The sequence below is a fragment of the Hypanus sabinus genome, chromosome X1 (assembly GCF_030144855.1).
Source record: "Hypanus sabinus isolate sHypSab1 chromosome X1, sHypSab1.hap1, whole genome shotgun sequence".
NCBI lineage: Eukaryota > Metazoa > Chordata > Chondrichthyes > Myliobatiformes > Dasyatidae > Hypanus > Hypanus sabinus.
Window position 1 is genome coordinate 66,325,727 of NC_082738.1, and position 144,179 is coordinate 66,469,905.

The 144,179-nt window shown below is 43.9% G+C and overlaps 1 long non-coding RNA gene across 1 annotated transcript; it reads right to left on the bottom strand.

Annotated features, from left to right (window-relative positions):
* Window positions 1-118,269: 118,269 nt before the first annotated feature.
* Window positions 118,270-122,562, bottom strand: LOC132384514 (uncharacterized). The gene is made up of 2 exons (XR_009508920.1): window positions 122,366-122,562; window positions 118,270-121,882 (listed from the first exon to the last, which is right to left on the bottom strand). It is a non-coding gene; the product is annotated as an uncharacterized LOC132384514 (long non-coding RNA).
* Between the last annotated feature and the right edge of the window lie 21,617 nt (window positions 122,563-144,179).

Sequence of the window (144,179 nt, forward strand, 5' to 3'; positions counted from 1 at the left end):
TCACTATCTGGTAGAGCTTGTTCTCTTAATTTTATAATCTCAGGGTCTCTATTCTGCTCTGCTATCATCTCCTTCCAAGACAGAGATAAATTTTCATAGTCAGACTTACTCCAAGAATCTTGTTCAAACAATGAAGGTAAGAAAGTCTCTGACATCCTCAAAACTCGAATCCTGAGTTGAACAGTCATGAGTAACAACCTCATTCTGCGCATCAATCTTTTTAGCTATAGCTCTAGTCACAACACAGGAAGAATCTGTGTTAGAATTTATCTCTGGTTCCTCTGACTCAATTGCCAAATGCACTTCAAAAAAAAACTTGTCCACCTGCCAAATCATTACCTAACAATAAAGAAATATCCTTCACAGGTAAGCTAGGCTGTAATCCTACTTTAACAAATCCTGTAACTAACCCTGACTTTAAATTTACTTTATGCAAATATACAGGCATAAAAGCACTCCCAACACCTCATATATAATTTACCTCACCAGTATCAGACTCCTCATTAAACTTCAATACACTGTCTAACATCAGTGATTGAGAAGCTCCAGTATCCCCAAAGATTTTTATTGGCACCAGAGTAGATCCTTCTTTCAAGAATACAAACCCTTCAGTTATAAAATGATCATATCCCTTTTTAACTTGGTCAGACTCTACCAAAACCTCATTTGTGTTTATCAAACCCTGTAATTTTACAGGTGCTTTAGTATGTTGCACACAAGCATCTGGGACTGCTTCCTTCTCTTTATTTTTCCAATCGGAAACAGTTAGCTATTACATGGCCAGGTTTCTTACAATAGTTACAAATAGGACCAAACTGTCTTTCCTTCACAGATTTTCCTTCCTCTTTACCTTTCTCATTAACTTCTGATTTAATTTCTGATTTACCTTGAGTCTCTGTGTTATTTTTTCTCTTAAAAATTCTGCCCTGAGGAAATTCTTATGGATTAAAGCATACTCATCAGCTAATCTAGCAGAGTCCTGCAATGTATCAGTATCCCTCTCATTTAAGTAGGTCCAAGGATGCTTCTTTTAAATTCCTCCATTAAAATCAGCTCTTTCAATGTATTATAGTCCCCATTTACATTTTTAGAGGAAACCCATCTCTCAAAACACACAGCTTTATCATAGGCAAATTCCACATAAGTTTTTTCCCCACAGACTTCTTCAAACTTCTGAATCTTTCTCTAAATGCTTCTGGGACCAATTCATATGCTTTCAAAATATGCTGTTTCACAATATCATAATCTACTGCTTGCGCAGCAGTTAAAGCTGTATAAACTTGTTGTGCTTTGCCTTTAATTACACTTTGTAACAACACTGACCATTTATCTTTCAGCCACTCTGAAATCTGAGCAATTGTTTCAAAATGTTGGAAATAACTTTCCACTTCTGTTTCCCTAAATGGAGGGACCAATTTAATTTCTTGACTAGCAACAAACGGTTTTCTAGAACCAGAAGACTGATTCTCAGACCTTAATTCTGCCATCGCATATTCAAATTCCCTCTGTTTACTTTCAGCTTCTAACCTACAATGCTCCAACTTCATTTGTTCGATTTGCAACTGCATCTCCAGATTACTTATTGGAAACGACTCTAAAATCGATTCATCAAAATCACCCGAATCTACATAGAGTGATGCGATTTTTCTCTGTATTAGAGCCTTCGATATAATCTTCAAAATACCTTTAAGTTGCAATCTGCTAGCCATCTCAGACACCTCAGTTTTTTTCACCTTCGCTAACAACTCTGCGTCTGGCGAAGCCAGAAACTCATCAATATTCATTGTTGCCGAATACCACTCACAAGCTAATCAAACAAAAGAAGCGAGTATTCCCCTTTTCCAAAATCCTGATTCAAAATTTAACAAGCATTTAAACTCAAAAAATGGTTTATCCCAGATGAGCCCCCATATTTATGTTACAGATTCAGCAACAATAAATATATGAGTGAGGTGGGGTTTTTTAATAACAAACAAAACGTTTATTAAACACTGAAAAACAAACCCCCAAAAGTAAACAAACAACTAACGTAACCAGAAATCAGCTGCTGTGCAGCAGCAGCTTAAACAGTTCTTAAAGGAATAAAGCAAAAACAGTTCTTAAAGCAATGTTGCAAAAACAGTTCTTCAAAGTAGTACTGCAAAAGTTCAAAATGCTTACAGTCCATTAAAGGAGAGACTTTTTAGATGATTTAAATTCTCTTTCACGTCGTGTTGCTGCAGTTCCCAGTTGAACTATACTTTTCCCTGGAGAATTTACAAAGACGAAAATGGAACAGCTTAAAGGCACTGACCTTTCCTTAACAAAACTGTACCCAAACCCTTTCTGCTATATTTCGCAGGGATTAACATAGCGACAGCCAATGAATTCCTTCCGAATGAGGATCAAACAAGGTCAAACTTGTTTCACCGTCAAAATTGACTTTCCTCGATCTTTTAGCTCCTGAACTCTGATCTTCACTCTCCACTGATTTTTAACTGGCAGTATTATAAAGAAACTGCTGGCAATGACCTTTTAAACTTTAGGCATTAAATAAAACATCTTTCAACCAAACTGCGTCATAATATTGAACCATGCAGTAGCATGGAGGCAAAATGGCAAATCCAGCCACGAACTGCTCCTCCTCACAGGGAGGGGTCCTCCTTTTATACCCTGTAAAAAAAAACCTGTCACATGACCTCTACTGGCGTGAAAATGACATCACTCCACCATCACAAGACCACCACCTTAAGTCCAGTATAGCTGCAACACCACTGTCATGTGACAAGTACAAGATACCCACGGGTACGTAACAGTTATAATTACATATATTGAACTGTCTTTTGAATCATGAAAATACACTCAGTGACCACTTTATTAGACACTTTCTGTACCTAATAGAGTGGCCGCTGAGTGTCTGTTTGTGTTCTTCTGCTGCTGTAGCCCATCGTCTTCAAGGTTGTCATGTTGTGACGCTTAGATCTCACCAACGTCTTATACAACTTCAACATAGTATCCCATCTCCTGTACTCAATACTTTTATTCATAAAGGCCAATGTCCCAAAAGCTTTCTTTACGACCCTATCTACCTGTGACATTTCCCAGAACCCTCTGCTCTACCACACTCCTCAGTCCTCTACCGTCCACTGGGTTAGTCCTACCAAAGTGCAACACCTCACACTTGTCTCCATTAAATTCCATCTGCCATTTTCAGCCCATTTTTCCAGCTAGTTCAGATCCCGCTGAAAGCTCTGACAGTCTTCCACACTGTCTACGACACCTCCAATCTTGGCATCGTCCACAATTTGCTGATGTAGTTAATCACATTATCATCAAGATCATTGATATAGATGAAGAATAATAGACCCAGCACCAATCCCTGCAGCACTCCACTCGTCACAGGCCTCCAGTCAGAGAGTAGCCATCTACTACCACTCACTGGTTTCTCCCACAAAGCCAATGCCAATTTACTACCTGATCTTGAATGCCTAGTGACTGAACCTTCTTGACCAACCTCCCATGTGGGAACCTTGTTAAATGCCTTGTTAAAGTCTATGTAAACAACATCCACCACTTTGCCTTAATCAATCTTCCTGATAACTTCCTCAAAAACTGGATTTGATTGGCATGACCTACCATGCATGAAGCCATGTTGATTGTCCCTGATCAGTCCATGTCTATCCAAATACTTATATATCCAGTCCCTCAGAAACCCTTCCAATAACTGACCCACTACTGAGGTCAGGCTCACTGGCCCATAATTTCCTGGTTTATTTTTACAGCCTTTCTTAATCAGTGGAACAACACTAGCTATCCTTCAATCATCCGGTACCCCACCTGTCGCTAAGGATGATTTAATTATCTCTGCTAGGGCCCTCCAATAGGGTGCAAAGGAACACCTTGTCAGGCCCCGGGGATTTGTCCACATTAATTTGCCTCAGGGCAGCAAATATCTCCTCCTTTGTAATCTGTACAGGGTCCATGAAGTTGATGCCACTTTGCCTCATTTCTATAGACTCTGTGCCCATCTCCTGAGTAAGTACAAATGCAAAAAAAAAAAAAAAAAATCCACTTAAGAGCTCTCCCATCTCTTTTGGCTCCATGCATGGATTACCATTCTGATCCTTCAGATGACCAATTTAGTCCCTTGCAATCCTTTTGCTCTTAACATATCTGCAGAAGCCCTTAGGTTTCGCCTACATCTTGTCTCCAAGAGCAATCTCATGCCTTCTTTTAGCCCTTCTGATTTCTTTCTTAATTGGTCTTTTGTATTTCTTATTCTCCATAAGTACCTCATTTGTTCCAACTGGCCGATACCTGCTATGCCCCTTCATCTTCTTAACAAGGGCCTCAAAATCTCTTGAAATCCAATGTTTCCAACCCTGTTATCTTTACTTTTTATACTGACAGGCACATACAAGCTATGAAAAGAAATAAACCACTGGATGGCCTGATAGTCTAGCAGTTAGCATAATGCTATTACAGCGCCAGCAACCCAAGTTCAATTCCTGATGCTTTCTGTAAGGAATTGTTACATCCTCTTCGTGACCGTGTGGGTTTCCTTTGGGTACTCTGATTTCCTCCCACATTCCAAAGACATATGGGGTTAGTATGTGAATTGGTCACATGGAAGTAATTGGACAGTGTGGACTCATTGAGCCAGAAGTGCCTAAGCTTGCTGTATCTCTTAAAAAAATGTTTCAAGGAGGTCATCTCTTATTCTTCCAAACTTTAAAAATATCAAAGTGGCTCTGGAGCTTAGGACTCATTGCAGGCTAACAACCATATCTTGGCCTAGGAAAAGGACTATGCCCTTTCTATCTGTCTATGCCCTTCAAGATGTTATGCATCTCTGTTGTCACCCTCATTTTTAACATTCCAGGGTATAAAGTCTTAGTCTATGCAACCTCTCCTTGTAACTCAAGTCCCCAAGTCCAGGCAACATCTCCAGTAAATCCCTTCTGCACTATCTGGTATGTTCTTGCCCTCTCCAGGTGATGTTTCAATGCCTCCTCTTCAATACTTACATCCCCATTTGGAATACAAGTATTGTGTCTTCAGCAAAATAAGGAAATGTTACTTTTGGTCCTTTTGGTGACACCATGGACACTAGCCTCCCCACCAAAGACATCTTCAAAAGATGGTGCTTCAAGAAATTACATCTATCATTGGGGACCCTCACCATCTCGGACATGCCCTCATCTCATTACTACCATCAGGGAGGAGGAACAGGAGGAACCAATTTTCTGAAGGTTTACAATGAGATTCCTCATGGGTCACTGAGGCTGTCTACAAGAAGGGTCAGAGCCATCTCTATTTCCTGAGGAGAGTGAGGTCCTTTAACATCTGCCAGACGATGCTGAGGATGTTCTACGAGGCTGTGGTGGCCAGTGCTATCCTGTTTGCTGTTGTGTGCTGGGGCAGCAGGCTGAGGATAGCAGACACCAACAGAATCAACAAACTCATTTGTAAGGCCAGTAATGTTGTGGGGGTGGAACTGGACTCTCTGACGGTGGTGTCTGAAAAGAGGATGCTGTCCAAGTTGCATGCCATCTTGGACAATGTCTCCCATCCACTCCATAATGTACTGGTTAGGCACAGGAGTACATTCAGCCAGAGTCTCATTCCACCGAGATGTAACACTGAGCATCATAGGAAGTCATTCCTGCCTGTGGCCATTAAACTTTACAACTCCTCACTTGGAGAGTCAGATACCCTGAGCCAATAGGCTGGCCCTGGACTTATTTCCACTTGGAATAATTTACTTATTATTATTTAATTATTTATGGTTTTATATTGCTATATTTCTGCACTATTCTTGGTGCGACTATAATGAACCCTAATTTCCCTCGGGATCAATAAAGTATGTCTGTCTGTCATGTCTGTTTGTCTGAAGGTGCACACATGACATTTTAGGAACAGCCGCCACACAAACAACAAATTTCATGACCCATGTCAGTGATATTAAATCTGATTCTGATTTTGATCACTGATACGGATAGTAAGTAGTTGAAACCTAAGCATCAATCTCTGTGGTACCCAGTCGTAACAGTCTACCAACTTAAAAAGGGCCCACATATTCCTTTCTGTGGTTTCATATTCAATAACCAATCCTCAGTCCAAATATACACATTTCCTACAAATACAGTATAGTACCTCCAAAGCTGTATGTTTCATGACCCATGAGGAATCTCATTGTAAACCTTCAGAAAATTGGTTCTTCCTCATCGACACTCTTAGTCAGATCCTCACAGTACTTGAATACATTAGAGTCATTGAACACTATAGCACAGAAACAGGGCCTTTGTCCCATCTAGTCTGTGCTCTCCTAGCCCCATCAATCTGCACCTTCTGCACCCCTCCTATCCATGTACCGATCCAAATTTTGTAAATGTTGAAATTGAACCTGCTTCCATCACTTCCACCGGCAGCTTGTTCCACACTCTAATGACCCTCTGAGTTCAGAAGTTCCCTTTAAATGTTTTGCCTTTCACCCTTAACCCATGACCACTAGTTCTAGTTTCACCCAACCTCAGTGAAAAAGCCTGCTTGCATTTACCCTATCTATATCCATCATGATTTTGTATATCTCTATCATATATATCTCCCCTCATTCTCCATAGTCTAGGGAATAAAGTCCTAACCTATTCAACTTTTCCCTATAACTCAGGTCCTCAAGTCCCGGCAGCATCCCTGTAAATTTTCTCTGCGTTCTTTCAATCTTATTGCTATCTTTCCTCTAGGTAGCTGACTCCAAATTAGGCCTCACCAATGTCTTATACAACTTAAATATAACATCCCAACTTCTGTACTTAATACTCTGATTTATGATGGCCAATGTGCAAAAGCTCTCTTCACAACCTGTGATGCCAATTTCAAGGAATTACGGTTCTGTATTTTCAGATATCTCTGTTCTACCACACTTCTCAGTGCCCTACTGTTTACTGTGTAAACCCTACCCTAATGTGTCCTCCCAAAATGCAACAGCTTGCACTTGTCTGCATTAGATTTCATCTGCTATTTTTCAGCCCATTTTTTCTGCTAGTCCGGAGCTTGATGCAAGCTTTGATAACCTTCCTTGCTGTCCACTATGCCCCCAATCTTGGCGTGATCTGCAAATTTGTTACTCTGGTTTACTACATTATTATCCAGATTGTGGATATAGATGGAAAACTACAGACCCAGTAATAATGCCTGCAGCCCATCACTAATCATAGGCCTCCAATCTGAGAGGCAACTATCTTCCATCTAGTGACTTTCCTTTCATAGTCCCATTTGACTCTGCTCAATCTTGTTACTGTTTTGGAAGTGTCTTGATATTCGATACTTTTAAAAAATCTCAGTCACTCCCTGTTTTCTCTCACACTTCTATAGTTATGGGGTAGACTTTTAATGTTTACCACTGGTATTCTCTCATTTTCTATTTTCCTTTATCAATTTCATGTCTTTATTGACTGAGTTATGAACCCATCCCACTGCCAAAGGACTTTACAGCTGACCACCTACCACCCCACTTGCCTCTGCGTCCAGCACATAATTCTCCGGAACTTCTGCCATCTCCAGATCCCGCCACAAAGCACATCTTTCCTTCCCTCCCCTACCCACTTTCCGCAGGGATCACCCCCTACACGCCTCCATTGTCCATTCATCCCTCCCCACTGATCTCCCTCCTGGCAATTATCCTTGCAAGTGGAACAAGTGCCACACCTGCCCCTCACAACCATTCATGATCCAGTCTGTTGACTACTCATTTCAGTTCATTTCCTTTCCCCTGTGTTCCACTGGGCTCCTTGATTAGGGCACCTGATCTTCATTCAAACCAGCAGCATAAAATATCCAGCTTACATCTACTCGCGGCTTGTTCCTCACCTGAGCAGTGTGGCTATGCTCCTTCTGAGCCGCCGAGAATAAAGGACTGTCTTCATGAGCTTCTCCGTGTCAAGAACCCTCCTGTTTGTTTTTGTCATCTTGTGTTTGGCTGAGTATTGCAGGCCATTTGCCACTGCTCCAAACCTCGAAACAAATTGTCTGTTGTTGTTTTTGTCAACTCGTGTCCAGCTGAGTGTTGCCAGCCATTTTGTTGCTGCTCCGAGCTGGGATGCAAGTGGTCTGTTGTCATTTTGTTTTGTTTACTCCAAGTCCCAGTCCAAGTCAAGGCCAAGTCCTGGCTCTGAGTCCTAGACATGTCCAAGTCCATCTCTGTGCCTGCGTCCTGCACTTGGGTCCACTCCCTACGCTCCGTTACAACACATACAGTCCTTTCAGGTGAGGCAACACTTCACCTGTGAGTCTGTTGGGGTCATCTGTGTTTTGTGCTTCCAGTATGGCCTCATGTCTATCAGTGAGACCTGACGTAGATTGGAAGACCACTTTACCGAACCCCTACACTCTGTCTGCCAGAAACGGGATCTCCCAGTGGCCACCCATTTTAATTCCACTTCCCATTCCAATATGTCAATCGATGGTCTCCCCTACTATTGCAATGAGGCCACACGCAGATTGGATAAACAACACCTTATGTTCTGTTTGGGTAGCCTCCAAACTGATGGTATGAACATTGGGTTCTCAAACTTCTGGTAATTCCCCCCACCCTCTCCTTCACCATTCCCCATCCTTTCACCTACCCATCACCTCCCTCTGGTGCTCTTCCTCACTCTTCTATGGCCTTCTGTCCTCTCTTATCAGACTCCCCATTCTCCAGCCCTGTATCTCTGTCATCAAATTCCCAGCTCTTTGTTTCATCCCTCTTCCAGTTTCACCTATCACTTTGTTTTTCTCTCCCCTCCCCTCATCTTTTAATCCACTTCTCATCCTCTTCCCCACCCCCCCCCAGTCCTGCCAAAGAGTCTCAGCCTGAAATGTCAACTGTACTTTTTTCTGCAGATGCTGCCTGGCCTGCTGAGTTCCTCCAACATTTTGTGTTTTACTTGGATTTCCAGTATCTGCAGATTTTCTCTTGTTTGTGATTGGATTACAGCTTATTGTGTTATGAAGAGCCTCTAACCACTGAAAAATAACACAATCGCATTGATAGGAGAATTGGACCTTTATGGACCAGGGACAGTGCTGAGAGCAATGCAGTATAAACAGTTCAGTGTAATGGATTACAAACACATGATTCTGCACATGCTGAAAATCTAGAGAAATGCACATAAAAGGCTGGAGGAGCTCAGCAGTTCATGCAGCATCCATAGAAAGGAATAAAGAGTCAACATTTCAGTCTGAGACCCTTCATCAGAGCACTTTTCAGTCCAAAATGTTGACTCTTTATTCATTTCCATAGATGCTGTCTGACCTGCTGATTCCTGCTGTCATAAGTCAGATGTTGAATCAGGACCCAACTGCAGGACACAGACACTGGAGTCCCAGAAACAGGACAAGATGAAACCCCAAGGACAGGATGGGATGCAGTCTAGGCAAGGGAAGCAGGACCAGGACGAGGGACTGGGAACAAGGAGCCTGGGGTGGATTCCGAGCCCGAGACTGGACAAGGACCCAGAACCTGAGTCTTGCTCGGGCTCAGACCCCCAAACCCAGGCTCAAACATGATGAGGCCTGGCTAGGGACTTGGGTCAAGGCTTGAGGCTGGAGGCTGCAGGCTTGGAGCTTGGGGAACTCAGAGGCTGGAGCTAGGGGCAGACTAGGAACTGTACATCAACATGGAGCCAGGACTTATCCACCAACAAGCTGGGACTCATCTATAACTCCACACCAAGGTAGGGCAGGACCATCCATCAGGTAACAGCAGAACAGCCTGATCTACCCAACAGAGGCAAGGACAAGACAAGACAGATTCCCCCCACAGGGCAATGGCAGAACAGCCTGACTTACCCCACAGGGGCAAGGACAGGAAGAGACAAACACCAAGGAACAACAGACAGTTCCACCTCTGCATCAGGGCTGCTCCAAGTAACCATTACAGCCAGCAGCCTTGGCTGGCTACAGAAGCAACCAGATCCCTACCTAGTTCAGAGTGGCTGACAGCCACCCAGCTGGCCCAGGAAACAGCTGAATCCATACCACAATGACCACTCCCAACTACTACCAGCAAGGCTCCCAGAAGCCATGGTTCTCCAACACAGCCCCAAGGAAGGCAAGAGTCCATTCTAGCCTTCGCCAAGCCAAGCCAAGCCAAGCCAAGCCAAGCCAAGCCAAGCCAAGCCAAGCCAAGCCAAGCCAAGCCAAGCCAAGCCAAGCCAAGCCAAGCCAAGCCAAGCCAAGCCAAGCCAAGCCAACCCCCAACCACACTCACTACCAGGGCCACTTATATTCCCAGTTCCACTATGAGCCTCAGGTGTTCCTAGTTAAGTCCAACCGCAGCAAGGGACCGTCGGAAAACCCGGAGTCCACAGACCGGACCACGGACTTCGGATTGAACCACCACACCTGCAGCATTTTTGTGTGTGTTTGTGAGGTGGAGTGTTGTACCAAAATCAAGGCGGGGTGCAAAGACTAGGGAAGTTCCATTCCCTTCTATTTTATTTAAAGATACAGTATGGTAACGGGCTCTTCCAGCTCAATGAGTCTGCACTGCACAATTACACCCATGTGAACAATTAACCATATGTCTTTTGGGATGTGGAGGATACAGGAGCACCCAGAGCAAACCGATGCAGTCACAATGAGAACGTAACTACACAATCCGCAGGTGTAGTATTATCAAACCATGTAATATGAGGTTTATAAATTTGTTCTGGCCCAGAGCTTTAAGAGAATCTTGAAAAGAGAACAACCAAGGGACCAATTCATTCATAGATTCTTCTCATAATTGCTTTAGTGAGCTGAAAAATGAGGCTTGGATTCATTCAATAACTGTCGTGCCAGTAGTGTGATCATTTGAGTGGAGTTTCCCTTATCACAGCAGCGTTGCAGTTAGCATCATGCTATTACAATTTCGGAGTTCAATTTCAACACTGTCTGTAAGAATTTTGGGCGTTCTTCCCGTGAGTGCCTGGCTTTCCTCCAGGTGCTCTGGATTCCTCCCACGGTCTAAAGACGTACTGGCTAGTAGATTAATTGGTCATTGTAAATTGACCTGTGCGCAGGCCAGTGTTAAATAGATAGGTTCTGAGTGGTGTGTTGAGCCGGAAGGGCATGTTCCGCACTGTCTCTCTAAATAAAAAATAAATTAATAGACATAGGGGTCTCTCTACCACCCACTGGGGACATTTAACAGGAACGCAGCCTATGCAGGGCCCTTGGTATTACCAAGGATCCTACCCATTCATTCAACATCCTCTTTGACATTCTACCACCAGGCAAGAGATTCTGATGCACAAAAACAGGAATGCTCAGATGGGAAACAGTTTCTTCTCCCAGGCCAATAGACCTCTGATCTCCCTGCCGCATCACATTCAAACTGTTACAAGGAACAGTGGCATGAAGTGCAAGATGACTGGGGTCCCTTCACTGTTACAGCCACCCTCCGCCTTTACTGTCATTGCATAATTTGTTTGTGGATTTAATTCTTATTTTCCTAAGTTATTGTGTGTTATGGGTACTACTGTGTGTTACACCCTGGTCTGGTAAAATGTCTCATTTGACAGTATACATATATATAGTTAAATAACAATAAATTTGACTTGTGATGTAGGTGTCGGAATATGTGGAGACCTTTGTGGGCTACCAGAAGGCCATAACAATTAGGAGCAAGTTGACTGTTTGCTCTGTTGAGTTCCTTCAGCATTTTCTGCTTATTGCTCTGGACTTTCAGCATCTGCAGAATTTCTCATGATGATAATTAAGTGAGATTCAGACGCTTGTAGACATTTCACCTCCCATTCATGATGAATCTGTTTCAATGCTCAGGATTCTAATTTATTTATCATGTGCAGATCAAAACATAGAGTGATATGTGTCACTTGATTCTGACCGAGGGAATGTACATGTTCACAATCATTTAGTTGGTGTCTTGGGGCGTTTCATTTATAAGATTTGTTTATTACTTAGAGATACAACACAGAATAGGCCATTCGAACTCTCTGAGTTGCGTCGTCCAGCATCTCTGATTTAATATTAGTCTAATCACAAGACAATTTACAATGACCAATTAGCCTACTTTGGACTGTGGGAGAAAACTGGAGCACACAGAAGAAACCTATGGGCACACAGAAGAATGTAAAGTTTTAGAGAACAAAAAAGGCCGTGTATCCCTTCTGCCTACCTACAACTGTGGACCACATCTACCATAAGATATAGGAGTAGAATCAGACTATTCAACCTATCGAAGTACACCGCCCTTCAATCGTGGCTGGTTTATTTTTCAACCCCCATTTCCCACCTTTCCCCCATAGCCCTTATTGCCATTTACCAATTAAGAACCTATCAATCTCTACCCAGTGGCTTGCCTCTATAGCTTTCAGTGTCAAAGTATCCCACATATTCGGCACAGTAGCACAGTGCTTTACAGTGCCAGTGATCCAGGTTTAATTCCCACCACTGTCTGTAAGGAGTTTGTACATTCTCCCTATAACCATCTGGGTTTCCTCCGGGTGCTCTGGTTTCCTCCCACAGTCCAAAGACGTATCGGTTGGTAGGTTAATTGGTCATTGTAAATTGTCCTGTGATTGGGCTGGGGTTAAATCAAGGTTGCTGAGTTGTGCAGCTCAAAGGGCCGGAAGGGCCTGTTTTGCACTGTATCTTTATAAATAAACAAGCATTCATCACTCCATGGCTGAAGGATTTCCTCCTCCTCCTCTCAGTTCTGAAGGGACATCCATTTATTCTGAGCACAAGAGATTCAGCAGGTGCCAGAAATCCAGGGCAACACACACAAAATGCTGGAGGAACTCAGCAAGTCAGGCAGCATCAACGGAGAGGAATAAATAGCCAACGTTTTGGCCGAGACCCTTCGCCCTTTCTTTTTCTGAGGCTCTTCCATCCTATCCTAGGTAAGACCTTCCGTCAGTAATGCACAAGTTTCTCTCAAACAATTGCACATGGAGTATAATAAAAGCGCTCGGGATGTTTCCCAACCAGAACAGGAGTTGTCCACAATTTTTAAAAAAGTGTGGCAATATTCATAGATCTCTTATGTCGAGTAGCACAGTCCCTCAAAGGCTCTCCGAATAACACCTAAGTTACAGAGAAAGGTTGAACAATTTAGATCTTTACTCTTTGGAGCGTAGAAGGTTGAAGGGGAATTTGATAGAGGTATTTAAGATTATGAGGGGGATAGATAGAGTTGATGTGTATTGGCTTTTTCCATTGAGAGTAGGGGAGATTCAAACAAGAGGACATGAGTTGAGAGTTAAGGGGCAAAAGTTTAGGAGTAACACGAGGGGGGAACTTCTTTATTCAGAGAGTGGTAGCTGTGTGGAACGAGCTTCCAGTAGAAGTGGTAGAGGCAGGTTCGACATTGTCATTTAAAGTGAAATTGGATAGGAATATGGTCAGGAAAGGAATGGAGAGTTATGGGCTGAGTGCGGGTCAGTAGGGCTAGGTGAGAGTAAATGTTCGGCATGGACTAGAAGGGCCGAGGTGGCCTGTTCCCGTGCTGTAATTGTTATATGGTTATATGGTTAACTGGTGGATTGTACTGTGGATTTTCGAAAATAGTAAACCACTCTGATCTGACGAAGAGTTGGTGACCTGTATCTGTGTGTTTAACTGGACCTCTCTACACTCGCTTCGCTGCTTCCGGTGCAGTCAGTTTATTTCACTTTTGGAACAAAACGTTCAGAATCACCATCAGGCAATAAAATATTGGAGCAGAACTAGGCCATTCTGCCCTTTAAGTCTGCACCGCCACTCCATCATGGCTGTTTTTCTATCCCTCTCAAATCTATTCTCTTGCCTTCTCCCTGTAATCTTTGATGCCCTGACTAATCAAGAAACTATCAAATTCCCCTTTAAATATACCCAATAACTTGGCTTCGTTTGCTGTCAGTGGCAATGGATTCCACAGATTCACCACCCATTGGCTGAAGAAATTCCTCCTAGTCTCTATTCCTTCTATTCTGAGGTTGTGCCACCTAATGCTCGACTGGGTTCCTCATCAAGCTTTGGGACAGGCATTAAAATAAAATTGCAGATGCTGACATCTGGAAACAAAATCTGAAATAACTGGAGACACACAGATCACACCTATGGTGAGAGGAACAAAAACAAGAGTCAGATTTAATATCGCTGACATACCGTGTGGAATTTATTGTTTTCATGACAACCAGGTAACATTTAATTAACAATTAATGTCACGGGTTCAACATTGTATGTATTCTGAATTGAACCGTTAATGATTCTTTCCCCTCCCCCCGTATTAATTAAACAGGCTCCCAACTATCAGGTTCTTTGATGTCAACAGGATAGCATAAAATATAAAAATAGTACGTGCTCCTCTATAGAACTGAATTGGTAAATTCAGATTCAGATTAATTTTTCACATGTATATTGAGATAGTAGTGTAGCGGTTAGCATAATGCTTTACAGCGCCAGTGGCTGGTTCAGTTCCTGGTGCTGTAAGGAGTTTGTACCATATGAGTTTCCTCTATGCTTTGGTTTCCATCCAGATTCCAATAGCATACTGATTAGTAGGTTTATTGGTGAATAGTTGATTGTTGACCAGGAGGAAGAAAGCGGAGGTCCATGAGCCAGTCCTCAATGAGGTCAAAGGTGGAGATGGTCAGAAATTTTAAATTCCAGAACATTATCATTCAGAGGACCTATCTTGAGCCCAACATGCAAGTGCAATCACGAAGAAAGCATGGTAGCACCTTTACTTCCTTAGAAGTTTTTGAAGATTTGGCAGTACATCTAATCCTTTGATAAACCTCTATAGATGTGTGGTAGAGAGTATATTGACTGGCTGCATCACAGTCTGGTACGGAATCACCAATGTCCTTGGATGGAAAATCCAAGAGTAGTGTGTACAGCCTAGTCTATCACAAGCCTCCCTCCCTTAAGCACCTCTACACAGACCATTGTTGCAAGAAAGTAGTATGCATCAGAGACTCCCACCACCCAGTACTTGCTACTGCCATTAGGAAGAAAGACCAGGAACTTCTGGACTCATACTAACAGGATCAAGGATAGCTATTACCCCTCAACTGTCAGGCTTGAATCGAAGGGGATAACTTCATTCAAAGACACTTGCCCCATCACTGAACTGTTCCCACAACCTATGGACTGATTTTCAAGGCCTCTTCATCTCATGTTCTCGATATTTATTGCTTATTTATCCTTATTACCTATTCCTCCATGATCTGGATCAACACGTTGACATCGTGGAGGCTTGCGTGCTTCAAAGACTCCATCAAACAATGCCAAATCAGGGCCACCCATGTTGGAACGGCTGTGGACAAGATTCCAGACAAAGATTAATCCACTCCCGAGCGGACTGATTTGCGTCTGCCCTTCCACGTGAAATGACAATTACACAGTTTGTTGTCTTTTGCACATTGGTTGTTTGTCTGCTCTGTTGGGTATGACCTTTCATTGATTCTATCATGGTTCTTGTATTTGCTGAGTATTCCCACAAGAAAACAAACCTCAGGTTTGTATTTGGTGACATATATGTACTTCCAACTTTTAACATGGGTGTATTTGGGCAGTGTGGGCCAAAAGGGCCTATTATCATGTTGTATCTCTAAATGAAATAAAAAAGACATAAAGTGAAATGTGTTGTTTGTGTTATCAACCAACCCACTCAAGGATCCGCTGATGGCAGCCTGCAATATAGCATGCCCACAATATTCAACACAATAACACAAACAGCAACAACAGCAGAACAAGAAAACAACAACAAACCCCAAGCCCCATTCCCATCATCGCATATATACACAGGCCCTAACACCAGGACAGGCAGACTCCGGGCCTTAGACTCAAACTTAATCGAGCATCCAACCTCCAGTTTCTGACCTGGATCGCTGAGCTTCCAACCTGGACTCCGAACACAGGCACCTTCCTCCCACTCTTCATTCTCCCACATCTTCACATGTCTCCCAACATCCCACACTCTCCCCAAACCAGACCTAGAAATCTAAAAAAATCAACTAGGTCAGAGCCTCGACGCCGGTTGACATTGCACTCGGCCAACTACTTTTCTATTCATCTATTCATTCATCCGTCCATCCACCCATCCAGCATAGTAACAAGCCCTTTCGGCCCAACAAGACCGCCATAGCCACTTCACCAACTATTGTCATATGTACCGAAGTACAGTTAAAAACTTGCCTTGTGTACTGGCCCGACCAATCAACTCATCAAGCCAGGTTGCACTTCACGTTAATAGATCAACTGCCGTTCTCAGATAAGCGGACAAGTAAAATCAGCTTTAAATGTGATACCCACCTGGGTAGTGCACAGTTCACAACACACATGCTAACCCAGGAGAGATATAAAATTACTGCAGATTGCTGCAAATCTGAAATAAATCCCTAAAATGTTGGAATAACTCAGCAGTCTAGGCTGCGTCTGTGGAGGGGAATGAAAGGTTGATGTTTCGGGCATTTTTGTGTGTTACTCTAAATTTACAGCATCTGCAGAATCTCTTGTGTTATCTCTTGTGATTGTGCAGACGAGTGGAAAAATCAAGACGGCCTACATCCCGTTGGTAGTTGGTAATGAATAGGTCTGAGAGAGAGAGCGGAACGGACTATCGCGCTTCGCGCTCTCCCAGTTCCGATGATGTCCTGGACCTGATTTGCTAATTGATTCACTGAAAGTGCTGGAGGAACTCAGCAGCTCAGGCAGCATCTATGGAGGGGAATGAAAGGTTGATGTTTCGGGCATTTTTGTGTGTTACTCTAGATTTACAGCATCTGCAGAATCTCTTGTGTTAACTGATTCTCTTCCTGCACGTCCGACTTGCTGCATGGTTCTGCAGCTTTGCGTTTTTATTTCCGAGCCCATGGTCCGGAACTTGGTCTTTGTGAAATTATATTCATGAAGTTAACCAAATCTGGGATAGACAACTAGTGTTGGTAACAGCGACGACGGAACTACCGGAGTTCCATAACGACTCACTGAGGAAATTTGCCGTTACTACCCGTATGGCGAACTCTGGGATTACTAATGTGGTTGAGGTTTCAGTATTCTCAATCAAGAATACGATGTCGCCTGCAACCTCCACATTTCTTGAACTAATAAAACAAAATTACACAAAACACAAGGTATTTTGCAGATGCTGTAAATCTCGAACAACACGCACAAAATGCTAGAAGAGCTCAGCAAATTACGCAGCATCTATGGAGGACAGCATCAAATCCCTCACCATCTCGGCTATGCTCTCTTATCACTGCTGTCTTTGGATGGAAGGTACAGGAGCCTTTGGTCGCACACCACCAGGTTCAGAAACAGTTACTACCCTCAAACCACCAAGCTCCTGAAGAAGCGTGAGTAACGTCTCTCAACACTGAACAATTGATTTTCAAAGACTCTGCAACTGATGTTCTCAATATTAATCATTTATTATCTGGCTACCTATTTTTTTTTGCAATTGCACGGTTTGTCTTATTGTGCACATTCGTTGTTTGTCTTTGTGTGTAGTTTTTCAATAATTCTATTATACTTCTTTGTTGAACAGTGAATGCCAGCAAGAAAATGGTGTCACCTATACTTTGATAGCTGGCTGGTGTTGTAGCAGTATCCGCACCGAACTTCAAGGGGAATCAGAATCAGGTTTATTATCACCGGCACGTGACGTGAAATTTGTTAACTTAGCAGCAGCAGCACAATGCAATATATAATCTAGGAGGGAGGGAGAGAGAGAGAGAGAGAGAGAGAGAGAAACTAATAATAAACAAATAAAACATAATAAACAACCAAGTAAATCAATTACGTATATTGAATAGATTATTTTAAAATGTGCAAAAACAGAAATACTGAGTTCTTCCAGCATCTTGTGTGGGTTGCTGTAGAACAAAAACATATCGTTTCACTAACGCCGGACAAATCCACGCTTCCAGAAGTAGGATAATCATCCCTGCTTTCCCAATGGGCATTGGGACTTTCACATCTCTCCGAGGGGAAGAAGCTGTTCCTGAATCGCTGAGTGTGTGCCTTCAGGTTTCTGTACCTCCTCCCTGATGGTAACAGTGAGAAAAGGGCATGCCCTGGGTGCTGGGGGTCCTTAATAATGGACACTGGCTTTCTGAGACACCGCTTCGTAAGGATGTCCCAGGTTCGAATACGGTCGGCTTTCCATCCGTGCTGTGTTAAGCGTCAAGCTAGCAACTTGGCCTCGTAAAAAAGAACGGGCAAATGCCAAGGAAATGGCAATGTTGCCGCCAGTGCGCCACAAAGCATGGAGAGGAACAACAAGAAATTTACTTTGAACTTTGAAAGCAGCAAAAAACACCATGTCAATAGACAATGAAACCCGCGCAATTTGCTGTTTTATTGTCGTATGGACTACCATAGGGTTAACTAGAGAGGGATGCTTGAAACTTACTTTCAACACACACAGAAAGCTGGAGGAACTCAGCAGGTCAGGAAGCATCCATGGAAAGGTATAATGAGTTGACGTTTCGGGACAACACCCCTCATCAGGACCCTTCATTGTGTGTGTTATTCTGAATTTCCAGAATATCTTGTGTTTTAGAAGGCCACTTTCAAATTATGGGAAGCAGAATCGATCGCGAAGTACTCTCGTGGTGGGATCTGGCAGCGACTGAGGTGCGAGCTATAGTCTATCTTTGCTGTAAGTTTCTAATTCCCCAAGAATAGTTCTCTGCACTGCCCACTCGGTTCTGAAACGAAGCGGAGGCTTCCAAATATTAAAGGTTGAAAGATTAGCTTTCTTTGTCACGTGTACATTAAAACACCGAAACACACTGTATCGTTTGGGTCAATGACCAAATCAGTCCAAGGATGTGGTGGGGCCAGCCTGCAAGTGTCATCATGTTTCCAGAGCGAACATAGCATGCCTGGGACTTAATAACCCCATCCCGTATGTCCCTGAGGAAACCCATGCACACGGGGAGAACGTAAAAGCTCCTCACTTACATCTTTCATCTCGTAGTGGCTTCAAGTAGTCTGCAAATCTTCTGTTTAAGGCTACTTTTAATTTCCAAAATTGACGAGAGTGAGATAAAAAAAAGATCAACTCATAACTCTTGAACAACGCGCCTCAAAATATATTTCACGTTAATTTGTTTTAAAATAGGAAAGATCTAGTTAGTAGATCTGCAGCGTGTTTCAGTTTGTTGGTAAGAATGTTGACACGTAATCCTTTGCTTTTGAGAACCCTTGCAGAAAATGTCCCTCCCGTGCCATGCTCTGCTGACAAATATCATTACCGACGACAGACAGATGATAGATAGATCACTGTATTTGTGTTGCCACTCATCTCTACACTTTCCCCAGCTCATCCTAAGACTGTGTTGGTTGTTGACACAACTGACGCATTTCGCTGTATGTTTCCATGCGGTGATCTATTTGTCTATTTATCTATCGATCTTGGCCCTAAATGATTACTTTTTATTCTGCTCCATAGATACTGCCTGACCTGCTGAGCTCCTCCAGCTTTTTGTATGTGTTTCTCTGGATTTCCGGTGTCTGCAGAACCTGACTGAATCCAGGCGTAGAGGAACAACAGGCTCCCATGTAGGATGGAAACAGAGTTTATACATAAGAATTCCAACAGAACAAAGTTGGCTCGAACAAGTGACACCACGAGACGAATAATTCTCAGGACAAGGACCCCACAACAAGCGCTAATCGGGAATTTGCCAGTATTTGCAAATTCCGTGCCATTCAAAATAAACTTGACAAGGTTAAACAGAAAGCACAAGGGCTTAATGCCTCTAGGAAATTATTGTGTGCAGTCTTGGTCACTTAATTACACGAAGGATATTCATAAGGTTGAAAGAGTGCAGAGAAGATTTACAAGTTTGTTGCTGGGACTTGAGAAACTGAGTTACAGAGAAAGGTTGAATAGGTTAGGACTTTATTCCCTGGAGTGTAGAAAAATGAGGGGAGATTTGATAGAGGTGTATAAAATTATGATGGGTATAGATAGAGTGAATGCAAGCAGGCTTTTTCCATTGAGGCTAGGGGAGAAAAAAAACAGAGGTCATGGGTTAAGGGTGAAGGGGGAAAGTTTAAAGGTAACACTAGGGGGAGCTTCTTCACACAGAGAGTGGTGGGAGTGTGGAATGAGCTGCCAGATGAAGTGGTGAATGCGGGCTCACTTTTAACATTTAAGACAAACTTGGACAGGTACATGGATGAGAGGGGTATGGAGGGATATGGTCCAGGTGCAGGTCAGTGGGACTAGGCAGAAAAATGGTTCGGCACAGCCAAGAAGGGCTAGAAGGCCTGATTCTGTGCTGTAATGTTCTATGGTTCTGAGGTTCTATGGAAAGACAACAATTAACAAATGCAAGTGATCTAGAAACCTCAGAGCCCAATGCTCTACGGCTTGCTGCACAGGCCTGCAAGGCTGGTGACAGTGTATTTGTCAATCTGTCTACCTTCAAATCGATTGATCATTTTAAAAATTTCAACATTGTAGCTCGCCCTCATTACATCATGTTGCAATGAACGAGGCAAACCCAAACGCAGGACACAGGCTCAGAGATTAAAATTGGATGCAGATAAGGGTGTGGGCATTGAATGGCCAACAGGAGGATGTGCAGGAAAGTCGAAGGCAGCCAGGACTATCTGGACATGGAGCATAGAAAGGAAAGTGCTAGACAAAACCTTTCTTAGCATGGAGAGATAGCATTACACAGGTAAACCTCGGTGCCAAAGTAAAACTTAGAGCACTTATCTTGACACGGAGAGACTGAGTTGCACAGGTAAATCTCAGCACGGAAGCAAAACTTAGGACACACAATCCTAAGCAGCCGGGAAACATTAATTACCACACAGGCTAAACCAACGATCTGGCAACTAGTGGGTGCAAAGCCGGGGTTCTTATGCTGCAGGTTTTGATGAAAATCAGATGTGCCGCCATTAAGGGAAATTAGGAGAAATTGGGGAATTAACGGTCAGAGCCGTGGCACATCAGTGGCATTAATAACTGAAATGTTGCACTCAGATGTGCAGAGTGAGGCTTGAATCTATTACCTACTGGTTCAGCAACTGCATTTTCAAAGTAATTGTGTCCCCTTCCTATCATAGCAAGTCCACCATGTTCAGCATGTAATGAGCTCTTCGAGCCTGTGAGGGACACCGGATACTGTTGGGCTCTGAGGTTTCTAGAGCACCTGTGTTGGTTAAATGTTGTTTAATAGTAGTCATTAATTGTTTACAGTTTCTTGTGTTTTCCTCAAGCGACTCGTTCTTTGTAATGCCGTCTCCTGGTGCATTCTGTTTAAGTTTGTAAAGTTTATTCTGATAGGCTCAGAGATTCAGTGTTCCTTGTATTATTTAAGTGACTGCCCGATTAGTGCTAATCATGGGGTCCTAGCTTTGAGAATGTGTTACTTGGGCAAGTTACTAATATTCATTTGGAATTCTTATGAATAAACTCTCATTGCCATCTGTTTTTCCTCGACATTTGGATTATGATATCATGACACAGCAGAACAACACAAACAACAACAGCAATAACAAGACAACAACAGCAAAATAAGCCCTTTTCCCACCCACTCACAAACAGAGAGGCTTCCAATCCCAGGCAGAACACCTCTGGGGCTCTGTCTACCAGTCTTTGGCCTTGGACTCTCAGACTTACAGACATTAGGCCTCCAACATCCAAAATCTGGACTGGACTCACAAACACAAGGCTTCTGACCTCCAGACATGCCGAGCCAAGAACTTTGACCTTCAGGCTCCAAATTTGTCTGTTGATTATATTGCTTAAGATGTGAAGACATGACTGCAAGCCCAAAATGTCGACTGTTTATTTCTCTTCATTTGATGTTGGAGACCTACTGAGTTGTCCAGCATTTTGTATGTTGCTCAAGATTTCTTGCATCTGCAGAATCTCTTGTTTAAGTTAGCATGGTGCCTTTTGCTATTCACAGCTAAGAAGCACTGTTGTTGAATGGTAGTGTGGATAGCATGGAAGGTCATTGACAGGATACAGAGATGAGCTGAGAAGTGGAAGATAGGTTTCAACCCATAAAAGTGTGAAGTGATTCACTTTGGAAGGTTGAACTTGAAGGCATAATACAGGGTTAATGCCTGGATTCTTAGCAGTGTGGAGGATCTTGGGGTCCATGTCCATAGATCCATCAAAGTTCTGGCACAAGTTGATGGAATGATTAAGAAGGCAGATGGCATGTTGGCCTTCATTAGTCAGGGGATTGAGTTCAAGAGCCACTAGGTAATGTTGCAGCTCTATAAAACCCCTGGTTACATCACATTTGGAATTTTGTATTCATTCTAGTTGCCTCATTATAGAAGAGGATGTGAAAGCTTTAGAAAGGGCACAGATGATTTACTGGGATCCTGTCTGGATTAGAAAACATCTCTAATGAAGGTAGGTTGAGTGAGCTAGAGCTTGAAGGAGGATGAGAGGTGACTTGATAGAGTAAGAAACATAGAAAACCCACAGCACACTACAGGCCCTTTAGTCCACAATGCTGTGCCGAACATATACTTACTTTAGAAATTACCTAGGGTTACCCATAACCCACTAATTTTCAAAGCTCCATGTACCTATCCAGGAGTCTCTTAAAAGACCCTATCATATCTGCCTCCACCACCATTGCTGGTAGCCTGTTGCACGCATTCACCACTCTGCATAAAAAACTTACCCTTAACATCTCCTCTGTACCTACTTCCAAGTACATTTAAACTGTGCCCTCTCATGTTAGCCATTTCAGCCCTGGGAAAAAGCCTCTGACTATCCACATGATCAATGCCTCTCATCATCTTATACACCTCTATCAAGTCACTGTTCATCCTCCGTCGCTCCAAGGAGAAAAGGCCGAGTTCACTTAACATATTCTCATAAGGCATGCTCCCTAATCCAGGCAACATCCTTGTAAATCTCCTCTGCACCCTTTCTATGGCTTCCACATCCTTCCTGTAGTGAGGTGACCAGTACTGAGCACAGTACTCCAAGTGGGGTCTGACCAGGGTCCTATATAGCTGTAACATTACCTCTAGGCTCTTAAACTCAATCCCATGATTGACGAAGACCAATGCACCACATGCCTTCTTAACCACAGAGTCAACTTGCAGAGCAGCTTTCAGTGTCCTATGGATGTGGACCCCAAGATCTCTTTGATCCTCCACACTGCCAAGAGTCTTACCATTAATACTATATTCTGCCATCATATTTGACCTACCAAAATGAACCACCTCACACTTAGCTGGGTTAAATTCCATCTGCCACTTCTCAGTCCAATTTTACACCCTATCAATGTCCCACCATAACCTTCACACTATCCACAACACCCCCAACCTTTGTGTCATCAGCAAATTTACAAACTCATCCCTCCACTTCCTCATCCAGGTCATTTTGTCATGGTCCCAATTGTTTATTCCCTATCTTGCTCCTAATTTCCATTGATTATGCCATGGTTCCGACCGTTTATTTCCCAATTACTTCTAATTGGCTTTGATGACAGCACACCTGGTTTCCATCTAGAACTACAGAATAAGAACCCAGCATCACAACCACTAGTCGCCAGTTCGTTGGTCTTTTTCCTGTGAGATAACTATGTTTCCCGACCACTTAGAACCGTTTGTTAAAAGTGTAGCTCCAGTTTCAAGGTTTACTTATGAGACTCCGTCTCTCTGAGTCAAGACTCCATTTCAAGTCTCTGAGTCAAGGCTCCGTGTCAAGATCCCTCCTGTTTGCTGTTTGGTGTTTACGCCTGTGTAAGCATCCAAACTGAATATCCATGCTTGTGTCCTGCACTTGAGTTCGCTTCCTTCGCTCATTGTAACACATTTATAAAAATCACAAAGAGTAGGGGTCCCAGAACAGATCCCTGAGGCACTCCACTGGTCACTAAACTCCATGCAGAATATGACCCATCTACAACATTTCTTTGCCTTCTGTGGGCAAGTCAATCCTGGATCCACAAAGCAAGGTCCCCTTGGATCCCATGCCTCCTTACTTTCTCAATAAGCCTTGCATGGGGTACCTTATCAAATGCCTTGCTGAAATACATGAACACTTCATCTACAGCTCTTCCTTAATCAATGTGTTTAGTCACATCCTCAAAAATTCAATCAGGCTCGTAAAGCATGAACTGCCTTTCACAAAGCCATACCAACTATTCCTAATCATATTATGTCTCTCTAAATGTTCATAAATCCTGCCTCTCAGGATCTTCTCCATCAACTTACCAACCACTGAAGTAAGACTCACTGATCTTTAATTTCTTGGGCTATCTCTACCTCTTTTCTTGAATAAGGGAACAGCACCTGCAACCCTCCAATCCTTCAGAACCTCTCTAGTCCCCATTGATGATGCAAAGATCATTGCCAGAGGCTCAGCAATCTCCTCCCTTGCCTCCTGCAGTAGTCTGGGTACATCTCGTCCAGTACCGGGGTCTTATCCAACTTGACGCTTTCCAAAAGCTCCAGCACATCCTCTTTCTTAATGTCTCAAATGTCTCAAGGTTTCCAATCCACTGTACATCATCCCTACAATTGCCAAGATCCTTTTCTGTAATGAATACTGAAGCAAGGTATTCATTAAGTACCTCTGCTCTCTTCTCCAGTTCCATTTACACTTTTCCACTGTCATATTTGATTGGTCCTATTCTCTCACATCTTATCCTCTTGGACTTCACGTACTTGTAGAATGCCTTGGGGTTTTCTTTAATCCTGCCTGCCAAGGCCTTCTCATGGCCCCTTCTGGCTCTCCTAATTTCACTCTTAAGCTCTTTCCTGCTAGCCTTATAATCTTCTAGATCTCTATCATTACCTATTTTTTTGAACCTTTCGTAAACTTTTCTTTACTTTTTGATGAGATTTTCAACAGCCTTTGTACACCACAGTTCCTGTACCATACCATCCTTTCCCTGTCTCATTGGAACATACCTGTGCAGAACGCCACTCAAATACTCCCTGAACGTTTGCCACATTTCTGCCCTACATTTCCCTGAGAACATTTGTTCCCAGTTATTGCTTCCAAGTTCCTGCCTGATTGCTTCCTATTCCCCCTTACTCCAATTAAATGTTTCCCTAACTTATCTGTACCTATCCCTCTCCAATGCTGTGGTAAAGGAGATAGAATTGTGATTACTATCTCCAAAATGCTCTCCCACTGAGAGACCTGACACCTGACCAGGTTCATTTCCAAATACCAGATCAAGTACAGCCTCTCCTCTTATAGGCTTATCTACATATTGTGTTAGGAAACCTTCCTGAACACACCTAACAAACACCAGCCCATCTAAACACCTTGCTCTAGGGAGATGCCAATCAATATTTGGGTAATTAAAACCTCCCACCACAACAACTCTGTTATTATTACACCTTTCCAGAATCTGTCTCCCTATCTGCTCCTCGATGTCCCTGTTACTATTGGGTGGTCTACAAAAACACCTAGTAGAGTTATTGACCCCTTCCTGTTTCTAACTTCCACCCACTGAGACTCCGTAGACAATCCCTCCATGACTTCCTCCTTTTCTGCAGCCGTGACACTATCTCTGATCAACAGTGCCAGGCCCCCACCTCTTTTCCTCCCTCCCTGTCCTTTCTGAAACATCTAAAGCCTGGCACTCTAAGTAACCATTCCTGCCCCTGAGCCATCCAAGTCTCTGTAATGGCCACAACATCATAGCTCCAAGTACTGGTCCACGCTCTAAGCTTATCCGCTTTGTTCATGACGCTTCTTGCATTAAAATAGACACATCTCAAACCATTGGTCTGAGCGTATCCCTTCGCTATCATCTGCCTATCCTCTCTCTCACACTGTCTCCACGCTTTCTCTATTTGTGAGCCAACAGCCTCTTCCTCCATCTCTTCAGTTTGGTTCCCACCCCCCAGCAATTCTAGTTTATACTCACCCCAACTGCCTTAACAAACCTGGCTGCCAGGATATTGGTCCCTCTCGGATTTGAGTGCAACCCACCCTTTTTGTACAGGTTGCGCCTGCCCCAAAAGAGGTCCCAATGATCCAGAAATCTGAATCCTTGCCCCCTGCTCCAATTCCTCAGGCACGCATTTATCCTCCACCTCACTCTATTCCGATTCTCACTGTTGCATGACACAGGCAGTAATTCTAAGTTAACTACATTTGAGGTCCTGCCTCTCAGCTTCCTTCCTAACTCCCTGTAGTCTGTTTTCAGGACCTCCTCCCTTTTCCTACCTATGTCATTGGTACCAATATGTACCACAACCTCTGGCTGTTCTCCCTCCAACTTCAGGATATCTTGGACATGATCAGAAACATCCCAGACCCTGGCACCTGGAAGGCAAATTACCATCCGTGTTTCTTTCCTGCGTCCACAGAATCACCTGTCTGACCCCCTGACTATAGAGTCCCCTATCACTACTGCCTTCCTTTCCCTACCCTTCTGAGCCACAGGGCCAGACTCTGTGCCAGAGGCATGGCCACTGTTGCTTCCCCCAGGTAGGCTGTAACTCCCAACAGTTCTTAAACAGGAGTACTTATTGTTAAGGGGGACAGCCATTGGGGTACTCTCTTGTATCTGACTCCTGCCCTTCCCTCTCCTGACTGTTGCCCACTTACCTGTCTCCTGAGGCCCTGGTGTGACTACTTGCCTGTAGCTCCTCTCTATCACCTCCTCACTCTCCCTGACCAGACGAAGCATCGAGCTGTATCTCCAGTTCCCTAACTCGGTCCCTAAGGAGCTGCAGCTCAACGCACCTGGTGCAGATGTGGCTGTCCAGGAGGCTGGGAGTCTCCCGGACATCCCACATCTGACACCCAGTACAGAACACTGGCCTCACACACGTACTTCCTGTTTCTATTTCTCACAGGTAAATTACCTCACCTCGACCTGTTATTGCCGAAGCCCGAATGAGCCAAAGCCCTACCACTCTCACTCAGATCACTCTGTGAATGACTGCTCTCCGCTAAACAGTGTCTCCCTTTTATGCCTGAACCTTTCTTGTTATCTAACTCATGATTAGTGCTCCAGTTGTAGCTGCTGATAGGCCATGTACAATGGGCAAACGCCCTCGAAGCTCCCTCTTTAAATAACCATTGCATAAGATGATAAGGGGCATAGATCAAGTTGATAGCCAGGGACCTTGCCGCAGGGTGGAAATGGTTAATACTAGGGGGACATAATTTTAAGGTGATTGGAGGGAAGTTAGGGGGTGATGTCAGAGGTAGTTTTTTTTTGCGCAGGCATGGAATGCTTTGCCAGATGTGGCAATAGAAGCAGATACATTAATGATATTAAAAAACTCTTAAATTGGCACATGGATGATAGAAAAATGTAGGAGGGAAGGGTTAGATAGATCTTACAGTAGTTTAAACATACAATGTACTGTGTTACAGGTTTCCATGTTATTATGTTTTATTAACAGCCTTACAAAAGATGCATAGCAAAGTGTCATTACTAGTAGGTGCTATTATGACAATAGACAATAGGCGCAGGAGTAGGCTATTCGGCCCTTCAAGCTAGCACTGCCATTCAATGTGATCATAGCTGATCATCCACAATTGGTACCCCTATTGATGAGGAATAGACCACCTTCCTTACTGTTTTCAAAATGTTACCATGGAAGCTTTTCATCTTCTGCATTTCCTTATGATAGAAAAAGAGACCAATAGAGAGCCAAGGAGACCTTGCTGCTTCTGAGAGAGATCCCATTATTCTCCGACCCCTCACCAACAGCAAAACAAACAGTGTCATGCCGTGTAATTGATGGCACCTACATCAGTGCCACAGTCCATCAGCAGGGTGCTGGACTATCATCATCTGGACAATTTTGCTGAAGTTGCACCACAGCATCCCAACTCAGAGTGGCTGTAAGTGTTAATATCTGAACCACAGCCCACTTAGATCAGCAACTTATCAGCTGGGACATGAGGACCTGAGTTATTAGGGAAAGGTTGAGTACATTAGGGCTTTATTCCCTGGGGTACAGGAGAATGAGGGAAATTTTCGAGAGGAATACAAAATGATGAGGGTTATAGATGAAGTAAATACAAGAGGTTGTGTGAGGGATGTGAAAGGATAACAAAGAACATAGAATATAGAACAGTATGGCACTGTACAGGCCTCTCGGCCTATGATGTTGTGCCGACGTTTTAACCTACTCTGATTAATCCAATCCTTTCTTCCCACATTGCCCTCTATTTTTCTATCATCCATGTGCCTACTTAAGAGTCTCTTAAATGCCTCGAAAGTATCTGCCTCCACCACCACTCTTGGAAAAGTGTTCCATGCACCCATTGTGTTCTGTGTAACTTCTGACATCTGCTGCACAGTACTTCTTCAAATCACTTTGAAATTATGTCCCCTCATATGTCATTTCCACCCTACATGTCGGTTTTTGGCTGTCCACTCTATCTATGCCTCTAATTCATCTTGTTCACCTCTATCAAGTCACCTCTCATCCTCCTGTGCTCTAGAGAGAAAAGCTCTATCTTTCTCCCTTCATTCAAGGGTGCAGAGGAGATTTACACAGGATGCCTTCTTCATTAGAGAGCATGTCTTATGAGGAAAGGTTAAGCAAGCTGGAGTAAAGGAGGATGAGAAGTGGCTTACAAGTTAATAAAAGGCAGAGACAGAATGGACAGCCAGCACCTTTTTAATGAGTGATAGGGCTGAGGATGGGGAAGTTGGTGTTCAAGTCGATGGAGTGTGTTGTGAGACTGTGAGGGACAGGCAGCTGATGGGGCAACATTGCAGTCAGTGGGATGAGTTGAAGTGTAACATGAGGCAAAATTTTAAAAGCGATGAATACAGGACTGAAGATGCTATATTTGAATGCACATGTTATACAGAATAAGGTAAATGATCTTGTAGTGCAGTTAGAGATTGGCAGGTATGATATTGTGGGCATCACTGACTTGTGGGTGGGCATCACTGAGTTGGGAGCTTAACATCCAAGGAGAAACATTGGATCGAAAGGATAGGCAGGCAGGCAGATGGGATGGGTGGCTCTATTGGGAAAAAATAAAATTAAATCCTTAGAAAGAAGTGACACAGGATCATAAGGTGCAGAATTAAGAAACTGCAGGGGTAAAAAGACCCTGATGGGAGTTATATATAGTAGCCAGTATATGGGATATAAATTACAATGGGTGATAGACATGTAAAACATGTAAAAAAAGGCAATGCTATGATACTCATGGGGGATTTCAATATGCAGGTAGATTGGGAAAATTGGGTTGGTACTGGATCCCAAGAGAGGGAATTTGTAGAATGTATATAAGATTGCTTTTTAGAGCAGCTTGTGATTGAGTCTGCTAAGGGAGTGGCAGGGTGACATGTGATGAGGATGTTAGGAGAATTCAGGGTGACTTGGATAGGCTGGGTGAGTGGGCAGATACTTGGCAGATGACGTTTAATGTGAATAAGTGTGAGGTTATCCACTTTGGGAGTAAGAACAGGAAGGCAGATTATTAACTGAACGGTGTAGAGTTAGGTAAGGGAGAAATGCAAAGAGATCTAGGAGTCCTTGTTCATCAGTCACTGAAGGTGAATGAGCAAGTGTAGCAGGCAGTGAAGAAGGCTAATGGAATGTTGGCCTTTATTACAAAGGGAATTGAGTACAAGAGCAAGGAAATCCTCTTGCATTTGTACAGGGCCCTGGTGAGACCACACCTGGAGTATTGTGTACAGTTTTGGTCTCCAGGGTTAAGGAAGGACATCCTGGCTGTAGAGGAAGTGCAGCATAGATTCACAAGGTTAATTCCTGGGATGTCAGGACTGTCTTACGCAGAGAGGTTAGAGAGACTGGGCTTGTACACGCTGGAATTAAGGAGATTGAGAGGGGATCTGATTGCAACATATAAGATTATTAAGGGACTGGACAAGATAGATGCAGGAAATATGTTCCAGATGCTGGGAGAGTCCAGTACCAGAGGGCATGGTTTGAAAATAAGGGGTAGGTCATTTAGGACAGAGTTAAAGAAAAACTTCTTCTCCCAGAGAGTTGTGGGGGTGTGGAATGCACTGCCTTGGAAGGCAGTGGAGGCCAATTCTCTGGATGCTTTCAAGAAGCTAGATAGGTATCTTATGGATGTGGGAATCAAGGGATATGGGGACAAGGCAGGAACCGGGTATTGATAGTAGATGATCAGCCATGATCTCAAAATGGCGGTGCAGGCTCGAAGGGCCGAATGGTCTACTTCTGCACCTATTGTCTATTGTCTATTAATTCTGGATTGAATATTGTGTAATGAATCAAATTTGATTAGGGAGTTTAACGTAAAGGAACCCTTAGGAGACAGTGATGATAAAATGATAGAATTCTCCCTGCAGTTTAAGAGTGGGAAGATAAAGTCAGATGTATCAGTATTACAGTGGAGTGAAGGGAATTACAGAGGCATGAGAGAGGAACTGAACAAAGGATTCTATCAGGGATGTTGGCAGAACAGCAAGGGCTGGAGCTTCTGGAGTCAATTTGTAAGAAGCAGGATAGATACACCCCAAAGATGAAAATGTATTCTAAAGGGAGGATGAGGCAACTGTGGCTGACAAGGGACATCAACAACAGGGTAAATGCAAAAAAGGGTGACTCTAATAGAGCAAAAATTAATGGGAAAGGAGAGGATTGGGAAGCATTTAAAAACCAACAGAAAGCGACTATAAAACACCGTAAGAAGAAAACAGATCAAATATAAAGATAACACGAGGAAATCTGCAGATGCTGGAAAATCAAGCAACACACACAAAATGCTGGTGGAACGCAGTGGGCCAGGCAGCATCTATAGGGAGAAGCACTGTCGACGTTGCGGGCCGAGACCCTTCATCAGGACTTATCAGGACAGTCCTGACAAAGGATCTCGGCCAGAAATGTCAACAGTGCTTCTCCCTATAAATATAAGGATAAACTAGTCAACATAAGAAAAGGGGATACCAAAAGACTTTTATCAAAGATCTATAACAAGTAAAAGAGAATGGAGTCTGGATATCGGACACTAGAAATTGACACTGGAGAGGTAGTAATAGGGGACAAATAAATGGCAGACAAATTTAATAAGTATTTTGCATCAGTCACCACTGTGGAAGATGCAAGCATGCCAGTATGCCAGAAGTTCGAAAGTGTCAGGGGCAGAGGTGAGTGTAGTTGCTATTACTAAGTAGAAGGTGTTTGGGAAGCTGAAATGTCTGAAAGTAGATAAGTCAGATGGATACACCCCAGGTTTCTAAACAAGGTAATTGAAGAGATTATGGAGGAATTGGTAATGATCTTTCAAGAATCTCTGGATTCTGGAATGGTTCTGGATGACTGGAAAATTGCAAATGTTACTCCACTCTTTAAGAAGGGAGAGAGGTAGAAGAAAGGACATTATAGGCTAGTTAGCCTGAATTCAGTGCTTGGAAACATGTTGGAGTCCATTATTAAGGATGAGGTTTCATGGATTTTGGAGGCACATGATTAAAGTAAACCAAAGTCAGCATGGTTTCCTGAAGGGAAAATCTTGCCTGACAAATCTGTTGGAACTCTTTGAAGAACTAACAAACAGGATAGATAGAGGAGAATCAGTAGATGTGTATTTGGATTTTCAGAAGGCCTTTGACAAGGTGCCAGATATGAGGCTGCTTAACAAGTTAAGAGCCCATGGTATAACAGGAATGATACCAGCATGGATAGTGCATTGGCTGATAGGCAGAAGGCAAAGATTGGGAATAAAGGAAGCCTTTTCTGTTTGTCAAGATTGGGACTGCTTCTTTTCACATTATATACCAACGATTTGAATGATTCCCTAAAGTTTAACTTGCATGTTGAGTCAGTGCAATGTCAGCATTCATTTTGAGAGGACTAGAATAGAATAGCAAGGATATAATGTCAAGCTTTTAGTAAGGCATTGGTCAGACCACACTTGGAGCATTGTGAGTAGTTTTTGGCTCCTTATCTAAGAAAAAACTGTGCTGGCATTGGAGAGGGTCCTGAGGAAGTTCACAAGAACGATTCTGGGAATAAAAGAGTTAACATATGAGGCTCTTTGATGGCTTTGGGTCTGTACTCACTGGAGTTTAAAGAGAATGAGTGGGGAACCCATTGAAACCTATTGAATATTGAAAGGCCCAGATAGAGTGGATGTTTCCTGCAGTGCATGAGTCTAGAACCAAAAATCAGAGCCAAGGATGTCCTTTTAGGATAGAGATGATCAGGAATTTCTTTAGCCAGAGCATGGTGAATTTATGCAATTCATTGCTATGGGTGGCTGTGGAAGCCACATCATTGAGTCAGGGCATCAAAGGTTACAAGGAGAAGGCAGGAGAATGGGGTTAAGAGAGATAATAAACCAGCAATGATGGAATGGCAGAGCAGACTCGATGCCTAATTCTGCTCCTTAGTCTTATGGTCTTACCATCTTTTTTCTGAGGTTAAAAAGTTGGCAAAACATCGTGGGCCCTAAGTGCCTGTACTGTAGAATGTTCTATACCCTCTTGTCTCCTTCCTCTCATTGACAGAAGATACAAAAGCCTGAAAGCACATGCACCAGGCTCAGGGACAGCTTCTACCCCACTGTTATAAGACTATTGGACAATTCTCTCATACGATAAGATGGAATCTTGACCTTGCCATCTATCTCTTATGACTTTGCACCTTATTGTCTACCTGTTCTGTACTCTCTCCAGCTGTTGCACTTTATTCCACATTCTGTTATTGTTCCCTTTTGTACTAGCTCAATGCACCGTGTAACGAAATGATCTGGGTGGCATGCAAAACCACATTTCTCACTGTGCCTCGGTACGTGACAATAATAAGCCAGCTCAGCAATTTACCAGTGGGGACAGAAACAGGAGGAATAGGTTAGAAGGATCTGATGAGTCAGGAGTCAGCCCAGAGAGGGGTCTCCAGGTCTTCGGAGGCTTGGGGCTGGACAGATCGAGGTCTGGTTCATTTCTGATATGTAATTATAATAAACCCCAGACTGCTGATTGCTTGGGCTGAACAGGGTGGTGTGTCAATGGTTTCAATTGCCAACACCCACCACAAGCACTGCATGTCAATCAACTGCAAATTCACTTGCAAAATTTGGGGAAAGGTCACTCCTCCTCCATCGTTTTGTCTCAGCATACCAGTGGGAGTAGGGATTGTTTGTGGAGGATGGAGGAAGGCAGAATCTTTCCTCATTCCTCACATTCAGAATCAGAATCAGAATCTGGTTTAATATCATTGGCATAGGTTGTCAAATTTGTTGTTATGCAGCTACAGTACAGAGAAATACATAATAAGAATAAACTATAAATTACAGTAAGTTATACATATATAATATATAAATTACTTATTGTAATATATATATATGTATATTACAATGTGCTACAGGCCCTTCAGCCCACAATGCTGTGTTAATCTTTTAACCTACTCTAAGATCAATCTAACTCTTCTGCCCAACATAGCCCTCTATTTTTCTATCATCCATATGCCTATCGCAGAGTCTCTGAAATGCCCTTAATGTATCTGCCTCTACCACTACCCCTGGCAGTGTGTTCCATGAACCCACCACTCTGTGTAAAAACACAGGTGTCAAATGGAAGAGGAAGGTGTCAGGATTCATCCCTAGGCTGTGTCATCCTAACCCATTTCTGAGTGGGAACAGTGATATGAACTGCAGAGAGTTATGGATACAGCTCAGTACATCATTTATGTGGGACATTTACCAGGAAAATTTTTCCTGAAAGAAAACCGATGCTTCACTTTCGGGAGTCCTTTCCCCACCCAGCACTTTAGTTGCTGTTGCCAGTATGCAGCACAAAGTGGCAGAGTTGCTCTAAGTTTGGTTCTGGCTCTCAGGTAGTTCTGCAGTGCAGGGTCCGATTTCCATGAGTGGCTCCTTCAGCTGAGGATTAGCAAGCTCCTTATTCAAGACTCAGTATTGTTTCATGTCATTTCCAGTGCACAAGTGTAAAGGAGAATTAAACACTGTTACTCTGGATCCGATGTAACACAAAAAACACAATAATAAAAAAATAAACTCAAATACATAAGATAGCTTATATACATCGATTGTATGTTCGTTCATAAGTGACACTAAACACAGGAGTGTCTACATAAAGTGGCTGTGGAAGGAAATGATATGGCAATGGTGGTGGTGGGGTCTGGGTTCTTTGGTGGAGGCGTTGATCCGCCTCACTGCTTTATCTTCCTTGACCTATTCGAGTGTTAAACTTTCCTGGTTTAGAATTCAAGGATCTCAAATATTCACCCAGCTGTTCTGAATCCAGTACGAGAGGAAGTGGTTCAGGTAGGTACAGTAGTAGTGGTGGTGGTGCGATCACTGGAGTCGAGTATGATATTCTCCTAAGGGATTGCCTATTGGTGGGTCCTCAGGTGGATCCGGGATCCACCTATCAGAGATGTTGGGATGGATTTCCTTTATGGCGAATGCCTGTGTATGACTTGGTTTAACATCGGTAAGCTGATGCACAGGCAGCCACCACACGGTGGTTGACAGATCAGGGACAGGGTCCAGTGGCATGGAGTGCAAAACAACTACGGACCCTTCACGGCTGCAGCTTTCCTCTGACTTCACTGCCTTTATGGTGGGTCGTCTCCTGCCATCTCCACCGTTGAAGTCTTGATTGTATCGCTCTTTGTCTGGAACCTTCACCTTGACCTCACCACCGCGGTTGACCCTACCAGAAACTAAGCAGCAGATGGCTGAACTCCAGACAGCATCGCTCTCAGGATCTCAGCCTGTCCACCACAACAAGGTGATGATTCTCAGAGAAGACATTTAAGAAGCTCTTGGATACGTACATGGAGGAGAGAAGCTGAGAGAGATATTGGCTGAATGGAGGGAATCGGGTCCAGCTGGGTAGTCAGCATGTACCAGATGGATTGAAGGGCCTGTATCTGTGCAGTATTGCTCTGTGACTCTATCAGGTACAGAGCAGTGAGAGAGAGAGAGTTGTTTAATTGTTTTTGCTTAATTGGTTTGATTGTATTATTGTCACGTGTACTGAGATACAGTGAAAAGGTTCGTTCACGTGGCATCCAGATAAAACATTCCAAAACATAAGTAGGAGAAAGGAAAAGCCAATAACAAAATACAGATAGAGTGTGACACAGAAAGTGCAGTGCAGATTCTGATTCATTTATTTATCACATGTACTTTGAAACATACACTGAAATGTGTCATTTGTGTCAATAAATAACACAATCTGGGGGTGTGCTGGGGACATCCCGCAAGTGTTGTCACATATTCCAACATCGCATGGCCACATGCTTGGCAGAATAACACAGAACAACAAGCAACAACAGCAAAACGAGACCTTTTCCTTCCTCCCACCCACACATAGACAGTCCTCCAACTCCAGGAGGCCTTCAGTTTCCAGTCTCCAGGCTTTGGCCATTGGACCTCAACTTTCAGACTTCCGATTGACCTTTGGGCTCTAATTCTGGCGTTGACCCCCAAACCAGCTGACGATGGGACCCCGAACTCTAGGCTTGAACTTCAGGCACATTGACTATCCAGCCTTCATGCCTCTTGTTCGCACAGACATGTGATCTCAGGACACAAAGACCGCGACAGTCCGACATCCACAGATATCCTCCGTCATCTGTGCAGGCAGAGAATAAGCTGCAAGTGCCATGAAGAGGTGCTGTGTGAGGTCAAGAGTTCATCTTTATCAATTTTTTTTTGTACATGCACTGTCAATGTTTTTCCAATGGATACAACCTCAGCGTTAATGAGATGGACTGCTGATTAAATCAATTGTCGTCCTGCTTTGGTTGTACAAGTCATAGGATAGGCTTTTTCCATTGAGAGTAGGGGAGATTCAAACAAGAGGACATGAGATGAGAGTTAGGGGGCAAAAGTTTAGGGGTAACACGAGGGGGAATTTCTTTACCCAGAGAGCGGTAGCTGTGTGGAATGAGCTTCCAGTAAAAGTGGTAGAGGCAGGTTCGGTATTGTCATTTAAAGTAAAATTGGATAGGTATATGGACAGGAAAGGAATGGAGGGTTATGGGCTGAGTGCGGGTCGGTGGGACTAGGTGAGAGTAAACATTCGGCACAGACTAGAAGGGCCGAGATAGCCTGTTTCCGTGCTGTAATGGTTATATGGTTATATCTGGTATCTAATGCAGTACTGAGATGTTGAATCCTGGTGTGTTTGTGGTCCAGAGGTTTATGAAGAATGAAGAATGAGGTTTAAAACTTGTTGCTTATGGTGTTTCATTATATGTTACAAAACAAAGAAAAGAGAAAGAACAACAAAGTTGTGGTCGTTTTAAACAAAAACTAGTTCCAGCTAAAATGATAAGAACGTTCCAGTTACCACTGTAGGGGCCGGGTATCTATTTTCTGTCTGCCTGTATTGTATTTTTTGCTGACTGCTAATTACCCTCTTTTCACTAATTCTGTTATCACTAATTCTGCAAACTTCAAAATATCGTTAATTTCATTAATGCTATTTTAGATCGTTCTTTGCTGGTTTCATAGTAAAGGATCGAATATACTTTCTTTGACTTGGAAACTCAGTTATTTGGAAGCGTGTCACACAGTGTTGAATCCCTCTCAGTCTCTCCATGGTTTTGCTTTGTTTTTCAAGTAACCTACAATAACAAGTAACCTATAGAATAGCCAGACTCAAGTGCTGCAGAGGAACAGGATTCAAGAGTCAAGAACACAAGAGATGCTGCAATTGCTCGAAATCCAGAGCAACACGCACAAAATGATGGAAGAACTCGGCAGGCCAGGTAGCATCTATGGAAATGAATAAAAAGTCAGCATTTCAAGCCGAGACCCTTCATCAAGACTGGAAAAGAAAGGGGAGAAGCCAGAAGACTCAAGACTCACGATTCAAGTTTATTTGTCGTGTGTACATCGAAACATACAGTGAAATGTGTCATTTGCATTTACAGCCAACACAATCTAAGGATGTGCTGGGGGAGCAGCTCTCAAGTGTCACCACACATCCTGGCTCCAACAAAGCATGTCCACAATGTTCAGTCGAACAACACAGAACACAACAGGCAACAAAAAAAAGCAAAAATAGCCCCATTCCTCCCTCCCACCCATGCATATACACAGTCCTTTAACCTAGGACAGGAAGCTTGACACATGCTGCAGAAAAACAAAGTTTCTAGAAAAACACAAAAACATATATATTGAAATTACTGGAAAGATCACTGAAATATACACCCAGTGGCCACTTTATTAGGTACCTTGTGTTCATGATTCACAGCTGCTGTAGCCCATCCACTTCAAGATTTGACACATTGTGTGCTCAGAGATGCTTCTCTGCACACTATAGAGTCAAAGTACAGCACAGAAACAGGCCCTTCGGCCTATCTATTCCATGCTGAATCATTTAAAATACTTTGTCCCATTGGCTTGCACCAGCATTATAACCCGCCATATCCCTGCCACCCATGTACCTATCCAACGTTGAGATTGAGCTCACATGCACCACTTGCACTGACAGATTGTTCCACATTGACATGACCTGCAGAGTGAAGAAGTTTCCCCTCATGTCCCCTTAAACTCTTTACCTTTCAATCTTAACCCATGAGTTCTGGTTGTAGTCCTACCCAACCTCAGTGGAAAAAGCCTGCTTGCAGTTACCCTTATAATTCTGTGTACCTCTATCCAATCTCCTCTCAATCTTCTAAATTCCAAGGAATAAAATCCTGACCTATTCAATCTTTCCTTATAACTCAGGTCCTCCAGTCCCAGCAACATCCTTCTAATTTTTTTCTGTACTCTTTCAACCTTATTTACAACTTCCCTGTAGCTAGGTGATCAAAACTGCACACAATATTCCAAATTAGGGCTCACCAACATCTTATGCAGCTTTAACATAACAACCCATGTCTTGTACTCAGTACCTTGATATATGAAAGCCGTGTGCCAAAAGCTTTCTTTATAACCCTATCTACCAGTGCTGCCACTTTTAATGAATTATGGACCTGTATTCCTAGATCCCTTTGTTCTCCCTCACTCCTCAGTGTCCTACCGTTCATCATGTAAGACCGACCCTGGTCAGTCTTCCCAAAGTACAACAACTCCTTCTTGTCTGCATTGAATTCCATGTGCCAGTTTTTCAGCCCATTTTTCCAGCTGATGCAGATCCTGCTGCAAGCTCTGATAGTCCTCTTTATTATCCATTATACCAGATGTCTTGTTGTCATCCACAAATTTGCTGAACCAGTTTACCACATTATCATCCAGATCATTGATATAGATGACTAACAAAAATAGGCTCAGTACCATTCCTGCGGTTATCCACTAGTTGTAGGCTTCTAGTCAGAGAAGCACCCATCTATAACTACTTGTTGGCTTCTCCCTAAAAGCCAATGTCTAATCCAATTTACTAACTCATCTTGAATGTCAATCAACTGAATGTCCTGAATTACCTCCCATCTGGGACCTTGTCAAATACCTTGCCAAAGTCCACTTAGACAACATCCACTGCCTTGCCTTCATGAACTTTCCTGGTAACTTCCTCAAAAAACTCTATAAGATTGGTTAGACATGACCTACCATGCACAAAGCCATGCTGACTATCCCTAATCAGTCCCAGTCTATTCAAGTACTCATATATTCCGTCCCTTAGAATCCCATCCATAAGTTTCCCACTACTGAGGTCAGGCTCACCAGTGATAATTTCCTGGTTTATTTTTACAGCCTTTCTTAATCAGTGGAACAACACTAGCTATCCTTCAATCCTCCGGTACCCCACCTGCCGCTAAGGATGATTTAAATATCTCTGCCAAGGCCCCCACAATTTCTGCATTTGCCTCCTACAGGGTCTGAGGGAACACCTCGTCTGGCCCTGGAGATTTGCACCAAGACAGCAAACACCTCCTCCTCCTCTGTAATCTCTATAGGGTGCATGACTTCACCGCTGCTTTGCCTCACTTTCACAGATTGACGAAAGTCTGCAGTTTCTGTACTGTCTTCTTTGTTGTTCCCAAGAGCACTGTTTTAACAGATTCTGGTTTAGGCTTTCCTTGATATGACTAGATGTCCATACTTTCCTCAAGATGTTGAAAACTACTCTGGCCTTGTTGATCCTGGCTTTGACATTTTCAACCATTCCACCATAAATACGCACAATGCCCCAAGATAGACAAAGGAAGTCACTTCTTCCAGGTCTGTATCTCTCATCACTGTGGGTCTATTGCTGGTGCAGCTTATCTTCATCACTTTTGTGATGTATCTACATTTGGTCTTAGACCCAGCATGGTGGAGTTAGCAGTCAAGAGTGTTGATTTCTCTTGCACCTTTTGGTTAGAGTTAGACAGTAGGGCAATGTCATCTAGGTCGTCAATTTACCACCACATATCTGCTGGAATCCATTTCACTTTTCACTTGTTGTCTATTGCCAACAGGAACATGAAAGGAGCCATCAAACATCCCTGCTTCACCCCAGTGTTGACATTGAAGCTTTCTGACATTTTGCATGAAATGCTTGTAAGGGGTTTCTTCTTTATGTTTCTGCATATGTTAATCCAAATGGATTCTTTGTTTTGTGAAAAGTAAGAATGCTTCTTTGTTATGATAACTGGAGCTTGTTTGGGTTATAATTACTGATAACGAGAATTGTAATTATTTGTTAACCAATTGGGATAGATGTTATTCTCTCTTCTGGGTCTGTAAGCTATTGTTGGTGGGTATTTGGGGAGTCGGCGCGAGGGGGTGAGAGAGAGAGGACGTGATGCTGTAAACTGGGCAATGGAACGGACCCCGAGTGGGGTTCAGAGGCCAGGGTTTTCAGTGAGGAGAGGAGATGAAGACAGATGTGCCGGGGGTGCTTGGTTGATCACTTCGGGTGGTCCTGAGCTACGAGTCGAGGAGGTCTGAGGGGATCAAATGGTGGCCAGAAGACTTCGCTTAATTGAGCTCCAACGGTTGTGAACGAAGTGGTTTGGACTTTGATAAGTTTGGCGCCTTTTACTTTTCCTTTTATATTGTATCTCTATTAAGTACATAGTTCCAGTAAGATCTATAAAGTGAACCCATTTAATCGCATATGGTGTACTGTCTGTTTTTGGGCGAGGCGGGGAAATCACACAGCATCCACACCAGCTGATTACCCAGTTTGGTGGGGCCGAAGGCTGCTCCTCCTAGACAGAAGCGAGCTGAGCGAGCCTGAGGCGACCCAGAGGGGTATGTGTTGTTGCAGGAGTTCTTGAAGAAGAAGTGGAGAGAGCGAGCAGCTTCAAGTTCCTGGGTGTCAAGATCTCTGAGGACTAACCTGGTCCAAACATGTCGATGTAGTTATAAAGAAGGCAAGGTGGCGGCAATACTTTATTGGGAATTTGAGGAGATTTAGCATGTACAACACACTCAAAAAACTTCTATAGTTGTACCATGGAGAGCATTCTGACAGGCTGCATCACTGTCTGGTATGAGGGGACTACTGCACAGGACCAAAAGAAGCTGCAGAAGGTTGTACAAACATAGAAACATAGAAAATAGGTGCAGGAGTAGGCCATTCGGCCCTTCGAGCCTGCACCGCCATTCAGAATGATCATGGCTGATCATCCAACTCAGAACCCTGTACCTGCTTTCTCTCCATACCCCATGATCCCTTTAGCCACAAGGGCCATATCTAACTTCCTCTTAAATATAGCCAATGAACCAGCCTCAACTGTTTCCTGTGGCAGAGAATTCCACAGATTCACCACTCTCTGTATGAAGAAGTTTTTCCTCATCTCGATCCTAAAAGGCTTCCCCTTTATCCTTAAACTGTGACCCCTCGTTCTAGACTTCCCCAACATCGGAAACAATCTTACTGCATCTAGCCTGTCCAATCCCTTCAGAATTTTATACGTTTCAATAAAATCCCCTTGCAATCTTCTAAATTCCAGTGAGTATAAGCCTAGTCGATCCAGTCTTTCTTCATATGAAATTCCTGCCATCCCAGGAATCAATCTGGTGAACCTTCTCTGTACTCCCTCTATGGCAAGAATGTCTTTCCTCAGATTAGGGGACCAAAACTGCACACAATATTCTAGGTGCGGTCTCACCGAGGCCTTGGACAACTGCAGTGGAACCTCCCTGCTCCTGTACTCAAATCCTTTTGCTATGAATGCCAACATACCATTTGCCTTTTTCACTGCCTGCTGTACCTGCATGCCCACCTTCAATGACTGGTGTACAATGACACCTAGGTCTTGTTGCACCTCCCCTTTTCCTAATCGGCCACCGTTCAGATTATAATCTGTTTTCCTGTTCTTGCAACCAAAGTGGATAACCTCACATTTACCCACATTAAATTGCATCTGCCATGAACTTGCCCACTTACCTAACCTATTCAAGTCACCCTGCATCCTCCTCATAGCTAACACCGCCGCCCAGCTTCGTATCATCCACAAACTTGGAGATGCTGCATTTAATTCCCTCGTCTAAATCATTAATATATATTGTAAACAACTGAGGTCCCAGCACTGAGCCTTGCAGTACCCCACTAGTCACTGCCTACCATTCTGAGAAGGTCCCGTTTACTCCCACTCTTTGCTTCCTGTCTGCCAATCAATTCTCTATCCACATCAATACCATACCCCCAATACCGTGTGCTTTAAGTTTGCACACTAATCTCTTCTGTGGGACCTTGTCAAAAGCCTTTTGAAAATCTAAATATACCACATCCACTGGCTCTCCCCTATCCACTCTACTAGTTACATCCTCAAAAAATTCTATAAGATTCGTCAGACATGATTTTCCTTTCACTAATCCATGCTGACTTTGTCCGATGATTTCACCTCTTTCCAAATGTGCTGTTACCACATCTTTGATAACCGACTCTAGCATTTTCCCCGCCACCAATGTCAGACTAACCGGTCTATAATTCCCCGGTTTCTCTCTCCCTCCTTTTTTTAAAAAATGGGGTTACATTAGCCACCCTCCAATCCTCAGGAACTAATCCAGAATCTAAGGAGTTTTGAAAAATTATCACTAATGCATCCACTATTTCTTTGGCTACTTCCTTAAGCACTCTGGGATGCAGACCATCTGGCCCTGGGGATTTATCTGCCTTTAATCCCTTCAATTTACCTAACACCACTTTCCTACTAACATGTATATCCCTCAGTTCCTCCATCTCACTAGACCCTCGGTCCCTTACTATTTCTAGAAGATTATTTATGTCCTCCTTAGTGAAGACAGAACCAAAGTAGTTATTCAATTGGTCTGCCATGTCTTTGTTCCCTATGATCAATTCACCTGTTTCTGACTGTAGAGGACCTACATTTATGTAGATGTAGATGTAGATCTAGTCAACTCCATCTTGGGTACTAGCCTACAAAGTACCCAGGATATCCTTAGGGAGTTGTGTCTCAGAAAGGCAGCATCCATTATTAAGGACCCCCAGCACCCAGGGCATGCCCTTTTCTCACTGTTACCATCAGGTAGGAGGTACAGAAGCCTGAAGGCACACACTCAGTGATTCAGGAACAGCATCTTCCCCTCTGCCATTCAATTCCTAAATGGAGATTGAAGCTTTGGACACTACATCACTTTTTAAAAATATACAGTATTTCTGTTCTTGCACATCTTAAAAATTATATTCAATAAACATAATTGATTCACTTGTTTATTTATTATTATTATGTTTTATCTTATTTATTATCTTATTCTCTAGATTATGTATTGTATTGAACTGCTGCTTCTAAGTTAACAAATTTCATGTCACATGCCGGTGATAATAAACCTGATTCTGATATTAATAAATTTCTGTGGTATTCCATAATGTTTCATAAGTTTCCATAGGATTTTTCTGTCTAAGCTCATGAAGGCTTTCTGGTAGTTGATGAAGTTGATGTAGAGAGAAGTATTCCATTTGATTGACTGTTCTATGATTATTCTTCAGGCAGCTATCTGGTCTGTGCAGGAGCGATCTTTCCCAAAGCCTACTTGCTGGTCCCTTAATGTTGTGTCAACAGTTTGTTGAAGGCATTGCAGAATAATTCAGTTTTTCACCTTTCTAACCACAGACATTAAGGGTATACCTCTGTAGTTTTTACAGACTCGTGGGTCACCTTCTCTCTTGAGGCATCTTTTGTCCCAGATGTGATGAACTTCCTGACTGGGAGACCTCGGTCAGTCCGGATTGGGAGCAGCATCTCCAACACCATCACACTGATCATGGGGCTGTGTGCTCTGTCCACTGCTGTTCACTCTGCTGACCCACGACTGTGCTGCAACACACAGCTCGAACCACATCATCAAGTTCGCCGATGACACGACCGTGGTGGGTATCATCAGCAAGAACGACAAGTCAGCTTACAGAGAGGAGGTGCAGCGGCTAACGGACTGGTGCAGAGTCAACAACCTGTCTCTTAATGTGAACAAAACAAAAGAGATGGTTGTTGACTTCAGGAGGGCACGGAGCGACCACTCCCTGCTGAACATTGATCTCGGTAGAGATCGTTAAGAGCACCAAATTTCTTGGTTTTCATCTGGCAGAGAATCTCACCTGGTCCCTCAACACCAGCTCCATAGCAAAGAAAGCCCAGCAGCGTCTCTACTTTCTGCGAAGGCTGAGGAAAGTCCATCTCCCACCCCCCATCCTCATCACAATCTACAGGGGTTGTACTGAGAGCATCCTGAGCAGCTGCGTCACTGACTGGTTCGGAAATTGTACCATCTCGGATCGCAAAACCCTGCAGCGGATAGTGAGGTCAGCTGAGAAGATCATCGGGGTCTCTCTTCCCGCCATCACGGACATTTACACTACATGCTGCATCCACAAAGCAAACAGCATTACGAATGACCCCCACACACCCCTCATACAATCTCTTCTCCCTCCTGCCATCTGGGAAAAGGCACCGAAGAATTCGGGCTCTCGCGACCAGACTATGTAACAGTTTCTTCCCCCAAGCTATCAGGCTCCTCAATACACAGAGCCTGGACTGACACCTTACTGCCCTATTGTCCTGTTTATTATTTATTGTAATGCCTGCACTGTTTTGTGCACTTTATGCAGTCCAGTGTAGGTCTGTAGTCTAGTGTAGTTTTTTTTCTGTGTTGTTTTTAACGTCGTTCTGTCTAGTTTTTTGTACTGTGTCATGTAACACCATGGTCCTGAAAAACATTGTCTCATTTTTACTATGTACTGTACCAGCAGTTATGGTCGAAATGACAATAAAAGTGACTTGACTTGACTTGACTTGACTTGACTTGAACAAAGTTAGGATATCTGCTAAAAGTTTAGGGTCTGCCTTCAACACTTCTCTTGGTGCACTGTCTGGGCCAGCTGCTTTTCCTGCCTTTAGCCTCAAAAGATCTTGAAAACCTCTGTTCCTGAAACTTGATATCTTTACCTTTTATTCTGACAGGCACATACAAGCTCTGTACTCTCAAAATTTCACTTTTGAAGACCCCCACTTACAAGTACACTTTGCCAGAAAACAGCCTGTCCCAAATGACATTTGCCAGATCCTTTCTGATACCCTGAAAATTGGACTTTCTTCAATTTAGAATCTCTACTTGAGGACCAGACTATCCTTTTCCATAATTACCTTGAGACTAATTTCATTATAGTCACCAGATGCAATTTGTTCCCCTGCACAAACTTCTGTCATCTGCCCTGTCTCATTCCTTAATAGGAGATCAAGGCTCTCTCCTTGGGTCTTTTATGCACTGATTAAGGAAACTTCCCTGCACAGTTGATAAACTCCATCCCATCTAGTCAGTTTACAGTATGGGAGTCCCAGTCAATATGTGGGTATCTTGATACCATGTGGGTATCTTGTGACTGTCACATGACCATGATGTAATTGAGTGTCTGGTGAGCATGATGTAATGGTCTTGTGATGGTGGGGTGATGTAATTTCCCGCCAATGTGAGGTCATGTGATGGCCTGTTTCAACAGGTATAAAAGGAGAAAGCCTTGCTGTGACGCAGGTCAGTTCGTGGTTTAATTCGTCAGTTGCTCCATTATGCTGCGTGTTCGACTCATGATGCAGTTTTGTTTTAAAGTGGAGTTTTACTTTCTATTGTAAGTTGTGCCGGCAGTTTTTAAAACCACTGCCAGTTTTGATTCCTACCTTTGTAGTCCAGTCAGAGAGTGAAGAATTTACCGAAGTACGGAAAAACTGAAGGATCGAGTAAAGTTGGTGTCGTCGGCGGTTTACTCCAGGAGTGACCTTATTGAATCCTCATTCAAGGAGGTAGTAACCTGCATCTGAGATAGTCCCTGCTGTAAGAGCAGAAAGGGCTGGACACAGCGGTATTTGCCAAGGAAAGGTCAGTGCATTTAAGTGTTTTTATTTCATTCATTGTAAATCCTTCAGGCAAGGCATATTTCAGCTGGGATCAGCAGTTACATCACGTCATCGAGGAATTTGTTACTTCAGGAAAGTCTCTCCTAATTGACTGTGTAAATCATTTGGACTTTTGCATTTATCACTTTAAGAACTGTGCTTGCATTTATCGCTTTAAGAACATTTCGAGTTGCTATATAGCAGTTAACTTCTGGTTAAGTTAGTCATTTGTTTACTTTTCATTTTTATTGTGCAGTGTTTAATAAATGTTTTATTTGTTTATAAAAACAGTCTCAATTCTATATTCATTGTTGCCGTATCATAACAGTGGAAAGATAAAATCACTTACTATGACAACCTTGTGTTTCTTCCAACAGTCTGTGACCTCTCTATAAATTTGTTCCTCTAAATCGACTGTTGGCTGGTCTATATATGGCCCCATTAACATGGTCATACCTTTCTTATTCCACAATTCCATGCATAAAACCTCACTAGACGAGTTCTCCTGTCTGTCCTGACTGAGCTCTGCAATGACGTTTTCCCTGACTAGTAATACCACTCCTCCCCCTTTTATCCCTCCCACTCTGTCACATCTAAAACAATGGAACCCCAGAATATTGAGCTGACAGTCCAGCCCTGCTGTGACCAAGCCCCAATAATGGCTACATTATCACAATTCCCAGTGCCGATCCATTCCCTGAGCTCCTCTGCCTCTCCTACAATGCTTCTTGCATTGAACTGTACGCAGCTCACCATGCTCAACCTTTCTCTTCCTGACTTTGTCTGAGGCCTCAACAACATCTGTCTCCACAACCTCCCTACTATCTGTTCTGGCACTCTGGTTCCCACCCCCTGCAACTCTAGTTTAATCCACCCAACCCCCCTTTGCAGCATTAGCAAACCTTCCTGCTGGAATATTAGTTGCCCTTCAGCAAACCGTCTCTTCTGTGCAGGTCTCCCCTTCCCTGTAAAATAGCCCAATGATTCAAAAATCTGAAGCCCTGCCTCCTACACCAATTCCTGAGCCACATGTTTAACTGTGCAATCTTCCTATTTCTGGCTTCACTCACACAGGGGCATGGGTAGCAGTAGTGAGATCATAACCCTGGAGGTCCTGTCATTCAATTTAGCACCAAACACCCTGACCTCACTTTGCTTCCTTTCTATGTACGTCATTGGTATCTTTCTGGAGCATAACTTTTGGCTGCTCACCCTCCCACTTAAGAATGCTGAGGACTCAATCTTAGGTCCCTGAGAATTTGGTACCTGGGAGGCAACGTATAACCCAGGAAACTCGTTCTCATCCACAGAACCTCCTTTCAGTTCCCCTCACCAACAAATCCTCTATCACCACAGCTTGCCTCTTCACCCCCTTCCCTTCTGAGCCACAAAGCCAGACTCAATGCCAGAAACCCGATCACTGTGACTTTCCTCTGCTAGGCCATTCCCCCCTCCAAACAGTGTCCAGTGATATATCTGTTATTGAGGGGGTTGGCCTCTCCATTGGCTATTTAATCCTGTTCACCCTACTGACTGTCACCCAGTTTCCTGAGTCCTGCACCTTGGATGTAACTACCTCTCTACTTGTCCTGTCTATCAGCCTCCCGAATGATCCGGACTTCATCCAGTTCCAGATCCAACTCCTTAATGCGGCATGTCAGAAGCTGCAGCTGGATGCACTTCTTGTAGGTAAAGTTGTCAGGGACACTGGAGGTCTCCTTGCATTCCTACATTCCTGCTATTCTAACTGTGCAACTATAAAGAAGCTTTCTGTTGTGTTTTTTAAAATTTCCTAATCCTCCAACTTCCCACTAGATTTTCCTATATCATATGCCCTCTCTTTTGCTGCACCTTTCAAATTGCCCCCCAGAAAATCTAGCCATTGCTGTTCTGCCATCAACCCTGCCAGTATCCCCTTCCAATCAACTTTGGCCAGCTCCTGTTCAGAGGCCTGTATATAATTCCATCAGGGTCTTTTTACCTTTGCAATTTCTTAACTAAACCCACAAGGTTCCACATCTTCCATTCATATGTCACCTCTTTCTAAGGATTTGATTTCATTTTTTACCAAATGAGGCACCCCGTCCCTCTACCTACCTGTTGTTACGACACAATGTTTGATTGTTAAGCTCTGAACTATGATCTTCTTTCAGCAACGACTCAGTGATGCTCACAACATCATACCTACCAACCTCTAAGTGCACTACAAGATCAACTACATAATTCTGTATACTGTGTGCATTCAAATATAACATGAATACTCCTGTATTCATCACCCTTTTTGATTTTGTCCCCATGTAATACTTCAACTCATCCACTGTCTGCAATTTTGCCCGATCATCTGCCTGTCCTTTCTCACAGTCTCATTACACAATGCATCGGCTTGTATACCAACTGCCCCATCTTAGCCTTATCACTTCAGTTCTCTTGCCCTGCCAAATTAGTTTAAACCCTCCTCAAAAGCTCTGGAAAACCTGCCCACAATGATATTGGTCCCCCTCAGGTTCAGGTGTAACATGGGGGCTGAGTGCACAAAAGCAGAGGGTCATTGATACCTTGAGTATCCTGGACCCAAGCACTGGACAGAAACATCCCTAGTCCCCCTTGGGACCACTGGCAGTGACGCACTGCACCTGCTCCACCTTGAGGGACCAGAATTAGAATCAGATTCAGGTTTATTATCACTGGCATAAGTCATGAAATTTGTTAACTTAGCAGCAGCAGTACAATGCAATACATGATAGTATAGAAAATATATCAATCAATTACAGGAAATACATAAGTATATCAAATAGTTAAATAAAAAGTAGTGCAAAAACAGAAAAAAAATTTAAAAGTTGAGGTAATGTCCATAGGTTCAATGTCCATTTAGAAATCAGATGGCAGAAGGGAAGAAGCTGTTCCTGAATCGCTGAGTGTGTGTCTTCAGGCTCCTGTACCTCCTCCCTGATGGCAGAGGGGAAGAAGCTGTTCCTGAATCGCTGAATGTGTGTCTTCAGGCTCCTGTACCCCCTCCCTGATGGCAGAGGGGCAGGAGCTGTTCCTGAATCGTTGTGTGTGTGTCTTCAGGCTCCTGTACCTCCTCCCTGATGGCAGAGGGGAAGAAGCTGTTTCTGACTCACTGAGTGTGTGTCTTCAGGCTCCTATACCCCCTCTCTGATGGCAGAGGGGAAGAAGCTATTCCTGAATCGCTGAGTGTGTGTCTTCAGGCTCCTGTACCTCCTCCCTGATGGCAGAGGGGAAGAAGCTGTTCCTGAATCATTGAGTGTGTGTCTTCAGGCTCCTGTACCTCCTCCCTGATGGCAGAGGGGATGAAGCTGTTCCTGACTCACTGAGTGTGTGTCTTCAGGCTCCTGTACCCCCTCCCTGATGGCAGAGGGGAAGAAGCTGTTTCTGACTCACTGAGTGTGTGTCTTCAGGCTCCTATACCCCCTCTCTGATGGCAGAGGGGAAGAAGCTATTCCTGAATCGCTGAGTGTGTGTCTTCAGGCTCCTGTACCTCCTCCCTGATGGCAGAGGGGAAGAAGCTGTTCCTGAATCATTGAGTGTGTGTCTTCAGGCTCCTGTACCTCCTCCCTGATGGCAGAGGGGATGAAGCTGTTCCTGACTCACTGAGTGTGTGTCTTCAGGCTCCTGTACCCCCTCCCTGATGGCAGAGGGGAAGAAGCTATTCCTGAATCGCTGAGTGTGTGTCTTCAGGCTCCTGTACCTCCTCCCTGATGGCAGAGGGGAAGAAGCTGTTCCTGAATCGCTGAGTGTGTGTCTTCAGGCTCCTGTACCTCCTCCCTGATGGCAGAGGGGATGAAGCTGTTCCTGACTCACTGAGTGTGTGTCTTCAGGCTCCTGTACCTCCTCCCTGATGGCAGAGGGGAAGAAGCTGTTTCTGACTCACTGAGTGTGTGTCTTCAGGCTCCTATACCCCCTCTCTGATGGCAGAGGGGAAGAAGCTATTCCTGAATCGCTGAGTGTGTGTCTTCAGGCTCCTGTACCTCCTCCCTGATGGCAGAGGGGAAGAAGCTGTTCCTGAATCATTGAGTGTGTGTCTTCAGGCTCCTGTACCTCCTCCCTGATGGCAGAGGGGATGAAGCTGTTCCTGACTCACTGAGTGTGTGTCTTCAGGCTCCTGTACCCCCTCCCTGATGGCAGAGGGGAAGAAGCTATTCCTGAATCGCTGAGTGTGTGTCTTCAGGCTCCTGTACCTCCTCCCTGATGGCAGAGGGGAAGAAGCTGTTCCTGACTCACTGAGTGTGTGTCTTCAGGCTCCTGTACCTCCTCCCTGATGGCAGAGGGGAAGAAGCTGTTCCTGACTCACTGAGTGTGTGTCTTCAGGCTCCTGTACCTCCTCCCTGATGGCAGAGGGGAAGAAGCTGTTCCTGACTCACTGAGTGTGTGTCTTCAGGCTCCTGTACCTCCTCCCTGATGGCAGAGGGGAAGAAGCTGTTCCTGACTCACTGAGTGTGTGTCTTCAGACTCCTGTACCTCCTCCCTGATGGCAGAGGGGAAGAAGCTGTTCCTGACTCACTGAGTGTGTGTCTTCAGGCTCCTGTATCTCCTCCCTGATGGCAGAGGGGAAGAAGCTGTTCCTGAATCACTGAGTGTGTGTCTTCAGTCTCCTGTACCTCCTCCCTGATGGCAGAGGGGAAGAAGCTGTTCCTGACTCACTGAGTGTGTGTCTTCAGGCTCCTGTGCCTCCTTGACGGTAACAGTGAGAAGAGGGCATGCCTGGGTGATGGGATCCTTAGTAACGGATGTCGCCTTTCTGAGGCACTGCTTCTTGAAGATGTCTTGGAAACTAAGGAGGCTAGTACCCAAGATGGAACTGACTGGTTTTACAGCTTTCAGAAGCTTCTTTCAATCCTGTGCAATAGCCCCTCCATACCAGACTGTCAGTATGCTCTCCATGGTACATCTATAGAAGTTTTTGAGTATTTTGGGTGACAAACCAAATCTTCTCAAACTCCTCATGAAATATAGCCGCTGTCTTGCCTTCGTCATAGCTGCATTGATATGTTGGGACCAGGTTAGATCCTCAGAGATATTGACACCCAGAGACTTGAAATTACTTGTTCTCTCAACTTCTTATCCCTCTATGAGGATTGCCTCATGTTCCCTACCCTTTCTGAAATCCACAATCAGTTCTTCGGTCTTACTGATGTTGAGTGTACGGTTGTTGCTGCGACACCACTCAACTAGCTGATTCCTTCTGTACACCCTCTCATCACAATCTGAGATTCTACCAACAATGGTTGTATCATCAGCAGATGGCATTTGAGCTCTGCCTAGCCACACAGTCATGGGTATAGAGAGAGCAGAGCAGTGGGCTAAGCACACATTCCTGACGTACGCCGATTGTGGTCTTCCGTTTAGGAAGCCAAGGATCCAATTACAAAGGGAGATACAGGTTCTGTAGCTTTTTGATCAAGACCATAGGAATGATGCTGTTAAACACTGAGCTATGGATAATGAACAGTATCCTGATATAGGTGTTTGAGTTGTCCAGGTGGCCTGAGGCCGTGTGAGATTGTGTCTACCATAGACCGATTGTGGTGTTATGCAAACTGCAATGTGTCCAGGTCCTTGCTGAGGTAGGTGTTGATTCTAGTCGTGACCAACTTCTCAAAGTATTTCATCACTGTAGATGTGAGTGCTACAGGATGATAGCTGTTAAGGCAGATCACACTACTCTTATTGGGCACTGGTATAATTGTTGCCCTTTTGAAGCAGTTGGGAACTTCCAATGGTAGCAGTGAGAAATTGCTAATGGTTTTGAATACACCTGCCAGTTGATTGGCACAAGAATTTAGAGCCTTAGCACAGGTAACCCATCCCTCCACTGTCTTGGAGGCCAACATCAGGCTGTGGGTAACCCAAAGTAATTTCTAAAGTAAGTACATGTTCAGCTTAGCATTGTGGGCTGAGAGAGGCTGTATTGTGCTGTAGGTTTTCTATGCATGAAATTGGATGCACCTCATCCAGGTCATTTATAAAACTCATGAAGAGTAGGGGTCCCAGAACCGATCCCTGAGGCACTCCACTGGTGACCGACCTCCATGTAGAATATGACCCGTCTACAGTCACTCTTTTCCTTCTGTGGGCAAGCCAGTTCTGGATCCACAAAGCAATATCCCCTTGTATCCCATGCCTCCTTACTTTCTCAGTAAGCCTTTCATGGGTACCTTATCAAACGCCTTGCTGAAATCCATATACACAACATCTACTGCTAACGAAGGCAAATGCAATGGTAGCATTTATTTTGAGAGGACTGGAATATAAGAACAAGGATACAATGCTTTATAAGATATTGGTTTGACTGCAGTTGGAATATTGCAAACAGTATTGGGTTCCTTATCTAAGAAAAAATGTGCTAATTCAGGGTTTGAAGGTTGGCACAACATTGTGGGCCGAAGGGCCTTTAATGTGCTGTACTATTCTATGTTCTATGTTCTAACATTGGAAAGGGTCTAGAGGAGGCACACAAAAATGATCCCAGGAATGAAAGGTTAACATATGAGGAGCATTTAATGGCTGTGGACCTGTACTGGAGTTTAGAAAAATGAGAGGGGGTCTCATTGAAACCTATCAAATATTGGAAGTCCTACATGGAATGGATGTGTAAGATGTTTCCTATAGTGAAGTTCAGGACCAGAGGGCACAGCCTCAGGGTAGAGCAACATCTATTTCGAACAAAGATAAGGAAAAATTTCTTTAGCCAAAGGGTGGTGAATCTGTGGAATTCAGGGTCACAGATGGCTGTGCAGGCCATGTCATTGGGTATATTTAAGGTGGAGATTGATAGGTTCTTGATTAGTCAGGGTTGTTGGCAGAAGGCAGGAGAAAGGGGTTGAGAGAATGAGAGCAGGCTCGATGGGCTGAATGGGCTATTTTTGCTCCTATATGGTCTAACTTACCCACTACTGATGTCACACTCATCAGCCTAGAATTTCCCAGCTTATTCTTGTAGCTAACAGCATTAGCTGCGCTCCAATCCTCTGGCACCCCACCCATTGCTAAGGACATTTTAAATAAAGTATCTTTGCTTGGGACCCTGCAATTTCTGCATCAGCCCACCACAAGATCTGAGAGAACCCCTTGTCAGGCCCTGGGGATTTATCCTCCCTAATTTGCTACAGGACAGCAAGTACCTTTTCTCTATAATTTCTACAGGATCCATGACCTTGCTGTTGCTTTGCCTCACTTCCACAGACTGCTTCTGTCTGCTGAGTGGTTCTACATGTGGCAGGACAGCCCCAGGCAGGAGTTGACCAACAGGCCTGTCATTGCCTGAAGACACACACTCAGTGATTCAGGAACAGCTTCTTCCCCTCTGCCATCAGGGAGGGGGTACAGGAGCCTGAAGACACACACTCAATGATTCAGGAACAGCTTCTTCCCCTCTGCCGTCAGGGAGGAGGTACAGGAGCCTGAAGACACACACTCAACGATTCAGGAACAGCTTCTTCCCCTCTGCCATCAGGGAGGAGGTACAGGAGCCTGAAGACACACACTCAACAATTCAGGAACAGCTTCTTCCCCTCTGCCATCAGGGAGGTGGTACAGGAGCCTGAAGACACACACTCAACGATTCAGGAACAGCTTCTTCCCCTCTGCCATCAGGGAGGGGGTACAGGAGCCTGAAGACACACACTCAATGATTCAGGAACAGCTTCTTCCCCTCTGCCGTCAGGGAGGAGGTACAGGAGCCTGAAGACACACACTCAGTGATTCAGGAACAGCTTCTCCCCCTCTGCCATCAGGGAGGGGGTACATGAGCCTGAAGACACACACTCAGTGATTCAGGAACAGCTTCTTCCCCTCTGCCATCAGGGAGGGGGTACAGGAGCCTGAAGACACACACTCAATGATTCAGGAACAGCTTCTTCCCCTCTGCCGTCAGGGAGGAGGTACAGGAGCCTGAAGACACACACTCAGTGATTCAGGAACAGCTTCTTCCCCTCTGCCATCAGGGAGGAGGTACAGGAGCCTGAAGACACACACTCAACGATTCAGGAACAGCTTCTTCCCCTCTGCCATCAGGGAGGAGGTACAGGAGCCTGAAAGACACACACTCAACGATTCAGGAACAGCTTCTTCCCCTCTGCCATCAGGGAGGGGGTACAGGAGCCTGAAGACACACACTCAGTGATTCAGGAACAGCTTCTTCCCCTCTGCCATCCGATTCCTAAATGGATATTGAACCAATGAACACTACCTCATTTAATATATATTATTTCTGTTTTTGCATATATACTGCATGCTTACTGTAATTTATTTATTATTTATTTATTTATTTTTCTCTCTATATATTGTGTATTGCATTGAACTGCTGCTGCTAAGTTAACAAATTTCACGTCACATCCTGGTGATAATAAACCTGATTCTGATTCATTGCCAGAGGACACAACCAGAAAGGAATCTTGTCGACAGGTGGGAGTGTTGTCCCCAGGGGAACTGTCATTGTGGTAGGTCACCAGCAGGTGGGAGTGTTGTCCACAGGGAAGCTGTCATTGCAGCAGGACACCACCAGATGGGAGTGTTGTCCACAGGGAAACTGTCATTGTGGTAGGTCACCAGCAGGTGGGAGTGTTGTCCACAGTGGAACTGTCAATGTGACTGAACACGACCAGGTGGAAGTGTGATGACCAAGTCAATCAATCTTGCCACTGACTACAGTATTTTTTTGAACAATAAACTGGCTAACTCTGTTTATTTCCTTCTTGGAACCATTCGTGGTCTCTTACAATGTGGTCTCTCCTTCAGGCAGAATTCTACAAGCATCTTCCTTTGTACTCCACTCCACACCACCCTTGTCTTCCAACACCTACCAAATAAATGTCCCAAAATCAGACCACTGTCCTTCAGAAATCTGATCCTGCCCAGGTCTCTCGATTGTTCCATGGCATCTCACTGGACAGAATGTTCAGTTCAGACCCCCAAATCCCTTCCCCCACACAAAAAAATGAACAAAACAGATCAGGCACATCGACCCCCCAAAACCCTCTCCCCGCACAAAAAACAAGATCGGCTGAAAAAACACAGAAGATAATAACTATGAGACTGAAAAAAAGATCGAAACACAGAAAAGAACAGTCTCTGCAGCAGTAGGCTCTCTCCACACTGGTAGTGTAGCAGAACGATCAAAAGACAGGCAGCCAATGTTCACGCTCCACACTCTATCTCCCTCGTCACTTTAGTTGGCAAACAACGGAAACTTTAATCGGTGAAATGGAGCCAAACATCAGCTTGCACCCCATCTTGCAGCCTGTCCGCTACGAGGTTCGTGCACACTGCATTTGCCTCTTGGAATCCTCTCAGAGACTGCAGAGTGTTGAAACACCCAAACGATCTCCAAACTTCTGCACTCGCTTGACGCTTCAATTACCCTTGTGGCTTTAATCAGCAAACAATGGAAGCTATAATAGCCGTAATGGGGTTAAATATAGGTACACATGCCATCCTGCAACAAGGTTGGGTCTTGCTGCCTCTGCCTCCCGAACTCACAAAGACTGCAGAACGCTGTCCCAAACGATCTCCAAATGGCAAAATACAGTCTCCAACAGTTCCAGAATCACATCTAAGACAAGAAACAAATGTAAAAGACATAAAAGAAGTGAAAAAGATGGTTTCATGATCGACCCAGAAGATGTTGACTAAAGAAGCGTTGTACGCAGGCATCAGTTTGACCACATGAGTTATCTTGGTTGGTATGCACTAGTTGGGCTGAATGGCCTGTTTCCCTTTTGTATGAAATATGTCTCTGTATGACCAGATCAAAGTTACCAATGTGGCTGATAATGAAGTGACAGGAGCAAATACAAGTGTTACTGCCTACAGTCTGATACCTCACCATAAACACAATACAGTCTGAATCATAATCAATGTGGAAGGAGGTCAATAATCAACCAACTAGTGTGAACCACTGTTCACCTTCCCAAATATCCAATCCCAACAAAAACCAGGAAAGGTCCTTCATCATCTTTATGTCAACTGCAGTCACAATACATAACTGACACCCCACCCCTACCCCAAACAGCAGCCCGATTACAACTGACGCCTCAAAAACCTTTTGGTAAGAACCAAACTGCAGGTCATCAAGATTCTCAAGGGGGAGGGTGAGCGTCAGTCTTTGCGGTGCTCATTGGTACAATGAGATAGGTGGAAAGGAGGAAGAGGTCCTATGAGTTAGGGAAGAGGCTGAAGAGCAGGACCTCCAAGGTAGCAATCTCTGTATTACTCCCAGTGCCACGTCTGAGTCAGGACAGGGATAGGATGGCAGTACAGATGAATGTGTGGCTGAGGAATTAGTGCAGGGAGCAGAGGTTCAGAATTCTGGATCAGTGGGATCCCTTCTGGGGAAGGAATGACCTGTACAAAAAGGATGGGTCACATCTGAGCTGGGGACCAATATTGTGTAGACACCTTTGTTAGATCTGTTGGGAAGGATTTAAACAAATTGGCAGGGGGGTAGGAACCAGAATGATAGAGGTAGGATGGGGCAGTTGGTATAGAACTAGATGAAGTGCATAGTGAGAGTGTGAGGAAGGACAGGCAGAATGGGGCAAAATGACAGTCAGTGAGATGAGCTGAAGTGTAACATGGGGGTAAAATCTAAAAGGGTGATGAATACAGGACTGAAGGTGTTACATGCGAATGCATGCAGTATATGGAATAAGGTAGATGATTTTGTAGTGGAGTTAGAGATTGGCAGGTTCGAATTGTGGGCATTGCTGAGTCATGGCTGAAAGAAGTTCATAGTTGGGAGCTTAACAACCAAGGAGATACATTGTATTGAAAGGACAGGCAGGTAGGCAGAAGGGGTGGCATGGGCTCTATTGGTAAAAAAATGAAATCAAATCCTTAGAAAGTGGTGACTTCAGATCAGAAGATGTAGAATCCTTGTGGGTAGAGTTGAGAAACTGCAAGAGAAAAAAGACCATGATGGAATTATGTATAAGTTTCCAAACAGTAGCCAGGATGTGGGCTACAAATTACAATGAGAGATAGAAAGGGCATGTTATAAGGGTAATGTTATAAAAGTCATGGGGGATTTCAATAAGCAGGTAGATTGGGAAAATCAGGTTGGTGCTGAATCCCAGGAGAGGGAATTTGTAGAAAGCCTACAATATGGCAATTTAGAGCAGCTTATGTTTGAGTGCGTGTTGTGTAATGAACCAGTTTTGATTAGGGACTTTAAGGTAAAAGAACCCATAGGAGACAGTGATCACAAAATGATAGAATTCACCCTGCAGTTTGAGAGGGAAAAGATAAAGTTATGACAGTGGAGTAAAGGAAATTACAGAGGCAGGAACGAGGAGCTGGCCAAAGTTGATTGGAATGGGACACTAGCAGGGATAATGGCAGAACAACAATGGCTGGAGTTTCCAGGTGCAATTAAGGCAGCTCAGGGAAGATACATCCCAAAGGTGAACAAGTATTCTAAAGGGAAGATGAGGCAACCACGGCTGACAAGGGAAGTCAAAGACAGCATAAAAGCAAAAGAGAGGGCATGTAATACAGCAAAAATTAATGAGAAGTTAGAGGTTTTGGCAGCTTTTAAAAATCAACAGAAGGCAACTACATAAACCATTTGGAGAGAAAAGAGAAAATATGAAGGTAGTCTAGTCCATAATGCAACAGAAAATACCAAAGATTTTTTCAGCTATATAAAGAATAAAAGAGAGGTGATAGTGGATATTGGACTGGTGGAATATGATGCTGGAGAGATAGCAATGGGGGACAAAGGAATGGCGGATGAGCTAAGTAAGTATTTTAGATCACTCTTCACGGTGGAAGTTATTGAGATCTGAATCAGAATCAGGTTTATTATCGCTGTCATTCAGTATGGTGCAAAAGTCACATATGTATAATAGGGTGCTGAAGACTTTTGTACAGTACTGTATTTGTCAATGTGCAGTGAGAGCAAGTTTGTAAATCTGGTGGGAGCAAAGAATGTTGGGAATGGCAAGGGTGGATCATCACAGGAGTGGCTTGGCATTGGCAGGGGAGGGGGTGTAGCATGGGTGCAGACACATCCAATCCTGAGACACCAAGCAAGAACATTTCATTCCAAACAACTGGTTTATTGATCAGTATAGAATGTCTCTCTCCATTCCCCTTTTCCCAGCTATGATTCTCCTGTCCCTGTCCCCTTCCAACTCTCAGTCCACAATGGAGACCTAGATCAGAATCAGGTATATCATCACTCACATATGTCATGAAATTTGTTTTCTTTTTACTGCAGCAGTACAGTGCAATACATAAAATTACTACAGTACTGTGCAATAGGTAAGCACCCTAACTGTATACTGTACATGTGCCAAAGACTTTTGTGCAGTACTGTATAAAGAATAAAAGAGAGAAGCAAGTGGATATTGAACCACTGGAATAAGATGCTGGAGAGGTAGTAATGGAGGAACCAAAAAAGGCAGATGAACTGAAGTATTTTGCTCACTGTGGAAGACACTTAGCCAGAATTTCAACAGTGTCAGGGAACAGAAGTGAGTGTAGTTGCTATTATTAAGGAGAAGGTGCTTGGGAAGCTGAAAGGTCTGAAGGTAGATAAGTCACCTGGACCAGATGCACTACGCCCCAGCTTACTGAAATAGGAAGCTGAAGAGACTGTGGAGGCATTAGCAATGATCTTTCAAGAATCACTAGATTCTGGAATAGTTCTGGAGGACTGGAAAATTGCAAATCTCACTCCACTCTTTAAGATGGGGAAGAGGCAGAAGAAGGGAAATTATAGGCCAGGTAGACTGATTTCGGTGACTGGGAAGACATTGGGAGTCTATTATTAAGGATGAGGTTTCAGGGTACTTGGAGGCACATTATAAAGTAGGCCTAAGTCAGCTTGGCTTCTTTAAGGAAATATCTTGCTTGACAAATCTGTTAGAATTTGAGGAAATAGCAGTCAGGAGTCATAGAGTCACAGAAAACTACAGACCCTTTGGCCTATCTATCTGAGGCTTTTTCCCAGGGCTGAAATGGTTGCCACAAGAGGACACAGTTTTAAGGTGCTGGGGAGGAGTTACAGAGGAGATGTCAGGGGTAATTTTTTACTCAGAGAGTGATGAGTGCGTGGAATGGGCTGCCGGCAATGGTGGTGGAGGCGGATGTGATAGGGTCTTTTAAGAGACTTTTGGATAGGTGCATGGAGCTTAGAAAAATAGAGGGCTATGGGTAAGCCTAATAATTTCTAAGGTAGGGACATGTTCGGCACAACTTTGTGGGCTGAAGGGCCTGTACTCTGCTGTAGGTTTTCTATGGGTTTTTTTTTCTATCTAGTCCATGCTGAACCATTTAAAAACTGCCCAGTCCTATCGACCTGAAGTAGGACCATAGCCCTCCATATCCCTTACCATCCATGTATCCATACAAACTTCTCTTGAATGTTGAAATCAAACTCACATGTACCATTTGCGCTAGCAGCTTGTTCCACAGTCTAAAGATCCTCTGAGTGAAGAAGTTTCCCCTAATGTTCCCCTTAAACTTTACATCTTTCACCTTTAACCCATGACCTTTAGTTGTGGTCACACCTAACCTCAGTGGAAAAAGCCTGTGTCCATTTACCCTATCTCCACCCCTCATAATTTTATATACTTCTATCAAATCTTCCCTCAGTCTTCCACATTCCAAGGAATAAAGTTCTAACCTATTCAATCTTTCCTTATAACTCAGGTCCTCCAGTCCTGGCAACAATTTTGTATATTTTCTCTGTACTCTTCCAAACTTATTTCCAACTTTCCTGCAGGTAGGTGATCAAAACTGCACACAATACTCCAATTGGGCCTCACCAACAACTTCAACATAACAACCCATCTCCTATCCTCAATACTTTGATTTATAAATGCCAATGTGCCAAAAGTTTTCTTTACAACTCTATCTACCTGTGACACCATTTTCATGAATTCATGAATTATGGACCTGTATTTGCAGATCCCTTTGTTCTACCACACTCTTCGGTACCCTACGTTCACTGTGTAATACCTACTCTGGTTGGTTCTTCCAAAGTGCAATACCTCACACTCCACTGCATGAAATTCCATCAGCCCATTTTTCCAGCTGGTCCAGATCCCACTGCAAGCTCTGATAGTCTTCCTCCTGTCCACTCCACCCCCAGTCTTGGTGTCATCCACAAATTTGCTGATCTGATTAACCACATTATCATTCAGATCATTGATATAGATAACAAACAGCAGACTCAGCACCGATTCCTGTGGCACTTCACCTGTCACAGACCTCCAGTCAGAGAGGCAACCATCTACTACCATCCTCTGGTTTCTCACACAAAGCCAATGTCTAATCCAATCCTGCCTCATCTTGAATGCCAAACGACTGATCTCACATGCAGGATCTTGTCAAATGCCTTGCTAAAGTCCATGTAAACAACATCCACTGCCTTGCCTTCGACAACTTTCCAGGTAACTTCCTCAAAAAATCTATAAGTTTGGTTAGACACCACCCTCACCATGCACAAAGCCATACTGACAATCCCTAATCAGTCCACTTCTATCCAAATACTCACATATCCAGTTCCTTAGAATACCTTCCAATAATTTTCCTTCTACTGAGCTCAAACTCACCAGACTATAATTTCCTGGTTTATGTTTGGAGCCTTTCTTAATCAGTGGAACAACATTAGCTATCCTCCAATCCTCCGGTACCTCACCTGTTGATAAGGATGATTTAAGTATCACTACTAGGGCACTGCCTCTCACAGGGTCTGAGGGACCATGTTGTCAGGCCCTGGGGATTTATCCCCCTTAATTTGCCTCGTTAGCATATGCCTCCACCTCTGTAATCTTTATTGGGTCCATGAACTTGATGCTGCTTTGCTTCACTTCTATAGACTCTGTTTCCACCTCCTGAGTAAATACAGATACAAAAAATCCATTTAAGATCTCCCCCATCTCTTTTGGCTCCACACATGGATTACTATTCTGGTCTTCCAGAGGGCCAATTTTGTCCCTTGAAATCCTTTTGCTCGTAACATGCCTGCTGATTCTCTTAGGGTTCTCCTTCACTTTGTCAGCCAGAGCAACCTGATGCCTTCTTTTAGCTTTCCTGATTTCTTTCTTATCTTGCATTTCTTCTCTCCAGAAGTTCCTACCTCCCTATACCTGCTACGCACCTCAATTTTTTTCCTTAACCATGGCCTAAATATCTCTTGAAAACCAAGGTTCCCTACACCTGTTATCTTTATCCTTTATTCTGACAGGTACATACAAGCTTTGTATTCTCAAAATTTCACTTTTGGACTCCTACTTACAGGATCTCAACCCACAGACCAGACCCATCCTTTCCATAATTACTTTGAAACTAATGGCATTATAATCACTAGACACAAAGTGTTCTCCTACACAAACTTCTGTCACCTACCCTGTCTCATTCCCTAATACTCTCTCTTGAGACTTCTATGTACTGATGAAGGAAACTTATTCACATTTGACATACTCTACCCCATCTAGTCCTTTTAAAGTCTGGGAGTCCTAGTCAACATGTGGAAAGATAAAATCTCCTACTATAGCAAGCTTATGTTTCTTGTAGTATAGAAACACAGAAGACCTACAGCACAAAGCAGGCCTTTCAGTTACTTTAGAATTTACCTGGGGTTACTGATTTCCCTCTATTTTTCTAAGCTCCATCTACCTATCCAGGAGTCTCTTAAAAGACCCTATCGTATCCACCTCCACCACCGTTGCCGGCAGCCCATTCCACGCACTCACCACTCTCTGCGTAAAAAACTTACCCTTGACAGTGTACCTCCGCTATCTCCTCCAGATCCATACACACTTCTGCACTGTCATACTTGATTAGTCTGATTGTCTCACGTCTTATCCTCTTGGTCTTTACATACTTGTAGAATGCCTTGGGTTCTTCCTTAATCCTGCTCTCCAAGGCCTTCTCGTGGCCCTTTCTGACTCTCCTAATTTCATTCTTAAGCTCCTTCCTGCTAGCCTTATAATCTTCTAGATCTCTATCATTACCTAGTTTTTTGAACCTTTCATAAGCTTTTCTTTTCTTCTTGACTAGATTTTCAACAGCCTTTGTGCACCATGGTTCCTGTAGCCTACCATCCTTTCTCTGTCTCATTGGAATGTACCCATGTAGAATGTCACGTAAATATCCCCTGAACATTTGCCACATTTCTGCCGTACATTTCTCTGAGAACATCTGTTCCCAATTTATGCTTCCAATTTCCTGTCTGATAGTTTCATATTTCCCCTTATTCCAATTAAACTCTTTCCTAACTTGTCTGTTCCGATCCCTCTCCAATGCTATGGTAAAGGAGATAGAATTGTGATCACTATCTCCAAAATGCTCTCTCACTGAGAGATCTGACATCTGACCAGGTTCATTTCCCAATACCAGATCAAGAACAGCCCCTCCTCTTATCTACAAATTGTGTCAGGAAACCTTCCTGAACACACCTAACAAACTCCACCCCATCTAAACCTCTCACTCTAGGGAGATGCCAATCAATATTTGGGAAATTAAAGTCTCCCACCACAACAACTCTGCTATTATTACATCTTTCCAGAATCTGTCCCCCTATCTGCTCCTCGAAATCCCTGTTACTATGGGTGGTCTATAAAAAACACCCAGTAGAGTTATTGACCCCTTCCTGTTTCTAACTTCCACCCACAGAGACTCCGTAGACAATCCCTCCATGACGTCCACCTCTTCTGCAGCCGTGACACTATCTCTGATCAACAGTGCCACACCCCCACCTCTTTTCCTCCCTCCCTGTCCTTTCTGAAACATCTAATACCTGGAACTCTAAGTAACCATTCCTGCCCCTGAGCCATCCAAGTCTCTGTAATGGCTCAACATCATAGCTCCAAGTACTGATCCACGCTCTAAGCTTATCCGCTTTGTTCATGATGCACCTTGCATTAAATAGACACATCTCAAGCCTTCGGTCTGAGTACGTCCCTTCTCTATCACCTGCCTATCCTCCCTCTCGCACTGTCTACAAGCTTTCTCTATTTGTGAGACAGCCACACCTTCCTCCATCTCCAGTTCGGTTCTCACCCCCCAGCGATTCTAGTTTAAACTCTCCCCAATAGCCTTAGCTAACCTCCCAGCCAGGATATTGGTTCCCCTGGGATTCAAGTGCAACCTGTCCTTTTTGTACAGGTCATGCCTGCCCCAAAGGAGGTTCCAATGATCCAGAAATCTGAATCCCTGCCCCATGATCCAACCCCTCGGTATATAAGGTGTTGTTCCTCCAACCTGAGTGTGGCTTCATCTTGACAGTAGAGGAGGCCATGGATAGACATATCAGAATGGGAATGGGACGTGGAATTAAAATGTGTGGCCACAGGGAGATCCTGCTTTCTCTGGCGGACCAAGCGTAGGTGTTCAGTGAAACGGTCTCCCAGTCTGTGTCGGGTCTCACCAATATATAAAGGGCCACACCGGGAGCACCGGACGCAGTATACCACACCAGCCAACTCTCAGGTGAAGTGTCACCTCACCTGGAAGGACTGTCTGGGGCCCTGAATGGTGGTGAGGGAGGAAGTGTAAGGGCAGGTGTAGCACTTGTTCCACTTACAAGGATAAGTGCCAGGAGGGAGATCGGTGGGAAGAGATGGGGGGATGAATGGACAAGGGAGCAATCCCTGCGGAAAGCAGAAAGGGGGGGGGGATGTGCTTGGTAGTGGGATCCCGTTGGAGGTGGCGGAAGTTACAAAGAATTATACGTTGGACCTGGAGGCTGGTGGGGTGGTAGGTGAGAACAAGGGGAATCCTATCCCAAGTGGGGTGGTGGGCGGATGGGGTGAGGGCAGATGTGCGTGAAATGGGAGAGATGCATTTGAGAGCAGAATTGATGGTAGAGGAAGGGAAGCCCCTTTGTTTAAAAAAGGAAGACATCTCCTTCGTCCCGGAATGAAAAGCCTCATCCTGAGAGCAGATGCAGCGAAGACGGAGGAATTGTGAGAAGGGGATAGCATTTTTGCAAGAGACAGGGTGGGAAGAGGAATAGTCCAGGTAGCTGTGAGAGTCTGTAGGCTTATAGTAGATATCAGTTGATAAGCCGTCTCCAGAGATGGAGACAGAAAGATGAAGAAAGGGGAGGGAGGTGTCAGAAATGGACCAGGTAAATTTGAGGGCAGGGTGAAAGTTGGAGGCAAAGTTAATGAAGTCAACAAGCTCAGCATGCGTGCAGGAGGCAGAGCCAATGCAGTCGTCGATGTAGCGCAGGAAAAGAGGGGGACGTATACCTGTATAGACTTGGAACATGGACTGTTCCACAAAGCCAACAAAAAGGCAGGCATAACTGGGACCCATGCAGGTGCCCATGGCTACACCCTTGGTTTGGAGGAAGTGGGAGGAGCCAAAGGAGAAATTATTGAGGGTAAGAACTAATTCCACTAGACGGAGTAGAGTGGTGGTAGAGGGGAACTGGTTAGGTCTGGAATCCAAAAAGAAGCGGAGAGCTTTGAGACCTTCCTGGTGGGGGATGGAGGTATATAGGGACTGGATGTCCATGGTGAAAATAAGGCGGTGGGGGCCAGGGAACTTAAAATCATTGAAAAAGTTCAAAGCGTGATAAGTGTCACAATCATTGGTGAGAAAGGATTGAACAAGGGGGGATAAGACAGTGTCAAGGTATGCAGAAATGTGTTCGGTGGGGGAGGAGCAAGCTGAGACAATAGGTCTACCTGGACAGGCAGGTTTGTGAATCTTGGGTAGGAGGTAGAAACGGGAAGTGTGGGGTGTGGGAACTATGAGATTGGTGGCAGTGGATGGGAGATCACCAGAGCTGATAAGGTTGGTGATGGTATGGGAGACAGTGGCCTGGTGCTCCTTAGTGGGGTCATGATCAAGGGGTAAATAAGAGGAGGTATCAGAGAGTTGTCGCTGTGCCTCGGCCAGGTAGAGGTCAGTACGCCAGACTACAACAGCTCCCCCCTTATCAGCAGGTTCTATAGTGAGGTTGGGATTGGTGTGGAGGGAGTGGAGAGCAGAAAGTTTGGAAGGAGTTAGGCTGGAATTGGAACAGGGTGAGGTGAAGTCTAGACGGTTGATGTCCCGTTGGCAATTAGCAATAAAGAGATCCAGAGCAGGCAGAAGACGAGAGTGGGGTGTCCATGAAGAGGAGGAGGGTTGAAGACGGGAGAAGAGGTCATCGGTGGTGGTGGTGGGAGAGTCCTTGCCAAAGAAGTAAGCTCGGAGACGGAGCCAGAGGAAGAAGAGTTCGGCATCATGGCGTACACAGAACTCGCCGATGTGTGGGCGAAGGGGGACAAAGGTGAGGCCTTTTCTGAGGACAGAGTGCTCTGCCTCAGAGAGTTGAAGGTTAGATGGGATGGTAAAGACCCGGCACGGATGAGAGCTGGGATCAGAGGGGGGGAGGGGGAGGGAGGCTGGTAGTGTCAGAGGAGAGGGAAGGTTTGGGGTGAGAGGAAGATGGAGCCTCCGTCCAGGAGCTGACGACGGCAGGAGGCAGTAATCATAATATGATAGAATTAATCTTACAATTCTATTGTAAGAATAGGGAGAGGGAGAAGCTAAAGTCAGATGTATCAGTATTACAATGGACTAAATAAGCAACCATAGCTAAAAAAGGAAATTAATGCCAACACAGAAGCAAAATGAAGGGCATATAATAGAGCAGGTTGACTCTGTGGTTAAGAAGGCATATGGTGTATTGGCCTTCATCAATCATGGAAGTGAAGGATTGAATTTAGGAGCCGAGAAGTAATGTTGCAGCTATATAGGCCCCTGATCAGACCCCACCTGGAGTACTGTGCTCAGTTCTGGTCACCTCACTACAGGAAGGATGTGGAAGCCATAGAAAGGGTGCAGAGGAGATTTACAAGGATGTTGCCTGGATTGGGGAGCATGCCTTATGAGAATAGGTTGAGTGAACTCGGCCTTTTCTCCTCGGAGCGACGGAGGATGAGAGGTGACCTGATAAGGTGTACAAGATGATGAGAGGCATTGATCGTGTGGATAGTCAGAGGCTTTTTCCCAGGGCTGAAATGGTTGCCACAAGAGGACACAGGTTTAAGGTGCTGAGGAGTAGGTACAGAGGAGATGTCAGGGGTAAGTTTTTTACTCAGCGAGTGGAGAGTGCGTGGAATGGGCTGCCGGCAACGGTGGTGGAGGCGGATACGATAGGGTCTTTTAAGAGACTTTTAGATAGGTACATGGAGCTTAGAAAAATAGAGGACTATGGGTAAGCCTAGAATTTCTGAGGTAGGGACATGTTCGGCACAGCTTTGTGGGCCAAAGGGCCTGTTTTCTATGTTTCTATGTTTCAAAAGTTAGTGGGAAGTTCGAGGATTGGGAAGATTTAAAAACAACAGCAGGTAGCTAATAAAGCCATAAGGAAGGAAAAAATGAAACATGAAGTCAAACTAGCAATAGTATCAAAGACCATACCAAAAACTCTTCAATATATAGGGTAGACATCAGGCCCTGCGAGAACCATCCCACTCCAGCTCCCCAAAGGAGACAGCAAACTCCAGTAACTCAGGCCAGCTCACCCCAGGGCAGGAATCAGATTCTGAGGATTCAGAAAATGGTGTGATAGTGGTAGACGATATGTCAGAACAGGCCTTGACCCTAGACTAGACAGCATATCTTCTGAAAATGTGACACTTTCTGGGAAGGAGACTGGGGAGCCGACGACTGCTAATGCAGGGGCGGAGGTCGGTAGCCCTCCTGGGCCAGCACCCCGTAGGAGTAAATGAGTAAATGCTGGACAGCACCCTAACCCACATCGTGAACCAAGGTCAGTCCTCGCTGAGGCCTCCATAAGTCCGGCAGCAGTGTCTGAGATACTGGCTAGTCTCAGTTCAGTTCTCTTTAGAGAAGCAGTTAAGGAGGTTAAAAGTACCCTTGTAGTGAGTGAATAATCGAGGACGATTACTTGAGTGCAGGGGAGAATGTAAACAGGTGACCGTCGAATCTTATTCAGTATCGTTAAAAGTGTACTCAGGCATTCATCCGGGTAATGCTAGAATAGGTGTCCGTGCCTTTAAGTGGAGATGGTGATGTCATTCCACACGCGCAGGATAGTGGGGAGACCATTTTGTTTTCTGCTGCAGAAGCTGGTGGGGCGTTGGAATCAAGTTCCCCCAGAGATGCTGGGCATGGAGAGGAAAGGTGAGCATTAGTTGACAATATCCATGTGAATTCATTTGTGCTTGTTGGTGAATCGAGAATATCAGTAATTTGACATGTTTTACATGTGGATGCTTTAGATTTTCACGAGTAAAGGACTCGATGCTGGATAGCTTGGCTTGTTAAGTTCCTCACCAGCCAAGCAGGTCAGTATTCCTGTAATTTAACTACCAGGCAATATCGTGTGAAAGTTGTGCCAAAACGTACCTTTTGTCTAACTTTATTGTATCATGACTGATTGTGCATGTAACCGTGTAATGTAAATGTTTAGTCTCTGTTCGGGGGTTCAGAACTTGTGTATTAAAGAGTGGTAGACATCCTAGATGAGATGTATTCACTTACATTTTTCACTGCGATGTATAAGGTCCAGGGTTGGGGGATTCTAATGTTGTTTGTATTGTGTTCCTTCAGAATTGCCACTACCGTATTAATACCGTATCAGTTTTGTGCGATTTTCTGTGTATTTTTATACTGCATACGCAATTGGTTGAGACACAAGTGTGTGGATCGAAGGTTAAACGGAGATTATAACGGCAGGACCTGATTGTAAAGTCGTTTGCTTTGTTTTAAGACCCTCTTCTGGCACATAAACATCTAAAACAGATAATGGAATTAAAACCCGAAAAAGCAGTTGTTGTCCTGAGTGTGCATAATGTACTGGTTAGGCACAGGAGTACATTCAGCCAGAGACTCATTCCACCGAGATGTAACACTGAGCGTCGTAGGAAGTCATTCCTACCTGTGGCCATCAAACTTTACGACTCCTCCCTCGGAGTGTCAGATACCCTGAGCCAACAGGCTGGTCCTGGACTTATTTCCACTTGGCATGATTAACATACTATTATTTAATTATTTATGGTTTTATATTGCTATATTTCTTCACTATTCTTGGTTGGTGCGGCTGCAACAAAACCCAATTTCCCTCGGGATCAATAAAGTATGTCTGTCTGTACCCAGGCCACAACATATAAAAAGTAAAAGAGAGGCAGGAATAGACATTGGAGCACTGGAAAATTATCCTGGAGAAGTAGTGATGCAGACAAGGAAATGGCAGATGAACTGAATAAGTATTTTGCATTGTTCTTCACTGTGGAAGACACTAGCAGTTTGCCAGAAGTTTGAGAGTGTCAGGGGGCAGAAGTGAGTACAGTGCTATTACTGAGAAGAAGGTGTTTGGGAAGATGAAATGTCTGAAGATAGATCAGTCACCTGGACCATATGGACTGCACTCCAGGTTCTGAAAGAGGTAGCTGAAGAGGCATTAGGAATAATCTTTCAAGAATCAATAGTTTCTGGCATGGTGCCAGAGGACTTGAAAATTGCAAATGTCATTCCACACTTCAAGCAGGGAGGGAGGCATAAGAAAGGATGTTTATAGGCCAGTTAGCCTGACCTCAGTGTTTGGGAAGATGTTGGAGTCGACTCTTAAGGATGAGGTCTCAAGGTACTTGGAGGCACATAATGAAATAGTCTGAAGCCAATATGGCTTCCTGAAGGGAAATTTTGTCAGACATATCTGTTCGAATTTTTGAAGAAAGAACTAGCAGTGTAGACAAAGGATAATCAGTGAATGTTGTATTCTTGGATCTTACAAGGTGCTGCACATGAGACTGTTTAATAAGACAAGATCCCATGGTATTATTGGAAAGAGACGAGCATAGATACATGATTGGCAGGAGGCAAAGAGTGAGAATAAAGAGAACCTTTTCTGGCTGGCTGCCAGTGAATGGTGTTGTTCTGCAGGGGTCAGTGTTGGGACTGCTTCTTTCTACCTTATCTGTCAATGATTTGGAGAACAAATTGATGGCTTTGTGGGCGAGTGTACGGATGATATGAAGATGGGTAGAGGGGCAGGTAGTGTTTATGAAGAGTCTGCAGAAGGACAGACAGATTGGGAGAATGAGCAAAGAAGTGACATGTGGAATATAGTGTTGGGACGTGTAGACTTTGGTAGAAGGAATAAAAGTGCTGATATTTTCTTAAGGGGAAGAAAATTCAAAAATCTGAGGTGCAAAGTGACTCGAAAGTCCTTGTGTAAGGTTCCCTAAAGGTTAATTTGCAGGTTGAGTGGGTAGTGAGGAAGGTACAGAAGTATTAGCATTCATTTCAAGAGGGCTAGAATATAAAAGCAAGGATGTAATGGTGAGGCCTCACTTTGAGTACTGCGAGGAAATTTGGGCCCTTTATCTAAGAAAGGATGTGCTGGAGAGGGTTCAGTGGGCACTCATGGGAATTATTCTGGGAATGAAAGGGTTATCACAGGAGGAGTGAGAAATTCCAGGGAGTACAGGCCCAGAGCCATCAGACAGATGCAGCATGTATTCAGCAAAAGCAGGTCCTGTTTGACAAATTTACAGGAACTCTTTGAGCATAGAATGAGCCCAGTGGATAGAGGGGAACAGATGGACGTTATTTACTTGGATTTCCAGAAGGCGTTCGATAAGGTGCCACATAAAAGACTTCCCTAAGATAAGGATGCATAGAGTTGGGGGTGATGTATTAGCATGGATAGAGGATTGGTTGACCAGTAGAAAGCAGAGAGTTGGGATGCGTGGATGTTACTCTGGTTGGCAACCAGTGGTGAGTGGTGTGACACAGCGCTGGGCCCACAATTGTCGATAATATACATAAATGATGTATATCACTAAAAAATACAGAGAGATATAGATAGGTTAAGTGAGTGGGCAAGGATCTATCTGGCATATGAAATGCAATGTTGGTAAATGCGAGGTCATCCACTTTGGAAGGAAAAATGGAAGAGCAGATTATTATTTAAATGGTAAAAGATTGCAGCATGCTGTTGTGCAGAGGGACTTGGGAGAGCCTGTGCATGAATCACAAAAGGTTGGTTTGCAGGTGCAGCAGGCTATCAAGAAGGCAAATGGAATGTTGGCCTTCATTGCTAGAGGGATTGAATTTAAGAGCAGGGAGGTTTTGCTGCAACTGTACAGGGTACTGGTGAGGCCGCACCTGGAATACTGTGTGCAGTTCGGGTCTCCTTACTTGAGGAAGGATATACTGGCTTTAGAGGTGGTGCAGAGGAGGTTCACCAGGTTGATTCCAGAGATGAGGACAGACTGAGTCGCCTGGTAGTGTACTCGCTGGAATCTAGAAGAATGACAGAATGAGAACAATATAAAATGATGAAAGGGATAGGGAAGATAGAGCCAGGTGAGACTAGAACTAGGAGACATAGCCTCAAGATTCGGGAGTAGATTTAGCACGGGAATGAGGAGGAACTGCTTTTCCCAGAGGGTGGTGAACTTGTGGAATTTTCTGCCCAGTGAAGCAGTGGAAGCTACCTCAGTAAATATATTTAAGACAAGGTTGGATAGATTTTTCACAGTAGGGGACTTGCAGGTTATGGGGAAAAGGCAGGTAGGTGGAGATGAGTCCATGGCCAGATCAGCCATGATCTTATTGAATGGCAGAGCAGGCTCGACGGGCCAGTTGGCCTACTCCTGTCCCTATTTCTTATGTGATTTAGAAGAATGAGGTGGGGGGGGGGGAGGGTCTCATTGAAACCTATCGAATGTTGAAAGGCCTAGATAGAGTGGATGTGGAGAGGATGTTTACTATATTGCTGGAGTCTTGGTCCAGTGGGCACAGCCTCTGAATAGAAGGATGTGCACTTAGAACAGAGATAAGGAGGAATTTCTTTAGCCTGATGGTGGTGAACCTGTGGCATTCATTGCTACATGTGGCTGTGGAGACCCCATCATTGGGTGTATTTAAAGTGGTTGATAGGTTCTTGATTATCAGGGCATGAAAGGTTATGGAGAGAAGACAGGTTGAGAAGGAAAAAGGATTAGCCATGGTGAAATAGTGGAGCAGATGAAATGGCCAATTGGCCCAAGACTGTTCCTATGTTTTATGATCTGATGGAGTGTCATTGCTACTACTAAGGAGAAGGTGCTTGGGAAGCTTAAAAGGATGAAGGTAGATCAATCATTTGGACCAAATGGACTAAACCCAGGGTTCTGAAAGAGGTAGCTGAAGAGATTGTGGAGGTATGAGTAATGGTCTTTCAAGAATCAATAGATCTTGGGGACTAGAAATTTGCAAATGTCACTCCACTCTTTAAGAAGGGAGGGAAACAGAAGAAAGGAAATTATAATCTAGTTAGTCTGACTTCAGAGATTGGAAAGATGTTGGAGTTTCTTATTAAGGATGAAGTTTGGGTACTTGAAAGCACATGATAAAATAGGCCAAAGTCAGCATTGTTTCCTTAAGGGGAAATGTTTCCTGACAAATCTGTTGGAATGATTTGAGGAAATAACAGGCAGGATAAACAAAGGAGAGTCAGTGGATGTTGTTTATTTGGATTTTCAGAAAGCCCTTGACAAGGTGAGCACATGAGGCTGCTTAACAAGAGCTCTTGGTATTGCAGGAAAGCTAGTAGCATGGATGGAAGATTGGCAGAGATCAGAAGACAAAGAATGGGAATAAAAGGGGACAGCTTGACTGCTGGTGACTAGTGGTGTGCCACGGGAGTTGGTGTTGGGACTTGGAAGCCTTTGTGAGGGATTCCCTCAAGGTTAACTTGCAGGTTGAGTTGATGATAAGGAAACCAAATTAAATGTTTGCATTCATTTTGAATACAAAAGCAAGAATGTAATGCTGATGCTTTTTAAAGCAGTGGTCAGACCTAATTTGGAGTACGGTGAGCAGTTCTCAGCCCCTATAAAAAATGTGCTGGCATTGGAAGGGGTTCAGAGGAGGTTTACAAGAACGATCCCAGGAATTAAAGAGTTAACATATGAGAAGCATCTGATGACTCGAAGACTGTACTCCATGGAGTTTAGAAGAATGAGGGGGATCTTATTGCAATCTATCAAATGTTGAAAGGCCTAGATGTGGAGTGGATGTTTCCTACAGTGGAAGAGATTAGGACCAGAGAGCACAGCCTCAGATTAGAGGGGCATCCATTTAAAACAGAGAGGTGGACAAATGTCTTCAGCCAGATCATCAAGGGTAACAAGGAGAAGGCAGGAGAATAGGGTTGAGAGGGATAATAAATCAGCCATGATGGAATGGTGAAGCACACCTGATGGGCCAAATGGCCTGATTCTGCTGCTATGTCTTATGGTCTTAAATCAAGAAACATTTGCTACCTTCCAGTCTGCCGGCTCCTCACCTGTCACGAATGATGAATCCAATATCTCAGCCAGTTCTCCCACAAAGGGATAGAGATTATAGACTCAGAGTTATACAGCTTGGAATCAGGCCCTTCAGCCCAAAATGCCTCCTTGAGCTAGTCCTATCTGCCAGCTTTTTGCCCAGATCCCCATGAACGTTTCCCACCCAAGTGTATCCACAGCTACTCCTTCCTCTACGATTGGTAGAGTTAAGAGCCTCTTTCCATCAGGAAAGCTAACCAACACCTCTACTTTCCGAGGAGGCTGAAGGGAGCTGGACTATGCACATCTGTACACACATCCTCCTACAGGTACACAGTAGAGAGCTTCCTAACATGCTGCATCCCTGATTGGGACTGAAACTGTACTGTGGCGTACTGGAGGACTCTGTAATGGGTAGTCAAAACTGCCTATGGTGTCACTACCCTGGGGAAAAAACTGTGACCACCCACCTTATCTAAGTCCCTCATAATTTTATAAACATCCATAAGGTCACCACTCAGCTTCCAGAATTCCAGGGGAAACAGTCTCAGCCTGTCCAGCCTCCACCCTGACCCAATTACATCTTGCGAATCTGTTTTGCACCCCCGTCAGCTTATCAGATCCTCTCTTTGGCAAAGAGACCAGTGCTCTGAATGTGATCGCCGGCAGTGACAGGCCTATTGTGGACAACACTCCCACCTCGTGGTGTCCTGCTGCACTGACGTGCTCCAGTGGCCAACACTCCCATGCTCCCTGTCGTAATGACAGTTCGCTTGTGGACAACACCTCCACCTGGTGGTGTCATTACGCAATGACAGTTACCCTGTGGCCATCACTCGGGAGACCAAGTGAGGCAAAGCAGCAGTGAGGTCATGGACAGAGGGATCTGATAATACAGATCTATAATTCTTTGAACGTGGCATAACAGAGATATAGGGCTGTAAAGAGAGCTTTTAGCACACTGACCATAAATTAAAATAAAGTTCAACGTTCATTTATTCTCAAAATTATATAACTTTGAGATTGGGCTGCTTACAGAAAGCCACAAAACAAGAAACCCGAAAGAACCCACTGAAAAAAGACCAATATCCAATGCACAAAGAGAAAAAAAAACAAATCATGCAAAAATAAAGCAAATATTCAGAACGAAATTGAAGCCTGGAGCAGACGGAGCAGGCCTGTAGCCACGGTCTCAGTTCATCACACAGATGGGCAAATTGCTGCGAAGCCCACAGACACTATGCCAGGAGCAGCCGGAGAACAACACGGCCTCAACCTCGGCAGTGCCGAGGATAGATCCAGCCCCAACCCTCGCTTCTGGTCCAGACACCCTGCCTTGTCAGTCCATCTGGCCCAGCACTTCAATTGTCTTAGCACCGAATCGTCCCCACGCTTGGACCCGGGCCCCGCCACAGCAATGCACTCCTTTAGGAGGCAATGTTTAGAAGGATTGCCTTTGGGAGGGATGATAAATCAGTTGTTGGGATTTTGGGGATCAACTTTCAGTAAATATATGTGATTACTGCTTGGGGCCCACTGTATTTATTGATCCTGTGCTGTTGTTAAGGACCTGTTCCCAGGGTGATGTCAACAAAGGCCCTTCAGTGATGTCAGATACCCCCCATTTGAGCCTGTCTGAAGATGGTGTCCAATGTCCAAATGCAGACCAGGAAATCTGCTGTCTTTAATACTCAGGCAGTGTCCAAATAGTCCAAATCTAGAAGTGTAAACAGTCTTATCTTGTAGTAATCATCAAGATGGTGACATGCGTTGATGATTTGGAAAATGTAGGTGGAACATTTAGTGAGGTTGCGGATGACACCAACATTTGTGTGTGGTGAAAGTGAGGGATGTCTAAGGTTACAATGGATTGGAGACCAGCTGGGAAAGTAGCCGGGGAATGGCAGGTGGAACTGAACTCAACAAGTACGATGTGATAGATTTTGGGACGTTAAACCAGAGCAAAACATACAGGGCCCAGGGAGACTTGCAGAACAGAGAGACCAAGGGATACAAGTACAGAGTTCCCTGAAAGTGGCCACACAGGTAGACAGGGTACTGAAGAAGGTGTGCACAGGTTCTCATGCAGGTAAATCTGTGACTAAGTATAAATGGTCCTGTCATTGTCCAGTTGAAACATGTTTCTGGACAATTGGGCCTTGTTCCAGGGAAGGTGGGACCTGTTCTGACAGGGTGGGTTGCACCTGAACTGGAGGGGGACTAACTTCCTTGCGGGAAGATTTGCTAGTGCTGCTCTGAGGGGTTTAAACTAGATTTGCAGGGGGAGGGGAACCAGAGTGTTAGAGCGGATGGTGAGGTGGAGAAGGATAAAGGTCATGCGAGAGCTGCAGGTATAGTGCATGGAGTAAAGCCAGATGTAGCATATAAAGAGGCTTTGAGGAAAGAGAAGCAAAATAAAGGGTGTAAAAGGTAGTAAGGTAGAAGGGCTAAAGTGCGTGTACTTCAATGTAAGAAGCATCAGGAACAAAGGTGATGAACTGAGAGCTTGGATACATACATGGAATTATGATGCAGTGGCCATTACGGAGACTTGGCTGGCACCAGAGCAGGAATGGATTCTCAATATTCCTGGATTTCAGAGCTTTATAAGGGATAGAGAGGGGGGAAAAGGGGAGGAGGGGTGGCATTACTGGTCAGGGATACTATTGCAGCTATAGAAAGGGTGGGTATTGTAGCAGGATCTTCTCTTGAGTCAGTATGGGTAGAAGTCAGGAACAGAAAGGGAGCAGTTACTCTATTGGGAGTATTCTCATTTCATTTTAAAATCTTTTTATTAATTATTATTGAAGATTGACAAAAAGGATACATTAAGTCAATACGTCATTATGTACAATAAGGAATTAAATTAGCAAATAACTGATTAACAAAGCTAAGCAATATATCAATAATAATAAAAGAGTAAAGTGTTAAGAATATTTTTTTGAAAGAAAAAGAAGGAAAAAAAGAACCCCTACTAACTAAAAAAAGCAAAAAAAAACCCCACTGGGAGCTCAACCCCAGAGCTATACATCATACAAGCTTCCATAAAAAAACATCAATCCGCCAACTCAAATCCACTTTAAAAAAACAGAAGGAAACCACATTAATTAACTCAGATCAGATGATAGTAGCAGGCGAATGAACCCCACCTTTTCTCAAAATCAAATCGAGGATCAAAAGTTCACCTTCTGATTTTCTCCAAGCTAAGACAACATCACCTGAGAAAACCATTGTATCAAAGTAGGAGTAGAAACATCTTTCCATTTCAACAGAATAGCCCTTCTGGCCAATAATGTAACAAATGCAATTACATGTTGGTCTGATGGAGAAATACCATGAATATATTGAGGGACTATACCAAATAAAACTGTTAATTTATTAGGTTGTAGATTAATTTTTGAAGCTTTAGAAATTGTAGAGAAAATAGACTTCCAAAAATGTTTCAGTACAGAACACGACCAAAACATATGTGTGAATGTGGCTGTCTCGGTTTTACATCTGTCACACTGACTATCAACATTAGAACACATTTTTGACAGTCTCTCCTTTGTCAAATAGTAACGATGTACAATTTTAAATTGAATTAAAGAGTGATTGGCACAAATCGAAGAAGAATTGACCAACCTCAAAATCCACAACCAATCTTCTGCTATCAAAGTCATGTTAAGCTGTCTCTCCCAATCTTGCTTAATCTTAAGTGAAGGGTAATTCTGTTGCTATAACAATAAATTATAAATTTCCCAATAAAACCCTTCACTAAAGGATTCATTTTAAAAATAATATCTAACAGGTCAGAATCTTATAAATAGGGAAAATTACTTAAGTATTTTTGTAAGAAGTGTCTGACCTGAAGATATTGCAAGAAATGTGAATATGAGAGAGAGTATTGAGTTACTAATTTCTCAAAAGACTTCAGTCGGCCATTTTGGAACAAATCCATGAAGGAATAAACCCCTTTATTCCTCCAAAAAAGAAAAGTAGAATCACTTAATGAAGGTTTAAATAAATAATTTCGATAAATTAAAACAAAAAGTTTAAATTTTTTAAGATTAAAAATCTTAAGAAATTGGAACCAAATTTGTAATGACTGCTTAATCACAGGAAATAAATTTAAATTCGTAATTTTGGCCTATTGTACACGCAAAGAAGCTCCTAATAATGAGGTTAAATGAAACTGTTTCACAGCATTCAATTCCAAATCAGCCCACAGAGGTCATTCATCTCTATCAGCCCAATTTCACCAAAAACACATATAACGTATATTAACAGCCCAACAATACATTCTTAAATTAGGCAAAGCAAAACCTCTATCTTTTTTTAATTTTTGTAAATGATATTTAGCATTCTTGGTCTTTTCTTATTCCAAACAAAAGAGGAAATAATGGAGTCAACCTGATCGAAGAACTTCTTAATTTAAAAAAAGGATATTTTGAAATACATATAAAAATTTTGGTAAAATCATCGTTTTAACTGCATGAATTCGGCTGACTAACGAAAGTGTAAGTGGATTCCATCTACAAAATAATTTCTTCATAAAATCCACTCAAGGAACCAAATTAGCTTTATAAAGGTCTTTATGATTTTTAGTGATAATAATAGCTAAATATTTAAATGAGTTTGTAACTCTAAAAGGAATATCATCATATATAGAAAGAGAATCATTTAGGGGAAATAATTCACTTCTATGAAGGTTTCATTTATATCTTGAAAACTTTCCAAAATCATTTAATAGTTTCAATAAGCTAGGAATGGATTCTTCAAGATTCGAAATACAAACTAAGAGATCGTCAGCATAAAGAGAGATCTTATGAACAGTCCCATTTATGAGAATTCCATGTATATCTTTAGCTTCATGAAGTGCAAGAGCTGAGGGTTCCAGCACCAAATTAAATAACGAAGGACTTAACAGACATCCTTGTCTCGTACCCCGTGAAAGCTGAAAAAAAGATCTGCAATTGTTAGTAATAACAGTAGCAATAGGGCTTTTATATATTATTCTAATCCACTTATTAAAATTAATACCAAAGCCAAATTTCTCTAAAACATTAAATAAGTATTTCCATTCAACTCTATCAAATGCCTTTTCAGCATCAAGAGAAACGACACATTGGGGAGCCTTAGAGAAGGATGAATATATAACATTTAACAATCTCCAAACATTAGAAAATGAATAACGGCCCTTTACAAATCCTGTTTGCTCTTGAGAAATAATTTTAGCCAAAATATTTTCCAGCCGATTAGACATTATTTTTGAGAGAATTTTAGCATCTACATTTAATAATATAATAGGTCTATACGAAGCACAGTCAGTAGGGTCTTTATCTTTCTTAAGAATTAAAGAAATAGAAGCTTCATAAAATGTGGGAGGTAACTCTCCTATCAAAAAAGAATCTTTAAGCATTTCCAACATATAAGAGAGCAATTCTTCAAATGTTTTATAAAATCCTACAGAATAACCATCCAGTCCAGGAGCTTTACCAGATTGCATTGAAAAAATAGCTTTCTAAATTTCGCTTTCAGCAATAGGAGCATCAAGAGTTTGTTGATCTTCAACAGAAATTCGAGGAAAATGAATCTTCTGTAAAAAGCATTCATTTTAGAAGAATCAACTGGAAACTGAGATTTATAAAGTTCAATATAAAAGTCTTGAAAAATTTTATTAATATCTTCATAATTGCATGCTAAACTACCATTTACGAATTTTTAAAATTTGTCTTTTAGCTCTAGCTGCTTTTAATTGAGATGCTAATAGCTTATTATTTTTATCTCAAAATTGATTTTTCAATTTAAGTAAATTTCTTTCAATAGGATAAGTTAATAATAAATTATATTGTGATTGGAGTTCAACTCTGTTTAAATAAATCAATTTTAGGAGAGACTGCATAAATATTATCCAAGTCTCTAATTTGTTTGGAAATTTTTATTTAACTCTTTTTTTGTCTGTTTCTTAAGCTTATCTGAATAGGATATTATCTGACTACACAAATATGCTTTAAATGTACCCCATATAATCAATTTTGATACATCTCCTATATTGTTAAGAAGAAAAAAATCTTTTATCTGACTCTCAATAAATTTGACAAAGTCCGGATGTTGTAATAATTTTTCTGGAAAATGCCAAGGCAAATTTGCAATAGCAACATCATTCAATTCAAAACCTAAACTTAAAGGCACATGATCCGAAAGAACTATAGCATCATATTCACATTTCTGGACTTTGGACAAAAATCGGGGATCAACTATAAACTAATCGATTCTCGAATACTTTTTGTGAATGTGTGAAAAAAAAGAATAATCTCTATCATTAGGATGTAAATGTCTCCAAATTTCAACCAGGCCAAAATCAATTAGAAAATAATTAGTAAGTGATGCAGAACAACTTGGAAGCCGCTGATTAGTTGAACTCTTGTCAATCAAAGGGTTTAAACAACAGTTAAAACCACATATTCATTTAAGTCCGACAATAAAGCAAATACATTTTTAAAAAAAGAAGAATCATCTACATTAGTTCCATATAGGTTAACCAGAACAATTTTTCTATTACAAATTGTTCCTTTAACAATTAAAAATCTACCATTAATATCTGACACAATATCTTCTTGGATAAATAAAATATTAGATTTAATAAAAATAGATACTCCCTTTGTTTTATTTTGACAAGTAGCATGAAGTTGAAGGCCCTTCCACATTTAAAAAAAATCTATTTTGATCGCCTGTTTTGATATGCGTTTCTTGAACAAAACTTATTTCGGGTTGGAATCGATTAATGATTTTAAAAGTCTTCTTTCGCTTAATAGGATGATTCCAACCATGTACATTCCAACTTATCTGTTTAATTGCCATAATTCTTTTATTTTACTTAGCACATAAATGGACGCATACCAGCGCAGGCTAATCCAAACTGGCGGTGATAAGTACAACAAAACACAAAATGTACATGCTCCGGAGCTCCGTAGTGGGGAAAAATACCAAAAAGAAAACTAAAATTAATCTACAGTTAATCCTGTAAATCAAAACTAACCCCAATCCTCCCACCACCCCAAAAAGCCCAAAATTTGGCAAAAAAAGCTGAAATGTCTCCCCAAATGGGTGAGCTGCCCATTTTATAACAATGGTTTTAAAAAGCTTTCCTTAATTCCTCCCCCCAGTTACAAAAAAAGATAAGATACAGCCCTAAAATCAAAAAGCCCTGCAAAGAGAAAAATATTTTGCTAAATATAAAAAGCCTAACACTACAAAGCAACACACCACCATATCAAGTCATATTAACTGGTTCTTCTGCCCACTTACAGGCCTTGCTTCTAACTGATATATATGCAATTTAAATATCAATTTACTTTGGTGCCTTCCATTACTTTACAGAGTATTATTGTGCTGGAACAATGGAAACTGGGAAGGCTGGGTAATCATTAAAACATGGAACAGATTCCCAGCTGAGATGGTTAATACAAGAGGACACAATTTTATGGTGATCAGAAGAAAGTATAGGGATCTCAGAGATATTTGTTTTCATTGACCAGTGGGTACGTGAAAAGATCTACCATGGGTAGTCATAGAGGCAGGCACAACAAGGACATTCAAAAAACTCTTAAATAGGCTCATAGTGAAAGACAAATAGAATTCTCTAGAGGACAGAAGCATTAGATTAATCATGAAGTAAATTGAAAGTCAAGCAGAACAATAGGGACCAAAAGGCCAGCACTGTGAACCATGAAAACTATCACTTAAATAATGAAAAAGGAGAATAAAACAAATAATAAAACAGATAATCAAACAGTCTATCCATTGTCTTAATTCACTCAGTAGACCAAACAGATTATGAAAAGTCATTCATCATTCACATCGAAAGGTTCACATCTTCTTTAAATGGTTGATCAGTTAAAGGACACCTTAAGCAAATCAAAAATATTCAAAGCTTATCTTCTTTCCGAAAGAACGATTATTCAGCAGACCTAAAACCATTCAAACCTTGGCTACAACCAGAATAGAGTTAACATAATCTAATGCCTCCTTGGGGTCCAGAAAAACACGTGGGGTCGAATCTTTGGGAATTAATTTTAATCGAGCTGGATATTGAAGTGATGGGAATAATCCCTTATCATAGGCTATCTTCATAGTTGGAACGAATTTAGACCGCAGAGCCATAACCTCCCGTGGGTAATCTTCATAAAAACGAAGCTCGGAACCTTTAAATTTAACAACTTTTTGTTTCCTTGCATATTTTCTATTCGGTCTTTAACTTTAAAATGAAGAAAGGAGACTTGGTCTATCTTGGCGAGATGTCGCAGTAAAACTTCTAAATGCCCTTTCGATGTCGGGAGGCTGAGATAAAATATCTGAAATCAGAGATTGAAACAGGTTAGCAAAATAGTCTAATAAATCTTCAGTCTCAGATCCTTCCTTCAATCCAACAATTCAAATATTATTCCGACGAGATCTTGCTTCCAAATCGATAATCTTCTGTTGCGACTTCTCCAAACGCGCTGATATTTCTGCAATTTGCCACTTCGCCTCTTTAAGTTCAGAATTCAGAGCAATAATGTTTTCCTGCACAAATTGAACACTCTCTTGTAACAATCTCATCTCAGAAGAGGGAGCATCAAGTTTTACCGTGTTGTTGTCTACCTTCTCATCAAGACCCATCAGCGAATTTTCTAAACGTTCGACCCAGGCTGGTGTTTCCTCAGACATTTTCCCCTTTCCGTTGCTGGATTCAGGAAGCTGCTTTCCACTTCTTAAAGATTGTGACGTAGTAACAACTATTCCCTCTAAGATCCGACAAATAAAAGTTAAAAATTCAAAGTTTAAACTGGGGAAAAGGAAGAATTAATTGCAGCCACACAGATCTGTGTGTCACTCCATTAGACAGTAGGTGGCGCTATTGGGAGTATTCTATAGGCCCCCTGGCAGCAGCACATTGGGAGGCAGATTTTGGAAAGGTGCAAAAATAAAGGGGTTGTTATCATGGGTGACTTTAACTTCCCTAATATTGATTGGCACTTGATTAGTTCCAATGGTTTAGACAGGGCAGAGTTTGTCAAGTGTGTCCAGGACGGATTCCTGTCACAGTATGTTCAAGTCAAGTGAAGTCAACTTTTATTGTCATTTCGACCATAACCGCTGGTACAGTGCATAGTAAAAATGAGACAACGTTTTTCATGGACCATGGTTGGCAGGACAACTGGGGGAATGCCATACTAGATCTAGTATTAGGTAATGAACTGGGTCAGGTCACAGATCTCTCAGTGGGTGAGCATCTGGGGGACAGTGATCACCACTCCCTGGTCTTTAACATTATCATGGAAAAGGATAGAATCAGAGAGAACAGGAAAAGTGTTAATTGGGGAAGGGCAAATTATGAGGCTATAAGGCTAGAACTTGCGGGTGTGAATTGGGATGATGCTTTTGCAGGGAAATGTACTATGGACATGTGGTCGATGTTTAGGGATCTCTTGCAGGATGTTAGGGATAAATTTGTCCTGGTGAGGAAGAGAAAGAATGGTAGGGTGAAGGAACCATGGGTGACAAGTGAGGTGGAGAATCTAGTCAGATGGAAGAAGGCAGCATACATGAGGTTTAGGAAGCAAGGATCAGATGAGTCTATTGAGGAATATAGGGTAGCAAGAAAGGAGCTTCAGAAGGGGCTGAGGAGAGCAAGAAGGGGGCATGAGAAGGCCTTGGCGAGTAGGGTAAAGGAAAACCCCAAGGCATTCTTCAAATATGTGAAGAATAAAAGGTTGACAGAAGATAGGACCGATTAGAGATAAAGGTGGGAAGAAAATCTACCTTTCGTGATTTTTATTAATGACCTGGATGTGGGGGTACAAGGGTGGGTTGGCAAGTTTGCAGACGACACAAAGGTTGGTGGTGTTGTGGATAGTGTTGAGGATTGCTGAAGATTGCAGAGAGACATTGATAGGATACAGAAGTGGGCTGAGAAGTGGCAGATGGAGTTCAACCCAGAGAAGTGTGAGGTGGTACACTTTGTTAAATGCCTATGAAATGGATTTTTAGAGCAGTTTGTCATTGAGTCTACTAGGGGATTGGCAATACTGGATTGGGTGTTATGTAATGAACTGGAGTGAATGAGAGCTTCAGTTAAAAGAACCCTGAGGAGGCAGTGATCACAATATAATTGAGTTCAACCTGAAATTTGATAGGGAGAAAGTAAAGTCTGACCTACAGTATTTCAGTGGAGTAAAGGAAATTACAGTGGTATGAGAGAGGAGATGGCCAAAGTAAATTGGATGAAATGCTGGCAGGGATGACAGCAGAGCAGCAATAGCGTGAGTTTCTGGGGAAAATGAAGAAGGTGCAGGATAGATGTATTCCAAAAACAAATACTCAAATGGCAAAATAGTACAACCATGGCTGACAAGGGAAGTCAAAGCGAATGTAAAAGCAGAAGAGGGTGAATACAACAACACACAAATTAGTGGGAAGACAGAGGACTGGGAAACTTTTGAAACCATTAGAGCAACTAGAAGAATCATTAGGATGCAAAAGGTGAAATATGAAAGCAAGCTAGCAAACAATATCAAAGTAGATAGTAAAAGCTTTTTCAAATATGTAAAAAAATAGGGTGGACAAATATTAATGGTGGACAAGGAGATGGCAGATGAACTAAATTAATATTTTACATCAGTCTTCGCTGCGGAAGATGCTACCAGTGTGCCAGATGTTGAAGGGTGTGAGGGAAGAGAAGCGAGTGCAGTTACTATTACAAAGGAGAAGGTGCTCAAAAAGCTGAAAGAGTGAAGGGTACATAAGTCACCTGGACCAGATGAACTGCACACTAGAGTTCTGAAAGAGGTAGCGGTAGAGATTGTGGAGGCATGAGCAATGATCTTTCAAAAATCATTGGACTCTGGCATGGTGCCAGAGGACTGGAAATTGCAAATGTCACTCCACTCTTTAGGAAAGGAGGAAGTCAACAGAAAGGAAATTAGAGACCAGTTAGCCTGACCTCAGTGGTAGGGAAGATGTTGGAGTCAATTGTAAAGGATGAGGTTATGGCGTGTTTGGGGACAAAGTCAGCATGGTTCTCTGAAGGGAAAATCTTACCAGACAAACCTGTTGGAATTCTTTGAGGAGACTACACGTAGGATAGATAAAAGGGATGCAGTGGATGTTGTATATTTGGACTTTCAGAAGGCCTTTGACAAGGTGCTACACCTGAGGCTGTTTACCAAGTTAAGAACTCCTGGTGTTACAGGAAATTTACTGGCGTGGTTAGAGCATTGGCTAATTGGTAGGAGGCAGCGAGTGGGAGTGAAAGGATCCTTTTCTGGTTTACTACCAGTGACTAGTGCTCCGCGGGGGTCGGTGTTGGGACCGCTTCATTTTATGCTGTATTTCAATGATTTAGATGATGGAATTGATGGCTTTGCTGCCAAGTTTGCAGATGATACAAAGATTGGTGGAGGGGCAGGTAGTTTTGAGGAAACAAGTAGGCCACAGATGGACTCAGACAGATTAGGAGAATGGTTAAGAGAGTGGCAAATGAAATACAATGTTTGAAAATACATGGTCCTGCACTTTGGTAGTAGAAATAAATGTACCGACTATTTTCTTAACAGGAAGAAAATTCAAAACTCTGAGATGCCAAGGGACTTGGGAGTCCTTGTCAGAACACCTCAAAAGGTTAACTTGCAGGTAGAGTCGATGGTCAGGAAGGCAAATACAATGTTAGCATTCATTTCATAAGGTCTAGAATACAAGAACAGGGTTGTGATGCTGAGGGTTTCTAAAGGACTGGTGAGGCCTCACCTTGAGTATTGTGAACAGGTTTGGGCTGTTCATCTCAGAAAAAATGTGCTGGCTTTGGAAAGGGTTTAGAGGAGGTTCACAAGGATGATTCCGTGAATGAAAGGGTTATCATACCAGGAATGTTTCATGGCTCTGGGTTTGTACTTGCTGGAATTTAGAAGAATGCAGGGGGGCCTCATTGAAACCTATCAAATGTTGAAAGGCCCAGACAGAGTAGATGGAGAAAGGATGTTTCCCGTGGTGGGAGAGTCTTGGACAAGAGGGCACAGCCTCAGGGGAGAGGGGTGCCCTTTCAAAACGGGGATGCAGAGAAGGTGATGAATCTGTGGAACTTGTTACCACAGGCAGCTGTGGAGGTCGTTGGGTGCATTTAAGGCAGAGCTTGATAGGTTCTTGATTGGACACGGCATCAAGGGTCATGGTGAGAAGGCCAGGAAGTGGGGCTGAGGAGGAGAGAAAAGGATCAGCCCTGACTGAATGGCAGAGCAGACTCAATGGGCCAAATGGCTCATGGTTTATGGTCTTATGGTCTTCTATTGTTTGATTAAGCATTCCTGTTCATTTAAATAATTCATTATGGGTTATATGTATAAATACATGAATTGCAAACGTCATCATGCCACAATGATATGTGTGCCTCACCTAAAGTAAAATCAAAGTTAGACCGGCATTTCAGATTCCCATGTCTTCCTTTCAATTAGTTTAACTTACAAAACATAATATTGATGATGAGGTATTTTTAAAATGAACCCGAGATGGATCCCGACCCATTCAAATGGATGCTTTTGGGGAGGGTTTAAGTGAATTTGAGAGGAGGATGGGAACCGGAGTGATACACCTGAGGAGGGCAGTGTGTAGTGAGACTGTGAGGAAAGACAGGCAGGTGATAGGGCAAAATTGCAGTCAGTGTGATGAGTTAAAGTGTAACAGAGGGCCAAAATCAAAAAGAGTTCTGAATACAGGACTGAAGGTGTTATGTTTGTGAACATCACTCCCCGGTTTCCTTGGGCTGCATTAAGTCGAGGGAAAACACTCCGGTCCTGCCAAATGCATGAGGTTGAGAGCCCGGTTTGTGTGGATGCTGTGTAATGTGATCCCCTGCTACAACTCAGTGCCAAGAACGAACAGACAGCACACCGCATAAAATTAGAGGAATAATATTTATGAAACTTAACTTAACTGAAGGGTTAGTAAAGAGAAGAAAGGAAAAAACAAAAAGGGCCCGTTATAATTAAACAGTCAGATGTGCACAAGTTGAAGCTCAGCTCTTCCAAAAGTTCTATTCACCGATCCTCAGTAAACCTCAGCATCCTGCTCCATCGCATCACGGTCCTCCACCGGGTCGAATCCTACGACTGGTTCTCTCCAGTGTCTTCTCCCTTCATCTCCCTCCGAATACAGACTCCAGCTCACACCGGTGGCAGGCACACACGAATAAAAAACCTGCTCCCCAGATTGGATGTTTCACATTCCAAAGCACCTGTTATCTCTAACCATAAGCCAAACACTGTTTCGACAGAAAGACCATTGCATTCGCAGTGAAACCTTTCCCAGGGCATCATATTTAAATGCAACCAGTATACGGAATAAGGGAGATGGCCTTGTGACTCTGGCAGGTTTGATGTTGTGGGCACCGCTGAGTCGTGGCTGAAAGAAGATCATAGTTGGGAGTTTAAGATCCAAGGAGACACATTGTACTGAACGGAGGGGCAGGTAGGCAGAGGGGGTGGTGTGGTAAAAAAAGTGAAGTCAAATCCATTCAAAGAGGTGACGTGGGATTGGAAGATGTGGAATCCTTGTGAGTATATTCGAGAAACTGTCAGGGTAAAAAGACCTTGATGGGAGCTATAAACCGGCCTCTGAACAGTAGTCAGGATGAAGAATACAAAGTACAGGATAGAAAAAGAATGCCAAAAGGGCAATGTGACAATAATTTTGAGGGGATTTCAGTATGCAGGTAGATTGTGCAAATTAGGTTTGTGTTGGATCCTAAGAAAAAGGATTTATAGAATGCCTACAAGAAGGGTTTCTAGACCAGCTTGTCTTTGAGCCGACTAGGGGAACGGCAAATCTGCAATGACCCAGATTTGATGAGGAAGCTTAAGGTAAAGAAACCCCTAGGAGGCAGTCAACATAATATGATAGAATTAACCCTGCAGTTTGAGAATGGGAAGATAAAATCAAATATATCAGCATTACAGTGGAGTAAAATGACTTACAGAGGCATGAGAGAGGAGCTGGCCAAAGCTGAGTGGAAAGAGATACCAACACGGATATAACCATATAACCATATAACAATCACAGCACAGAAACAGGCCATCTCGGCCCTCCTAGTCCATGCCGAACCCTTAATCTCACCTAGTCCCACCTACCCGCACTCAGCCCATAACCCTCCACCCCTTTCCTGTCCATATACCTATCCAATTTTACCTTAAGTGACACAACTGAACTGGCCTCTACTACTTCTACAGGAAGCTCATTCCACACAGCTATCACTCTCTGAGTAAAGAAATACCCCCTCGTGTTTCCCTTAAACTTCTGCCCCCTAACTCTCAAATCATGTCCTCTCGTTTGAATCTCCAAAATGATGGCAGAGATGATGGCAGAGTAGCAATTGCTCGAGTTTCTGAGAGAAATTCAGAAGGCACAGAAAAAATACGTCTCAAAGATGAAGAAATATTCCAAAGGGAGAGTGAGACAAACCTGGCTGACAACAAGGGAAGTCAACGACAGCATAAAGGTACAAAGGAGGGCATATAATCTGGCAAAAATTAATGGGAAGGTAGAAGATTGGGAAGCAACTAAAATTGAACTCAAGTGGGATGAGTTGAAGTGGAATATGGGGACAAGATCAAAAAGGGTGATGAACACAGGACTGAAGGTGTTATATTTGAATGCGCACATTATATGGAATAAGGTAGATGATGTTGTAGCACAGTTAGAGATATGACGTTGTGGGCATCACTGAGTTGTGGCTGAAAGAAGATCATCGTTGGGAGCTTCACATCCAAGGATACACATTGCATCAAACGGACAGGCGGGTGGGCAGAGTTGATGGACGGGGGGGGGGGGGGGGTGGTGGGGGGGTGGGACGGGGGGTGCATGGCTATGTTGGTAAAAAAATGAAATCAAATGCTGAGAAAGGGGTGACATTGGATCAGAAGATGTGGGCATAGTTAAGAAAGTGTAAGGGTAAAAAGTTCCTGATGGAGTAATACACAGGCCTGTGAACAGTGGATGTTAAATACTTGGATTTTCAGAAGGCCTTTGATAAAGTGTCACACAGGGGCTGCTTAACAAGATCTGAGCCCTTGATATTATAGGAAAGATACTAGTATGGATGGAGCATTGGCTGATTGGCAGGAGGAAGAGAATGCGAATAAAGGGAGCCTTTTCTGATTGGCTGCTGGTGATCCACTGCGCAGGGATCAGTAAGGAAAATCAGGTTAGTACTGGATCCCAAGACAGATTATTTGTGGAATGCCTGTGAGATGACTATCGAGCAGGGGAAAGACTACTCTGGATTGGATAATGTGGAATGAGCTGGATTTGATGAGGGTGCTTAGGGTAAAGGAACCCTCAGGAGATAGTGATCATCATTTGATGGAATTCACCTTCCAATTTGAGAGGCAGAAGCTAATGTCAGATGTATCAGTATTACAGTGGAGTAGAGGGAATTACAAAGGCATGAGAGAGGAGCTGGCCAAAATCGATTGGAAGAAGTTAGTAGCAGGGATGGCAGCAAATCAGGAAAGGATGGAGTTTCTGAGAGCAATTTAGAAGGTGCAGAATAGATAAATCCCAAAGAAGAAGTATTCTAAAGTCAGGATGACGCATCCCTGAATGACAAGAGAAGTGAAATACACCATAAAAGCAAAAGAGAGGGAATATAATAGAACCAAATTCAGTGGGAAGTTAGAGGATTGGGAAGTTTAAAAAAACAACAGAAGGCAACTAATAAAGCCATAATGACAGAAAAGATAAAATATGAAAGTAAGCTAGCCAATAATATCAAAGCGGATACCAAAAACTTTTTCAGATATAGAAAAAGTAAAAGAGAGGCAAGAGTTTATATTGGACTGCTGGAAAATGATGCTGGAGAGGTAGTAATGGGGGACAAGGAAATGGTGGATGAACTGAATAAGTATTTGCATCGCTTTTCCCTGTGCAAGACACTCGCAGTATGCTGGGAGTTTGAAATTGTCAGGGAGCAGAGGTGAGTGTATTTGCAATTATTAGTGAGAAGGTGCTTAGGAAGCTAAAAGGTCTGAAGGCAGATCAGTATAGACGAGATGGGCGACATCCCAGGTTGTGATAGAGGTAGCTGAAGAGATTTGTAATGATCCTTCAAAAGTCAATAGTTTCTGGCATGGTACCAGAGGACTGGAAAATTGCAAATGTCTCTCACTCTTCATGAAGGGAAGGAGACAGAAGTGAGGCCAGATAGCCTGACCTCAGTGGTTGGGAAGATGTTGGAGTCGATTGTTAAGGATGTGGTTTCCAGGTATTTGGAGGCACATGATAAAATAGGCTAAAGTCAGCATGGTTTCCTCAAGGGAAAATCTTGCCTGACAAATCTGTTGGAATTGCTTTAGGAGTGACAAGCAGGATAGGCAAAGGATAATTGGTGGATATTGTGTACTTGGATTTTCGGAATGTCTTTGACAAGGTGCTACACATGAGGCTGTTTAACAAGATAAGATCCCATGGTATTAGAGGGAAGATACGAGCATGGATAAAGCAATGGCTAATTGACAGAAAGCAAAGAATGGTTGGCTGTCAGTGATTAGTGGTGCTCCACAGGGGCTGTGTTGAGACTGCTTCTTTCTACATTATATGTCAATGGTTTGAATGATTAATTGATGGGTTTGTGACCAAGTCTGCGATTGATATGAAGATAAGTGGATGATCAAGTGGTGTTGTAGAACAGGGAGATCATAGAAGGACTTAAATAGCTTCAGAGAATAGGCAAAGAAGAGGCCGAGGCAGATGAAATACAGTGTTGGATAGTGTATGGTCATACATTTTGGTCGAGGGAATAAAAGTGTAGACTATTTTCTCAATGGGGAGTGAGAAACTCCCCCAAACAGTAAAGCTGATCAACACCTCCACCCACTAACCCACCCCTCCACACCCCCAACCATCACTACTTTATCATTTCCTGTCAGAGTCACCTGCCGTACAGACACTCCTGTGCCTAGCGTCACTATATGGACATATAATCAATATATGCATTCAAACTATCTTATGTAGTTATAGTTATTGGTGTTTTTTTATTATTGTGTTACTTATATAATTTCATTTTTGAGCTGTATCAGATGAGGAGTAACAACTATTTTGTTCATTATACTTATGTACTGGAAATAATGTTTTAAACTCCTGAATCATGAATCTCTAGTTGAGCAGCTCATTCCACATCTTCTATGTAGGAAACCTATCCCTCAGGTCCCCTTTAAATTTTTCCCCTTTCACCTTGAACCTGTGCTCTCTACTCCCAGACTCCCCTCCCTTGGGGAAAAGACTGTGACCACCCACGTTATCTCAGTCCCTCATAATTTTATAAACATCCATAAGGTCACCACTCAGCTTCCAGAATTCCAGGGGAAACAGTCCCAGCCTCTTCTCATAACCCAGCCCCAACCCTGACCCAGTTACCTTTTGTGAATCAGGTTTGCCCCCTCTCCAGCTTATCAGATCACTTCTCCGACAAGGAAACCAGACTGCACATGACACTCTGAATGTGGGCTCCAACAGTGCCAGGCAAATTGTGGACAACACTCCCACCTGGTGGTGTTCTGCTGCAACGACAGCTTCCCTGTGGTCAACATCCCCACCTGGTGGTGTTTTACTGCAATGACAGCTTCCCTGTGGTCAACACCCCCACCTGGTGGTGTCTTCCCGCAATGACAGGTACCCCTAGGGAGAACTCCGCCACCTAGTGGTAGCCCACCGCAATGACAGGTCCCCATGGCTAACAATCCCACCTGGTCTGATTCTAACACAATGACAGGCCCCCATGTGGACAACACTCGGGGGCAAACACATTCTGCTGAAATGAGGCAAAGCAGCAGTGAGGTCATGGACCCTATTCAGATTACAGAAGAAGAGGTGTTTGCTGTCTTGAAGCAAATTAAGGAGGATGTATCCCCCAGGGTCTGACAAGGTGTTCTTTCAGACATTGTGAGAGGTTTGTGCAGAAATTCTAGCTTCTCCAGAAGAGATACTGTATTTAAAACATCCTTGCCAATGGATGAGGTGCCAGAGGACTGAAGCACAGCTAAAATTGTTCTGTTGTTTAAGAAAGGCTTGAAAAACTACTAAGGAAATTTTAAGCCGGCAAGCCTGACATCAGTAGTGGGTAAGTTAGACCATAAGACATAGGAGAAGAAATGGGTCATTCGATCCATCAATTCTGCTCCACCATTCCATCATGGTTGATTTATTTTTCCTCTCAACCCCATTCTCCTGCCTTCCTGGATCATTCCCATGAACTTCCTCTAGACCTCTCCAATGTCAGCACACCTTTCTTTGATAAGGGCCCAAAACTGTTCACAATACTCTAAATGTGGTCTGGAATATACCCAATAACATGGCATGCATGGCCATCCGTGACAAGGAATTCCACAGATTCACCACCCTCTGGCTGATAACAAATTGCCTCATCTCCGTTCTAAATTAATATCCCTATATTCTGCGATTGTGTCCTCTGGTCCGAGACTTCCCCACCATGGGAAACCTCCTCTCCACATCCACCCTGTCTAGGCCTTTCAATATTCGATAGGTTTCAATAAGATCCCCCCTCCCTAATTCTTCTTAGCTCCAGGCCAGGACCCAGAGCCATCAAACACTCTTCATGTTAACCCTTTCATTCCTGAGATCATTCTTGTGAATGTCCTCTGGATCCTCTCCAGTGCCAGCACCTCTTTTCTTAGATATGGGGTCTAAAACTACTCACGATACTTCCCGTATGGTCTGACCAATGTCTTGTAAACCCTCACCATGACAGCCTTGCTATTGTATTCTAGTCCGCTTGAAATGAATGCTAACATTGCATTTGCCTTTTTTACCTCCAACTCAACCCGCAACTTAAGCTTTAGGGAATCATGCACGAGGACTCCCAATTTTTGGTTTTTTTGCACCACTGATTTTTGAATTTTCTTCCTATTAAGAAAATAAGTTATTGGGAGCTATTAGAATGGACTGACTATGTCAGTATTGTGATAGACCAGGAATGATTAGGAAGAGTCAACAAGACTTTGTGTGTGTTAGGTCGTGTCTAACCAATTTTATTGATGTTTTCAAGGAAGTTGCCAGGAAAGTTGATGAAGGTAAGGCAGTGGATGTTGTTTACGTGGACTTTAGCAAGGTCTTTGACAAGGTTCCGCATGGGAGATTGGTCAAGAAGGTTCAGTCACTTGGGACTCAGGATGAGGTAGTAAATTGGATGAGACGTTGGCTTTCCGGGAGTAGCCAAAGGGTGGTCGTCGATGATTGCCTCTCTGACTCGAGGCCTGTGACTGGTGTTGTGTTGCAGGGATCGGATGGTTGTTGTTTGTCATGGACATCAACAATCTGGATGAGAATGTGGTAAACTGAATCAGCTCATTTATGGATGACACCAAGATTAGGGGTGTAGTGGGCAGTGAGGAAGGGTGTCGAAGTTTACAGTGGGATCTGGACCACCTGGAAAATGGGCTAAAAATATCAGATGGAGGGTAATGCAGGCAAGTGTAAGATGTTGCACTTTGCAAGGACAAATCAGGGTAGGACATACACAGCGAGTGGAAGAGTACTGAGGAGTGTGGTAGCACAGGGGGATCCAGGAATACAGATCCATAATTCCTTGAAAGTGGCATCACAGATAGAGAGGGTTGTAACAAAAGCTTTCGGTACATTGGCTTTGATAGATCAAAGCACTGAGTACAGGAGTTGGGATGTTATGCTGAAGTTGTATAAATTGTGGGTGAGACCTAATTTGGACTATTTTGTGCAGTTCTGATCACCTTACAACAGGAAAGATGTCAATAAGATTGAAAGATAAATTTTACAAGGATGTTACTAGTACTTAAGGACCTGATTTAGTGGGAAAGGTTGGATATATTAGGACTTTATTTCCTCAAGTGGAGAAGAATGAGGAGAGATGGAGCACCACAGTAGCATAGTGGTTAGTGCGACGTTATTGCTGCTCAGGCTGTCAGAGTTCGGAGTTGAATTCCAGCGCTGTCTATAAGGAATTTGTACATCCTCCCCATGGAATATGTGGATAACATTTGTGTCCCATCCACTTCCTGCTACTAACTCAATAGCCACAATCATTCCCCTCCACGGGTTAACTGAGTCATGGAGATGGTGTGAAACCACCTCTCTCAACTCAGGACCATTTTTTCCCCATCCTTTCTGGGGTCAGAGGGTTCACCCTCCCCCTCTTTGGTAACTATATGGACCACGACCTCTGGCTGCTCACCCTCCCACTTAAGAATGCTGAGGACTCGATGTCAGATGCCTTGGAATCTGGGAGGCAATATACCATCCTGGAATCTCACTCTCATCCACAGAACCTTCTTTCTGTTCTCCTAACTAATGAACCCTCTACATCCACAGCTTGCCTCTTGTCCACCCTTTCCTTCTGAGCCACAGAGACAGACTCAGTGCTAGAGATCTGACTGCTGTGACTTTCCTCTGCTAGGTCATCCCTCCAACTGAATTCAAAGTGAATTAGTTGTTGTTGAGGGGGGTGGCCACAGGGGTATTCTGCATTGGCTGTTCACCCTCCTGACTGTCACCCAGTTTCCTGTGTCCTTTCACCTTGGCTGTAGCTACCTCTCCATAGGTCCGACCAACAACCACTCAGCATCCCCTTCCAATCAACTTTGGCCGGCTCCTCTCTCATGCCTCTGTAATTTCCTTTACTTCACTCTAGTACTAATGCATCTGACTGTATCGTCTCCTTCTCAAACTCCATGGTGAACTTTATCATATTGTGATTACTAGCTCCGAAGGGTTCCTTTACCTTATGCTTCCTAACCAAATCTGGTTCATTACCCAATCACCCAATCCAGAATTGCTCTTTTCTCCTTGTGGGCTCAACCAGAAGCTGCTCTAAAAGCCATCTCTAGGTATTCTACAAATTCCCTTTGTTGGGATCCAGCACCAATTTGATTTTCCCAATCTACCTGCATATTGAAAGACACCATTGCTTTCGTAATATTGTCCTTATTACACACCATTTGTTTTACCTGTTGGAATTTCTATCCTACATCCTGTCTACTGTTTGGCAGCCTGTACATAACTCCCAACAGGGTCTTTTTACCTTGCAGGTCTTTAACTCTACCCACAAGGCTCCATTTTCCATTCCTTTGTCACATCTCCCTAAGGCTTTGATTTCAGTTTTTTTACCAACAGAGCTTCCCCTACCCCTCTGCCTACCGGCCTGTCCTTTTGATACAATCTGTATCCTTCATTGTTAACCTCCCAACTATGATCTTCTTTCAGCCATGATTCTATGATACCCACGTCATACCTACCAATCTCTAACGGTGCGATAAGATCATCTACCTTATTCCGTGTACTACGTGCATTGAAATATAACACCTTTCATCCCATATTCATCACCCTTCTCAATTTTGTACACCTGCTACAGTTTAACTCATCCCACTGACTGCAATTTTGCCCTATGATCTGCCTGTCCTTCCTCACAGTCTCACTACACACGGCATCGGGTTGTGTACCAACTGTCCCACCCCCAGCCCTATCACTCCAGTTTCTATCTCCATGCCAAATTAGTTGAAACCCTCCACAACAGCTCTGGTGAACCTGCCCACAAGGATGTTGGTCCTTCTCAGGATTTCAGTATGTAGCTTGACAGGGAAAATCAGGTCAATGCTGGATCTCAAGAGAGGGAATTTGTAGAATGCCTATGGGAAGGCTTTTTAGAGCAGTTTGTGTTTGAGCCCACTGGGGGAAAAACAATTCTGGATTGGCTGTAGTGTAATGGACCAGATTAATCCCCAGGATAGGGAGTTTGTGGAGTGTCTAAGGGATGTATTTTTGGAACAGCTTGTGCTTGAGCCAACCAGGAACGAGGCTATTTTGGACTTGGTGATGTGTAATGAACAGGGATTGATAAGTGATCTTGAAGTAAAGGAGCCATTAGGAAGTAGTGATCATAACATGATAAGTTTTTATCTACAATTTGAGAGGGATAAGGGCAGATCAGAGGTGTCAGTGTTGCAATTAAATAAAGGAGACTACGGAGCCATGAGGGAAGAGCTGGCCAAAGTTAAATGGGCGGATGCCCTGGCAGGAAAGACAGTGGATCAGCAGTGGCAGATATTCTTGGGCATAATACAAAAGATGCAAAAGCAGTTCATTCCAATGAGAAGGAAGGATTCAAAGAGGGGGAAGGGGCCACAGTGGTTGACAAAGGAAGTCAGAGATTGTATAGCATTAAAGAAAAAGAAGTATGACAGGGCTAAGATGAGTGGGAATACAGATGATTGGGAAAGTTTTAAGGAACAGCAGATCTTAACTAAAAAAGCAATACGGAGAGAAAAAATCAGGTATGAACTCAGTCTAGCCAGGAATATAGAAGGGGATAGCAAAAGCTTTTTTAGCTATGTGAAGAGAAAGAAGATAGATAAGAACAATGTTGGCCCCTTGAAGAATGAATTGGGAGAAATTGTTATGGGAAACAGGGAAATGGCAACAGAATTTAATGCGTACTTTAGATCTGTCTTCACCAGAGAGGACACAAGCAATCTCCCAGATGCATGGATGGGCCAGGGTCATAAGATATCAGAGGAATTGAGACAGATTGACATTAGGAAAGAAACTGTGATGAGTAGACTGGTAGGACTGAAGGCTAATAAATCCCCGGGTCCAGATGGTCTGCATCCGAGGGTTCTAAAAGAGGTGGCTCAGGAAATTGCAGATGCATTGGTAATCATTTTCCAATGTTCCTTAGATTCAGGATCAGTTCCTGAAGATTGGAGTGTGGCTAATGTTATCCCACTTTTCAAGAAGGGAGGGAAGGAGAAAACGGAGAACTATCGCCCTGTTAGCCTAACGTCAGTTGTGGGGAAGATGCTTGAATCCATTATTAAGAACGAAATAGTGGCATATCTTGATGGCAGTAATAGGATTAGGCCAAGCCAGCATGGATTTACCAAGGGCAAATCATGCTTGACTAATCTGTTGGAGTTTTTTGAGGGTGTAACAAGGATGTTAGACGAGGGTAAGCCAGTGGATGTTGTGTACCTAGATTTTCAGAAGGCATTCGATAAGGTGCCACATAGGAGATTGGTGAGTAAAATCAGAGCTCATGGCATTGGGGGCAGGGTTTCAACATGGATAGAAAACTGGTTGGCAGATAGAAAGCAAAGGGTAGCAGTGAATGGGTGTTTCTCGGACTGGCTGGAGGTGACTAGTGGGGTACCACAGGGCTCTGTATTGGGACCACAGCTCTTTACGATTTATGTCAACGATTTAGATGAGGGCATTGAAAACTATGTCAGCAAGTTTGCTGACGATACTAAACTGGGTGGCAGTGTGACATGCGAAGAGGACGTTAGGAGAATACAGGGAGACTTGGATAGGCTGGGTGAGTGGGCAGATACTTGGCAGATGTCATTCAATGTGAATAAATGTGAAGTTATCCACTTTGGAAGCAGGAACAAGAGGGCAGAGTATTGTCTGAACGGTGTAGAGTTAGGTAAGGGAGAAATGCAAAGAGACCTAGGAGTCCTAGTTCATCAGTCAATGAAGGTGAATGAGCAAGTGCAACAGGCAGTGAAGAGGGCAAATGGAATGTTGGCCTTTGTTACAAGGGGAATTGAGTACAAAAGCAAGGATGTCCTTTTGCATTTGTACAGGGCCCTGGTGAGACCACACCTGGAATATTGTGTACAGTTTTGGTCTCCAGGTTTAAGGAAGGACATTCTGGCAATTGAGGAAGATTCACTAGGTTGATTCCTGGGATGGCAGGGCTGTCTTACGCAGAGAGATTGGAGAGATTGGGCTTGTACACACTGGAATTGAGGAGATTGAGAGGGGATCTGATTGAAACATTTAAGATAATTAAAGGATTTGATAGGATTGAGGCAGGAAATATGTTCCAGATGTTGGGAGAGTCCAGTACCAGAGCGCATGGATTGAGAATAAGAGGTCAGTTATTTAAAACAGAGTTGAGGAAGAACTTCTTCTCCCAGAGAGTTGTGGAGGTGTGGAATGCACTGCCTCGGAAGACGGTGGAGGCCAATTCTGTGGATGCTTTCAAGAAGGAGCGAGATAGATATCTGATGGATAGGGGAATCAAGGGATATGGGGACAAGGCAGGGACTGGGTATTGATAGTGAGTGATCAGCCATGATCTCAGAATGGTGGTGGAGACTCGAGGGGCCGAATGGTCTACTTCTGCACCTATTGTCTATTGTCTATTTGATGAGGAAGCTTAAGCTAAAGGAATCCTGAGTATTAAAATCAGCAGATTTCCCGGTCTGCATTTGGAGATTGGACTCCATCTTCAGACAGGCTCAAGGGGTGAGTCTGACCTCATTGTTGACATCACCCTGGGAGCAGACCCTGAGCAAAGGCCCAGGATCACTAAATACAGTGGGCCCCAAGCAGTAATTACATCTATTTTCCCAGAGTTGACCCCCAAAATCTCAACAACTGATCTATCATCCCTCCCAAAGACAATCCTTCTAAACCTTGCCTCCCGAAGGAATGGAAGGAATTGATTGTCTTGCTGTTGTTGGAGTTTCCTCACCCATGCAGTCTCTCCACCTGGTCCAGTTTTCCTCCTTCCCCTTTACACAGGAGATGCAGTCCATGAAAAGAATTTGAGGCCATGAATAAATCCCAAAGAGGGGACTGCAAGATCAGACCTTTCAGCCCATCGTTGGTCTGCTAGTTGGTAGATTCAAATTGACCAGATCCTGACTCGATCAGTGCTGTACCATCGGGAAAGCCAGTGAGCAGAAAGATCCAAGAACCAGATTTGTCACATGAGGACCCGGCAAATCTCAACATCATTGTCAGAGTATCAGTGAAATCTGCAGCCCATAATGAGTCATTTTCACACATCGTGTCTGCACCAGCCTCAAGATCAGCAACCCATCCTCCAGTCACGCTGGAAGTGGCTGTTCTGCCTCTGGTCTCCAAGTGACCAGAATTTAAATCCTGTTGTGATATTGTATCTAATTGTGATGTGTCCCACTGGTGTCAGAATGGCCTTGAGATATGGGATTTCCAGGAGACTTCCAGCCTCCCCGATGGCCACATCTCTACCAGGTGCATCAAGATGCAACTCCTTCGAGACCGTGTTAGGAAACTGGAGCTGCAGCTCGATGACCTTCGGCTTGTTAGGGCAAGTGAAGCTGTGATAGACAGAAGCTGCAGGGAGGTCGTCACCCCAAGGCTACAGGAGAAAGGTAAATGGGTGCCTGTCAGGAGAGGGAAGGGAGAATGTCAGATAGTGGAGAGCACCCCTGTGACCATTCGTCTCAACAATAAGTACTCCATTTTGAGGACTGTTGGGGGTGAGCAGCAACGGCCTTGCCTCTGTCACTGAGTCCGGCCCTGTGGCTCAGAAGAGGAACTGAAGAGGATGGCAGCAGTAATAGGAGACTCTATAGTCAGGGGGACAGATAGGCGATGCTGTGGATGGAAAGAGGAGACACGGATGGTACTTTGCCTCCCAGATGCCAGTGTCCAGGATGTTAGTGAATGTGTCCACAATATGCTGCAAAGGGAGGGTGAGCAGTCAGAAGTCATGGTCCATATCAGAATAAAAGGGGCCTTTTCTAGTTGGCTGCCAGTGACTAATGGTGTTTCTCAGGGGTCAGTATTGGGACCGCGACTTTACACGTTGCTTGTCAATGATTTGGATTATAGAATTGATAGGTTTGTGGCAAAGTTTGTGGATGTGATAAAGACAGGTGGAGGAGAAGGTAGTGCTGAGGAAGCAATGTGATTGCAACAGGACTGAGACAAATTGGAAGAACGGGCAAAAAAGTGGCAGATGGAATACAGTGTCGGGAAACGTATGAGAGTCCCTTTCGGTAAAAGAACAATGATGCGGACTATTATCTACATGGGGAGAAGTTTCAAACATCAGAGATGCAGAGGGTCTTGGGAGTCCTCGTGAAAGTTTTCCAGAAGGTTAATTTACAGGTCGTGTCTGTGGTAAAGAAAGCAATTGCAATGTTGGCATTTATTTCAAGGGGAATAGAATATAAAAGCAAGGGAATAATGCTGAGCCTTTATAAGACACGAGTCAGGCCGCACTTGGTGAATTGTCAACAGTTTTGGGCCCTGTATCTCAGACAGGACGCGTTGTCATTGTAGAGAGTCCAGATGAGGTGCGCGAGGATGATTCTGAGAATGAAGGGGTTAACATATGAGGAGTGTTTGGCAGCTTTGGGCCTATACTCACTGGAATTTAGAAGAATGCAGGTGGATTTCATCGAAAGGACAAGATAGGGTGGATGTGGAGAGGAGGTTTCCTATACTGGCAAAGTCTCGAGCCAGAGGACACAGCCTCAGAAAAGAGGGCTATTAATTTAGAATAGAGATGAGAAAAAAGTTCTTCAGCTAGAGGGTGGTGAATCTGTGGAATTCCTTGTCACAGATGGCCATGCATGCCATGTTATTGGGTATATTTCAGACCACACAGAGTAGTGTGAACAGTTTCGAGCCCCTTATCAAAGAAAGGTGTGCTGACATTGGAGAGGTCTAGATGAGGTTCATGAGAATGATCCCAGAGGGCAGGAGAATGGGGTTGAGAGGAGTAATATCAACCATGATGGAATGGTGGAGTAAGACTCGATGGGCCGAATAGCCTATTCCTGCTCCTATGTCGAATGGTCTAACTTACCCACCACTGGTGTCAGGCTTACCCGCCTAACCTAAAATTTCCTCAGTTATTCTCAGAGCTTTTCTTAGTTGTGCTTCAATCCTCGAGCACCTCACCCATTGGTAAGGATATTTTAAATACGATATCTCTGCTGAGGATTATGCAATTTCTGCACAAGCCCCACACAACGTCCAAGAGAACACTTTGTTCCTGGGGATTTATCCTCCCTAATTTGCTTCAAGACAGAAAACACCTCTTCTTCTGTAATTTCAATAGGGTCTATGACCTCGCTGCTGCTTTGCCTCAATTCAGCAGAATGTGTTTATCCCTGAGTGTTGTCCACATGGGGACCTGTCATTGTGTTAGAATCAGACCAGGTGGGAGTGAGCCAAAGGGACCTGTCATTGCGGCAGAACACCACCAGGTGGGAGTGTTGTCCAGTAGGAAGCTGTAATTCTGGTATAGACCCACCAGGTGGGAGTGTTGTCCACAGGGAAGCTGTAATTCTGGTATAGACCCACCAGGTGGGAATGTTGCTCTGGAGGAAGCTGTCAGTCCAGCGGAGCCCCACCAGGTGGGAGTGTTGTCCACGATATGCCAGTCACTTCTGGCGACCCCATTCAGAGTATTGAGTACAGTCCGGTCTCCTTGCTTTAGAACGAATATGGTCAGTTGGAGAGGGAGCATTGTGGGGGCTGGGTTATCAGAAGAGGTTGGACAGACCAAGACTGTTTCCCCTGGCGTTCTGGAAACTTATGGGTGACTTTATGAATCTTTATAAAATTATGAGGGGCTTAGCTAAGGTCACAATATTTTCTCCAGGTTAGGGGAATCTGAGAGTACACGGCACAGGTTCAAGGTGATGCTGATGGGTATCTGGAACGAGCTCCTGACGAGAGGTTCAAGAGTCAAGATTTTAAAATGTCATTTCCAGTACGTAAGTGTAAAGGGAACAAATCAATTGTTACCTCTCATCCAATACATCACAAAAAACACAATTCGATGAAGAACACAATAATTTAAAAAATATAAATACATAAGATAGTTTATATACATATATTGATTGTATGTGACTCAATGGGAGTGGGACATGTTGTCCATGAGCAGGGTTGGTGGGATCCTTCATGACCTGGCACTTTCCCAGCACCTTTCTGTACCACAACTTAAATCCCATTTGGGCAGGTACTTGGGTAGGAAACATTCATGGGAATCTGGGCAAAAAGCTGGCAGATAGGACTAGCTCAAGGGGGCATTTTGGGCTGAAGGGCCTGATTCCAAGCTGTAAGACTCTGAGTCTATGATCTGTATCCCTTTGCAGGAGAACTGGCTGCAACATTGAACAGGTGAGGGGCCAGCGTCTGGTATCAATGGAGGTGTACCAGTTCACAGAAATGGAGGGAGTTCAGATGGAAAAACTTGATATTTTATGACACCCTCTCAGAAATCCCATTATGATAGTAACCTCAGTTTGCTGGAGAAATTGTGGAAATTAAATTGCAAACCATTATCATATTTTCTGGGAATGCCCCGTTATCAAAGACTATTGGAGGGGGATACACAATGCCCTACAAGACATCTTTAAATGTGAAATACCCTTAGAAAGTAAGACCATATATTTTGGATATATACCTCAAGAATGGTTGAAAAGAGATAAATATTTAATGAATATACTGTTGATGGCTGGTAAAAAGACTCTTACCAGGAGATAGTTATCACAGGAGAGCTCAACTTTAAATGCATGGATGGAAATTACAATGGACATTTGCAAAATGGTGAAGATAACAGCATCTGTTAATCACAAGTTGGAACACTTTGATTCATACCGGGAAAATGGTTTAACTACATAGTGCCTCATAGGCCTGATCTTATTCTCACAAGTCAATGAATATGTTGTAAAAAAAAGATCACTCCCTACTCGTACATCGTTTTCTCCTTTCACTTGTTCTTTCTTTCCTCTATTTTCTTTAAGTGTATACCTCAGATAAATATTATGTGAAGATTTGTGACAACTATGACTATATGATATATGTGTACAATGTCTGAAATACATGTTATGGACACGTTTGTTTGATGATGGACTTCAGTAAAAAATAAATTACAAAAAAAAGCAATACATCCTTGCTTTTGAATTCCAGTCCTCTTGAAATGAATGCAAACATTCAATTTGGCTTCCTTCCCACCGACTCAACTCGCAAATTAACCTTTAGGGAATCCTGCACAAGGACTTCCGAGTCTCTCTGCTTCTCTGATATTGGAATTTCCCCCTCATTCAGAAAATAGTCCACACTTTTATTTCTTCTGCCAAATTGCATGACCATGCACTTCCCTGTACAGTATTCCATCTGTCACTTTGCACTGTGGGAGTGGCCATCTTCACCATGGCAAAGAGTACATAGTATTGTGGTGCTTACACCCCAGCTTTTCACACTTTACCCTTTCGGTCAATGGAACAATGGACTGGTATGCTCATATGCCCTCAACAGTGGGAGTTGTCATCAGGGGCAACTGCGTGGGGCCACTTGTTTCTGGCACAACAAGGGTGGGTCTAATTGCAGCCTCTTTTGCAGTGCAATCTGCCGCTTTATTGCCCTCATTCATTTGTCCAGTATGTGCTGTTCATTTAATAATCACAACCTGCTTAGGCTTCAGTAATGATGCCAATGAGTTTTATATTTGCACTGAATTTTTGATAAAGTACCCTCCCCCTCACCCCACTACAAAAAACTGCCTGTAATTTCCAGATCTGTCCATAATCATGTGCTATTTCAAAGGCACAGCGAGTCAATATAAATATTGATGGCCTGGCCTTCAGCAAGTATACAAGTCCTGGTAAGCACAAAGAGCCCACTTATTGTGCTGAAGTGCACTTGGGAAGTGCCGCTGCCTCCACAACATGGGTGAGGGAGACGATTGCACATCCCGCACATGGTCTTCCCATACCATTACGTAAAGCTGAACCATCAGCAAAGAAAATTAAATCAACATTAACTATAGAAGTATCAGTAAGATCGAAACGGGGTTTTATTACTTCTTGTGTAACAGTTTCACACCAGTATGCATTGCCACCTTCCTCCATGGGAAACAGTGTGGCCGGATTAAGAGTTGCACAGAGAGTAATTCAAACATTCGGGTTTATTGATAACTCGATTTTCTACTTGAAACACAACCCAGTAAACCTCTGGCTATTGGATTTGAGCACTGAAGTAAAAAAACTCGACCTTTCCCCATGGTCCAGAGTGAAAACGACCTGAGCAAAACTATGCTTATGGTGAATTAAATGGTGAATCTCCTTACTGTAGTCTGGGAGGCCCAAGGCTGAGTCAGATATTATTGTCTCTTTTATATGGTCAAATGCTTCCTCAGCTTCTGGTTGACTGGGAAGAAATATTTTCTGGAGGGGCCTCACAATAGTGGCAAATCTAAAATCCACTGTCTACAATAGCCAGTCATCCACAGGAAATGCTTCAGTTACCTGTGAACCGTTGGCTGTGGATCTTTCACTATTGCTTCAATCCCAGTCTTACTCAATGGTTTGTATCCTGGGGAGGGGGGGGTAAGTAACTAATGGTTGTGCAAACTGTAGCTTCTGCTGAAATACTTTCTGACCTTTCGTAGTTCGTCTATGTAAAAGGCAGGGGAGTCCTGCTCATAAGCTTCCTTGCTTGGGAAGGTCAACTGGAAGTCATCCATGTATTGCATTAGAGTCAATCCCCTGGGGAAACTCCTTACCTTCTTCCATTTGCAATCTGCATTCAAAACAATGATTGCATCAAAATTGTTTTCCAAGGAATCTGAAACTCTAGATCAATATGTCAGAAGTCTCAGGTAACATCTTTTTTGTTCTATAAAAGAAAGCAGTCTTCTTAGTACAGCAACTTATAGAATTGCTCCCAAAATTTTAAGTTGTGCAGTTACTTGCAAGGACGAAGAGGAGAAGTATGGATTTTTTTGTTTTGTCTGGTCTGTGTTTTTGGTCTCTGTTTCTCTTTTCTGTGGAATTGATTTTGGAGAAACTCAGATTCCATACTGGCCAGGCCAGGTTGAGATGGATTTTTTTTTGTTGTGTATAAAAAATCCCAAAATTCCAAAATCTTTCCAAAGTTGTTAATTCCAAATTTCCAATTTAATTATCTACCAATGAACTGTTTCCCCCAAATGTCCATTTCCCTCAGAAGTGTGGGCATCTCATACCTGGAACACAGATGTACAAATTTCCATCTCAACCTGGCCTGGCCAGTGTGGAATCTGAGTTTCTCCAAAATCAATTCCACGGAAAAGAGAAACAGAGACCAAAAACACAGACCAGACAAAACAAAAAAATCCATACTTCTCCTCTTCGTCCTTGCAAGTAATTGCACAACTTAAAATAAATAGTCAATTCCCACCATGAAAAGCTTTCTTGAGGAAATCTGCAGATGCTGGAAATTCAAACAACACACACAAAATGCTGGTGGAACACAGCAGGCCAGGCAGCATCTATAAGGAGAAGGGTCTCGGCCCGAAACGTCAACAGTGCTTCTCATAGATGCTGCCTGGCCTGCTGTGTTCCACCAGCATTTTGTGTGTGTTGTATGATGTGTGTGTGTGTGTGTTAACACGATATAACCTCTTAAAGGCACAGCCTTTGCACTTTCTCTCTCAGACACACACATACACAGACACAGTCTCTCTCTCGCTCCCTTAAGTGAACCCACATGTGGCCACACTTCACACTTGAAGCATGCAAAGCATTCACAGTTTAAACTATTTCAGAAAACTTCTTGTTCCTAAGGGTAACACTGTTAACACAATATTCAGTTACAATTCAACACCATTGAGAAAATGTGTTACTTTAAGACTTAAAACAAATAAATGTTTGAAATTATTTATGATGCATATATAAACAAGATTCAACAAGTTTAAAGGTTGAAATCCTCACATTAACCAAATTCCAACATATTTTGACCCTTCTGAACTCAAATCTATGATTTTTTTTGGATTTAAATTATAGGAACTGTTTGCTGTACAGTGGAGGGATGGGTTAGTAAATTTGCTGATGACAAAGGTTGGAGGTGTTGTGGGCTGTCAGAGGTTACAGTGGGACATTGATAGGATGCAAACAGGGCTGAGAAGTGGCAGATGGAGTTCAACCCAGATAAGTCTGAAGTAGTTCATTTTGGTAGGTCAAATATGATGGCAGAATATAGCATTCATGGTAAGACTTTTGGCAGTGTGGAGGATCAGAAGGATCTTTGGTGCTGAGTCCATAGGACACTCAAAGCTGCTGCACAGGTTGACTCTCTGGTTAAGAAGGCATGCGGTGCATTGGCCTTCATCAATCATGGGGTTGGGTTTCGGAGCCGAGAGGTAATGTTAGGACCCTGGTCAGACACCACTTGGAGTACTGTGCTCAGTTCTGGTCGCCTCACTTCAGGAAGGATGTGGAAACCATAGAAAGGGTCACCAGTCCAGGCAACATCCTTGTAAATCTCCTCTGCACCCTTTCCACAGTTTCCACATCCTTCCTGTAGTGAGACAACCAGAACTGAGCACAGTAATCGAAGTGGGGTCTGACCAGGGCCCTGTATAGCTGCAACATTACCTCTCGGATCCTAAATCCAGGAGTTTCTAGGGGCAATTCAGTAGGAGTAGCATGGATACATCTCAGAGAAAAGAAGTATTCTCAAGGGAGGATGAGGCAACGTGGTGACAAGAGAACTCATACAATATAGCAAAAATTAGTGAATAGTTACAGAACTGGAAAGCCTTTAAAACAAACAGGCAACTCGATAAACCATAAGAAGAGAAAAGATAAAATATAAGGGTAAGCTACCCAATAGTATAAAGGAAGATACCAAAAGCTTTTTCAGATTTGTAAAGCATAAAAGAGAGGTGAGAGTGGATATTGAACCACTGAATATAACAATGGAGAGATAGTAATGGGGGACCAAAATGGCAGACGAACAATAAATATTTTGCTCAGTCTTCACTGTGGAAGGCACTTAACTGTATGCTAGTAATTTGAGAGTGTCAGGGAAAAAAAGTGAAAATAGTTGTTATAACTAAGGTGATGTTACTTAGGAAGCAGAAAGGTTTGATGTAGCTAAGTCACCCAGACCAGATGGACTGCACCCAAGCGTTCTGAAATTGGTAGCTGAAGAGGTTGTGGAGGCACTAGTAATGATCCTTCAAGATTCATTACATATTGAAATAGTTCTGAAGACTGGAAAGTTGCAAATGTTACTCCATACTTTAAGAAGGGAAAGGGGCAGAAGGGACATTATTAGCCAGGTAACCTGACTTCACTGGTTGGGAAGATGTTGGAGTCTGTTATTAATGATGAAGTTTTGGTGTAATTGGAGACAGATGATAAAGTAGGTCAAAGTCAGTATGGTTTCCTTCAGGGGAAATCTTGCCTGACAAATCTGTTGGAATTCTTTGAGGAAATAACAGGCAGGAGAGAGCAAGGAGAGTCAATGGAAGTTGCTTACATTGATTTTCAGAAGGCTTTTGACAAGATGCTGCACATGAGACTGTTTAACAAGATAAGAGCCCATGGTAATCGAGGAAAGATTGGAGAATGGACAGAACATTGGCTCAACCTGAAATTTAACCTTTCGGGAATCCAGCACACGGGCTCCCAAGTCCCATTGTACCTCTCATTTTTGAATTTTCTCACTGTTTAATAATAGCCTACACCTTTATTACCTTTATTCCTTTTACCAAAGTGCATGGTCACACACGTCCCCACACTATATTCCACCTCCCAATTCGTTGCTCATTCTCCCAATCTGTCAAAGTCCTTCTGCAGACTCTCTGCTTCATCAACACTTCCAGCCCCTCCACTTATCTTTGTATCATCCACAAACTCGGCCACAAACCATGGTGCCTTTGGCCTACTATGTGTAAAATGTGTACCATGTGTAACCTTATGAAAGGACTTACTGAAGTCAATATAAACTACCTCTACTACCCTTTGCTCACTGTCTCTCTGGCAACTTACCGACCACAGATGTTGGGTGTACCATTCTATAACTCCCAGGATTTTATCAGTTTCTATTCTTAAGCTTTCACTCAGTGGGTTGAAATTAGTGCATGGCCAATAGCTGTGCAGGCTATTGTTGGAGTGGGCAAGTGTTAGAGTGGTCCTGCTTTGGCTCAACAGGCTTAGGTGAGAAAGTTTCTGGTAAGTTTTCTTTTTGTTCGTATCTAGCTAGTGTGCTGAGAATGAATCCAGAGGTAGTGGTATGTTCCTGTCCAAGATGTGGATAAATTGAAAGACCTCTCATCTCCCTGATAACTACATCCCCACGAAGTGCACAAAGCTGCAGCTTTTTCGAGGCTGTGTGAAGTAACTGGAGCTGCAGCTCGATGACATTCGGCTCACACGGGAGATTAAGCAGGCGGTAGATAGGAGCTACAGGATAGTCACCCCTAAGTTGCAGGAAGCAGACAACTGGTTGACTGTGTGGAGAGGGAGAGGGAAAGGGAATAGGCAGCCAGTGCAGAGTGTCCATCTGGTCTTTCCCCTCAATAAAAAGTACACTGGTTACTGTTGGGTGCGGCGACCTCGCAGGGGGAAGCCACAGCGTTCAGGTTTCTGGCACCGAGTCTGGCTCTGTGGCTCAGAAGGGAAGAGATTCCATAATTAGAGGAGAAGAAAGCAGATCCTGCGGATGTGACAGAGACACCCGGATGGTATATTGCCTCCCTGGTGTCAGGGTTGGGGTAATCTCAGTTAAGGTGCATGGCATTCTAATGAGGAAGGGTAAACAGCAGGATGTCATGGTACAGATTGGCACCAATGACATAGGTAGGAAAAGGAGGGAGGTTGTGAGGAGAGAATATCGGGAGTTAGGCAGTGCGATGAAAAGTAGGACCTCCTCTGGACTGCTGTTTGAGCCAGGTGCCACTGATGGTAAGAATAGGATGATTTGGCAGATGAATGTGTGGCTGAGGAATTGGTGCAGGGGACAGGGTTTCAGATTTGTAGATCTTTGGGATCTCTTCTGGGGAAAGCATGAGTTCTGCAAAAAGGACAGGTTACACCTGAATCTGAAGAGGACCAATATCCTTGTGGGCAGGTTTGCCAGAGCTTTTGGGAAGGTTTATGCTATTTTGGCAGGGGTATGGGAACTGGAGTGATAGGGCTGAGGATAGGGCGCATGATGTGCAACTAGATGCAGTTTGTAGTGAGACTGTGAGGAAGGTCGGACAGATGATAAGGAAAAATTGCAGTCAAAGATAGGGCAATTGTAGTTAAAGAGTGACACGGGGCCAAAATTGAAAAAAATGGTGATACAGGACTGAAGGTGTTATATTTGAATGCACACAGTTTACAGAAGAAAGTAACTGATCTTGTAGTGCAGTTAAAGATTGGGAGGCATGACATTGTGGGCATCGCTGAGTCGCGGCTGAAAGAGGATCCTAATTGGGTGTTTAACATCCAGGGATACTTGATGGGTTGAGCAGATTTGGCAGCCAAATTGCCAAATTCTGCTCCTTGGCCTAATGGTCTTATGGATACACATTGCATCAAAAGGGCAGGCAGGAAGGATGAGGTGGTGGGGTGGCTCAGTTGGTAAAAAATCAAATCAAATCCTGGAAAGTGGTGACATAGGATAAGAAAATATCAAATCCTTGTGCGTAGAGTTAAGAAATTGGAAGGGTAAAAAACCCGACTGGAATTATAAAAGGCCTCCGAACAGTAGTCAGGATGTGGACTACAGATTACAACAGGGATTAGAAAAGACATGTCAAAAGGGCAATGTAATGATGGTCATGTAGGATTTAAATAAGCAGGTAGATTGGGAAAATTAAGTTGGTTCTGGATACCAAGAAAGAGAATTTATAGAATGCTTACAAGATGGCTTTTTGAGTAGCTTGTGCTTGAGCCCACAAGGGGAAAGACTAGTCTGGATTGTGTGTTATGTAATGAATCAGATTGATTCAGAATTTTCAGGTAAAGGAACCCTTTGGAAACAGTCAACGTAATATGATAAAATTCACCCTGCAATTTGAGCAGGAGAAGATACAATCAAGGAAATGCAATGGAGGAAAGGGAGTCACAGAGGCATTAGAAAGGAGCTGTCTAAAGTAGATTTCAAAGGGACCCTTTCAGGGATGACAGAAGTTCAGCAATAGCTGGAGCTTCTGAGAGCAATTCTGAAGGTGCAGGAGAGATACATCACAAAGAAGTTTTCTAAAGGCACGATGATTCATCCATGTCTGATAAGGGAAGTCAAAGACGACATAAAAACAAGATATAGGGCATATAATAGAGCAAAACTTAGTGGAAAGTTAGAGGATTATGAAGCTTTAAAAATCCTACAGAAGGCACCTAATGAAACCATAAGGAGAGAAAAGATTAAATATGAAGGTCAGCTAGCCAATAATATCAAGAAGATACCAACAACTTCATCAGATATATAAAGAGTTAAAGAGAGGGAGGAGTAGATATTGAACTGCTGGAAAATGACACTGGGGAGATAGCAATGGGGGACAAGGAAATGGCGGACAAACTGAATAAGTATTTTGCATCACTCTTCTCTGTGGAAAACACGAGCGGTATTCCAGCAGTTTGAGAGTTTCAGGGGACAGAGTGAGTGCAGTTGCTACAACTAGGGAGAAGGTGCTTGGGAAGCTGAAATATCTAAAGGTAGATAAACTACCTGGATTGGATGGACTGCACCACAGGTTCTGAAAGAAGCAGCTGAAGAGATTGTGGAGGCATTCGTAATGATCTTCCATGAATCACTAGATTCCATGCCAGGGCATGGTTCAGGAAGACAAAGAAATTGGCAAATGTCATTCTACATTTGAAGAAGGGAGAGAGGCAGAAGGAAATAAATTATTGGCTAGTTTGGAAAGATGTTGGTGTCTATTGTTAAGGATGAGGTCTCAGAGTACGTGAAGGCACATGATAAAATAGGCCAAAGTCAGCATGGCTTCCTGAAGGGAAACTCTTGCCTGACAAATTTATTGGAATTCTTTTTGGAAATAACAAGCAGAATAGAGCCCATGGTATGAGAGGAAAGATATTAGCATGGAAAGAGGACTGGCTGATGACCAGGAGGCAAAGAGTGGGAATAAAGTGGGGTTTTTCTGGTTGACTACTGGTGACTAGAGTTGTGCCACAGGAGTTGGTGTTGGGACCACTTCTTTTCATGTTGTATATCAATGCTTTGGATGAAGGAATTGATGGTTTTGTGACCAAGTCTGTAGACAATACAAAGTTAGATGTAGAGGCAGGTTATGAAGAGGAAGCTGGGTGTCTGCAGAAGGACTTGGATTGGGGAATGGGCAAAGTGACACATGGAGCAGTATGCAGGGAAGTGCGTGATCATATACAAGTACATTGGACACATCAACCTTTGGAAGATTTGATCTCCAACCTTGTGCACAATGGACTGTTTTAATTATGATGGGCCCTTTTTTTGTCCTTTTTTCTTTCTTCTTTAATAATCATTTGGTGAAGTTAACATTCATAAATATATTTTCTTTATATTTGCATGCGGTGTACGATGTTATTTCTTGATGATGTGCAATTGCATGGCAGCAGTAGTTATACCGCATTCACACAGATCGGGGTTCAGGTCAGCGAAACATCCCAACTTCCCGGGTTTGGTGGGACCCAAGTCATATAGACCCTGGACATACAGAGTATGAGAAAGGTGGTTTTATTGCTGATGAGTCCAGTGGCTGTTAGCGAAGGGATAACAACCCTTCGGGAGTGCAGCCCACCCCCCAGGGGGAGGGGGAATATGAGACTTGAGTGGAGAGAACATCTCAGATGCTGAATGAGTGACAGTACTCCGATAATGTGAAAAGACACTGACTAGTGGAGAGTCTAAAAGGTCTGGCTGCTAAGGGGGTGAGCTCCTTAAAGGCAGAGAACCCATTTGCCAATTCAGTGGGCTACATACAAGCGTTAGAAAATGTTTTTGGCACGGCAGGAAGACCAATGGAGCTTAAGAATGGGTTTAGGCACATGTTTCAGGAGCAAAAGAAGCAACTTTGTGCCTACGTTTTCAATGAGAGAGACAGCTGGTTAGTGGTGCAAAGGGGCCATTCCACTGGCTGATGTGAATCAATTAAGGATGGACCAAGTGGCGAAGGGCACGCAGTCACATGACATGATTGCTTTTAGCCTCCAAACATCTCAGAGGACACTACCCCTCCCTTGTTTATTGAGCTGATCAGAGAAGTACGAGAGGAGGAAAACGCGATGGAAGAGCGGAAGGCCTCCGTCAGCAGGACACAATCCTCGGTAGTAGCCTCTGTTGCTGAAATGACCCCTGATGTCACACAGACGGGTGTTTTACAGGATTTCACAAAAGATTCGAGAGCCAAGGTTGATATTGGTTAGTGCTGCCACCAGGCAAGACAAAGCAGATAGGGAGCCGGACAGGCTGATGGGACATGTTAAACAGCAGGCTGCTGGCCTTTGCAAACCCCCGATTGCCGTATGTATTGCACACAGATGCAAGCCAAGAGGGTTTCTGGGGTGTTCCATTTCAGGATCGGGGCACAGGGTTTAAACCTGTCGCTTTTGTCAGCCAACATACACAAAATCCTGGAGAGAACTCAGCAGGCCAGGCAGCATCTCTGGAAAAGTGTACAGTCGACATTTCGGGCAAAAGCCCTTCGGATGGTCCTGCTATTACAAAGGAAAAAGTGTGAGACAAACTCAAAGGTCTTAAGGTGAATAACTCACCTGGGCCAGATAGACTGCATCCGAGTCCTGGGAGGTAACCCAAGGCTGTCAAGGTAACCAACGCTTTGGTAATGAATTTTCAAGAATCACTTGATTCTAGCATGGACCCGGAAGACTGGAAGATTGCAAATTTCACTCCACTCTTTAAGAAGAGAGGAAGACAAAAGAAAGGAAATTATAGGTCAGTTAGTCTAACCTCAGTGGCTGAGAAAGTGTTGGAGTGTATTATTAAGGATGAGGTTGAGAGGTACTTGGAGACAAATGATAAAATTAGTCAAAATCATTGTGGTTTCTGTGAAGGGAAATCTTGCTTGAGAAATCTGTGAAGTTCATTGTGAAAGTAAGAAGCAGGGTGGATAAAGGAGAGGCAGTAGATGTTATTTACTTGGATTTTCAGAAGGCGTTAGACAAAGTGCCACACATGAGGCTGCTTAACAAGATAAAATCCTATGGCATTACAAGAAGGATACCGGCATGGATAACGGAATGGCTGACAGGCAGGAGGCAGTGAGTGGGAATAAGAAGGGCCTTCTCTGGTTGGCTGCCAGTGACTGGTGGTGCTCCTCAGGGGTCAGTATGGGACCGCTGCTTTTCACATAATTTGTCGATCATTTAGATAATGGAATTATGGGCTCTGTGGCAAAGTTTGTGGATGATACAATGATAGGTGGAGGGGTAAGTAGTGCTGAGGAAGCAATGCATTTGCAGCAGGACTTAGACAAATTAGAAGAATGGGCAAAAAGTGGCAGGTGGAATACAGGTGGGAAATGTATAATGCATTTTGGTAAAAGGAACACTATCACTTAAATGGGGAGAAGGTTCAAACATCAGAGGTGCAGAGGGACCAGGGAGATAATGCTGAGCCTTTAGAAGATTCTTGTCAGGCTGCACTTAGAGTATTGTCAACAGTTTTGTGCCCCATTTCTCAGAAAGGATGTGTTGTCGTTGGAGAGAGTCCAGAGGAGGTTCATAAGGATGATTCTGAGAATGAAGGGGTTAACATATGAGGAGTATTTGGCAGCTTTGGGCCTGTACTCACTGGAATTTAGAAGAATGCAGGTAGATCTCATTGAAACCTACTGAATGTTGAAAGGACCAGATAGGGTGGATGTGGAGAGGATGTTTCCGATGGTGGGGGTATCCAGAACAAGAGGGCACAGCCTCAAAATTCAGGAGTGACCCTTTAGAACAGAGGTAAGGAGGAATTATTTTAGCCAGTGAGTAGTAAATCTGTGGAATACTCTGCCGCAGACTGTGGTGGAAGTCAAGTCCATGCGTATATTTAAGGCAGAAGTTGATTGTTTCCTGATCAGCCAGGGCATGAAAGGATATGGCGAGAAAGCAGGTGCATGGGGTTGAGTGAGATCCAGAATCAGCCATGATGGAATGGTAAAGCAGACTCGATAAGATGAATGGCCTAATTCTGTCCCTATGTCTTATGGTCTCATGGAGCCGGAACAGTGATGCGAATTCATTGTCCCTACGTTCACATGAAGGGCCGGAAATGGACAGAGAGTGGGAGAGCCTTCATGCATCTGGAGTTAAAGCAATGTACCAATGTTATACCATGAGGAAATCAAAGGCAAAGCTGGAGCAATATCGAGCTGTGGATCATTTGGGAGCTTCTGGTTGAGCCATTCCACAGGCTTACTACAATTTGACCGCTCTGAGTATGAAACAATTGCCTGCATTGAGTCCTGGGCAGCAGCTCAACGTGATGACCCTTGTATAAGACCCGTTTGGTCATCTTGTTGTGGAAGGGGATATCGCCTGAGTTGAAAACACCCTGCCATACCTCTACTGCTGAGAGAATGGAACAAACTGGAGTTGAGGAACCAGATTCTATACAGGGTCAGACAGGCATGGGTGGTCCCAGTTGGTTTTGCCTGAGAAGCATCAGGGGATTGTGTTGAAGTCACTTCATGATGATTCAGGTCATTTGGGGTTTGATAAGACCTATGGATTGGTCTGAGATCAGTTCTACTGGCCCGAATGAAGCCTGAGGTTGAGGAAGTACTCCTCAACAGTACGTAAGTCGTGCATTTGATGTATATGGAGGAAGATGCTGCCTATGAGGGTTGCTCCCTTATCACCCCATTTACAGAGTTCAGGGCCACTTGATCTAGTATGTGTGGATTTCCTCTCCATAGAGTGAATGTCTTGGTTATTACTGATCATGACACCAGATATACTCAAGCCTTCCCTTCAAAGGATCAGAGAGTGTCCATCGTGGGAAAAGCATCTCATTCATTATGGCCTTCCAGGATGGATACACAGCGCTCAAGGAAGGGATTTCGAGAGTAGGCTCATACGTGAGTTACTGGGCATGCTTGCCAGTAACGAGGAGTCAAGGACTATGCCTCAGGGAGATGCCCAGCTTAAGAGGTTCAACTGGACATTGATAGACATGCTCAGAACCCTGGATATCAGTAAGAAGAACAAATGGAGTCAGCATATTGGGCATCTGGTCCACTGCTACAACTCTGCACAGACTGAAGCTACTGGATAGTCGCCTTATTATTTGATGTTTGGATGCAAAATGAGATTGCCTGAAGAACTCCGTTTTGGGACTGGCGGGGAAGACTTGCCACAGAAGTCCTATCTTAACGACGTGTCTGACATGAGGAAGGAATTGCAAAAGGCTTACAAACAATCAGAAGTCTCTGCTACCAAGCAGGATCAAGGAAACAAGTGGAGATATGATCAAAAGATGAGGTTGTCCCAACTGATGCCTGGAGACAGAGTTCTAATAAGGAATTTGGGGCCACCAGAGAAGCATAAGTTGGCTGACAGCTGAGTGGCCACATCTTATGTAGTGGAGCGTCAGTTGCCAAATGTGCCAGTTTTCCGGGTGAAGCCAAAAGATGAGAATGGGCCTGACAGAATTCTCCATCTGAACCTCCTTTTACTTCTAGGACAGGAGGTACATGTTGACCCAGAGCCTGACATGGACTCTATACCTAGTAGGAGGACTCTGTGCCAAAGTGAGAGAACCAAAAGACAATCAGTGGAGAGACCTAAAAGGGACCTAACTATTGAATACTGTACAGAACTAGAGGATGAGGAAACAGGTTTATGCAAATTCCCCAATAATTGATGAAGAGGTTCCTGAACCTATCCCCGCTGACTCGGATGTAGTGGGGGGAACTAGCAGTGGACAGACAGACCTGCAGCTGGACAATGAAGGGAGGCTGGGCTCCAATGTAATTGGGGAAGCTGAGCTCAGTCAAGTGGCAGGGGGACCTGAGTTGCCAGAAAGCAAGAGTAATGGATAGGGGGAGGCATCTGCAAGTAGACAGGGAAGATCCCAAGGAGTCGCTGAAACTGAAGAAGCAGAAGGTGGGATAATGAGGTCTCAAAGAGTCAGGAAATTCCCCAGATAGGCTGGCCTATGACACAATGTGGGAACTGACTGTTGTTTCTATGCCCCTTGTGAGATAGGTCACAAGGATTGGAGGTCATGACATCACAAAATTCTTGTGAAAACTGTTATTATTAATGGGTTGGTAAATTTCAATGTCATGAGGACATGACTATTTCTGGTGGGGGGCAGAATGTAGCACCCTGGTTGAGATTTTATTGCTCATGTTGTTGGGAATTTCATTCAATGGTGTTCTGTAGAAGCAGTATGTTCTGCTGATAGTGTTTGGGTTACCGTTAAAGGTAAGGGGTCGTGCTGTTCATGCTTAGGAATGTAGTGTCATCCAATCAGAATGATGGAATTGTGAGAAGGTTCTAGAAAACACTGGGTGGAGACATTTTTGGTAACGGGCATTTTGGTGGGTCGAACACTATTTGGCGCGAGATAGAGAGAGAAGCTCGAGAGAATTGGCCATAGGATTCAATCAAATGGGAATGTGCAATTTGAAGGGTTCCAAGAGGGGAAATTATACCAGTGAACAGGTAATAGGAGCTGGCATTTTGGGTACTTCAGACACATCAGCTTTTGGAAGATTTGAGCTCCAACCTTGTGCACATCTGACTGTTTCAATTATGATGAGTCCTTTAGTTTTTTTTCCTTTTCTTCATTCTTCTTTATAATGGTTTGGTTACATTAACATTCATAAATATACTTTCTAATTGTATTCAGTGTACGGTCTGTTATTTCTTGCCAATGGGCAACTGCATGGGAGCAGTACTAACACAGTATTCACACAGATCCGGGTTCGGATGTGTGAAACATCCCAACTTCCCGGGTTTGCTGGGACCCAAGTCATATCGATCCTAGATGTACAGAGTCTGACAAACGTGGTTTTTTCCACCGCTGAGTCAGGTGGCTGTTAGTGAGGGGCTAATGAGCCACATCTCTGGAGACACCTGGTAAAAAGGGGTTCCAGACTGAAAACAGACCTGAAACTGACATTTCAAAATAAAAGCTGAATGTGCTTAATCACGCTATAAAAACACAAACGAATTGCCCAAAGGGCAGAATAGTAAATATTTTAGTATAACTTCTTCCCTTCTTTTATAACCATCTCAAAGTTGAGTTCCTACCATCCATTCAACTTTATACAAATGCAACCCTCTTTTTCCTTTTCCCAATTTTATTGCTGCAATGATCAAATAGACTTTCAATTATGACTTTTACCTCTCCTTTAAGCAAAGGCACCACTACATTTACATGCTTAACTTAAAGTGACTGCTTGGCTAGAATGTCTGCCACCTCGTTTTCCTTCAACCACAACAAGGGCAGGGTAATACTCAAGCCAAGACTCTGCAGTCTCAACAGATGCTGTCCAGTCTCAAGAAGAATGTCTGGCCTTTAAATTAAAATACCTATTCTAATAGATGTCAAAACTGTGAACATATTAGAGCAGGGAAGTTCAAAATCAGGACATACTTCTTCGACCAATCCAAGGTTAAAATGATAGCAACCATCTCAGACATCAATACTGATATTTGCGTGATAATCTTTTCTCAATAATCACCTGAAATTTCAGAACATAAACAGAAGCACTTGAACAACTTGTCACTGGATCTTTTGAGCCAATCTCACCCATTTCCACCAGTAATGCGGAAATTGGAGATGATTTAACAGCACCATAACATAACTGAGTTTGAACTTTATCTCGGGGGCTTTAAGACTGCTGGTGAGGCTGACCCATAAGCAGTATACCCATAATCAAAGACAGATGTGATTAAAGCAATATACATTTGTTAAAGTGACCTCCTATTCACTCCCTCATCACACCCAACTATGCACCCGAGTACATTAAGGACATTATTTACACATCTTTAGAATTTTATTCACATGTACCTTCCATGCCAGCCTTGTGTCCATCCACATACCAAGAAATTTTATCACTGACTAGTTTGTGAAATTTACCATGTACATAAATTGAGATCAATTGTGCGTGTCATGTTCCTTTTAGGGAAAAATTAATGCAGGTCTTTGCAACACAAAATTTTAACCCCTACTGACATCCCCCATTCCTCTTCTTCATTTGTAGCTGCCTACATTTTTCAAACTATGTAATTTATATTCCTACCTCTCTTTCACACTGCACCATTGACAGCATATTATGGTGTGGAAATATCTGAGCCATCATTTAAGAAAATATCATTAATCATAATATTAAAAAGTAGTGGACTAAACAGAGTCCCCTATGGAGTCTGATTCTCTACCTCATATTGCTTAGGGAATGTGTTCCAAACCTAACTTGTATCTTCCTATCAAATAAAAAATTTTGAATCAAATTCGACATTATACCACCTGCTTCTGTCTTTTCCAGTGTGTGTGGGGGGGTGTTTGACAAGTTTGTGGCCTCAGGTAGAAGAGAATGAGTTATTAACCACAAACTTTCTGCATAATCACTCAAAGAGTTGACCTGTATGTGCATGCAACGAGAGCTGTAGAACTCATGTCCTTCTGGCTTAGGCCACAAACTTATCAATCACCCATCTGTGGACACTTTCTGGAGGTCCAAGGTCCGTATGCTCCACGACCGCAGGACTAAGTGTGTCAATGTTGAAAAATAAATGTACTAGGTTTTCTAAGATTGACTCCTTCCACCTCAGGTCACAAACTTATCAATCACCCCTTGTAGGTAACAACCCTTGTGTACATAACATATGATAAACTTTCTCTGCATCAATGAATATTGCTATCACTGGTACTTTATTAACTTGGGCCTTACGAATATCAGATTCCAAATTTAACACCGTCCCTGGCCGTTCTCCATAAACAAAACCCAGACTGGTATACAGCTAATTTCCACTATTCTCCTCAAAATAAGTAAGTAATTCATTCCATTATATTACATGCATGTGAAATTAGAAAATTGTGTCTATAATTGGAAGGCTGCTGAAGGGTCTCAGCCTGAAATGTTGACTGTACTATTTTCCATAGATACTGCTTGGCTGCTGAGGTCCTCCAGCATTTTGTGTGCATTCGTTGGATTTCCAGCATCTGCAGATTTTCTCGTTTCTAACTGGAAGGATCTGATTTGATCCTTACCAGGTGTCAATAGAGGGATAATGACTGTTATTTTCCAGGAAGTTGCACACACTTGTGAGATCCTCAGGTACCAGTGTAAGGTCTGTATAAGAAACAGTGTTATTAAAGAGATTTATCCTTGTATTTCTACGATCATTCAAACACACCAAACACTTCTTCCAGAAAGTCTTCAGCCACACATTAATTACACCCCAGGGGTCTGAAAGAGGTAGCTGAAGAGATTAGGCGGGCATTAGTGATGATCTTAAAGAATCACTAGACTCTGGAATGGTTGGAAGACTGGAAAATTGCAAATGTCACTCCACTCTTTAACAGAGGAAGGAAGAAAAATGTAGATTATAGCTAGTAATCCTGACTTCAGTGGAAGATATTGGGAGTCCATTATTAAGGACAAGGTTTTGGGGTTCTTGGAAGTTCATGATAAATTAGGCCAAAGTCAACTTGGTTTCTTTAAGTGGAAATCCTTCTGAAAATCCAAGTAAACAACATCCACTGACTCTCGTCAGTGGATGTTGTTTACTTGGATTTTCAGAAGGACGTTGACAAGGCACCTCACACGAAGCTGCTTTAACAAGAGCCCATATTACAGGAGAGATACCAACACGGATAGAAGAATGGCTGACAAGCAGGAGGCAAAGATCATGAATAAAGGGGGTTTATTCTGTTTGGAGTCAGTATTGGAACGCTTATTTTACATTATATCTTGAATGACTGGATTGATGGCTTTGTGGACAAGTTTGCAGATATACAAAGCAGGTGGTATTAAGAAAGCAGGGAGTCTGTGGAGGACTTGGACAGATTGGGAGATAGGGAAAGAAGTGGCAGATGGAATATAGCATAGTGAAGTGTATGGTCATGAGCTTTGGTTGAAGGAACAAATGTGTAGACTATTTCTAAAAGCGGAGAAAATTGAAAAATCAGAGGTGCGAAGGGACTTGGGAGTCCTTGTGCAGGATTCCCTGAAGATTAACTTGCAGGTTGAATCACTGGCAAGGAAGGTAAATGCAATGTTTGCAATCATTTTGAGAGGACTAGAATAAAAGAGCTGAGGCTTTATAAGGTATTAGTCAGATCATACTTGGGAGTATTGTGAACAGTTTTCAGCCCCTTATCTATGAAAAGATGTGATGGCATTGGAGATGGTCCAGAGGAGGTTCATGAGAATGATTCCAGGAATGAAAGTGTAAACATATGATGGCTCTGGGCCTGTACTTGCTGGAGTGCAGAAGAATGAGGTAGATCTCATTGAAAACTATCAAAAATTGAAAGGCCAAGATGGAGTGGATGTTTCCTGTGGTGGGTGAATCTAGAACCAGAAATCACAGCCTCAGAATAGAAGAACAGAAATGAGGAGGAATTTCTTTTGCCAGAGGGTGGTGAATCTGTGGAATTCATTGCCATGGACCACTGTGGAGAACAAGTCTTTGAGTATACTTAAAGCAGAGTCTGTTATGTTCTTGGCCAGTTAAAGTTTATGGGGAGAAGGCAGGAGAATGGGATTCAGAGGGATAATAAATCAGCCATGATGGAATGGTGGAGCAGTGTTGATGGGCCAAATTGCCTAATTCAGCTCCTATGCATTATGGTGCAGCCCTCGTCATCTACTTGTCAGTTGAAGATATGTCCGCTCAACTCACACTTTTTGGGTTAACACCAAGCCATACCCCTCATCCTATCAATCAATAATACACCCCACCCCTCATTCTGCACATTCGTGACAAACCCCAGGCTTTTCTCTTCCCCTTATCAATCAATCCTGGGTCCCACCCCTTCCTTTCATTACAATGTATAAAACCCTCCCCTTCTGATGCACCTGTCTGCCACTCACCAAATCCACTCCCACCCTGTTGATAATATTCTCAAATCCTCCAAAACCAATCAATTATCATTAATACAGTCATCCTTCTCCACCTATTTGACCTACAACCTGCCATTTCTTTCCACTTGTCTATCATTTGCCAGTACCACTCACTTTTCACCTCCTTATCAATCATTCTCACCTCCCTGCCCATCCAGCCCCACCCCTCACACCCAGAAACTTCAGACAGAGTGACTGCAGAGGAAGAGACCTGGCATGACAAACAACTTGTTGAATCCATTTATTACTTGCATCAGCATCACAGGCACATAGCATCAGAAATGCAGCATTCACAAGTAAATATAACAAATTACAGAACACTCTTCAGTGCAGGAACAGGCTACTCAGCCCACGATGTTGTGATGAACTTATTAACTGCCTTCTACTTGCACAATTTCCACATAAAATGGTTTACTATTGTTACATGTAATGCACAGACTGCAGAGCTTAAGCCAGAGAGCATAAACCACAGACTGTAGTGAAACTCAATGATTTGCATACCAGCCATACTGATTATTTCAACATGCAATAAGGTGCAAGGGCCACAACAATTGTGACATCCTCCATCTTACCATAAGTGTTATAATAATGTAGTAGCTGTCTTGAGCCTAGTATGTGTGTTATCAGGATTTTTTATTTTCTACTTGAAGAGAGGTGGGGAGAAGAGAGAATGACATGCCTTGTCCTGTACCGGGAGGGCTGGAGAAGATAAGGAGGAATGCAGGCTGCTGTCAGGCAGCAAAAGGAAGGTCCAACTCATATTTTAAGAGGGGATGTTGAGAGGTGTTGGGTCCCCTCATTCACTTCCTTCCCTGTCCCTAACAAGCCTCCTCTCCCGCACCAAGACATCTACCCCTGTGAGTCACACAACTGCCATACCCTGGCATCAGGCAATGAGGTGAAGTGCAAGACTGACTTTTCTGGAGTGAGCCCAGAGAGACAGGATCATAGCACAGCCTCTCTCTGTCTGCACCTTTAAGTCATTGCCAAAGAGCAGCCTACTTCAGAAATTACTGTATCCAACAGGAACCAAACACATCTCTTGTTACACTGGCAACTGCCTGCCAGATAATAGAGGGAAGATGAGAGAACCAGTGAGAGGAGTGGGTGGGGTTTTACAGGGGAATGTCAGAGGGCTGGGAGGGTGAGGCGAGTTTACAGCAAATTCCCCTGGGAGGTGGATGAATACACATGGGTGTTGCAGTATAATTCTTCAGCTAGGCCTGCAGTGAGGGGCTGAGGGGCAGAAGTAAACGGTAAATGATGGCAATGTCGGTGCATCCTCCTCTCTCTCTCCCGACACTGGCTGTCAGCCACATCATCCTCTCCCCCCTCTGGGAGCAGACACCGAACACACTGCCCCGCTCCCCCTCTGGAACTGGACATCGGACATGCAGTCCTCTCCGATAAGACTGTGGTGTTTTGTTTGTGTATTAGGTACATGTGATCAAAGCCATCATGCACTCTCGAGGTCAGCCTCCTTCAATCAATGGGCAGCAACTTCTTAAAACCAATCTGCCTTTATTGCTCTTGATACTGCCTTTGTATATTATTTGTTTTAACTTCTGCTGTGAGACTTGGGACAATGCCAGCTGTCCAACTGATGGCAAATCTCTGTTTCTGACCACATCAGTCACGGTTCTGGACCTCATTTCCTTGGGTCACACCACACCAGGACAACAGCCCAGCACAAAGTAGAGTTTCAGGAAATTCACAATCTCTTTCCACTGCGTTCCATGTCATGTTGCAGCTGTGACAGTCCATCTACAACTCTGATGGATGAGCAGCAAGACAAGGAATCTCATACAGTGGGAACCCAGACAGCCTTTGTCTCCTGATTGAAAACTTTGATTGGATCTTAAACAGTGGGACTGCCAGACATGGATTAAATCTGGAAAGGAGCAGAGTGCAAAATTTAAGGAGCTCTGTAATGTCTTTCCACAGGGTTCTCAGTCCTGTTGCAAGAGTGGCTGCCCATCTGCACAAGACATACAGTCGGGCAAGGAATCATATATCACAGGAAGCAAGACAAGCCCTTCTTCCCTGCTGGATGCCCCTGGAACATCAGTTACAGGTACTGAGGGTTTGGCAGTGGGACTGTCAAACATGGCTTAAGTCTGGAAAGAGCTGTTTCAGACTCACACAGGCAGAACTGTCTGTGCTTCCAATTTCCATATCCTCTGGGTCAGCCTGACTGGGTCCGCCTGCACAGTTCCCACCTCCATAATCCCCAGTCAGTACTTCAGGAACACTGTGAGCACAGTGCATGTGTGGGAAATTGAATAACTTGTTCTAAACATTCTGACCTAAGACACACTCTAGAATACCAGCAAACAGTGAATCATGATGCCATGCCAATTGCTGTCAGCCCTCGCCTGTCTTCAACAGAATCCACAAGGCAAGATTCTGCTCCGATTGTGCAAACCATTCCCTTTGGGGCACCACTCGGCAGAAATCTCTGAACCTCCATAGGCATTCAGCGAAAATGGAAAAACTCATCAATCTGGAATATCAACCAGATGTACTGAGGATTAGGCAGTGGGATTGTTGAAAGTGGGTTAAATCTGGAAAGGGCCAGTTGAGACCCACACTGGAAACACCATGCACAGTTCCCATCTCCATATCCCATGGGTTAGATCTACACCACAGCCTCCTGCCAATATGGGAATTCTGGAAGATTTATTTTTCTTTGGACTTTCTAACCCCTCTCCCATTGAGCCACCATGCACCTATGAAACACTGTCAATCTCTGTCTCCCCTTGCCTGAATGTGAGAGTGTCCCTGGCATGGCATCATTCTGTGACTGTGCTCACCACTACCTTTGGCCTGTCGTTGGCCGGTTGTTTCGTCCACGTCCTGATGCAGGAGAATAGTGGTGTTAATGATGAATCTGAGTTGTATACTGCATACATACTTTGACAATAAATGTACCCTGAACCTTAATGCAGTCAGGTGCAGTTGGTAAGGACAACATTGGTGCTGATGCAGTCCCAGTTTCCAAACACTGCCACCCTCGTCCTCGCCCTCAGCACGATGGCCAATGGACTCACTTCCACATCAAATCAGCATCTTGCAATCTCTGCAGTCAGCTATCAGGCTTACACCAGCCCTGCACGGTCATGGCAACTGGTCATTGGAGAGGTCTGCTTTGCAATCACTTTCCACAAGGTTCCCTGTCCTGCTGCATTTGTGACAGATTGGTCACCGCCCAGAGGTGAAGCATCAGGGGAATAAATCACCTGGATTTTCAGAGTCAAACATCACGTCTGCAGTGCCAACATCACCCTCCTGTCGTCTGGCAAACTGCTGCTGCAGATGCCTGCTAATCCCCATCCAGACCCAGGACATTGCTCGTCCTCGGCACCTCCCCTCCAGTGGAAGAGAGCGCCAGAAATGATGGGGCGGGGGGAGGGGGGAGGCAAAACCCAGTCCTTTTGGAGCAGAAGACTCAAGCAGGGATGTAATTAAATATGTTGGCCACTCAGCCATTCCCCTCCACCACCCCTGAAAGGTTCTGAATGTCAGCTGACAGCACAGACTTCTTCCACCCCAGTCCCAGACAGCCAGTTGGTCTGATCTCGAGTGCTGCGCCAACTTCTTCTTTAGCAGAGGAGTGGAGGCGTCAAGGAAACTGCTGAGGGAGTGCCAGCCCAAGGCCACAATGTCCAGAGGGTCCCATGGGTCCAGGTCAAAGGAGATTGGTTCAACAGAAGGAAGAGGGGTGTTGTTTTACGTCTGACATGGAACGAGAAGTGAAGGGTCAGACTCCAGGATTGGACCAAGTTCATGGGCACAGCTTCGTTCCAGACTCGTTCAAAGTGTCCTCCGATTCCGAGTGACTCTGTATGTGTTTTTAGAGGAAAGGGTAGAAATGGGAAAGGAAGAAGGGAATGAGCTCTTCTGTATTAAACAATAAGGTCTCACGGACTGGTGAGTGAGTAACATGTCTGCAGCACCATCCCTCCACGCTGTCCCATCCTCAATGAATCCCTCACCATCAATCCACCTCCCCCATGCACCCTTCCTCCCCAATTCCCCCACCCTCAAACTGTCCCATCCTCACCGTGCCTCCTGCTCCCTCCCTCCCCACCCCCCATGTTTCTCCTCCCCCTCCACCCTCAGCCCTCCCCACTCTTTCCGACCTGTCCCATCCCGATCCTCCTTCCCCCTCTTCACCTCAGGATTGATCATATCCTCGTCCTCTCTCCCAGATAACGCTGTCCCCCGCTTCCCATTCACGCAGAGAAGGAGCGCCCCGAGATCGAGCGGACGTGGCTTTGCAATGAAAGAAAATGTGTGTCGACAAACAGAATCAGACCCCCACCTGGTGTCCCGAGGAGAGGCCGATGGACGGAGACGGGAACCCGGGCCAGCCGGGGAGCCGTTACTGAGGAGGCGACCGGGCGCGAGAGGAGCCTTTCGGCGGGATTGAGATATCGCGAGATTTAAACAAACGAGCGGGGCCTTTGGAAATAACGGCGTGAAATGGTGATGATGGTGCAGTGTGGAAGAGAGGTAGGAATATCAATTATATAGTTAGGAAAGTGCAAGCAGCTGTTACTGAAGTAGTGAAATGGGGACATCAGTGGGGGCTTAAATTTTCCATTGCAAAGACTTGTTTGTTTTTTTCTAAAAGGAACATTGCCCCCATTGGGGAATTGGTTAGGTCTGGAATCCAAAAAGAAGCTGAGAGCGTGACACTTATCACGCTTTGAATTTTTCCAATGATTTCAAGTTCCCTGGCCCCCACCGCCTTATTTTCACCATGGACGTCCAACCCCCACCAGGAAGGTCTCAAAGCTCTCCGCTTCTTTTTGGATTCCAGACCTAACCAGTTCCCCTCTACCACCACTCTCCTCCGTCTAGTGGAATTAGTTCTTACCCTCAATAATTTCTCCTTTGGAACAATACCTTATATACCAGCTGGGTAGCCTCCAAACTGATGGCATGAACATTGACTTCTCTAACTTCCGTTAATGCCCCTCCTCCCCATCTTACCCCATCCCTGATATATTTAGTTTCCCCCCCTCCTTTTTATTCTCTCTTTCTGCCCATCACTCTGCCTGTTATCCGTCTCCCTCTGGTGCTGCCCTTTCTTTTTCCCTACTCCTCCTGTCCCATGATCCATTCCTTTCTCCAGCTCTGTATCCCCTTTGCCAATCACCTTTCTGGCTCTCAGCTTCATCCCACCCCCTCCGGTCTTCTCCTATCATTTCGCATTTTCCCCTCCACCTCCTAATTTCAAATCTCTTACTATCTTTCCTTTCAGTTAGTCCTGACGAAGGGTCTCGACCCGAAACGTCGACAGTGCTTCTCCCTCTAGGTGCTGCCTGGCCCACTGCGTTCCACCAGCATTTTGTGTGTGTTGCTATGTTCTTCCATGCTCTGTGCCCATGTTGGGGTTGAAGGAAACAGGGTGCCAGACCTTCTAGCCAAGCAATTAATTAACATTAAGGATGTGAATGTGGTGCCTTTGCATAAAGCGGAAGCAAAAGCTATGAAATGAGGAGAGCCAGTCGGGGCCATGAGAAGGCCTTGGCGACCAGGATTAAAGATAACCCCAAGGCATGCTACAAGTCTGTGAAGAAGAGGATCAGACTTGAGAGAATAGGACCAATCAAGTGTGACAATGGAAAAGTGTGTATGGAAACAGGAGTAGCTGAGGTACTTTATGAATACTTTGCTTCAGTATTTACGACGGAAGAGGATCTTGGCGATTGTAGGGTTGACTTACAGCGGATAGAAAAATTTGAACATTTTGACATTAAGAAAGAGGATGTGCTGGAGCTTTTGGAAAGCATCAAGTTTGATAAGGCTCTGGGTTCGGACGAGATGTACCCTAGGCTACTATGGAAGGCGAGGGAGGAGATTGCTGAGCCTCTAGCAATGATCTTTACATTATCAATGGGGACAGAGGAGATTCCGGCGGATTGGAGGGTTGCAGATGTTGATCCCTTATTCAAGAAAGGGAGTAGAGATAGCCCAAGAAATTATACACCAGTGAGTCTTACTTCAGTGGTTGGTAAGTTGATGGAAAAGATCCTGAGAGGCAAGATTTATGAACACTTGGAGAGGCATAATATGATTAAGAATAGTCAGCATGGCTTTGTCAAAAGCAGGTCGTGCCTTACAAGCCTGATTGGATTTTCTGAGTATTGACCAAACATGAGAGCAGTAGATGTAGTGTATATGGATTTCTGCAAGGCACACAACAGTGAGAGTAGGAATAGAATTAGGTGGAGGATGAATGCGTGGCTGTGGGTTTGGAGCAGGGGGCAGGGATTCAAGTTTCTGGATCATTGGGACCTCTTCTGGGGCAGGCGTGACCTGTTCAAGAAGGACGGGTTACACTTGAATCCTGGGGGGGACCAATATCCTAGCGGAGAGGTTTGCTATGGCTACAGGGCAGACTTTAAACTAGTAAGATGGGGGGGGGGGGCGGGAATCAATTTGAGGAAACCATGGGAGAGGAGGTTAGTTCACCAGTAGAGCAAGTAAATAGTGTGTGAGGGAGGAAAGGCAGGTGATGGAGAAGGGATGCGCTCAGCCCGAAGATGTAGGGGAGAAGAAAGAAAAGGATAATAAATTTGAATGCATTGTTAGGGATGCAAAGAGAGGAGGAGAAATTTTTTGAAGAAGTTACGAGGAATGTTGACGAGGGTAAGGCAGTGGATATAGTCTATATGGACTTCAGCAAGGCCTTTGACAAAGTTCCACATGGAAGGTTAGTTAAGAAGGTTCAGTCGTTAGGTATTAATGCTGGAGTAATAAAATGGATTCAACAGTGGCTAGATGGGAGATGCCAGAAAGTAGTGGTGGATAATTGTTTATCGGGCTGGAGGCCGGTGACTAGCGGGGTGCCTCAGGGATCTGTTTTGGGCCCAATGTTGTTTGTAATATACATAAATGATCTGGATGATGGGGTGGTAAATTGGATTAGTAAGTATGCCGATGATACTAAGGTAGGAGGTGTTGTGGATAATGAGGTGGGTTTTCAAAGCTTGCAGGGAGATTTATGCCGGTTAGAAGAATGGGCTGAACATTGGCAGATGGAGTTTAATGCTGAGAAGTGTGAGGTTCTACATTTTGGCAGGAATAATCCAAGTAGAACATACAGGGTAAATGGTAGGGCATTGAGGAATGCAGAGGAACAGAGAGATCTAGGAATAACAGTGCATAGTTCCCTGAAGGTGGAGTCTCATGTAGATAGGGTGGTGAAGAAGGCTTTTGGAACACTGGCCTTTATAAATCAAAGCAGTGAGTACAGAAGTTGGGATGTAATGTTAAAATTGTACAAGGCATTGGTAAGGCCAAATTTGGAATATTGTGTGCAGTTCTGGTCACCGAATTATAGGAAAGATATCAATAAATTAGAGAGAGTGCAGAGACGAGTTACTAGGATGTTACCTGGGTTTCAGCACTTAAGTTACAGAGAAAGGTTGAACAAGTTAGGTCTCTATTCATTGGAGCGTAGAAGGTTGAGGGGGGATTTGATCGAGGTATTTAAAATTTTGAGAGGGATAGATAGAGTTGACGTGAATAGGCTGTTTCCATTGAGAGTAGGGGAGATTCAAACGAGAGGACATGATTTGAGAGTTAGGGGGCAGAAGTTTAAGGGAAACACGAGGGGGTATTTCTTTACTCGGAGAGTGATAGCTGTGTGGAATGAGCTTCCTGTAGAAGTAGTAGAGGCCAGTTCAGTTGTGTCATTTAAGGTAAAATTGGATAGGTATATGGACAGGAAAGGAGGGTTATGGGCTGAGTGTGGGTAGGTGGGACTAGGTGAGATTAAGAGTTCGGCACGGACTAGGAGGGCCGAGATGGCCTGTTTCCGTGCTGTGATTGTTATATGGTTATATGGGTTCTCCCCTGAGTTGGACCTTCACGTCCAGCCTCCATTACCCAGCACTGGCAACAGGATCTGACCCTCCTCCAGCTCCAGGCTCATATTGACATTGCTCAGAGTTACTGCATTGGCAAGGCAGAGAGCCCAATCCATGTGGTCAATTCTGGCTAATGGCAGCTGGGGTCTCCACCCACGCACTGAGGCAAACACAGTCACAGGGGATCCCCAAATTGTTCCATTCAATGGAGCAGAGTGGGCGGGGCAGGTTAAGGACATTTGCCAACCAGTCACTGACCTCCCAGGTCACACCATTAGGTAAGCCCCGGTACACACTGGTAGCAGGACTCCAGTTGGCTCTGAGACTTCACTGCCCACCGTTACCAGAATCAGACTGATTTCCTCCAAGTGTTTACAGCTACTGTTGGTGTGCCCTTCACCAAAGGCACACATCATTCTCTCTGGTAGGACCCTGGTCTCTTGTTGGCATCAGCTCATTTGGGGGAACTGCTCTCTTAGACTCCACCCTATTCAGGGGTACCTGTGTTGTTGTGGGGGGTTAAATTTGAGGGAGGGCAGTCACAGATCTCGATTGGCCCTTTATGTGACTCCTCACTCTCCAAATTAGACATACCTGCAGCCTCTCCCTAAAATTCCTATGGGGGACATCTTTGTTCCTGCAGTGGCACACCCAGGGAGGATATATGGCCCCCAGTGGCACTTCCCCTGAGTGGCAGGAGCTCATGGCGAGGGTTGAACGTCTTCAGCACCTGTAATCGTGAAATCGGATCTGGGTAGCTGCCCTCATTCCTATTCCTCGGGATTTCCTTTCAGTCTTCCCTTCCTGCTGGTTCACCCCAAGGAAGCTCTTGAACCCCAGAGGGAGCCTGAGTCAATCATGACCTTCTGTAGTTTCAGCTGATGTACTGAACACAGGGGTGATCTGAGTCTGGAACTGAGGGTTTCGAAGTCCCTCCATTCATCTTCCCAGTGTTCCCTGCTAATCCACACTCTCTGGCAGATAAGGATTTGCAGGTAAGTTGAGACAGCAACTGTTGCCACAATGAGGACCAGCTTCCAAGAATGACCATCGCGGCTGTGGGTGTTCTTGATGAAGAAGGTCTCTCCTCCTATCCATCAGATGTCACCACTTCACCTGCCAATCTACATATAGATTGGGTGAACCAAATTGGTAAGGGTGCTGAGGAAGAGGATTTGTTGGAATGTATGCGGGATGGTTTTCTGAACCAACATGTCGAGGAACCAACTAGAGAGCAGGCCATTCTAGATTGGGTATTGAGCAATGAGGAAGGGTTAGTTAGCAATCGTGTTGTGTGAGGCCCCTTGGGTAAGAGTGACCATAATATGGTGGAATTCTGCATTAAGATGGAGAGTGACATAGTTAATTCAGAAACAAAGGTTCTGATCTTAAAGAAGGATAACTTTGAAGGTATGAGACGTGAATTAGCTAAGATAGACTGGCAAATGATACTTAAAGGGTTGACGGTGGATATGCAATGGCAAGCATTTAAAGATCGCATGGATGAACTACAACAATTGTTCATCCCAGTTTGGCAAAAGAATAAACCAGGGAAGGTGGTGCACCCGTGGCTGACAAGGGAAATTAGGGATAGTATCAAGTCCAAAGAAGAAACATATAAATTAGCAAAAAAAAGCGACACACCTGAGGACTGAGAGAAATTCAGAGACCAGCAGAGGAGGACAAAGGGCTTAATTAGGAAAGGGAAAAAAGATTATGAGAGAAAGTTGGCAGGGAACATAAAAACTGACTGTAAAATCTTTTATAGACATGTGAAAAGAAAAAGATTGGTCAAGACAAATGTAGGTCCTTTACAGTCAGAAACAGGTGAATTGATCATAGGGAACAAAGACATGGCAGACCAATTGAATAACTACTTTGGTTCTGTCTTCACTAAGGAGGACATAAATAATCTTCCGGAAATATTAAGGGACCGAGGGTCTAGTGAGATGGGGGAACTGAGGGAAATACATGTTAGTAGGGAAGTGGTGTTAGGTAGATTGAAGGGATTAAAGGCAGATAAATCCCCAGGGCCAGATGGTCTGCATCCCAGAGCGCCCCTTAAGGAAGTAGCCCAAGAAATAGTGGATGTATTAGTGATAATTTTTCAAAACTCCTTAGATTCTGGATTAGTTCCTGAGGATTGGAGGGTGGCTAATGTAACCCCACTTTTTAAAAAAAGGAGGGAGAGAGAAACTGGGGAATTATAGACCGGTTAGTCTGACATTGGTGGTGGGGAAAATGCTAGAGTCCGTTATCAAAGATGTGATAACAGCACATTTGGAAAGAGGTGAAATCATCGGACAAAGTCAGCATGGATTTGTGAAAGGAAAATCATGTCTGACGAATCTTATAGAATTTTTTGAAGATGTAACTAGTAGAGTGGATAGGGGAGAGCCAGTGGATGTGGTATATTTAGATTTTCAAAAGGCTTTTGACAAGGTCCCACACAGGAGATTAGTGTGCAAACTTAAAGCACACGGTATTAGGGGTATGGTATTGATGTGGATAGAGAATTGGTTGGCAGACAGGAAGCAAAGAGTGGGAGTAAACGGGACCTTTTCAGAATGGCAGGCAGTGACTAGTGGGGTACCGCAAGGCTCAGTGCTGGGACCCCAGTTGTTTACAATATATATTAATGATTTAGACAAGGGAATTAAATGCAGCATCTCTAAGTTTGCAGATGACACGAAGCTAGGCGGCGGTGTTAGCTATTGAGGAGGATGCTAAGCGGATGCAGGGTGACTTGGATAGGTTAGGTGAGTGGGCAAATTCATGGCAGATGTAATTTAATGTGGATAAATGTGAGATTATCCACTTTGGTTGCAAGAACAGGAAAACAGATTATTATCTGAATGGTGGCCGATTAGGCAAAAGGGAGATGCAAGGAGACCTGGGTGTCATTGTACACCAGTCATTGAAGGTGGGCATTCAGGTACAGCAGGCGGTGAAAAAGGCAAATGGTATGTTGGCATTCATAGCAAAAGGATTTGAGTACAGGAGCAGGGAGGTTCTACTGCAGTTGTCCAAGGCCTCGGTGAGACCGCACCTAGAATATTGTGTGCAGTTTTGGTCCCCTAATCTGAGGAAAGACATTCTTGCCATAGAGGGAGTACAGGGAAGGTTCACCAGATTGATTCCTGGGATGGCAGGACTTTCATATGAAGAAAGACTGGATCGACTAGGCTTATACTCACTGGAATTTAGAAGATTGAGGGGGGATCTTATTGAAATGTATAAAATTCTAAAGGGATTGGACAGGCTAGATGCAGGAAGATTGTTTCTGATGTTGGGGAAGTCCAGAACAAGGGGTCACAGTTTAAGGATAAAGGGGAAGCCTTTTAGGACTGAGATGAGGAAAAACTTCTTCACACAGAGAGTGGTGAATCTGTGGAATTCTCGGCCACAGGAAACAGTTGAGGCCGGTTCATTGGCTATATTTAAGAGGAAGTTAGATATGGCCCTTGTGGCTAAAGGGATCATGGGGTATGGAGAGAAAGCAGGTACAGGGTTCTGAGTTGGATGATCAGCCATGATCATACTGAATGGCGGTGCAGGCTCAAAGGGCCGAATGGCCTACTCCTGCACCTATTTTCTATTTTTCCACCATGGGTATCCTCCAGGTACTGTGCCACAGCAGCAGAACCTACAGGAGATCCCTCACCAGTACCTGGGGAGTGGTGGACACAGCCCACTGGTAGTTTTGACTCCTGCACCAACCTCTCCAAATCTGGACCTCAATGCCCTTTGTGCTACACTGGCTCATCTTTACAGGTTAGGAATAAGGGGCCAAGCTTTTGCAGCCAGTCACCACTGAGACCTTATCCAGCTCCACCTTCCAAAGCACTGTTCCTCCACTGTCACCCAAAGTGGAGGATTAGTCCACTGCCACTGGGAAGCACTAGGGGTGTCTCTGTCCACTGCTTAACACCCAAGGTATTGATGACCCTTTGCTTTCATGCCTTCGGCCCCCATGTTATACCTGAACCTGAGGGGGACCAATATAGTTTCAGGCAGGTTTGCCGGGGTTGTTGGCAAGGGGATGGGAACCAGAGTGATAGAGCTAATTAGTATACGAGATGCAATGTGTGGTTAGACTGTGAGGATGGACAGGCAGATGATAGGGCAAAGTTGCTGTCAGTGGGATGAGTTAAAGTGTAACATGGGGGCAAAATAGAAAAGGGTGATGAATACAGGACTGAAGATGTTACATTTGAAAGCACTCAGTATACGGGATTATGTAGATGATCTTGTAGCTCAGTTAGCGATTGGCAGGTTGACATTCTGGGCATCACTGAGCCGTGCCTGAAAAAGATCATAGTTGGGAGTTTAACAGTCAAGGATACACATTGTATTGAAAGGACAGGCAGGTAGGCAGCAGGGCTAGGAAGGCTCTGTTAGTGAAGAAATGAAATCAAATCCTTAGAAGGATTTGACCTGGAGTTACACGCTGACTTCGGTTCTTTGTGGAAATAAGACCCGCTTTCGGGGCCTTACGACTGGCTGCTTTTCAGTATGCCAAGGGTGCATCCTGGAAGACTAGTGCGCCTTCAGGGTATTGGATTTTCGTGGCTCTGGAGGTGTGCGGATTCAAAGCCAGTGCCATTATCTGGTGCATCATGGGCGACGGAAGATTGTAAGCGGTGACCTGGCTGCTGCCTGTGTGCCTAGAGAACCGAGTTCTTTCGGCACAGATCTCGGAAAAGGTGACACAGCAGACTTTATGTCTCCCCTCTTGCTGTGAAATGTGGACACCACTTTTTCCCTTATTAATGAGAGAGAGGCTGTGGTATGTTGAATTACCGGGTAAGCAAGTAGTCTTTGGGGTACTGCAAGTCTGTGTCTTTATTGATGCTTTGCTGCACACTTGAGTGCTTGGTGGGGGGTGCAGATGCTTTTTTGCTGGTGGGTGGGTGTCGTTGCTTTGCTGCTGCTTGTGTGTGGGAGGGGGGAGCTGGGGGGCTTTGGTGTTCTAACATTTAACTGTCATTCATTCTTTGGGGCACTCTTCTGTTTTCATGGATGTTTGCAAAGAAAAAGAATTTCAGGATGTATATTGCTAACATTTCTCTGACATTAAATGTACCGTTGAAACCCATTGAAAGAGGTGATACAGGAATGGAAGATGTAGAACCTTGTGAGTAGAGTTAAGAAACTGCAAGGGTAAAAAGAGCCTCGAGCTGCAGTGGGATGGGAACCAGAGTGCTAGAACATATAGTAGAGTGGTTGTGAGAGAGGTTGTTAATCTCTCAAAGTCAGGAAATAAAAGGTTGAGCATGGTGGGACTGATGTTCTGAATTGTGTATATTGCTATGCAAGAAGTTTTGTAGGAAAGACAGATGAGCTCGGGGCATGTATCAGCATGTGGAATTATGATACTGCAGCCATCAGTGAGACTTGGTTGCAGGAGGGGTAGAACTGGCAGCTCAATATTCCATGTTTCCATTGTTTAAAGCATGGTAGAGCAGGAGTAACAAAAAGGGAGGAGTAGCATTACTCATCAGCAAAAATGTCACAGCAGTGCTCAGTCAGGACTGATTGGAGAACTCGACTAGTGAGGCTTTATGGGTGGAACAGAGAGATAAGAAAAGTATGAGCACATTAATTCAGCTATATTATGAACCACTCAACAGTCCTCTGGATTTAGAGGAACAAATTTGTAAAGAGGTCACAGACTGGTGTAAGAAACATAAGGTTGTTATAGGAGGTATTTTTAACTTTCCACATACTGACTAGGATAGAGTTTGTCAAATGTGTTCAGGGATGTTTCCTTAAGCAGTACGTACAAGTCCCAATGAGAGAGTGTGTGAGACTTGATCTGTTATTTGGGGATGAGTCAGATGACAGGAGTTTGTGGGGAACACTTTGCATTTAGTCATCATAATGCTATTAGTTTCAAACTAAACATGGTAAAAGATAGCTCTGGTGCTCAGGTTGAAATTCTCAGTTGGAGAGAGGCCAATTTTAATGGTAGCAGAAAGGATATGGGAAGTGTGGATCCACTGCCTTTCCTTGATGGGCTGTTTTCTGGCAAAATTGTACTTGGTAAGTGGGAGACCTACAAGTGAAATTTTGAGAGTACAAAGGTTGTATGTGCCTGTCAGAATAAAAGGTAAGAAGTGTCGGAACCTTGGTTTTCAAGAGATATTGAGGATCTGGTTAAGATAAAAAGTAGATAGAGGCAGGTAGGAACAAATAAGGTACTTACGGAGTACAAAAAATGCAAGAGAACACTGCAGAAAAAAAATTAAGAGGGCAAAGAGAAAGCATGAGATTGCTCCAACAGGCAAGGTGAAGGAAAATTTGAAGGATTTCTACAGATTTGCAAGAAACAAAATTGGTCATCTGAAAAATTAGAATGGAAATGGGCCAAAAGAGATGGGGGAGATCAAAAATGGATTTTTTATCTGTATTTGTTAGGGAGACAAACACAGTCTATCGAAGTGAGGCAGATTACAGAGGAGGATGTGTTTGGTGTATTGAGGTAAATTGGTGTGGAAAAAAATCCCCATGGCCTGACCCTGTGGGAAGCAAATGCAGACATTACAGAGTTATTTAAATCACCTTCAGCAGCGGGTGAGGTACCAAAGGATTGGAGAATATTGCTCACTGTTTAAGAAAGGCTCTAAGAATAATCAAGGAAATTATAGGCCAGTGAGCCTGACATCAGCAGTGGGAAAGTTATTAGAAGATATTCAAAGGGATCTGATGAGTATTTGGATAGATGGGGATTTATTAGGGATAGAGAGCATGGCTTTGTGTGTGGTAGGTTGGGTCTAACCAATCTTATAGATTTTTTTTCGGGATATTATCAAGAAAGTTGATGAAGGCAAGGCAGTGGATGTTATCCACATGGACTTCAGCAAAGCTTTTGATAAGGTACTGCATGGGAGTTTGGTCAAGAAGGTTCAGTTGCTTGGCATTGGAAGTGATAGTAAATTGGCTTAGACATTGGCTTTGCGGGAGAATCCTGAGAGTGGTATTAGATGGTTGCCTCTGACTGGAGGCCTATGACAAGTGGAGTGCTGCAAGGATCCATTGTCACTGGGCCGGTTGTTGTTACCTGTATCAATGATCTGGATGATAATGTTGTTAACTGGATCAGCAAATTTGCAGATGCCACCAAAACTGGTGGTGTAGTGGACAGTGAGGAAGACTACCAAGGCTTGCAAATTCTGGACCACCTGGAAAAATGGGCTGAAAATGACAGATGGAATTTATTGCAGATAAGTGTGTGGTGTTGCACAATGAGAGGACCACTTAGACAGTGAGCGGTAGGGCACTGAGGAGTGCTGTAGAACAAAGGAAGTTGAGAATACAGGTCCATAATTCATTGAAAGTAGTGTCAGATAGATAGGGTCATAGAATCATAGAGAGGAACAGCACAGAAACAGGTCCATCAAGTCCACGCCAAAACCATTTAAACAGCTTATTCCCATCGACCTGCACCGGGACAATAGTCCTCCATATCCCTACTATCCATGTCCCTATCCAAATTTTTATTAAATGTTGAAATCGAGTGCTTATGCACCACTCATCCCACACTCTCGTGACCCTCTGAGTGAAGGAGTTTCCTCTCATGTTCTCCTTAAACTTCTCAGCTTTCACCCTTAACCCATGACTTCTGGTTGTAGTCCCACCCAATCTCAGTGGCAAAACCCTGTCTATACCCCTCATAATTTTGTATATCTCTATCAAATCTCTTTTCAATCTTCTACATTCTAAAAAATACAGTGCCAACCTGTTCAATCTTTCCTTTTCATTCAGGTCTTCCAGACCTGGCAAAATCCTTGTAAATTTTCTTTGCATTCTTTCAACCTTGTTTACATGTTTCTTGTAGCTAGGTGACTAAAACTGCACACGATACTCCAAATTAGTCCTCGCCAATGTTTTATACAACTTTAACATACTATCCCATCTTCTGTACTCAATACATTGATTTGTGAAAGTCAATGTGCTAAATGCTTTCTTTACAATCCTATCTAACTTTGATGCCACTTTGAATGAATTATGGACCTATATTCCCTGATCCCTTTGTTCTACCAGTGCTCTGTCCTTCACTGTGTAAAACTTACACTGGTTGGTCCTACCGAAGTGCTAAACCTCATACTTGTCTGCATTGACTTCCATCTGCTATTTTCAGCCTATTTTTTCAGCTGATGTGGACCCCTCTGCAAGCCATGATAGCCTTTCCTTAGTGTCCACTACACCCCCAATCATGGTGTCATCTGCAAATTTGCTGATCCAGTCAGCCACATTATCATCCAGATCATTGATATAGATGACTAACAACAAAGGACCCAGCACCGATCCCTGCGGCACTCAGTAATCACAGGTCTCCAGTCAGAGGTGACCCTCTACAACCGCTCTGTCTTCTACCACAAAGCCAATGTCAAAGACAATTTACTAGCTCATTTCCAATGCTGAGCAGCTGAACCTTCTTGACCAGCCTCCCATGTGAAACCTTGTCAAATACCTTACTAAAGTTCATGTAGTGATAATATCCACTGCCTTGGCTTCATCCGCTTTTCTGGTAACTTCCTTGATAAAATCTCTTAAGATTGGTTAGACATGACCTACCACACGAAAAGCCATGCTGACTATCTTTAATCAGTCCATGTCTATCCAAATACTCGTATAGCTGGTCTCTTAGAATACCTTCCAATAACTTTCCCACAACTGATGTCAGACTCACCAGCCTATAATTTCCTGGATTTTGTTTAGAGCCTTTTTTAAACAGCGGAACAACATTGGCTATCCTCTAATCCTCTGGTAACTCTCCTGTTGCAAAGTAAGTTTTAAATATCTCTGCTAGGGCCCCGGCAATCTCTGCACCTGCCTCCTGTAGGGTCCGAGGGAACACTTTGTCAGTTCCTGGGGATTTATCCACCCTTATTTGCTTCAGGGTAGCAAACACCACCTCCTCTGCAAACTCTGCCGGATCCAAGAAGTTGATGCCAATAAGCCTTCCTTTGAATGGACTCTATATCTTTCTCCAGTGGAAATACAGATGCAAAGAATGCATTTCAGATCTTCCCCATCTGTTTTGGTCCCACACTTGGATTCCCATTCTGTTCTCCCTGAGGATCAATTTTGTCCCTTGCAATTATTTTGCTCGTAACACTTATGATTCTCCTTCACCTTGTCTGCTTGAGCAACCTCATGAGCCTTCCTGATTTCTTTCTTAAGTGTTCTCTTGTACTCCATAAGCATCTCATTTCTTCCTACTTGCCTATACCTGCTGTGCACCTCCTTTATTCTCTTAACCAGGGCCTCAATATCTCTTGAAATCCAAGGTTTGCTACATTGTTATCTTGTAATAATGTAATAATTATTAATAATTAATGTAATAATCTCTCTTATCAGGAAGAGGCTGTGGATGTTGTGCATTTGGATTTTCAACAGGCCTTTGATAAGGTGCCACGTGAGAGGCTGCTTAATAAGATGAGGGCCCATGGAATTACAGGAAGGATATTGGAATGGGTGGAGCACTGGCTGATAGGCAGAAAGCAAAGAGTGGGAATACAGGGATCCTATTCTGGTTGGTTGCCGGTCACTAGTGGTGTTCTGTAGGGGTTGGTGTTGGGGCCGCCTCTTTTTACACTGTATATCGATGATTTAGATTGTGGATTAAATGGTTTTGTGGCTAAGTTTGCGGATGACACCAAGATAGGTGGAGGAGCAGGAAGTGTTGAAGAAACGGAAAGGTTGCAGAGAGACTTGGTCAGTTTAGGAGAGTGGGTCAAGAAATGGCAGATGAGATACAATGTTGAGAAATGTATGGTTGTACATTTTGGAAGAAGAAACAATCGGGCAGATTATTATTTAGATGGGGAGAAAATTCAAAAATCGGAAGTACAAAGGGACTTGGGGGTCCTAGTACAGGATACCCTAAAGGTCAACCACCAGGTTGGATCGGCAGTAAGGAAAGCGAATGCTCTGTTGGCATTCATTTCAAGAGGAATAGTGTATAAGAGTAAGGAGGTGTTGATGAGGCTCTATGGAGCACTGGTGAGACCCCATTTGGAATACTGTGTGCAGTTTTGGGCCCCCCATCTTAGAAAGGATGTGCTGATGGTGGAGAGAGTTCAGAGAAGATTCACTAGGATGATTCCTGGAATGCAGGGACTAACACATGAGAAGTGTTTATTGGCTCTTGGATTGTATTCATTAGAGTAGAGAAGAATGAGAGGAGATCTCATAGAAACATTTCGAATGTTGAAAGGGTTGGATAGAGTAGATGTGGAAAGGCTGTTTCCATTGGTGGGTGAGTCCAGGACAAGAGGTCACAGTCTTAGAATTAGAGGGTACCCATTTAAAACAGAGATGAGGAGAAAGTTTTTAGCCAGAAGGTCGTGGATTTATGGAAATTGTTGCCACATACAGCTGTGGAGGCCCAATCATTGAGGGTGTTTAAGGAGGAGATAGGTATCTGATTAGTCAGGGTATCAAGGGATATGGGAAAAAAAGCCAGAAATTGGAACTAGACGAGAGAATAGTTTAGCTCATTGGTGGAGTGGCGGAACAGACTCGATGGGCTGAATGGCCTACTTCTGCTCCTTGTGAACTTTACCTTTTATTCTGACAGACACATACAAGCTTTATACTCTCAAAATTTTGTTTTTGAAGGCCTCCCATTTTCCAAGTACACCTTTGTCAGAGAACAGCTTGTTCCATTCCATGCTTGCCAGATAGTTTCTGATACCATCAAAATTAGTTTTTCTCCAATTTAGAATCTCAAATCAAAGACCAGACCTATCTCTTTGCATATTTACTTTGAAACTAATGGCATTGTAGTCACTGGATGCAAAGTGTTCCCCTTCACAAACTTTTGTCACCTGCTCTGTCTCATTCCCCGACAGCAAATCAATTTTTTTAATATTAAACAAAATATACTTTATTCAAAAATAAAATTATGTACAATAAACAATTCAATGTCTCTCAATCCTTTACAAATGTTTCCATTACAGTCTTTACATTTCCACACTTTTAGCCACCCACGTGGCACTCTGTTGTTTCACATTGACTCTTGTTGAGTGGTAAACTCCCCACCACCCTACCCCTCAACTCCCACAGAAGAACCCTAGACTGTGGTCCTTCCCCACCAGGCCCTTGAAGTGGCTGCACCAAGTTTCAGTGCGTCCCTCAGCACGTACTCCTGCAGCCGAGAATGTGCCAGTCGGTAGCAACCTCCCACGGACATCTCCGTGTGCTGGTAGACCATCAAGTTTCAGGCCGACCAAAGAGCGTCTTTCACCGAGTTGATGATCTGCCAGCAGCACCGGATGTTGGTCTCCGTGTGCGTCCCCGGGAACAGCCCGTAGATCAGAGAGTCCTCTGTTACGCAGCTGCTGGGGATGAATCTCGACACTGTCCCTTCCATCCTCCTCCACACCTTCTCCATGAACCCACAGTGTGCAAAGAGGTGGGTCACCGACTCCTCCTCACTGCAGTCCTCCTGTGGGCAGAGGGATGTGGAGACGACGTTCTGGGCGTACAGGAGGGATCGGACTGGGAGGGCCCCTCTCACCGCCAGCCAGGTGAGGTCTTGGTGCCTGTTGGTGAGGTCTGGCGATGAGGCATTTTGCCAGATGAACTGGACGGTCTACTCAGGGAACCACCCTACTGTGTCCATCTTGTCCTTCTCCTGCAGCGCCTGCAGGACATTACGTGCCGACCACTACTTGATGGCCCTATGGTCACAGGCGTTGACCTGAAAGAACTTTTCTATGGTGGACAGGTATGGCGGCAACAGCCAGCTGACGGGTGTTGTGCGGTAGTGGGACCAGACCCATCCTTCGTAGCCAGGGCGACAGGTAGAACCTGGGCACATAGTGGTACTTAGTGCCTACGTATCTGGGATCCACACACAACCTGATGCAGCCACACACAAAGCTGGCCATCAGGGTGAGGGTGACATTGGGGATGTTTTTGCCCCCATTGTTCAGGACTTGTGCATGGTGGCCTGTCTGACCCACTCCATCTTGGTTCCCCAGACAAATCTGAAGATGGCCTGGGTGATTTCCGAGCTGAAGGAGCGGGGGACGGGCCACTCCTGTGCCAAGTACAGCAGCCCTGAGAGCACCTCACACCTGATGACCAGGTTCTTTCCCGCTATCGATCGGGAGCGCCCTCCCCACAATCCCAGTTTCTGTTTGACCTTGGCAGTCCGCTCCTGCCAGTTCTTGTTGCACGCCTCGGCCCCTCCGAACCAGATCCCCAACACCTTCACGTGATCAGACCTGATGGATCGGTCGGGCCAGTTGCCGAAATGCATGGCTTCGCTCTTCGTGTGGTTGACCCTGGCCCTCGACGCCAGCTTGAACTGTTCGCAGATGCTGATCAGCCTGCGAACTGACCTCGGGTCCGAGCAGAAGACGGTGATGTTGTCCATGTACAGGGAGGTTTTGACTTGGGTCCCTCCACTGCCTGGCAGCCTCACCTCTCTTATGCCCTCATCCCTCCTGATGGCTTCGGCAAAGGGTTCTATGCAGCACCTGAACAAGACAGGAGAGAGAGGGCAGCCCTGCCTGGCTCCAGACCTGATGGGGAAGCTGTCTGTATCCCACCTGTTGACCTGGACTGCGCTACAGATGTCTGTGTAGAGCAGTTTGATCCAATTCTGGATTCCCTCCCCAAATCCCATTTTGGAGAGTACATCCGCCATGTACGTGTGCGATATCCTGTCGAAGACTTTCTCCTGGTCCTGCACGTAGGCGATGGTGTCCCTCAGCAGCGCGAGGCTGTCTGAGATCTTCCTGCCCGGTACAGCACAGGTTTGGTCCGGATGGATCACCTGCTCCAGTGCAGACTTGACCTTGTTGGCGATAGCCTTGGACAGGATCTTGTAGTCCACATTCAGGAGTGAGATGGGCCTCCAATTTCTAATGTCTTCCCTCTCCCCCTTCTGCTTGTAGATGAGGGTAATGATGTCTTTCCACATGGATTCCGACATGCTGCCCGCCAGAAGCATAGCATTACACACTGCAATTACCACATGCTCTCGTTAGGTCTTTGACTTACTGATAAAGGAAATTGCCCTGAACACATATGACAAACTCTATCCTATCTAGTCTTTTTACAGTATGGGATTCCCAGCCAATATGTGGAAAGTTAAAATCACCTACTATAACCACCTTATGTTTCTGCAACAGCCTGCAAACTCTTTACAAATTTGCTCCTCTAAATCCCAAGGACTTTTGGGTGGTTGGTAATATAGCTCCATTAATGTGGTCATGGCTTTCTTATTTCTCAGTTCTACCCGTAATACTTCACTAGTTGAGTTTTCCGGTCTGTCCTGATGGAGCACTGCTGTCACATTTTCCCTGACTAGTAAAGCCACACCTCTTCCTTTAATTCTTCCCACTGTCATGTCTAAAACAATTAAACCCTGGGATATTGAGCTGCCAGTTCTCCCCCTCCTGCAACCAAGTCTCACTGATGGCTACAAAATCATTCCAGGTGTTTACCAATGCCCTGAGCTCATCTGCTTTTCCAACAATACCTCTTGCATTGAAATGTATGCAGCTCAGGACACTTAGTTGCACCATGTTCAACCATTTGATTCCTGACTTTGTCTGAACTCTTACCAACATCTGCCTCCACAATCTCTCCACTAACTGTTCTGGCATTCTTGTTCCTATCCCCTGCAGCTCTAGTTTAAACCCCACCGTGCAGCATTAACAAACCCTCCTGCTTGGATATTAGTCTCCATTTATTTCAGGTGCAAACCATTGCTACTGCACAGGTCCCACCTTCATTGGAATCCTGAGATCACATCCCTGGAGGTCCTGCCCTTTAACTTAGCACCATACTCCTTAAACTCCCTTTGTAGAACTCATCATTCGTTCTACCCACATCATTGGTACCTGCATGGACCACAACTTTTGGCTTTTCATTCTCCCACTTAAGAATGCTGGGGACTCAATCCAAGATGTCCCGGAAACCTGGCACCCGAGAGACAACATACCATCTGGGAACACACACAAAATGCTGGTGGAATGCAGCAGGCCAGGCAGCATCTATAGGGAGAAGCGCTGTCGACGTTTCGGGCCAAGACCCTTCGTCAGGACTAACCGAAAGGAGATAGTAAGAGATTTGAAAGTGGGAGGAGGAGGGGAAAATGTGAAATGATAGGAGAAGACCGGAGGGGGTGGTGTGAAGTTGAGAGCTGGGAAGGTGATTGGCTCTCAGCTTCACCCCACCCCCTCCGGTCTTCTATCATTTCACATTTTTCCCTCCCCCTCTCAAATCTCTTACTATCTTTCCTTTCAGTTAGTCCTGACGAAGGGTCTCAGCCCAAAACGTCGACAGCGCTTCTCCCTATAGATGCTGCCTGGCCTGCTGTGTTCCACCAGCATTTTGTGTGTGTTGCTTGAATTTCCAGCATCTGCAGATTCCCTCGTGTATACCATCTAAGAATGTTGTCCTCACCCACAGAACCTCATGTCCATTCTCCTAACTTACCAATTCCCTATCACCACAATGTGCTTCTTCTGTTCCCTTCTGAGTCACTGAGGCAGACTCAGTGCCAGAGACCTGACCACTGTGACATTCCTCTGTTAGACCAACCCTCTCCCATCAATATCCAAAGTGATATACTTGTTGTTGAGGGGGATAGCTACAGGGGTAATCTGCACTGGCTCCTTAACCCTTCCTGATTGACAGTATCCTGTGTCCTGCACCTTTGGTGTAACTACCTCTCTTTATGTTCAATCCATCACCCCTTCAGCCTCCCAAATGATCCATATTTCATCCAGGTCCGGCTCCAACTCCTTAATGTGGAATGTTAGAAGCTGCAGCTGAATGCACTTCTCACAGTTGTAGTCATCAGGGACACTGCTTTCCCACATCCCACAAGAGGACCATTCAACTCTCCTGCCTGGCATCTCTGCTGTCCTAACTGAGCAGATATAAAGAAGGGAAAGGGAAAAAAAACCTTACCGAGAGCTTTTTACTTTGCTTTGTCTGACTGAAACCTCAAGATCACCACTCTGATTCTGACCACCGCGCTTGGCCCTGTCTTCCTTTAATTTGCTTTGAATTTGATCAATCCCAGATGTGCATTGGTCACTGGTCAAAGCTCAGTTTTGGCACATTGGCCTTTATATATTAAACTGCTGAGTACAGGAGTTGTGATGTCTTTGACATTGGTGAGACGTAATTTGGAGTATTGGGTGCAGTGTTGGAGGACCTGAGTTATAAGGAAAGATTGAATAACTTATATCTTTATTCTCCAGAATTTAGAAGTTTGAGGGGAGATTTAATGGAGGTATACAAAGTTATGATGTGTGTAGATAAAGTAAATGTAAGCAGGCATTTTCCACTGAGCTTGAGTAGGACTACAACTAGAGGCATGAATTTAGGGCGAAAGATGAAATGTTTAAGGGGAACATCAGGGGTAACTTCTTTGAAGAGAGTGTGGGGCAAGCTGCCAGGGTACGTGGTGGATGCGATTTTGATTTCAACGTTTAAGAGATGTTTGCATAGGTACATGGATGGTAGGTGTATGAAGGACTATGGCCCGAGTGCAGGTAATAGAAACATAGAAAAACTACAGCACAATATAGTCCCTTCAGCCCACAATGCTGTGCTGAACATGTACTTACTTTAGAAATTACCTAGGGTTACCCATAGCTCTCCATTTTTCTAAGCTCCATGTACCTGTCCAGGAGTCTCTTAAAAAAACCCTATCGTATTTGCCTCCACCACCGTTGCCAGCAGCTCATTCCATATACTCATCACTCACTGTATAAAAAAAAAACTTACCCCTGACATCTCCCCTCTACCCACTTCCAAGCACATTAAAACTGTGCCCCCTCGTGATAGCCATTTCAGCCCTGGGAAAAAGCATTTGGCTATCCACACAATCAATGCCTCTCAACATCTGATACACCTCTATCAGATCACCTCTCATCCTTCGTCACTCCAAGGAGAAAAGGTCAAGTTCACTCAACCTATTCTCATAAGGCATGCTCCCCAATCCAGGCAACATCCTTGTAAATCTCTTCTGCACCCTTTCTATGGTTTCCACATCCTTCCTGTAGTGAGGTGACCAGAACTGAGCACAGTACTCCAAGCAGGGTCTGACCAGGGTCCTATATAGCTGTAACATAACCTCTCGGCTCTTAAACTCAATCCCACGGTTGATGAAGGCCAATGCACGGATGCCTTCTTAACCACAGATTCAACCTGTGCAGCAGCTTTGAGTGTCCTAAGTCAGGTGTTGAATCAGGACTCAACTGCAGGACGCAGACACTGGAGTCCCAGAAACAGGACAGGACAGAACCCAAGGACAGGATGGGATGCAGTCTAGGCAAGGGAAGCAGGACCAGGACGAGGGACTGGGAACAAGGAGCCTGGGGTGGATTCCGAGCCCGAGACTGGGCAAGGACCCAGAACCTGAGTCTTGCTCGGGCTCAGACCCCCAAACCCAGGCTCAAACATGATGAGGCCTGGCTAGGGACTTGGGGTCTTGAGGCTTGGGTCCAGGCCCAAGGCCAGAGGCTGCAGGTTTGGGTCAAGGCCAGAGGCCACAGGCTTGGGTCAAGGCCAGAGGCCAGAGCTAGGGGCAGACTAGGAACTGTACATCAACACGGAGCCAGGACTTATCCACCAACAAGCTGGGACTCATCTATAACTCCACACCAAGGTAGGGCAGGACCATCCATCAGGTAACAGCAGAATAGCCTGATCTACCCAACAGAGGCAAGGACAAGACAAGACAGATTCCCCCCACAGGGCAATGGCAGAACAGCCTGACTTACCCCACAGGGGCAAGGACAGGAAGAGACAAACACCAAGGAACAACAGACAGTTCCACCTCTGCATCAGGGCTGCTCCAAGTAGCCATTACGGCCAGCAGCCTTGGCTGGCTACAGAAGCAACCAGATCCCTACCGAGCTCAGAGTGGCTGACGGTCACCCAGCTGGCCCAGGAAACAGCTGAATCCATACCACAATGACCACTCCAACTACTACCAGCAAGGCTCCCAGAAGCCATGGTTCTCCAACACAGCCCCAAGGAAGGCAAGAGTCCATTCTAGCCTTCCACCAGCCATGACTACCTTGACAAGCCAACCACACTCACTACCAGGGCCACTTATATTCCCAGTTCCACTATGAGCCTCAGGTGTTTCTAGTTAAGTCCAACCGCAGCAAGGGACCGTCGGAAAACCCGGAGTCTAGAGTCTGCAGACTGGACCATGGACTTCGGATTGAACCACCACACCAAGATCCCTCTGATACTCCTCACTGCCAAGAGTCTTACCATTAATACTATATTTTCTGCCATCATATTTGACTAACCAAAATGAACCACCTCACACTTATCTGGGTTGAATTCCATCTGCCACTTCTCACCCCAGTTTTGCATCCTATCAATGCCTTATTGTAACCCCTGACAGCCCTCCACACCATCCACAACAGCCCCAACCTTTGTGTCATCAGCAAATTTACTAACTCATCCTTCTACTACCTCATACAGGTCATTTATAAAAATCACGAAGAGTAAAGGTCCCAGAACAGATCCCTGAGTCATACCACTGGTCACCCTCCATGCAGAATATGACCTGTCCCATGCCTCCTAACTTTCTCAATAAGCCTTGTGTAGGGTACCTTAACAAATGCCTTGCTGAAATCCATATACACAAACCTCTACTGCTCTACCATCATCAATGTGTTCAGTCACATCCTCAAAAAATTCAATCAGGCTCGCAAGGCCTCTTTCTTAATATCTACATGCTTTTCAGTCCACTGTAAGTCATCCCTATAATCACCAAGATCCTTTTCCATCGTGAATACTAAAGCAAAGTACTAATTAAGTACCTCTGCTATCCCCTTCAGTTCCATACACACTTTTCCACTGTCACACTTGATTGATCCTATTGTGTCACATCTTATCCTCTTAACATACTTGTAGAGTGCCTTGGGGTTTTCTTTAATCCTGTTCGCTAAGACCTTCTTATGGCCCCTTCTGGTTTTTCTAATTTCTTTCTTGAGCCCCTTCCTGCTCACCTTATAAACTTCCAGCTCTCTATCATAACCCAGTTTTTTGAACCTTTTGTAAGCTCTTCTTTTCTTCTTGTCTAGATTTACAACAGGCTTTGAACACCACGGTTCCTGTACCCTACCATCCTTCCCCGTCTCACTGTAACATACCTATGCAGAACTCCACGCAAATATCCCCTGAACATTTCCCACATTTCTTCTGTACATTTTCCTGAGAATATCTGTTTCCAATTTATGCTTCCATATT